Below are 140,600 nucleotides of genomic sequence, written 5' to 3'. Positions count from 1 at the left end.
GGGCTCGGGACCGATCTCATCTTGGATCAGAGATGTGAAGCCTGGACAGTAATCAAACGATGATACTAGCGTCCATCTCTTAATAATAGAATAATTATAAGATAATAACAGCCAACCTTTGCTAAGCACAAACTACATGCCAAGTGCTTTGCGTATTTTTAATTTTTAATTTTTCTTTTTTTTTTTTAAAGATTTATTTCTTTATTTGAGAGAGAGCAGGGAGGGGTAAAGGGAGAGAATCTCCAGCAGTTCCCTGCTGAGCACAGAGCCTGCCAAGGGACTCGATCTCACGACCCTGAGATCATGACCTGAGTTGAAACCAAGAGTCGGACGCTCAACGACTGAGCCACCCAGGTGCCCCTAGACCCAGTATTTTTATCCTCATTTCACAGTGGAGGCCAAGGCTCAGAGAGGTGAGGTAACTTGCCTGAGGCCACACAGCTAGAAAGAGGCAAAGTTGGAGTATGAACTGGGGTTCCCGGCACCCCCCACTGCTGGGGTGAGCCCATGGCTGGTCTCTGCTGTGAGCTTTCCATCCATGGCAGGCTGCACCTGTAGTCTCCCAGGCTCCCCAGGACTCTGGAGGTAGTGGGGGGCCGCCAGGCTACCCTTCCTCCCCCTGCACCAGCCAGGCCTGCGACAGGGTAGTGGAAGGGAGGGATAATTGTGGCTCCTTATTCATGGTCACGTCTCTGTCCCCTGAGCGGTCGGGGCCTAAGGAAGGGCCTGTCACCCGCTGCACAGCTCTGAGCAGGCCAAGATGTCAGCTCTTGCGTCTCCGTGAGTGCGGACTCAGGCCCCAATTTGGACACTGACCCCCAGCCTGCCCCAGTTGCTGTCTGAAAACCTCCTACCCGGGCCCCAGACATTCTTGCTCCACTCCCTCCAGGGCTGAACGTCCCCACCATGGGCCTCACCAAGCTCCTGGCAGCCAGGTGGCCCCCTCATTCAGCCCCACTCCCGCCTTGGATGTCCTCTGTGGCCAGGAATAACCAAGTGACTCAGGCGGCGCCCGGAGTGCTGACCCTGCTTCCTGGGCACTTTTCCTTACAAGGCCGTGTGTGCCTCCTGCTAGCCTGGAGGTGACGTGTAGGACCTCTGTCTCACGTCAACCGTCCGTCCGTCCGTCCATCCATCCACCATGACTTACCGAGCCAGCTCTTTTGCACAGCCCTGGGATCCAGCTGCTCAAAACAGAAACTCAGGGGGCTGCGGGTTTGCTGGGAATCTGGTGTGAGAATTAGGCCAGGTCCCTGGTGGACTCCCTCCCAGACCAGCCTCGCTGCCTGGCCTGGCCGGCAGGGTCATGAACAACCTTGCCAGCTCTGCTGCTGGGCAAGGCCACTAGGGCAGGCCAGGGTGCCAGGGGTGACCTCTGTCCTTGGGAATGAAGGCAGGGACCCGAGCCCGCCCACCTGCTGGGTAATTCCTGCCGGTCTCCTACCTGAGGGGGAACCTACCGAAGCTCCCGGCCAGAGTGGGCCTCGCCAGCCAGCCTGCCCGCCTCACCTGCTGTGCCCGCCTCACCTGCCTGCTCTGCTGGCCCTGCAGCATTCCCTCCCCAGGGAGGAGCTGACCCCTGGCTGCCTGATGCTCGATGCCTTCGCTGGTGAGTCATGGGGTCCGCCTGGGGCCGGGACGGGCTGGTCCCGGGGCTTGGCCGTGGGGCCTCAGCCTCACCCTGACTCTGGATGGATCCTGCCCTGGCTGTTGGTGATTCTTTCCCCCACAGAAAGCTGCTGTTCATGTTTTGGTGTATTTCCTTCCGGTCTTCTCACTACATACGCCTGTGCGTATATTAAAGAAGAAAAACCTTTATTGAGATACAGCTGAAATGCAAACACAAATGTATGTAAATGGATCATTTTTGATCCATTTTGACGTATGGATGCAACCATGCCGTCATCACCACCACCAAAATGATGAGTGTGTCCATCATGGCCCGAAGTTTCCTTGTGCCCAGTTACAACTGTTCCCTCCAGCCCCCGGCCACACTGCGTCCGTCCTCGTGCTCAGGCGGCGCCTGGTCTGTTTTCCGTTACTCTAAAACCGTGGGCATAGTTTGGAGGGTTATTCTAATAGCGTGCATATTTTTTCTAAAGATAAAATCAGATGGCCAGACTGGCTAACACCATCAGGAGCATTTCCCCATGAGACTTAAAATCCTTAACAGCTTTATCGAGATATCATTAATATACCCTAAGTTCTCTCACTGAAAGTATAAATTCAATGGTTTCGGTAAATTTCCCGCTGTGCGGCCACCCTCGTAGCATGGTTCTAGAACATTTTCATTGCCCCAAAAGAGCCCTGTGCCCATTAGCAGCCACTGCCCCCTCCCCCTGGCCCCGGACAAGCACTCATTTTCCTTCTGCATCTACAGCTCCACAGCTTGCCTGTTCCGGGTGTTTCGTACGGATTAAGATCACACAAAAGTCTTTGGGATCTTCATATTTTTTGAAACCCCATATTAAATGGGGGCTCAGGGTTCTGATCTGTGACTACCCTGTGTTCCCTCATTGGGTGTTTTGGTTAATTTGAACATTTGTCTGAGTTGGGAGGACCAGCCTCGCCACCCCCACCCCCGAAGATCCGGAGGCAGGATTATAAAGGATGAGGTGGAAGGCGGAGCACGCGCCCGGTCTTTGCTCGCCACACACGATCCCGCTGGAAGAGTGGGCCGTCGTGCGCTGTCCTCCAGAGGACAGGGCCCCTCCTTGGCGTATGCAGGAGCCCCAGTGCTGATAATATCAGCTCGCACAGGCGCTCGACAAACCTTGGACGGTGACATAGAGATCAGGGCTGTCACACCTCCTGCAGGCTTTGCCTTCACGGTGCCACATACTGCCCATGCTCGGATGGAGCTGGGGCTCCGCTTCCAGAACCTAGCAAATGCTCCTGGGATGGCCTTTCTGGCGGGAAATCCCCACTCTCTGCCAATGGAGATGATTATGGGAAGGAGATGCCCGATCTGGTGGAAAAGGCAAGCGGTCCAATGTGGAAGAAGAGTTTACTGTACAATTGAAATCCAAACCAAGACAAAGCCTGAAAAAGGCTGCAAAGCCGTGGGAGTGGGGTTTTCTTTCTTTTTTTTTTTTTTTAAGATTTTATTTATTTATTTGACAGAGAGAGACAGCCAGTGAGAGAGGGGACACAAGCAGGGGGAGTGGGAGAGGAAGAAGCAGGCTCCCAGCGGAGGAGCCCGATGCGGGGCTCGATCCCAGAATGCTGGGATCACGCCCTGAGCCGAAGGCAGACGCTTAACGACTGTGCCACCCAAGCGCCCCGGGAGTGGGGTTTTCATGTGACTTGTCCCACTGATTCCAAAAGGCAGTTTCCATATTAGTCTCAGCCATGGCAGACCACTGTGTATCTCCCCAAAACGCCAGTTCTGGGGGCTCTGTGCTCCAGGGGGTCTGTGGGAAGTAAAGCTGGGAATTTTGGGGTTCTATGTCAATTTCTCTCCTGCAGATCAGGGCAGGAGGGCCAGGTTTGGCCACAGGGCCAGGATGCCCACCTCTCTGGTGGACACTGCTCAGGGTCCCCTGGGCATCCCTTCCCCTGCAAAGTGCTTATTGTTACCAACACCCCACGGAAAGGCATGTGCCTAGTTGTTACCGTGTGTGTGTGTGTGTGTGTGTGTGTGTGTGTGCGCGCGTGTGCAGGCACCCTGTATAGGCACATACACCGTATGCTAAGGGCCAGCCTGCGACAGCATCCGCACGAACACACCACTACACAGATCATCACCCGCAGGCGCCTGTGTCTTCTCTGGAAGGCACGATACAACCCCTCTCCTGGCATTTCGCAGTTTCCTTTGTGTAGCCCCTTCATGCCTACTTGGGTTATGTCCACGCTGTGGTGAAGTGTGTTTGCTTTCCTGTCCAGGCGGGGGTGTCGGTCTGCCTTGTGTCTCTGTGCGGTGGACACATCAGTGGGTGGTGGCGGTGGCCAGCGGGGAGGCAGGTGAAGCCAGGAGCCAACAGTATCTTGACTGCAGAGCCCCCAGACCAGCTCAAAGCCATGCCTGACTTTCCCAGCCACACCTCCCCGAAGTGTTCACGGGGGCTACCCTCCCTTACCTGCGCCTACTGTGCAGGTCTGAGCCCCCTCCGTCCTTGTCCATGTAGCTGGCACTCCCAACCACCTGTCCAGCACGTGCCACCAGCCAGGACACATGGGGAGGGGACGATGTGCGGGCCACCACGGGGGTGAGTCAGGGGGGCCCTACAGAGAAGGCTCTCCTTTTCCACCAACCTGGAGTGCTGGGGAGAGAGACAAATATGGGTGGTGGTGGCTGCCTTATCTAGATGGGGGTAGACTGCTTTTCCCAGAAGGGGTCCCTTTCAAAGTCATCGATAGTCACAAACCTGCTGGGGGGAGGGCAGTGCCACTTCCGGTGTCTGAAAACCACAGGACCATTTTCAGAGGAATTTGCATTTTATCACAGTACAATTGAGAAATGAAAATTCCTGAATGAACCGCTGGTGAATGAGTGCTCACAGACTGGGTACTTGGCAGGACTTCACCAATGCTTGTGGGCACAGGACTCGTGGAGTCTGGCAGAAGCTACCCAGACAAGGGGCTGCTGGGGCCCCAAGGGCTGGACACCACAGCCTGAAACGACCGGTCAGGACAGGGGAGGGGACCCCCCTCCCCGGCAGCCGCTGCCAGCTCCCCTAGGCAGGCCGTCAGTGGAGGGGAGCTAAGGGTTCAATTTTGACCTCCGTGAATTCCCTGCCCTCAGCTCCGGGATGTGGCTGCCTGGGTCCCCTGTTTCCAGAGCTCACCATCCTGGAGTCCAGGGGACTCACGACCACCACTCCCCAGCTGCCCCTCTGCTCCAGAAGCAGCGGAACAGCCTGGAGCACCTGGCAGCCAGTCCCAAGAACGCAGCCTGCACAACCCCGCCGGCTGACCTCTGCACACCCTCCCCGGCGCCCGGCCAGGCCTGATTCACCCGCTGGTCGTGCCAGGACTGCTCCGGGAGAGAGGAGGGGCCAAGCAGTGGCTTCGGGACCCTGCGCCAGGCCCCTGCCTGCACCCGGGGTGCCCAGCTCTAATCCAGCCTTTCACACGAGCGAGAGGGCAGCCAGAGAGGGCGAGGAGCCCACCCAGGGTCACCCACCGACCAAGGAATGGAGTGGGCAACGTGAGAGGTGGCTGAAACTGGGCGTCGAGCAGCCTGGGTTCCAGTCCCAGCACTGTCGCCAGCTTGCGGCAAAACCTAGGGTGAGTTACCCAGCCACACTGAGCCTCGGTTTCCCTGTAAGGAAACAACTCATCTCCGTGAAAAATGCCCCTTTCCATCCTCGGGGGACCCTTGCAGGCAAACAGCCAGGGAGGATGGCAGCCCTGCTGGGAAGCGCCAAGTCACAACTGCCTTCCGCCCTCCTGCGCTCGCCCCTTGCTCCTCGGTGGGCCAGGGAGGGGTCTGTCCAGGCGAGGAGGCGCCAAGGTGGGCGTCGCGGGCTCCCGGACTGTGCGCAAGGGTGCGAGAAGCCCTCGCGGCCCCAGAGGGCTGGTGGAACCCCGGGGCGACCCTCCCTGCCATCCCCGCCTGACCCCTGCCGCGCAGGCACCCAGGGTCCCGCCGTGCGGCTCCCCCGCCCCGGGGGCTTGTGCTCGAGCGTCTCCAGCGGCAACAGCGCGGTCGCCCGGCAACCGGCAACCCGCGCGCCCCAGGCCCGCAGCGCCCCGGGGAGCCCCGTGGGGGAGGGGGTTGCGGTTGGCTGGGGGAACCGGGACCACACCCGCTGGAGCAGCTCCGCTGGGTTGGCGCACCTGGGAGGCCGGGTGCCGGCACGGAGGGAGGCAGGACCCCCCCTTCCCCCCGCCCCCGCAAGTGCCTTCCTTCCCCGGGAAGCAGAGGCAGCAAATCTCATCAGCCTTCTCCTGAGGCTGGGCAGAGGCAAAGGGGGCGCGGGGTTGAGCGCCCGGTGCGAGTGGGCGGGAGACTCCCGGGGGCCAGCAGGTGCCATGCTCGTGGGTGGCCCAGCTGTGTCATGCTGCGGCATCCAGGTGATGTCCACTCAGGACTGGCCCATATGGGGTCTGTGGGGGCAACATGGGGGGCCTGTCACATGAGGCCCGGGGATCACCCACAGAGCTCTGGCAGGGTTTGGGTTTTCCCCCTTTGGGGTGCCTGCATTTTAGGGGAGCATGTGGTGTTGACTCACCACGGGAGGCCACTCAGTCCAATTCAAAAGTCCCGGGATTCCAACAGCTGGACCCCCCAGATCCAGGTCTAAATCCAAATGGAGGCGTGTGGCCCATGAACTCGGAGAGCCTCCCAGTGGGACTCTGGTGGAGGGGATCTTGGAGGCTACAGGGGTGACATTCGGTGTGACTGGCCCGTTCAGCAGCACATGGCAAACAGCTCTTGCTGTCACAGACCTGGACTGCTGTCATTTTCCCCAGGCTCTGGCTCCGGGCTCGGGGTGGGGAACCCAGGCCAAGACTGCAGGACATCGAGTCTATGCCCACCCGGCAGCTGCAGCCCCTACGCTTGTGTCTCTGAGCCTCCACTTCTGGATGCTGGGGGCCGCCCCTGAGTCTGGGGGCACGTTGGGTCGAGGGTACCCCCTCAGCGTGGGGCTGGACTGCCAGTGACTTGCTAAGGGGCCCACCTGCTGGAGCCTCTTGTCTGGCTTTGGAAGGGATCAGTTGGGCTTTACCACTTCCCAGCTGGGTGACCTTGAGCAGGTGACCTGACCTCCCCGGCCTCAGTTCCCTCAGTTTGTAAAATGGGGACAAAAATCAGGCTTTGTGGGGATTCAACAAGGTGGTAGGACACGGGTGTATTGGAGAGAGAGCACCTACCTGGTGCTAATCTCATCCCCTCCCTCCTTTCCCTCTCCTGGTCTGTCCCAAATCCCCCTCGCTTTTCCCCTTGGTGTTTTCCTCATTTCCGCCCCTCCCCCCATCACTTTATCTCATCTCTGTTCCCCCCTTTCCCACTATCGGTTTCGTTTCTCTGCCCAAACATCTGGGGAAACCCCAGCCTGCTGTGCCTGCAGAGCCGCCTGCCCTGGCTTCTCGGGTCCTGCCCTCCTGTTGCCCAGGGGCTGGGGGGTGGGGGGCAGGGTGTGCTGACGTCAGGGGACGTTTATCCGCCCCTCCCCGCCTAACGCAAATTTCATCCTCCGTTCTCTCTGAATCAATTTACTTTTATTGCCTCAGCTGCTCAAAAGCAATTTTTCAAGAACAAAAAGGTCAGCACGTCCAAGACTAATCAATTCTCGGAGAGCTCCTGCCGCCACCGCCGGGGGAGCTGGGGACCGGTGGCCCCCTCCCTTCCTGCCAGCCCCCTCCCACCAGCCCCATCACTTTTATTGCTTCATGATGCCTGTCATTAGCGGTGTGTTTGAGACGCCCCACAGTGTTCTTACAACATAAAACCTGGGCTGCTTGCAGAGGGGGGGCCGGGCCCGTTTATGGCCACTCGCCGGCCCCGGACAGTAACAGCCGAGCTGATGGATCGCCCGCAAGGGGAGCCAGGACAGGAAGCATCCAGCCACTTGTTCAAAGGCTCATCAGGCCGGAGGAGCCAGGGCCCTGCCTGCCTGCTCTCAGGCCTGGCCCCCTTTCCCGCAACTCCCCTTCACTGAGACCTTGGACACCTACACACTGTCACCCCTTCCAGGCCTTCCTTCTTAAGGCCCCCTGGCCCCCACTGCATCCCTGCTTGGGGGCAGAATATTCCTTCCTGAGTATCCCCTGCCCTCAGAATGGTGCCGAGGCCCACCCCCTCCAACACTGTGAGGTCTGTATTCCCACTCCAGATGGGGAAACTGAGGCCCAATATCACAGATGTGGGAAGGAGCAGGTGCAAGCTGAGACCAGGCATGTGGCTTGTGTGGAGTTACACGCGTGAGCCGTGCCCAGTGGAGAACAGGTCTGCTGCTGTCGGTTTTGCTTTGCCGTAGGCCCAGCTGTCCTTGTACCGTGCCACATCCTGACCTCTGATGCCCATGACAGCAGCAGCTAAAATGCACCAGGGCTTCCGGGGCAGACCCTGCACTCAGTGCTGCGTGGACAACCCCTCTATCTGCATGACAACCCTGTTGTTAGCCATTCTTAGGCAAAAGACACGGGGACACAAAGTATCATGCCCTGGCCCACACGGCTAGCGACGTGGGGGCTGCATCCCCACGATCCGCTTTTTGCTCTTTTAAAAAATGGCTTAGGGTATGAGGTACCCAGAACAGGCAAATTCCTAGGCACAGACGTCAGATTGGTGGTTGCCTGGGGCTGTGGGAAGGGGAAGGAGGAGAAACTGCTTAATGGCCACGAGGCTTCCTCCTGGAGGGATGAGAATGTTCTGGAACTGAGTAGAGGGGATGGTTACACAACACTGTGAATGTGCTAAATGCCACCGAATTGTACATTTTAAAATGGTTGATTTTGTTATGTGAACTTCACTTCAATAAATTTTTTTTAAAAAATGGCTTGGATCTTTCTGCCACTGACTTAGCCTGAGGTTGGGTGACCTGTCAGCTCTGAGTGTCCCACAGAGGTGGCCTGCCGCTGCTATCCCAGGGGAGGAACAGACAGGACACACACACGCATTTCCAGCTTCTCTTGGGGCCCTAGGAGCTCCCTCAGCCCGTGGCTTCCCTGAGCCTGAATCCCCTCCACTCTCCCCATTGCCCTCGCCCCCCTCTCTAGGTCTGAGCTGAGCTCTGGCACCTTTGGCCTTTCGGCCAGGCTTCAGAGGTCCTCGGATAGACCCCCAAACATGCTACCCAGCCCCCGCTCCAGGGGCACAGAGCTCACAGCCTTCCCCACAGAGCAGCTTCACCTGAAAGTCCTTTCTCGGATTGACCTGCCCACACCACCTGTGCGAGAGCAAGCCTGGTCTCCTCTCTCCAGACCCGCACACGTGGGAAGGCTGCTCCCAGCCCCCATCCCAGTGGTCTCAGAAAGTCCCCGTCGTGGGCCCCTCCCAGCCTGGCTCCAAGTCCATGTCCACCAGGAGCCCAAACCCTTGCAGGCCCCTGCTGGGCAGGGTGGCCCTGCCACTCGGGGAAAAGGACCCTGGTCCCTCTTCTGATGTCCGAGTTTTGTCCCACAGGCCTTGGGGAGCCTCTGTCCTGAGGTGACAAGGGGTCTCTGAGCAGAAATGAAGTTTGAGACCAGTGAGCCCCAGCAGCACATGGCCCGGGACCCCACCAGGTGGCTGGACTCTGTGACCCTGCACACACTGGCTGTCCAGGGCCCAAGGTCTGTGAATAGGGCAGATGGGGAGCCCTGCACGTGCCTCCCTTGTCCCCAGCAGAGGATCACGTAGGGAAGGCTGAGCTGGGAGAAGCTGGGGAAACGCCCAGAAGAGAGCAAATACCAATGCCTTTGAGTGTATTTGTTTTTTTAACAGTGGTGATGACAACTATTCGTGAGCCTACTCTGTCCAAGGCGTGGTGTCAAATGCCAACGAACTGTGTCCCCACTTACCCAGACTGGCCAGCAAAGGAAGGGTTTTAGGCTGGGAGGGGCCCCTTTGCAGACAGAGGGCCCGGGGAGCAGCATGGCAGGAGGCCCGTTGTAGGTTCCCACTGAGTGACAGGTGCCAGCGTCCACGCCTGCCACCACTCCGGCCCCACCAGTCTCCCTGCCAGCGTTCCAGGCTTCCAGGCCTTGGAACTTGAGCTGCTTCCCTGTTCCGGCCACTGGGGCCCCTGCCAAGTCCTAAATGTGCAGTGACTGCCGAACATTCTAAGAAAAGCCTCCCGGGGTTTTCTCAGGAGCCCGGGGAAGGCAGGAAGTCCCCTGGGCTAAGGGGACAGTGGTAGCAGGTGGCACCCGGAGCGCTGGGCGGGGCCTTCTCGTGGGGGGCCCAGGCTGGTGAACCGGACGCAGGAACTTGAGGCCCAGTCTGGACACGCATGCTGGTGGCCAGCACCTCCCCGTGGACCACGGGCTCCCCCGGCAGGCTGGACTCCTCACCTGCCCTGTTTGCAGACCTTGAGCTGTGGGGAGCCGGTGTGTCCAGGGTCACAGGGCTGCATCGGCCGGGGTCTGGGTCCATCCTGACCCTGGTCTCCGGCTCTCTCCCCAAGGCAGCCTGTGGCCAGCCAGGGACACACAGCTGACAGCCTATGGTTACTCCACGTCCGGATTAATCTATATCAACTCTCCTGGCAGTTGAGTCCTACCGGTTGGGCTCGGGGTGGGGGTGGGGGAGATGAAAATTATAAACCTATTTTATTTCTCAATAACTGAAAAAAAAAACCCACCCCAAAACCGAACAACCCTCAGAGTTTTGACAAATACCTACATATTTTTAGATCTAGCCAGGCCAGGTGATGCTGTCTCCGGGTGACTGATGCGAAATCATGTCCTGGGTTGCTCGAAGATTCCCTCGATTGTCTCACTGCTTGCCTCTGGGCCCCCCCACCTTCTCTCCTCCTCTGCCCCCTTCTCCCCAGCCCCCACCACCCTTTCATGCTTCTAAATTCAAGGGTCACACTGCCACCTGAACAGACCAATCACAATGGGAACATTATAGTTTCAAAGCTACAAAAAAAAAAAAAAAAAAAAGCTGGGGGGTGTTTGGGGGGGTGCAGGAATGTAGCCGCACCCAGGAGAGCAGTACAATCAAGTATTGTTGTGTTAGAAGTTTCCCGGTGATAAGAAAGGAGTCTAGAAAGGCCGCTTTCTGAACTGATTGCAGAACAGAAGAGAAAGTTCAAGGTCGAGAGATAGCCAAGCACGAAGCTCAGGGGCAGCCCTCCAGGCGCCCCGGGGGCCCCTGCCAGGCGTCCGGGCTGGCCGACCCCTTGGCAACGTCCCTCGTGTCCATCTTCATGGGGGCTCCTAGGGAGGGGGCCTGGCTCAGCCCCCCCCCCCCCCCGTCTCCCCTGGTTTCCCGGGCGCCAGGACATGGAGCCTGCTTCCTCCTGGAGGTCTCCACGGCAGCTGCGGCCCCAGGGCCTGCTCCGGCCAGGCCTCGCACCCGCTTTCTTTACCTGCTTTATCTTACTTGCCTCTAGCGCCCAGCCTGTGCCGGAGGGGCTAAGTTCCTCCCAGTCGGCCGGGCAGGGAAACGGAGGCACGCAGATGGTGACAAAATGCTTGCATCTGAACCAGAGCTGTGTGCCCATTTCTCATCACGTTCTGCGGCCTCTGGTTTATCCTGTGACTCCCCTCGGGGTCCGGTTTGTGGGGAAGACGAACGCGGGCCTTGAGCTTGGGGCTTCATCCATTCCCTCCCCTGGGACCTTGTCTGACGATGCCAGCGGGGCCCAGGCCAGGTGACCTTCCTGCACCCCCGTGCTCACTAGAGGGAGCCGCCCCTCCCCTGTGTCTGGGACCCAAGTCCGGCCAGTCTTTCGCAGGATGCCCGCCCCTGAACTGCCACCTCCCGTTGGCGTTAGCAGCCGGGAGGGCAGAAGGCGAGGATGGGAAGGACAGTGGGGGCCCAGTCCCGGTCTGAGTGACTCTCAGGCAGTTCATGGAACCTCCCTGTGCCTCGGTTTCCTAATCTAGGAAATGGGGACAATGATAGCTCTCCCCTATGGAGCACTGGGAGGAGTCACAGATGGTGCATGGCTGGGTCCCCACCACGTTTGGGGCCCAAAAAGCACTCACTTCAGACTAAGCCCCTCGCCGTATATAATAACCACTGTGACCCAGAAACCCAGGACCCCCTTATTCCAAATCCCCCCCATGGGGCTCCAGGGACACCCTCTTCCCCTGCCACCACCTCCCCCACCTCAGCGGGCTGAGACCAAACTGCCATAGTCACGGTGCTCTGGCCACAGTCAAGCTGAGTGACTCAAGGCTCCAAGACCCAGCACCTCCGTGCACTCACGTGTATGGGATGGTCCAGGACGGCCCGCCAGCCGTCCTGGTGTAGGGAGGGCTGGACAAGCGCAAGGACGGAGAGCTGGCCAATGGCTCCTGTCATCTTTGGCGTGGGGCAGGCATCAACCCCAGGTGGGCGAGGCCCAGAGTGCGGGGTCGTTGAGCTGGGGACAAGCTAAGGCTGGGCAAGCCTTGCTCTGCCCTACTCTCCCCTGCAGCTGCACAGCCCCGCGTCAGGCGAACCCTGCGGATGGGGCTGCGGTGTGAGGGCTTTTAACAGGCTGAGCACAGGTGACACGCTTTATGTGTTACCCCACTTTTCAGGTAATTCCCGCAGCCAGTGTTGGGGGTGGGTGCTCTGAGTGTCTGCGAGTTACAGGTGAGCCAAGGGAGGCTCAGAGAGGCTCAGTGACTTGGCCAAGGTCACCCAGCGAGGGGGAGTCCTAGATGGGAACAAAGGGACCCACGGTGCTCAGAGTTCAGAGAGCAGCGAGAATGTTCTCAAACCCCACTCCGAGCGGAAAGCTTTTCATCTCCCCCGTGCACCCCTCGGTGACCTGCAAAGCTGGCCTCCGTGCTCTGGGACCTCATCTTATCGGCTCCATCGGCACTTGTCACGGCCTCTTTTATGGTCTGTGTGCTCTGACATGCGTCCGTGTTGGTAGTGACGTTCCTTCATTCCGACAGTATTTGCTGACCGTCAGGGAGGGGCCCTTGTTTATTAATTTACTCTCCAGCAAACATCATGACGCTGTTGGGAGCCAGGCATAGCCCTGGGTGTGGGGGCCAGGGGCCATGGCCCTGTGTGACCGGGCCCCGCGCAGGGCCAGGGTGTGATGGGCGTGGGGCAGACCAGCCAGCTCTGGGAGGCAGAACCGGACGGATGCCTGGTGGCCGCACTCAGATTCTGATTCCTGCGATGTGCCCATAAGCCCCACGGTGGCAAGTTGTAGGAATTGGGGGTTCAAATGCAAGCCTTTCCACTGCCCCAGCTGTGGGGGCGTCCTTGAGCCAGAGTCCCCATTAGGGGAGTCTGGTGCTGCCTGAAAATGAGCCTGCACTGGGAGCCCCATGGGCAATGGCCTCAGAGCCAGTGCCCCCCACCCTGCCTCCTGCCCCCAGGTTCCCAGTCCATATGGACCTGGCTGCAGCAGCAGGGTGAGGGGGGCACAGTGGCTGAGAGGAGGGGATCGCTCCCATCCCGGGAGTGCAGTGACAGCTGGGCTGGGCCTTCAGGCCTGGCTGGGTTCTGCCCAGGGCAGGTGAGGGCAGCCCGTTTGGCACTGTGAGCTGGGAGCCTGCATCAGAGGCTCCAGGGAAGGCGGAAAGGGTGGGGCGGGCAGGGCAGGTCTGACGGGTCTGGCCTGGGGTCCGCTGAGGACTCCGGCTCTTCTGTTCTGAGAGGTGTGAAGAGGCCTTCGTGGCCACACCAGCTCAGCACTTCAGAAAGCCAGCCGGTCCGTGTCTCTGCCAAGGTCTGAGCTCGCAGAGGCAGGAAGCTTCTCTTCTGTGGTTTCCAGACTGTAAAAGCAAGGCGGGGGAGGTGAGGGGAAGTGCCCTAGGGTGCCCCAGTGCCCGGTGCTCCTGCCAGACTCCTCCACTGGGGGCCCCGTGTGTCCCTGGGGAGGAGGGTGGGGACCTCCCTGTGCCCCCTAGAATACCCGGGGGCTGGGTGCTGGAAACCCTTCCTCAGGCCCCTCTCAGCCGGAGGGGTGGGGTGGGAGACAAGGAAGGGTGGCGCCTGGGGTGGGCGGGGGGGTGCTCCTGGCCTCAGCAGGGAGCAGTCTCTTAGAGGGGAGGGCTGGGTGTCTATTCGGAGGCTCCAGGGGACCTTCAACACACAGGCCCCACCCCATTTCCTTGCACATCTGGGAGGGGTCCGGCCAACCCCATTTTCTTCCTTTTCTTAAAACTGAAATATGGATGACACACCGTGTTGCATTAGTTTCAGGTGTAGAACCCAGCGATTTGACAAGTCTATAGGTTATGCTGTGCGCACGACGAGTGTCACCATCTGTCACCCTACAATGCTATCACGCCATTGGCTATATTTCCTATGCTGTATTTGCAGGCACCCCCAGTTTTAAAGTCTCCAGGGGATTCTCTTGTCCCTTGAGGGCCATGACCCCGCAGAGCCCTGTGACCCACCCGCAAGCATGACTCCCCTTCTGTGTTCCAGCCCTGAGCTGGGCTCCTATACCTGGGATGCAGGCCCCCGTTAAGGCAGGGGTGCAGGCTTGGGTTCTGATGGAGGGGAGAGGTACTCACGTGCTGCCCACCCCCCGCTCACATGCTCCCTCCTGCCACCGGCAGAGCTTGTCGAGCCTCCTGTGTATTTGCTGGGTCTCCCCCTTTCTGGCCCCATGCCGTGGACCTGACGGTGTCCTGAGAGCACAGGGGCGAGAGTGTGTGTGTGCTGGGGGGGGGGGGCTATGTGGGAGGGGAGGGGCAGAGTACCGCCAGCCTCCTGTCTATGGGCTCCAGGCTCTGGATCTGTCTGTGACACTTCCTGGGAATGCAGGTGAGCCGCTCCCTTTCCCCTCCTCTCTCATCTGAAAATACATCCTTTACCCGGCCTGGGAATTTGGTATACAACCCGCTGCTACCAAGAACCTCGTGTTAGAGCTGAGGATCTAACCCCGGGGAGGCCTGGGACAGAGCCTGAGCTCCCACTCCCCACCGCTGCGGCCCCCCCCACGGCCCCCCCGTGGCACCCCCGCGGCTCCCCCAGCACCCCCGCGGCAAGGCAGGTGTGAGGCATGGCATCTGTTCCTTCAGAATGGACTGCACAAAGCCCCACCCTGGCCCCGCTGCTGCCCCCAGACCGCTGGGTTCCCAGGGGGCCCATCCTCACTTCCCCGTCTTCTCAGGGCCACTCTCCCTGCCCCATGGAGGACTCTGAAGCTAACGGGCCCTCCTTCCACCCAGAGCTGCCGGTGGGGGCCAGGCCCTGCCTCACCCCACACCCCAGACCCCAGCCTGGTGAGGTACCCCACCCTGGCTGTGTCCCTGTGCCGCACAGGCTCCAGGCCCGACGTGCAAGGGCGTCTGAGCGGTCTCTCAGCAGCCTGCTGGGGACGGAGCCCGGGGAGCTGGCTCTCCCTAGTCCGGCTGGTCTGAAGGGGGCTCGCTGGCTTCTCCCTGCGGGGTGCCGCAGTCCCAGTGGAGGAGTAGGGCCAGCTGAGCCCCTCTCGGGGCGGGGGGCTTCTGTCCTCTGGCTGGGGATCACACTCCTGTGTGTGCGATAGAAATGTCCCACACTGTCACAAAGGCCTAGAGATGGGGCGGCCTCCCACCGGGGGTCACACAGCAAGCTCAGTGCCCGGGGCCTGCCCCACTGCCTAGGGGAGCATGAGCGAGGTCCCAGGGACAGAGTGGGTGGCTCAGGTCAGAGTTGGGTAAATGGAGACGCAAGGTGCTGTCTGGACAGTGCTCAGTGTGTCCCCTCCCCTGGGTCAGGACAGGCCAAAGCCCTTGGCCGGAGACCCTCTAAGCATGGAGAAAGAAGAATCAGAAAGACCTGGCACAGGCTGGGTGACCTCGGGCCAATGACTTACCCTCTCTGTTTTCTCCTCTAAGAACTAGGTCAAACCCGCACCGCCCCCATCTGGCTGCTGTGGGAATTGAGTTCCATGCTAGACGGAAAGGCCCTGCAGGTAGGTGACCCGAGTGCTGGGTCCCTGGGATTCATGAGCCCGCCACCCCCACCCCCGGGCCTGCCTCGTCTGCGCTGGGTTCTGGGTGTCCGGGCCAAGTAGCTTCTGTTGGCTGGTGGCGAGTTCTCCATTCTGGGGGGGCATTCCAGGCAGCAGGACGTGGCCGGGAGGGCGGAAGCAGCCTGCAGTGGGACTGCTCTTGCCGGCCTCCCCAGAGAAGGCCCTCAGGGCCAGGTGGACAAGTCAGCAGAGCCTCAACCCTGCCAGGTGCCCTTCTGGCAGGGAGTTGCAGGGGTGTCGGGGACTGGACAGAGAGGGCCATTTACTTCAAATGCAGGAGAAAGCTGCTGCTGGTTAAGTGTGGAAGCCGAGGTGCCCGCCTGTCCGGAGCCAGGGTCGGGGGCCTGAGGGAGGGGGGCAGGCTGCTGGCTGGAGGCAGCCAGGGGGGACCGCGGCCGCACTCAGAGCACGCCTGTCCTTGTCCACGGCTGCCCCGCGCCCGGCTCCTGCTCCAGCTGGACCGAGCCAAGTGACGAGGGCCAAAGGACACCACTGACTCACATGAGGGACTCCCAAAAATCTTGATTTCAAGAGAAAAGGGATCCAGGAGCCGAGAGTCCCCATGACAAGGGATATTGCCGAGTTGGCCAGGCTCCGGGGCCATGGCTGGGGCCCAACTCTGGACTCGGAGGAGGACTTTACCCAAGGTGAGCGTGGGCAGCTCTCACGGTGGGGGTGGGGCTGACCCGGCAGGGGAGGTCAGGTGTGCGGGCATGACTGACAGGCCCCACCCAGGCCCTCAGGGAACTCCAGGTTCCAGGTGGGGGGGAAGGGGGGCTCCTCCGAGGTCGGCCTCTGGAGGAGGGGTGAGGGGCATGGTGTATGTTTGGGGTTTGCACAGAGAATGTCAGCTGGGTACACACAGGGACCAAGGGGAAGGCTGAGTGGGCAGAGGCGCGAGGGGCCCGGTCTCTGGGGCGCGTGGCGAGGTGCCCGAGCCTCAGGCTGGTTCCCAGGGGCAGGGCCCGGGAGGGATGCGGGGCTGAGCCAGGGGCCGGGTGCTTGGAGGACCCTGGAGCCAGGCGCCCACCCTGCCAGAGGTGTGGTCTATCCCGCCCAAAGGGCCTTGTCCAGTGGCCGGGGGCAGGTCAGCATGCAGAGCTCTCCTGCAGGTGTGGCCGCGATCGTGGGCTAGCTGCATCTTCCTTTCCAGATGCTGCCGGGGCTCGGGGGCTCCGTGTGTCTTCTTCTGGCCCGCGGGTCTCACTGGGAGGGACTGCTCGGCAAGGCTGCCCCCGTGTACAGCGTCCTTTTAATTAGAGTCTCCCAAATTCCGTCGCCGGGTCATTAATATTTATCTGGAGTACACCTGATATGATTAGATCAGTGGGCCGGGGGTGGGAGAGGTGGGGGGGGATGGAGAGGGCCACCCCTCCTTTCCCCTTCCCCTCCCCCCTGCCTCTCCCCATTTCCATCACGGAGCCACCCTCCCCTCTCGTTTCCTCTGTTCCCTGAGTCCCCTCCCTCCAGGAGCCCCCCAGCTCCTGGCCTGTGTGCCCCCTCCCTCGGTGCCCCTCCCTGCCCCACACCTGGGCAGGAACCAAGGCACCCAGGGCTCTGAGTGCCAGGCTGGCTGAGGCGGGGATCCCCATGCGGAGAAAAGGCCTGCTGGGTGCGAAATCAAAAGAAACAGCAACAAAGCCCCTTCTGCAGAAAATAGGAAGGATCCGAGCGGTGCAGGCCCTCTTCCTAGTGAAATGGGAATTAGTGTGGAGGATTATTTTTGAGGTTGAGTGGCCCCACTGTGCCCACACGTGCCTCCTCGTGCCCTGGGCCCCAGTGGGGCTCGCAGCGCGGGGACCCTAGCTCTGGAGGCCTGGAGTGGATGGAGGGCTCCGGGAGGCCAGTGGGCCGAGGCAGGGACGTGAGTGTCGGCCCGCCTGCCTGCCTCCCTCTCTCCCGGGGTCAGGGGGAGATACCTGGTGAGAAGCCCAGGCTTTGCGGGGACGTGACCGTGCTGCTCGAGCCCACCGCCGGGTCTGCTCCTGGCTTCATCCGGACAGCCGGGCACTGGAGACACAGGGGCCGCCTGTCTGCTGCCTCACTTGGAGCTGCCTGGTGTCTCGGGCTGGGGGGCTTTGGAACTTGCTTCTAGAAAGGAAAACACCCCGTGGGGAGGGGGTTTCCAGTCGTGTCCAGTCCTCTGAGATCTCCTAGGTACCCATCCACGGCTGGGGGTACAGAAGCCACAGGGGTCCGAGGGTCTTTTTGTGGAGAGGTGTCTCTTCTAATCGTTAACCAGATCGTGGGGGCCCGGGAGCCCACTCTGCAAGCAGACCTCGGCGTTCTGGGCCAGTTTTAGGCACGTGCCGGGCGGGGGGGCCGGTGTAGGGAACCAGTAACTGCATTTCAGACTGCAAGCCCCCACCCTCTCCGGGACCCTGGGAACTGTCTGGGGCTGCCCTGGAGGCACATTCTGGCCCCGAGGGTTGAGGGCAGGGGTCCTCTCGGTGAGACTCTGCAGAATCCTGCCTCGCGCAGGGGAGATGAGGAAGGCTGGGGAAGGGGAGAGTGATGCTGCAGCCCAGAAGGGAGGGGGACCCAGTCCCAGCCTTGCTGAGCTGTCCCCCATCCCAGGCGCCTGAAGACGACCCGCGGGGCAGCGACTCTTCCCACCTGCACTAAGCTGAGTCTAGTTCGGGGTCTCACCTGCCCCGAAAGACCGCGTCTCCATCGAGAGCAGTGAGGTGTGCATCCCAGGAAAATGCAGAAGAGCTAGTGTCTCTGAACCCGTGCAAAGCAGAGTCCACTTCCCCTGGAAATACCCTCACCCCGGCCACCCCCACCCCTCCTCGGCACTCTGACCTAGAGGCCCGGTCCCCTGTAACTGCCTGGCTCAGGGGGCCGGGGAGCCCGGCTGAGCAGTCAGACCAGGAACTGGGGGAAACTCCCGTCTAAATGCATCATTTCACAGAACCTGGGGATTAACTGGCACATCGAGAGGTCACGTGTGCTCTGAAGAACGTTCCTGGAAGTTAGGGCTGAGCCTGCTATCTGGGTGGGGGATGGAATTCTCCCAGAGGTCTGGGGGTCACCGGCACTTTCCTTCTCAAGTTTTCCAGTAAGGACAGAGGGCAGAATGGAGGGTGAGGCCAGATACCTGGAAACTGCCCCGGTGTGTGTGTGGGGTGCCATCAAGGGGCACCCCGTCTGCTACCCACCCCACACTCTCTGCTCCTGGTTGGTTTTTGCCTCAGCTAGCTGTGTGTCAAGGACACTTGGGTTTCCTTTTGCAGGACACTGGCACCGCGTATCCGAAAGCTGGCCTCAGTTGAGCTAACACAAAAAGCCAGAGCGCTCCAGCTTGTCCCCCGTCCCTGTCCTGCACTTCTGTGCCTTGCGGGGGGAGAAGCCCAGTTGGGGACAGGCCTCCCCCACCAGCACTGAGCTGCACACCCGGAGTCCGCACCATTCCCATAGGCAGAGCGGTGGGGCACCGAGGATCAGCCACTCGGGAGTAGCCCTCTCAGAGTCTTCCAACTGTGGCATCCAGACACTGACCACAGTTGTGCAGGGAGCCCACTCCAAAGCTCTGACCGCCACCCTGGAAGGACTCCCCGGCCCTCGTCCATCGCTGTACTCTACTGTTAGATTTTAAAACCATTGAACTCACTCATCATGAACTCGTGGCCACAAGGACCCTCGGTATCTTTTTCTATTGTGTGGAGTCATGGCCAGGAAGCAATGAACGTAATCAGGAGACCTAGTGTCTGGGCCTTGGGGAAGGCTTCCCATTTCGTAGCACTGCACGCGTGTCTCCTGGCTTGAGGGGATTTTAAACCTGCCCCTGCCCTGCGAGGGGCAGCCGTCCCCGGTTGGCAGCACTCTACCCCTGCTGCAGGATCCAAACATCGACTTAGAAAACCACGAAGGCATTCTCTCCAACGACCAGAATGAAAAGTGCCCTCTTTTGTTCCGTGTCGAATTGCTGATGGAAGAGCTGGGGCGTCTTCTGACCTGTCAAGGTAGATGCATCATCGTCGACGGAGACCGAGTGGCCTATTTTCAAGCCACTTTGTCTAAATTACAGTGCACGCCCCAGGAGCCCAGAGATCTGGACACTCTCCTATGATGCAGGGAGAGGAGGGTGGGGGAGGGAGCACAGGAGGCGGGGGCCTCTGCCGTGTCCCAGTGCCAAAGCTGAGTGGGGCCCACGAGCCCAGCGGCCGGTGTCCTCCCGTCTGCACAGGGCATGAGAGTGAGCGGCAGGCAGGCCTGCTGCCCCCTGCAGCCTCAGATGGACACAGGCAAGGCTCACACACATGCCTTTCAACAGTGAGGTCGCTTGTGCGGCCGATGATGCTGCGTAGGGACGACTGTCCTCCGTTCTCGCTGCACTTCTCTTGCAAGCCTGGTGCCCCTTCATTTCTAGGAGCTTTTGCTGAGTGGTGGGAGGGCCTGTGGCCAGCCTAGGGGGCGGGGGTCCGTCCTGAAGGCTGGTGCTCCCAGAGGTGAGGGAGGCAGGTTGAAGCTGGGAGAGCCGGGGGCTGGCAGGGAGTGAGGGGGGGGGCTCCTGCTCCGTGTGTGGAGGGGCTGCTGGTCTGGAGGCTTCCCCTCCCCGGGACAGGATGCCGGCACTGCTGCCCCAGCCTGAGAACAGAGCCAGAGCTCACGGGCTTCCTTGGGCTTGGACACCGGGCGGCTCTGTGACCACAAGGGGCCAGGAGCAGAAAGCCCCCCGCCTATTTGGCACGACCCTGCTTCCACCCCTGCTCACTGCACATCCGTATGTGGGTGGGTGGGGAAGGACAGACACCAGGAATGACAGACTGAACGGGGTCAGTGGGGCTCCTGATGCGACAAGTCTTGCTCACCTGGGGCTCTGCAGTGAGAGTCACACCTGTGCAGAAGCATGGGGAGAGGCCGCTCACACACGGGGTGTTTCTGGTTTGCCCCGTGGGCCCCAAAAGCGTGGGCACCTGAGCGCCTCTCCTTGATCCCTGGAGGGTTTGCAGGGCAAGTGTATGCCTGTCCCAGGAGCGCCAGCCACCTGCTGTCCTAGCTCAGCCCCCTGGGGCAGGTCCACGTGCCATGGCAGCAGGCCCCCCTACAGGATGGCCACTCGCTTTGAGGTGAACGAAACCCCCAGGAACAGCCTCTCTGTCACTAGCAGGGGTAGAAACACTGCAGTGCAGATGGCCGTCTATACCGCGGTAAAAGCCGCTCCCAGGCTGGGTCCTCGGGACTGCGGGAAAGCGGAGGGCTGGGCCTTTCCGGGGCCGCCCCTGAAGAGCCTGGCTCACCGGGCAGCACGTCCCCTTGGCCGTCCCTGTGGCCGTGACTGCTACGTGGTTATTTAGGGGGGGACAGAGCAGAGGCAAACATCCTGCTGGTACTTCCGGGTTGGACGAGACCCAGGGAGCCAGCGGCCCGACAGGTTCGAAAGGCCCTTCTGGGTGGGGCCGGGGACAGTCCTCAGCCCACGGTGGGGGTTCCCTCTGCGGGGCTGAGCTGTGGGGTCTGGACCATCCCTTCCGGAGGATGAGCTGCTCCTGCCCCTGGCTTCCAGGCCCCATCTCTGCCAGCTTCAGATTCCAGGTTAGGGCTGGGGCTGGCTTTCCAGCACGATGGGCAAGCGGCACATCCATCCCCCAAAAAGGACCAAGGTTTCTCTAAGGGGCGCCACCAGCCATGCGTGGGGGCGGTTGCCTCGCCTGTCCTGCTGCACCCACCCCGCCCCGGCCCAGTGACACCCGCCCAGCCAGCCTCAGGCGGGGGCGCCCCTGGCATGCAGCTCTTAGACGTCCCAGGCAAGGCCAGGTAGGCGGAGGGGGAGGCGGGCCCTGCAGACAGGAGACACCCAGCGGTGAGACATTCAGGAGAACTTCCCACTTGGCCTCTGCCCCTTGCAGGCAAAGAATGGAAAGGTACATACAAAAACGGTGGAAAAGCAGCTGGAAATCCAAAGGCGCTGCTGCTGGGGCCGGGAGCCCATCACCCCACCGCCGTGCTCCAGGAGAGCCGAGAACAACCCCCAGCCCCCCCTTGCCCACCCTCCCACAGTCCCCGGGGCCTGGCCCCGCAGCAAGGCTCGGAGGACTCGAGCTCGCGAGGTGAGAGGAGCTGACACAGCTTCTCAACTCCCCCCGCCCCCCCCCCCGCCCCAACAAGGTCAAATTCACCTTGTTTGCCTCCTTAAAAAAGTTCTCAAATGCAAGACTCCAGCTTTTCCTGAAACCGGAGCCCTGGCAGCTGACTCAATAAAACAGAGTGTGGCTTCCAGGCGCGGGGGCCGGGCTCGGGGCCCCCATTTGCTGGGGGTTCACAGGCCTTCCCCAGCCTTTCACTAACTCTCCCACCGACCTCTCCAAGGCACAGGCAGGAGCCGCCCTTGCTCCCAGCCCTGCGGGCCCTGGCCTGCCCCTCTGCACCCCTGGCCATTTGCCCCCCCATCACAGAAACCCCGAGAAGCATCCACGGGCCTTCCTCGCTCTGCTGTGGGGGGCCCTCTGTGCCCAGCCCCGGAACCTGCCCCGTGCTGGCCTCACAAACCCACCAGACCTTCCGGAGGCGCCCAGCAGCATCCATTTGTTGTCAACGTGATTTTATTTCCTTTTAGGGGAATCCATGAGAACCGGAAGCACTGTTGGGGTCGTGGTGACCAGTCCTGGGCAGGGGGGCAGGGCCTGACTGACAGGTGATTGTATTCACAAAACAAAACAAAAGAAAACACAGAGCAAGAGTTGCTTGCCATGGACAACAGTCATCTGTTGATAATGGTGGACGTTCCGTTAAAATGCTCCTTCAACCGCAGAGCCCTGGCCTCTCTAAGCAGAGGAGCCGGAGAGAAGACGGCCCTGAGGTTGAGCTCTCTCTGAATCTGAAAGGTTCTCTTCCCACCTAGAAATTCAATGCGGTGTAATTAAAGGGCCAGATGCCTGCAGGCTGTGTGCACCCTGCCCTCTCCCTGCAGGCCCAGCGAGGCCCCTCCCTGGGTCCAACATCACTGACCCAGGAGGCCAGAGTCCCGCTCGCGTGGTTTGCACAGCGGAGGGGGTGAGAGCTTGCGCGCACGGACCACATTCCCGCTGAAGAGCCTTGCACAGCCACGCACACGAACACCTTGCAGGGTCGCTGAGGTTATGCTTCATGGTTGGCTTTTCTTGGTGGCAGGAGTGGGGTGGCACGGGGTGAATGTTACAGAAGAGGCACAGAGGTGTCCCGTCGGCCGGGTACGCGCAGCAAGGTGGGCGTGAGAGGGAGTGGGTTTGCTGACTCCCAAAGCGGGGAGAGCTCTGGAGTCGGGGACACGTGGCCGCTCTCCAGCAAGGCTGCTGAAGGCCAAGGTCGGTGGTGTCTTCCCTGAGTGTGGGGGGGGGTGGGTGGGCGTCATCCTTCTCATTCTACAGATGGGGAAGCTGAGGCTCAACACTGCTCACCCCCCAGGGGGAGCCCTGACCTCAGCCTTCACAACTTGGGAGGACATGAGCTGTTTAGTTTTGGGGCTGTTCCCTTTGGGCCAGGAATATCCAGAGAGAGAATGTCTTGCTCCAAGGGACAGCCTTGCTGTGTGGCTTCAGAATCCAGGCCTAATGGGACCCTGGGCTGTCTGGTTCCCTAGAGTCTCTGGGGAGTCCTTCCCTTGGCCTTGGGCCACCTCCTCTGGCCCAGCACATCCCTGTACGTGTGTGGGTCTTCCTGGGGGAACGCCTCTTCCTTCCTCTCATGCAGGGCAGCCACCTGGGGCCTTTGCTGGGCAGACAAACTGGAAGAGCCTTCCTACTCTTTGCCGGGTGAACCCTGGTGTCCCTGACACCTGCCAGCCCCCCTGCAGGGGAGGGGAGTTCAGATGGAGGACCGAGCCTTCTGAGGGGCACTGCCGTGAGCAGATTCCCCTCATCCTGAGGACTGCCATGCTCCCAGTGCTGTCTACCAAACAAGGAACGGCCACAAGAGCTCGGAGGGACCTCACAAAAACTGAAGGGGAAGTCACAGAGCACCACCCCCACCACGACGGCCCCCAGTCTTTGCCCCATTTCTGTACGTCCACCGGTCAAGGATCAGCGTGGCTGACTCTGCCAGCACTGCCACCTAGCCTGGGAGAAGCCTCCGTCTTAGGACCAGAAGCTTCATCCTGTCCGGCTGTCCTCCCCGGATGGGGCTTCAGGCTGGGCTCTTCTGGAAAAACTCAAAGGACACGTGCTTGAGGTCCCGGATTTGAAAACCGCTGCCCTGCCTAACACGCAGCTGATCAGGACAACAAGCCTACTGATGGCCCGCAGACGGAGGTGGCCAGTGGAACCAGGCCTCCCCTTCTGCACTGCAGACCCTCCTCGCCTGCAGAGGTGGGCTGGGGCCCCTCCCCACCCCATCCATTCCTCCCCCCGGATGGGCTCAGGGACACCAATTCCCACAACTTGTGGGTTCCAAGTCCTCCTGGCTGGGACTCGAGTGGAGCCTTCCGGAACAGCACACAGTTCTCCTCTGCACCTAACCAGGCCCCACGACCCCAGCCTGTGCGTCCCCCACCCTCGCGGGGCCCAGCATCCTCCTGCCATCCCTTCTTCCCTGGGAGCGTGAACCCTCCCTGGGCTGGCGAGCCCCTGCCATGCTGCCCTGTCTACGCCAGCAGGAGCGTATCAAAGCCTCCCTCTCTTCCCAGGGGCCCCGACGACATCCTGGACCGTCAGCGCAGACATTAGCGGTGGGGAAATTAAGTATGCGCGCACACGCACACCGGCCAATAACATGAAGTGTCATTTAAAAAAATGGGTTAAATAAGCAGAATCACCAAGGCTGGCTGTGCTGGGCTGATTATCCCATATTTGCACGTTTGGGAGGTGGGAAGGCTAGAAGTCTAATGACGGAATTATCACCTTAATGCCTTTTGCTGGCTGGGAATAATCCTGGGGCCGCAGGGTTTTTGGCTGGTTTCCTCTAATTGCACCCAGATTAAGGGAGCCCTGCAAGGCGGGCCTTCCCCAGCCCTCCAGAGCAGCCTTTCCTCAAAGAGCTCACACATCCAGGTCTTCGGCTTCTAAGATTCTGGCTGCTCTGAGAGGCGTAGATCTCCCGGGGGCCTGGCTCAGTGCAGGGGTGTGAGGCGGGAGCAGGGAGGGTGGGGTGGCACTTGGCATGGGGGTCTTGGGGAGCTGTGGGAGCCGGGAAATTCAGCATGAATGCTTTGTACCCAGGACCCTCCAAAGTGAAGGGATCCCTGGACCCCCCCCGCCCCCCGAGCAGCCCAAAGGCACGAGGAATCTCAGTAAAATGCATGGTTGCTGCCTCCCAGACTGGATGAGCTGAGGAGCAGACAACCTCCTTCCCCTTGGGCATCTCCCGCCTTTCCAGGGGAAGTCTTGCGCCCGACAGGAGAGCTCCCCAACAGGGCTCTTTGGACCAAAACTTCTTGGAGGGCGTGGAAGACGTACCCACGGCCCAGTGTCTTACCCTCTGAATTCCCAGCCCCCTGCTGTCACCGTGCAGCCCCTCTTGCTAAAGGGAGGGGTCCACTCCCCCAGCCCCGGATGCTGAGTCCGGCCATGGGACGAGCTTCAGCAATGGGATGACAGCAGGTGTGGCCTGCCCCGAGGCTTGGGAAGGCACCTGTGAATTTCTGCTCCGGCGCCTTTGCCTTGACCGAGGTTAGCTTGCAGCGGGATGCAAGAGACAGCCCCGATCCGATCTCTACGCTCGTGAGCAGCCCCTTCGGGGTGTGACTGTCAGCTGAGCCAGACATGGGAACACACCCAGACAAGACCAGAAGTGCCCAGTCTAAACCGCTGACCCTGGACGGGGTGGACGTGGGTCTGGGGGCTCCTCGTTACGCAGCACTGCTGCAGCAGTGGCCGATAACCCTGCTCACAGGCGGTGGTTTCCACAGCAGGATCAGGGCAGCGCCTTTTCTGCAGCGGCCTGGGGGCCAGCACAGAAAGGCAATCACCTTCTGCCAGGGGCAGAGCGGGTGAGAAGTCCACCCCCACCCAGCCTGGACTGCTCTGCTGGGCAGAAGCAGCCAGCACCCAGGATCTGGGGGCTGAGGGGGCTCCAGGGGCCTCTCCCCTGAAGGCTCTGGGAACTCGGAGATGCTGGTAACTTCCTCTCTTCTGCCGATCAATGTCTTTTTACAGTGGTGAGCAGCGTGTCTCTCTGTCCAGGGAGAAGAGTGGGGAGCAGGAAGAAGCCTGTGTCGAGGCTGCGTCTCCACGGGGACCTCAGCACCTCACGGGTGTGCAGGGGGATTCGGGGAAGGATTCACGCCTCCGTGATCCCACCAGCTCAAGACGTGGCTTTCTGTGCAGGCGGCTGGATGCCTCCCAGCTGGTTGGGAGCTCCCACGCCCTCCTCTGTCGCGGAATCCCAGAGGGAGCAACCGATAGAAATCTTCTGGAGGTGGGAGCTGTGTCCTACATTACGGTGTCGCTGCTGCGCCCGGCCACCTGAGCAGGCCCACGGTCACACGGTGCAGGCCCTGCAGGGAAGTGGGGGTCCTTCCAGGCCCCTTGGACGCCTCTGTCTCGGGTGCTCAGCTAATGCTCTCCCACTTCCCTCAGACAGTGGAGACTGGGCCGGCACACACCCAACCCCATCCACACGGCCCCCGGACTGGCTGTTGTGTTGGCTGAGGGTGACCTTAACGTCAGAGGTCCTCATGTAGGAACCCTCCCCGCCCCCCAGCTACAGGAGAGGGGTCCAACAAGCCCCAGCAGCCCACGGCTCAGGCTCGGCGGCAGGCAGGTTCCTTCACACACCGGGAATATAAAATGTGTAAGCAGGCACTGAAGTGCCCCCAGCTTCTCAGACCCTCAGACTGCTCCCACACGTGTCTATCCCGAAATCACCGGGGGTTTCATTTTTTCTTGCAGACATCTTCATATTCGCTTTGAATCTGAGCGAAGTGGAGACTGGCCGCTCAGAAAATGGGCCTGAGGAGGAGATGCGGCCGCTTGCAGAGATGTCCCAGGCCTGGCGGGACCCCCTTCTGTTTCTGCATTCCCTGTGCTGTGGGGCGAGCAAGCCTTCTCCTTCCTACTGCCTGGCAGCGCCGCCCACCGCTGCAGGAGCTGGAGGAGTCCCTGAGGCACGTCGACACCCACCCAAGGCAGGCAACCCGAGAAGCCCGCCAGCCAGCCTCTCCAGGCGGAAGGGCCGTGCATTCTGGCCCCGCTGTTTTGGGAGGTGACTTTTCTCTGGGCAGCTGGCGGGTCTTACTTCAGTCTCTCTGAGGCTCTGCTTATGTCAATTTGAAAAGCTTCCCTTCCTGTTGCCCCCAGTCTTTTCCCTTACATTTCTACCATGCCCCGTCCCCTCCATGCCCATCCCCACCCCCTCCCACGGGACCAGGACCTCTCCTGAGATCCCTTCCACCTTCGTCCAGCGCAGGGAGCCCCACCTATCTGCGGAAACCGAAGCCTTCCCGAGGCATCTTTGGGCCCTTCTTGACTTCTCTGGGGGGCTTGGGCGAAGGCGTTTCCACCATGCCCCCGTAGGGGCAGCTCTCCGAGCCCGGGTGGTGGCCCGTGCATTCCACGGCGGGCATGTATCCACTGTCCCACATGCCGGTCCCACACAGCTTGCACAGGTCATGCAGGCTGCAGGGAATGCGGGGCAGAAGCCGGAACTGGTGCAGCAAGCTCCGGGCCTGCGAAGAGAGCACGGAGTGGGTGCAGTGGGGGCGCTGGAGAGAGCACAGGTGCGGGGGGTGGGTGCGGTGCTGGGCCCGCTTCCTACCCACGCGACCCCTGGTCCCTGCGTCGCTCCTTACAGCCCCTGAAGACCACTACAGAGCATTCACATGGGGCATCACCGGCAGGAGTCGGGAAATGGGGAGTGGTCCGCCTTCCTTCCACCGGCCTTGGCTGAGATGTGGCTGCCCTCCCCCAAAGCTGCCTTCTCAATTTGCCTGGCTCTGGGCTTCGAGTGAGGTGCCCCAAGGTGGGGGGGGCCTGTCTATCCAGCGGGATAATTTGTTCATTCCACGCAGCGGAGGAGGCTCAGGTGTCCGGGCCTGATGGTGGACTAGCTGTGCCCTCCGCAGGGAGCGCCCTCAGGGGCACACCGGGACGCGCCTGCGTTCAAGCGCCGCCCCCGCGCTGGGCGTGTGGGTGGGGCCCTGTGGGGGAGGGGCAGATCCTCACCTTCCTGAGAACCAGCTCCCCGTTCATGTGCAAGGCCAGGTTTCCAAAGTGCAGAAGCATCTGGTCGGTGGCCAGCTGCTGCTCAATGACGTCATCCCCGTAGATGGCCACGATGGCCACGCAAATGAAAAGGTGGAAGTAATCCGTCTGAGGGGCAGGAGAGCGGGGTTCAGATCAGGCCCCAGGTGGAGGCCGAGTGCAGAGCTGTGGGGTGAGGCTGTCTGGGCTCCTGTGGTGCTGGGCAAGCCGCACCCCTCTTCGGCCTGTCTCCCCACCGGTACACGGGCGGAGGTGGGTACCTACACCCAAAGGCCGCTGTGACACGCAAAGGGGACGGAGCTCGCGCTACCCACGGGCTGTAGCTGGGGAGCCCCCTGGGTGCGCTCCGTCACAGGGGGCAAAGAACAAGCTTCCTCGAAGGCTGGCCCACGCTCATGGTGAAGTCTATTCATAAAGGTGCTGAGAAGAGCTCGTAAAGGCGTGCACAGAAGCTGGGTCGGAACATACTACAGTGGGCTGTGGACCATGCCCGGGAGGAAGAATGTTCTGGCAGCCACCCTCTGCTCAGTGTCTTCCTCCCTCCAGGCTGAACATCCCAGCTCTTGCCCCAGAGATGACCCCTAGGTCTGTTGCTGAGAAATGGAGAAGATCCTAGAGGAGCAAGACAGCTTCCCGACGGCCCCCACGGAGTGGTACAATGATCCTGCTGTCTTTCCCTGTCTCCGCAAGGCCTCCACTGAGGACCTTGCTGCCCTCCTTGGAGACCACCTCACACCACTGCCCAGCAACGCCAGGCCGCAGCAGGACGCCGGCGCTCGGTGGGCTGGCGCTTGGCTGGGCCGCATCCTGTGTGCTCTCCTGCCCGGATGCTAGGAGGGTGCCCTGCCTCCAGCTCTCACTGGCTCCCCAGGGCAGAGGAAGAGTAAGGAGCACCAGGAAGCCCGTGTTTAGTCTCCCAGGGTCGACCGGCCAGCCGGACGGAACAGCTAGGCCGGCCGGGCGGAGCCCACAATTCCGGCCGAGGTTAGAGTCAGCAAATGCCCCGCGCCCTGCCCGCTGCAGACAGACCGTCCCCCAGCCTGTGGGGCCCCGGGCTGCCTGGCCCCTTCCTTTGAACTAATCCGGGATGGATTTGTTCTTGCTTTGGTGGGAGACAGCAGGATTCCGGGAACGGGGGTGTGCAGCTCCTCTCAGAGAGGAACGTGGGGAGGAAGGGGTGAGGCACGTCCCACACGGGGCTGGGCAGCGGGACAAGACAAATTCCATTCACGGGACAGGCCCGGGGCAGGCCAGCTCGCACAGACACACTAGTCGTAAACAGAATAGGCCTTAGACCTTTCTTTCTCAGGGGTCACTTCAAAAGAGACACCCCCCCCATGGTGCTCACTCCTGAGGAAGTAGCCCACTCCCACTCCCATCATCAGACCACCTCCCCACCCCTCCCCACCCCTGTGCCACTAAAGTCATCAAGGGGCGGGGCCAACGGGGCCAAATTCGGTGCAGGATCTGAAAGACATAAACTTGATTAGTGAACTTCACGCAAAACGGCCGGTGCCGGAGACGTCCAGATGGGCCTCTCCACAGTGTCCCCTAGATCTCGTTACACTTGGGATGTAGACAGAGCACAGGGGTGAAATCGCCATGCCAAGGGGCTCCGGCGGCTGGGGGACGCTCAGAGTTCGCTTCTAACGGTAGCCTAAACGTGATGTCACGAGGGCGGCAAATCTGCTGCTGGAGAAACACACGACGAAACCCGTGCAAAGCAGATGTGACGCAAAAAATACAGCGTTTTGGACCATCCAGGCCGTGCTTCCCTCAAAGAACGCAGAACTCGCCCCGAATGCACAGGCCAAGCCCACTAGTCCAGGCAGAGCAGCACAGCCAGACCTGGGCCAGGGGTGCGGGCGGGCGGGTACGGACACGGCCTGGGGCACCGGCGCGGCTTCCTGGGACTCGCTGCCCTCAGAGACGTCCTCCAGCAACGGCGGCAAGGGTGCGTCCGCAGGCCGGCTTCCCGGCTACACGCGGGGCCTGTCTGATGGAAGCCGCCGGCTCACGGCGAGAGCAGAGCCCGCTCTTGCAGAAAGGTAAGGATCCTGGCCACCTTCCGGCGGCATCAATACTATTTTTTTTAAAAGGCTGATGAATCCAAAGAGACTTGCCCATCCTTTAACACGGCCAGCTTGTTGCTAATTTGGGTGTTAAGGCCATGTGACAGGGCCGCACGCTCTCGCGGGCTTTGCAGTGGAAATCTGGGGAGGGACGTTGGGTCCTGGGCTCTCCAGAGGGGCTGACGGGGACGCAGGGTCTCAGGCTCTTTCCCTGAGCAGTCCCGAGTGAGCGAGCAAGTGGGCGGGGAGGGAGGGCCAGAGGCCTGGGCTGCAGGGGCGATGTCTTTCACACTGATTGGATGTGGCAGCAGGGAGCTCGGCCCAGGACGTAGTAATAAGCACCCTCAGCGGGCAATTCGCATCTGGTTCAGTTTCTCAGGAGGGGGAGCTGCAGGTCTGAAGCCAGGCCCGAGGGATAAGGGATGAGGGACAAGGGACGAGGGACGAGGGACAAGGGAGACCACGAGGCCACGGCCTGGGGCGCTGCTGATGCATGGGTTATGGGGGCTGGGGTTGCAGAGGAGGGGACCCCAGGGCCGGTGCACGTTGACGCAGGCCCGCCCCGCCCTCCTCGCAGAACGCGGGGGACTGCGCCTCCCCTGGCTCACCTGGTAGTGGGCCCAGCAGGCCTCCCAGATCCGCAGCGCCTCGGCCTCGGGGAACTCGCGCTTGAAGCACAGCAGGAGCCAGCGGTGGCAGAAGAGCATCTGCAGGCCGTCCTCGCCCAGCGACACCAGGTGCTGGTAGAAGCGCAGGTGCGTCAGCCGCAGCAGCTCCCGCAGGTACAGCTGGGGGTGAGGCCAGGACCACTGAGCGCCCAGGCTCCGCCCAGGACGCCCGCTCCCACGGTGGCCCTGCCTGGGGCGCGTCTGCCCCGGAAGCACACATGCCGAGCGCCGGGCCTCCGTGGACTGCGTGCCCGCACCCGCTCCCGTTGTCCTGCTGCTGGAATCGGATGCACACCTGTGTGGGCTAGTGTATCCAAATTCCAGACGGTTCTGGAGTCTGCCCTGCTGTGGACGGGGAGGCTCCCGGGCCTTAGCCACCACACAGCGCTGTTCCTGCGGCTCCCTCGTCCCAGGAGGGCGAGCAGATTACCCCCAGCCCAACCACCTTCCCATCGCTAAGATCCAGCATCTCCCAGAGCTGACTCAGAGCAGGGAGGGGGCATTTCTGAACCTCAGGGAGCTCATTTCCGGCACGTAAGGTCACCACTCGGTGACGTGGCTGGGGGACGAGATCGAGGCTCCTTGTGGCAGTGCTCAGCTTGGGCTGCTGCCTTCAGAGCCCTGAGAATGCCCATCTCCTGCAGCTAGTGTGTCACGGGGCCACGTCCCGCATCAGCTGTTGGGGGCCAATCGCGTCAGACCCCATAATTCTCTCCCCATGTGCCAGGAGAGCCTGACATCACAGGGCCGATGCAGAGAGGGGGCAGCCAGGGGTGGGTTGTCTGTGGGGGGACCTGGGGCAGGGCTCCGTGAATCACAGCCCACCCACCCCAAGCAGCCCATCAATCCCACTGGACACAGCCGCTGGGGCGGCACCAGCCCGTGGAGGGGCTGATTCTGAGGATGCTTTCCGACTGGCCAGTTTCTGCACCGTGTGGCCCACCACAGGGTCAAGACCACGCATGTGGCTTAGCCCTCCCTTACCCCATGCTGACGTGCTCTGGCCTTCCAAGCCACACCTCCCAGATCCTGGCTCCCTGGTCCTCAGATCCCTTCCTGCTGCGCTCGGCCCCCATTCACAAGTCAGGCTCTGGCTCTGCTCCGCTCCTTCCTCATCGCTCCTGACATGGCCGGTCCCCAAAGCCCAGGCCGCACAGGATCACTGCCTGAACCTGTGCTTGGCCAAGTCCGCCTGATCTACCGGCCTGACTTCCTATCCCTGTTAGCTTCCCGGCGGGGTTCTCTCTGGGACTAGACAGCCAAGACCACAGCCCAGTGCCCTCCACCTGGCACTCGGCAGGTGTCTGGAACACACAGGTGCTGCCTAGACTGCCGAGTGAGGGCTCCGGGCCCCCCCTTACCAGCTCTGCCTGTCCCCCCACCCCCCAGCCCAACATTCAGAGCTGCTGGTCTGTGCCGGTGAGGGGAGGCCATGAGGAAGGGGCGAGCTGGCTGGGCACTGCAGGGGAGGCTGGCGGCCAGGGGTGGGGCGTGGCAGCTCCCCAGGGGCCCCAGGAGCCCCTCCCATTCCTGCATCCTGTGTCGGACCCCTGCAGGGAGCAGCCCAGATGTACCTGAGGACCCACCTTAGAAAGCACAGGGCCAGGTGTGACAGGCCTCCCCTTGCTCACTGCTCCACCAGGGAGCCTGGGCTGCAACGCCACACCCGCGGAGGAGCCTCCCTGCACAGCCCAGCCTGCAGGGGGCATGGGGTGGGGCTGGCAGCAGGCATCCTGGGACAGAGGGATCGCAGGTGCTCCTCCCAGGGAGTGGGGCTAAGCCTCCAGTCCCCATTGGCAATGCCCACCCTTGGCTTTTTCCGCCTGTTGACCACAGCAGCCATGCCCCAGGCGGCCCCGAGACCTCAGGCAGCACCGGCGGGGGGCGGCGTGCTCTCCTGCGGCACACCGGAGCCCATGTCCCCAGCCTCACCAGCTGCTTCTCCATGTCCTCGTCCCGAGGAGAGCTGACGAACAGCGTGTTCTGCATCAAACCCACGAAGCACCAGAAGGTGTCGGACTCATCCCGGACCTCGGCCAGGATGGGCGCCACAAGGTCCGACATGCCCTGGAAGTAGCCGATGGCGGGGTTGTGCACGGCGTAGTTCAGCAGGATTCTCCTGGTGACCCGGGCCGGAGAGCAGGGAGTCAGCGAGAGCCGGCCTCGACGCGGCCCACCCTCCAGGCTGGAGACCCCAGGCTGCCGGGATGTCCCCCTTCGCCTCCGTCTCGGGGCAAGGAAGGCAGCTCTGGGGCCTGTCCTCAGGGTCTGGGGAAATGCAGTGGCCTACAGTAGCCCCTCGCCAGGCCAGACCTCCAGAGCAGGGGAAAGACGAATGTGGGTCTGATTTTCTTAATGGCGGCTGCCCGCCCGTGACAAAGGGTGGGCTGGCAGGGACATTTTTACGGGCTGCTAATTTCTGCAATCCTTCGCCAGGCAGCAGAATGTCAGGGGTGCCAGCCTCGGGCTCTGTGTGGTTTTATGGGCCTGAGGACCACCTGTTGGGAGGCTCAGTGGGAGCCTCATCCAGGGCCGTGTGAGCCGAGCAAGCCAGGCTTGGTGGAGGCCCAGGGGATGGGAGGCTTTGCTGGTACCCCGGGGAGGGACCCGCCACAAGACATTGACTGGTGTTGCCTAAACTAGCTCTGAGCCTCTGCTTCTGCGGTGTTGACTGTATGAACCTGGAAGACACACCCCACCCCTGCTGCTGTTCCTTTCCTTCCCAGACGCTGGCGGAGGCCCAAGCGGTCAGGTGACCCCGCGTGGCAGGTGAGGAGGTGGGATGGGGGAGCAGGGCTCTCCTCCCCTGGGGAGAACCCCGCTGGCTGGGGAAGGTGGGTACCTCATGCTCTCCACGTTCGGATTGTCTTCGCCTCGGAAGAACTGGTTGCTCCGATCGGTCCGAACCACGTCTTTGTCCACGGTGAACTGCACGTCGCGCCAGAACGCTCTGTGCTCCTCAGGGGTCATGGAGAGCCTGGCGCAGAGCAGAGCGCCGCCCCGCCGGGGCTCAGTGAGCAGCACACACGCTCCAGGCAGGGCCCGCCCCTCCCCACCCCTCCCCACCCTTGCTCCTGATGGGGGCTGGGCTGCTATCACCGGCAAACCCTCCAGCTCCCCACTGACTGGGGGGGAGCGGGTTATCCAGTGTTGGAGAGCGGAGCTGGCCGTGGCCTGGGCCAGCCAGGCCCGGAGAGACCTCAGCCCTTGGCTCCAGGGGGCCTCTTGGCCACCTCCCCCCCCCCCCCCCCCCCCCCGCCAGCCCAGCCATCACGGCGGGAGATCGGGGCCTAGTGCAGTCTGTTGAGGACGAGCTCTCAAACCCTGACACGGAGCTAAGGAGCTCCGCCGCCCCAGGCCGAGCGCTGGGGATAATGACGGCACTTATCCAAGCCTATCGCTCCGAGCCTGGGACCCATTTTCCAAAGAAAGTCTGGGTCACGGAACATATGATCAGTGCGGGATTGCGCTGCAATTGCCTCTCTGGCCGACCTCCCCGGCGGCCCTTACCTCTTCTGCTGGATCTCGGCGTATTCCCGGCGCTTCTGCGCCCGCAGTGCCTCCCTCTCCTGCGACGTGGACTCGAGGCTGTAATACCGCAGCAGGAAGGGCCAGACCTCCCCCCGGATTGACACATCAATGCCTCCGAAGAAAATGGCCTGCAGGAAGCGGCAAAAGTTGGGGAGGGGCCAACACAGGGCGGCTCAAAGCACCCCCAATCCCCCCCAGTTCCCGGAGATTTGTGTTTTGGGGGCTTTGCTGCGGCTCGGTGACAACTGATGCCTTGATTCAGGTCGCTGTGATTTGCACATGTTTGGAGGGAAAGTGGCGGCCCTCCATTCCCATACAGGACACAGCCAGGCTCATTTCAATGTCAATGCCCACCCTGGTGTGTCGTTCTCACGTCATGGCCTAATCCCGGTTTTGGAAGCGCTGCATTTCACCACGAGCTCTTGTATGCAGGCCGATGCCGGGTCCCCCAAACCCGCTCAGGAGGTTTCCTTTTCAACGCAGAGTCTTTGATTGCTTTATCTGCCCGTCCACACAGAGCCTCCCGCACAAGGGTGCGGCCCCCCAGGAGGTGGCCCTGGGTGCCCCCGGCTTACCTTGCGCAGTTTGTACCCCTCCTCCACCTGGCCCAGCTCGTTCAGGTGGCGCAGCCAGGCCGCCACATCCAGCCTCTTGTACATGCTCTCCTCGGGGTGCGTCTCGGAGGAGGGCAGTTTGGGGCGTCGGATGGAGAACTGCATGCAGGTTTTCTCATCGGCGACCTGCTGGCCCGGAGAAACTCCGGGAGATAAGAACCTCACGGGCGGGCCACCGAAGCCAGCCGGCTCTCCCCAGGACAAAAAAGCTCCTCTCCTCCCCACCCCCGAAAGGAGGGGGACCCAATCTCCCCTCATACAAACCCCTAGATGGCAAATATAACTGGACGCAATTAAAATGAAAATACCTTCATCTTCACATCAGTTTCCCCGGGTCGCTGGGCTCCCCCGGCCACTCCCACCGACCCAAGGACCAACCGACGCCCCCCCCCCCGCTGCTGCCCCCACTCTCCCCACGACCCCCGGCCGGCCGCAAAAAACGGAATTAATGCCTCATACGGCCCAACTTCCCTCTGCCGGGAGGGCCTGCAATAAATTACATGTGATTGGCCACAAACAAAGGGACCGCTGTTCCCCGAGCAGGGAGCCCGCCTGTCAGGTTGTCTCCACGGGCAGTCACGAATCCAGGGCAAAACCGCAGCTGACATTTAATTCAAAAATCAAAGGTTGCTCAACGTAGGGGGAAAAGCAAGCCACACTACTGTAATAAGGGGAGCCAGCAGGAGGCTCTGTGGGAAGGAAGGGGATCTTAAAGTCAGCCCCTTTCTAATAAGCACATACAGTATCTTGAACAGATAATTAAAGAGCTCTTATTACATTTGTATGTAGATCGAGCAAAATATGGCAGGAAGCCTTGTCAAAACATGATTTTTCAAGTGCAGAGCACTGACTTTACAAGAAGACCTGGGCAGGCTTCAGATCCAAATTTGCTGCTCTACCAGCCACCCAGCGACCACGACCGCCAGGGGCCACCGAGGGTCACACCCCTGAGGCCTTTGTGCGGCTGGGGGGGGGGGAGCCCTTGACCCCCTGTGGGCGGGAAGGGCAGGGGGCGGGTCTGGCAGCTGGGGGACTCCTGGGGTGGGGTCTCTCGACACCGCTCGCCCCCCACCCCCCCTGCCCTGCTACCTGGTCCTTGAGGTGCGTCTCAGCGCAGTATTTCCACCGCTGAAACACGTCGGACAGCTTGTCCAGGCCACCGTGATGGAAGTGGAAAACCTTGTACTGGCTCTCCCGGCTGGCGATGACCAGCTGGCCGCTGGTGCAGGCCTCGTCGCTGGGCAGCCGCGGCAGGGGGAAGGGAACGGAGCGATGAATATGGAAACACCAGCTTTTATTTCCAAGTATAATCAGAGGCCCCTATCGCTGACCTCAGAGGCAGGAAACAGGAAGGCCCCTGGAGTTTGGCTGCTGGCCGCAGGGGGACAGCATTACACCCACACAGAACCCACTACCCCCTTGGCTGAAGAAGGCAAAATAGCCCTCTCGTGGAGAGGCCGGGAAGGAGGACTGTCCTGGCTCCCTGCAGGGCTGCCTGAGAGGCCTTGTGTCCCCACCCCGTATGCTCCCTCCTCTCTGGGAGGTCCAGGGGTGGATGGCGTTGGGGGAATCCGATTTTGACCCCAGGGGGCGGGGGGCGGGCACTGAGAGAGCTTCCTCCATCAGTCTCTCGGATGGATTCCTCCTCTCACTCCGGGAGACTCCTCCACGGAAACTCACTGCACATCCAACAGGACCATCAGCCCAACCCCACCCGGCCTTCCATAAATGGCTAGAATGTGGCTTGGGTCTGGGACCCTATAGGGACACGCCTGCTTCGAGCACAGGTCTCCGGCTGGGGCTGTTCTGTGGCTGGGCTTCTGTGCTTTTCAGGAGAGATCTGAGGCAGCCACGAGACAGGACACTAATAGGGATGGTGAAGAGAAAGGGGAGCCTCCCTCCGGAAAGCCAGGGCTCCATCCCGCACACACAGGCCTCTCTGGGGGTCTCTGTGCCGCCCCCGTCTGGCTGTCTCTCCAAGCCAGAGTTTCAAGCCACAGCAGGCCACCATCGCCCTGAGGGCAGACAGAAGAGTCTGGTAGCTGCCCCGACCCGCTTCCTGGGGGCAGCCATCGTGGGGGGGTACCACTGCCCCCCAGCTTAGTGATGTCAGGGAGCAAACATTTGGGACAGCCTGCAGTGGCCCTGGACACGAAGCCCCGCCCGCCGGCACAGCGGCACCACCAGCCACCTTCCGGGAAGCGCCCCGGAGAGGCTCTCACCTGAAGAAGAGGCGGAGGGAACGCATCTGCCCCAGGTCCACGCGGAAGACGCCGCAGATCTGCTCCAGGGCACAGGCCCTCTGTGGCTCGTCCCAGCGTGGGGTCTGCAGGAGGCTGGTGCCGTCGGGGAAGCGCAGGTGGGCGTCGGCGCTGGAGGGGGAGCTGGTGGGGCAGGTGGTGTGATGGCCACACGGTTCCCTGTCCGTGCGGCCATGGGGACAGGGCAGGGAGGGTGTGGGGGAGACATTTCCACATGGGCCCAGGCGCGAACACACACACAGACGGGGCTGGAGACGCCGTGCGGGTGGCGGGCTCTCCACAGACACCCGTGAGCGAAAGCGTGAATGAGTCCCATCACAGTCATGCCCAACCCCGTTTTCGTGTGGAAGGGAAAGCATGTTCACAGTCAAAGGGCGTCCCATGTCAACCGAGGCAGTAAGCTGCCCTAATGACAGACGAGGTCACCCTGGCAAGCCCTCACCGTGTGCCCCTGGGCAGGTCACCAAGCCCCTTTGAGCGTTTGTGTCCTCAGGTGCAAAGGGAGGATAATGCCCGGGCCTTGCACAGGATCAATGGGCGCTGGGACCCCGGTCCTCAGAGCGCTCTACGAGAAGCTGTTTCGTGACCTCTTTAGCCAGTGTGGGGCTTCCAGTTAAGCCCCGTTAAGTTCCTATTTTCCTGAAAAAACACTGGTTCTGTTTACGGTTTAGTAAGAAAGCATGAGGGTTATTGATACTCAAAATACGAATAACGAACATCTATTAAACACTCAGTGGAGGCCTGGCCCCGTATTAACCACTCCTCACGAGCATTTATGGCATAGAATCCTCACAATAATCCTTCAAAATGAGTTGTGTCATTACCCCCCTTGTACAGAAAAGGAACTGAGGCCCAGAGAGGTTAAGTAGCTTGCCCAAGGTCACACAGCTAGCAGGTGGTGCAGCTGGGAGGTGAACCCGAGCTCTGCGGCCCAGGTCCTCACCAGCATATTTTATTGTCTCTAAGTTCCAAGTCCAGCAACACAGCCCCACTCATTCTGTTTTACTTATTTATTTATTTTTTAAAAGATTTTATTTGAGAGAGAGAGAGAGAGAGAGACACGTGTGGGCAGGCACAGAGGCAGAGGAAGAAGCAGACTCCCCACTGAGCAGGGAGCCTGATGTGGGACTCGATCCCAGGACCCCAAGATCATGACCTGAGCCGAAGGCAGATGCTTCACCGATGGAGCCTCCCAGGTGCCCTATTCTGGCTTTTTTTTTTTTTCAAAGTTCACAAATTTGTTTAAAACCCCAGTTGCAAAATGTTTTCTTACGTGGGTTCGGCCACACCACAGGTTAACCCCCATGGTTAAGTGCCATCTCTAGAGATTTAACAGCAAGATCTAGCAAATGGCCACTGAAATGCCACCAGAGTAAAGGCACGCATCAGTTCCAGGCCCCCGCCCCAGCATCCGACAGAGATGCCACAGCGATCGCCTTGTCCCGTCTCCCTGTTTGAGCCCAGAGCATGGAAGTGTCGGAGGCGGTTAATCCCAAGGCAGCTTTTCCTGCAAAAGGCACCAGGTCTCTCCACAAAGCCACTCTGGGTGGTTCGAGCACAATCCCTCGTCATTTGGAACTTCCTCAAAGAGAAAGACTGGCTCTTTAGAACCTTTGCTGCTTCTAGAACCACGGTCCTGGTGTGTAGCATGCTTTTCTTCCCTCCCTGTCTCAGGAAGTGGGCTGAGCCTGGTCCTGCCGTTTCCGTGGGGGCCCCTGGGCTTTCCAACGGGACAGACTCAGGTGAAAACAGGTAGCTGGATGGGAAGGGAGGCCCATGAGCAGGTCCACTGTGGCTATGCTGTAAACGCAGACCCAAAAAGGCTGAGGCAGTCGCCGCCTTCCAGAGTGGACCCTGACCGGGCCGCACTGCACAGTCATTGTGTGCAAAACAAGGCGAGTCGTGGCCTGAAGACAGCCCCCCACCACGCCACTTGTGCAGCGTCTCATAATCTCCTTATTGAACAATGAGGCCCCAGCGGCTGGGAGATCCTGGGCTCCGCATGCTTCCCAGGCCAGCCGGCCCATCCCGGGCTCCCCTCCAAACCCAGCTGGAGGGGGAGCCCTCCAGGGGTGGCATTATTTCCAGCCCCCTCCCCCAGCCTCCCCACCACCACGTCACACGCACACAGCACCACCCTCCCAAACCTGCACGCCCTTGCCAACACGCTGCTGTGGCCTGCTCACCCCGTGGGGTGGGCCCGGCTTGCCAGAAAACAGAGCCAGGACGGAGGGTCTCACGACTCCCCCCTCCACTGCTGTGGCCGGGAACGCAGGTTCCCTGAGGGGAAGGAGCCAGTTTCAAACCAGGGAGGAGCCCCAGAGACAGGGTCTGCCACACACCTTCCAGGGGCAGCTTGCCTCCAGGCAGAAGGCTGCTGACACCCGTTCACAACTCCCGAGAGGGAAATTATTTGCATTAATTCATTGATTGATCAATTAATTCAAGACACTATGCTGGGGACCTACCACGGGGGTTCCACGGGTTCTAACTAGAACAAAGTTGATGGAAGCCTTGAGTCTCCATGGCGTAGGGCCTGTGATAGCACATGACCGTATGGCCACCTTGGTCACCTAGCGTGACATCTGTTTCCCCATCAAGATCCGTTGCCACGAGGGAACGATCGTGTCTGGGTGCCTTTCTTCACTGCCAGCTCCCAGCACCGGCCTGGCAAAGGACACACGATCATTTAATCCTTGAGGCTGGGATGAAGGTGAAAAATGTCTGTGAACTTTGAAGCCGGGGGAAAAAGAACAGTAAGGAAACAAGATCTGGGGAAAATTGAAATCAGCACAGTTTTTATTTTTTATCTGTTTACACACGGAGAACAGTTTGGTTTTAAGAGTATTCAAATGTGCCGTGTGTGATTTGGGTTGTTCATAAAATTATTATGTGTGGTGCATGAAAATGAAACTGATGGTTTATTTAGGCAGTCTTTCCCGAAATACTGCAAGTTAAAAATGTGTCATAGAGCCAGAAAGACGCTAAACTCCAAGGAATGTAGCATCTCCTAGTTTTTGTTGTTTTCTGAGGATCTCACCAAAATGCCGAAAGAGAAAGGAAAAAGAGCAAAGCCAGCACGGTCACGGCTGAACACGGCGAGTTCCTTCTCCACCTAGAAACCTGTGCGCATCAGGTGTTTGGAGATAAAACCGGGCCGCGGATTCTCCGCAGCAGCTCCCACGGAGGGCTGTGTGCGTGTCCCCCCACGCCTCCCCGCCCCTCCCTCCCCCCCCCCCCCCCCCGCGCGCCTCCCGAGTCCGGCCCGCCCACCAGTGGCTTCGGCCAATGGGATGTGGCGTGAGTGACGTAGGCGGGTCCAGACCTGGCCTCAGGACGCCTGGCAGCAGGTGTCTCTCCGCGCGCTGCTGGGCCGTTCTCCGGCCAAGTAAGGAAGCCCAGGCACAGGTGAAGAGGCACCGCGCGAGAGAAGAGAAACACCGCCAACGGGCAGCGCAGCCCCCAGATCTGGTGGACAGAGGCCATTCCAGCCCCTCCCCCACCTCCTGCACCTGCTACAGCCGCCGAGCGCCCACTAGGGCGCCTGACTCAGCCCCACCACACCAGAACTGGGAGCAGACGAGGGCTTGTTTCTAAGTTGCTAAGTTTTGGAGTCATTTGTTCCACGACCCCAGATACCTGGCCTATAGAGGAAGGATCTCTTTTCAGAGAAAGCTTGAGCGGGGAGGAGAAAACCTCCAAAATTGTTGTGGTTCTCGAGGTCGAAGAGACACTTGGGCCAGATTTTAACATTTTTAAAATATCCAAGCTTCTAAGTTTGCCCTTATTTTTCTTCATCCTGAGCCTTTTGAGTCGGCTGAAACCGTAAGTCGATGGAACCCCCATGGTAGGTCCCCAGCATAGTGTCTTGAATTAATTGATCAATCAATGAATTAATGCAAATAATTTCCCTCTCGGGAGTTGTGAACGGGTGTCAGCAGCCTTCTGCCTGGAGGCAAGCTGCCCCTGGAAGGTGTGTGGCAGACCCTGTCTCTGGGGCTCCTCCCTGGTTTGAAACTGGCTCCTTCCCCTCAGGGAACCTGCGTTCCCGGCCACAGCAGTGGAGGGGGGAGTCGTGAGACCCTCCGTCCTGGCTCTGTTTTCTGGCAAGCCGGGCCCACCCCACGGGGTGAGCAGGCCACAGCAGCGTGTTGGCAAGGGCGTGCAGGTTTGGGAGGGTGGTGCTGTGTGCGTGTGACGTGGTGGTGGGGAGGCTGGGGGAGGGGGCTGGAAATAATGCCACCCTTCGAGGGCCCCTCGTAATTTCTAAAACTTGGAAGCAAGCACGATGTCCTTCGGTAGGTGAATGAATAAACAAACTTCAGGACATCCAGACAGGGGACTATTATTCAGCACTGAAAAAAAAAAGAGCTATCAAGCTATGAAAAGACAAGGAGGAACCTTGAATGCACATGGCTAAGTGAAAGAAGCCAGTCTGGAAATGCTACAGACTGTGATTCCAACTACACGACATTTATGAAAAGGCAGCACTACGGACACAGTTAAAGGCTCCGTGGTTGTCAGGGGTTGGGGGCAGGAGAAGGATGAACAGGCAAAGCACGGAGGATTTTTAGGGCAGTGAAACTACAGATAACCCTTGAACAACACAGGTTTGAATTGCATGGGTCTACTTCATGCGGATTTTTTTCCTCATAAATTCAGTCCAGTACTATATTTTCTCTTCCTTATGATTTTCTTTTTTCTTTTTTTTTTTTTTAAAGATTTTATTTATTTATTTGACAGAGAGAGACAGCCAGAAAGAGAGGGAACACAAGCAGGGGGAGTGGGAGAGGAAGAAGCAGGCTCCCAGCAGAGGAGCCTGACGTGGGGCTCGATCCCAGAACGCCGGGATCACGCCCCGAGCCAAAGGCAGACGCTTAACGACTGAGCCACCCAGGCGCCCCTCTTCCTTATGATTTTCTTAATAACATTTTCTTTTCTCTAGCTTACAGTATATAATACATATAACATACAAAATATGTGTTAACTGACTTTTTGTGATATGGGTAAGGCTTCCGATCAGCAGGTGGCTGTTAGTAGTTAAGTTTTTGGAGAGTTAAAAGTTGTATGTGGATATTTGAGTGTGTGGGGCTTGGCACCGCTAACCCCCACGTTGTTCAGGGGTCAACTGAACTCTGTATGATGCTGTAATGTTAGATATAGGTCACTCGACATTTGTTAAAACCCGCTGGATGTACACCAAGAGTGAGCTCTAATGTAAACTGTGGACTTGGGGTGATAATAATTTGTTGATGTAGGTTCATCAGCTGTAACAAATGTACCCTCTGGGGTGGGGATGCTGATAACGAGGGAGGATACATATGTGTCAGAGCGAGGGGTATATGGGAGCTCTCCCTACCTTCCTTTCAATTTTTGTATGAACCTAAAACTGCTCTAAAAAATAACATCTGTTAAAACAGAACAAGCCAAACAAAACAAAACAAAATGAGAAACCAAAGGATATATATATATATATATATATATATAGAGAGAGAGAGAGAGAGAGAGAGAGAGAGAGGGAGGGAGGGCGAGCGCGCACACACACGCGTGCAAGGAGTAATTGCTTTAATAGGTAAAAATGTACATAAACCAAACCAAAACAAAAGAATGTCCAACAGAAAAGTGGCAAAAGGACAAGAAAAAACAATTCACTAAAGCATAAATACAAATAACTAATAAAAATTTCATGTCCAGGGGCGCCTGGGTGGCACAGCGGTTGAGCGTCTGCCTTCGGTTCAGGGCGTGATCCCGGCGTTATGGGATCAAGCCCCACATCAGGCTCCTCCGCTATGAGCCTGCTTCTCCCTCTCCCACTCCCCCTGCTTGTGTTCCCTCTCTCGCTGGCTGTCTCTATCTCTGTCGAATAAATAAAAAATCTTTAAAAAAAAATTTCATGTCCAGAGTAATGAGATAAATGCAAATAAAAGAAGATACTATTTGGGGGGAGGTCGAGGTCCATGAAATTGGCAACAACCAAAAACGACAGAATGTAGTGTAGGTAAGGGTTTGGGAAAACAGACACTCTTGCACAGCCAGGGGTGGGGAGGCCCTGCATTCGGGTCAATTTCTCTTTCTGGCAATTTACAAATAAGATACAGAAGGCTTGAAAATATTTATACATTTTGACCCTTTACCTTTATTTGTAGCTATTGATCCTAAGAAAACAACCAGAGATGCCCACAAAAAATACATATATGAATAAATACAGAAAAATCATTTGACAAAAATCTAACACTTATTCATGATGAAAATCATCAGCCATGTAGGCACACAAGGGAACCTCCTCAAGCTGATAAAAGTCCCCTGGAAACATTCTACAGTTAATGTCATACTCGATGACTAGAGACTGAATTGTTTCCCCCATGATCAGGATAAAGTTAGCATGGCTGTTTTCATCATTTCTATTCAGTACCACACTGGAGGCTCTAGCCTCTGCGTAAGGCAAGAAAAGAAACTAAACGTATAATGATCGGAAAAGTGGAAGTAGAATTGTTCCTGTGTGCAGACAATACAGTTCTTTATGAAAAATCCCATGAAATTTACAAAACAACTAACAGAACTAAGAAGGGAATTTAGCAAGATTGCAGGATAAAAGGTTAATGTAGACAAATTAATTGTATTCTTAAAAATGAGCAACAGACAATGGGCAAATATAGTGAACAAAAAATACAATTTGTAGCACCCCCTCCAAAAAAACCCTACATAAAATACTTAGGAATAAGTCTAACCAATGACATTTGATACCTCTCTACTGAAAAACACAAAACCTTGCTGAGGGAAATTCAAGGAAATGTAAATAAATGGAAAGATATACCATGTCCATGGATTGAGACTGTCAATATTGTTAAGATGGTAATCTTACCAAACAATCTATCGATTCAACACAATCCCAATCAATATTCCAATAGGATCATGGGGGAGGGGTAGAAATTGAGAAGCTGACTCTAAAATTCATATGGAAATGCAAAAGACTTAGAATAACCAAAGTAATGACAAAAATAGAAGAAAGTTGAAGTACTTATCTGATTTTGAGGCTGATCATAAATCTACAGTAATCAAGGCAGTCTGGCACTGGTGAAAGCACAGACTTTTAGAGCAATGGTACAGAACAGAGAGTCCAGAAATTGACAAATAGGATCAATTGATTCTTGACAAAGATGCAATTCCATGGAGAAAGGACAGCTCTGCCACAAACGGTGTTAGATCAACTGGATATCTGTATGAAAAACTATTAACATTCCCCCTTTCTTCATGTCAGATACAAAAATTAACTCAAAACAGGTCCCAGCCCCAGATGTGATACCTAAAATTATAAAACTTCCGGAAGAGTCCATAAAAGAAGACTTAGCTACCTCGGATTAGGCCAAGGCTTCTTAGAACACAAAAAGCATAAGCCATTAAAGAAATACTAACAAACTGGAAAATTAAAAACTCTTTTCTTCAAGAATTCACCATTAAAGAAAATAGAAATGCAAGCCACAGCCTGGGAGAAAATATTAAGAACACATATGCCCAATAAAAGATGTACCCAGAAAATGTACAAGGAGCTCCTAAAACTCAATGGTAGAGTTAGACATAGATTGTTTAGATATGATACCAAGTCATGATCCATAAAAGAAAAAAAACTAATAAATAAGCCTTTATTAAAATGAAAAATTTCTGTTCTTTGAAAGACACTGCTAAGAAAATAAAAAGATACATCATAGACTGAGAAAAGATACTTGCAAAACACATCTCTGATAAAGGATCCGTATCCAGAATGTATAAAGAGATTTGAAGTCAGTAATGAGAAAACATACACAATTTAAAAATAGGCAAAAGATTTGAAAAGACACTTCACCAAAAAGGGGGGGGGGCGCAAAAAACCAAATGAAAAGGTGCTGGACATCTTTGGTCATTTTTTTAAAGTTTTATTTATTTAAGTCATCTGTATACCCAACGCGGGGCTGAGACTCGTGACTCGAAGATCAAGAGGTCCATGCTTTCCCAGCTGAGCCAGCCAGGTTCCCCGTGACATGGTTGGTCATTGGAGAAATGTAAATAGAAAGCATAACAAGATATAAGGAAGCAATGTGACCCACCACATACCCACGAGAAAGACTGAAACACAAATGAGAACCAAAAGTATAGATGGCCGGCAGGATGGACATGGCTGACAGGATTGCACACGCAAAAGCCACCTTGGAAACATACACTTACCACATGACTCAGCAATCCCACTGCTGGGTACTTAGCCAAGGGAAATGAACAATGCTCATCGAAGAGTGTGTGTGCATGCTTACAGCAGTTTTACTCATAATGGCAAAGCCAAGAATCAGCAGATCGGTCTTTGTATGGGTTACTGGATACACAAGCAGTGGTACGTCCCCACAACGGATACTGCCCAGCAAGAAAAAGAAACAAACCATGATACACGTAACAGCATGGATGAACCTCAAATGTATTGAGTGGAAAAAGGCTAGACTCAAAAGGGTCTATGAAAGATATTCAGCATCATTAGTAATCAGGGAGATGGAAATTAAAACCACAGTGAGCTACTCCCACACACCTGTTAGAATTAAAAAGACTGACCACGACCATACCAAGTGCTGATGAGGACTTGAAGCACCCGGAACTCCCACACACGTGGCTGGTGGGAGAGCAACACGGAACAACCACTTTGGAAAACTGTCTGGCAGTTTCTTAAAGTTAAACACCACCCACCAGATGACCTGGCCATTCCGTTCCCAGGTATTTACCAAGAGATGTAAAACCTACGTCTACACGCAAGACTTCCGTGTAAGTGTTCATAGCAGCTTGACTTGTAGTAGCTAAGAACAGAGAACAACCCAGAAGGTGAGTGGAGAAGCAGGTGAATGAATAAACAAATTGTGGTTTATACCTACAAAGGGATAGGACTCAGCAATGGAAATGAATGGACTACCGATTCATTCCACAACAATGTGGACACATCACTAAATCATCACGCAGACAAAAAAAAGAGTATATACTGCATGATTCCATTTATATACAATTCTAGGAAATGCAAACTAATCTATAGCGACAGAAAGCAGAAGACTCATTTTGGGGGCGGGGGCTGGAGGAAGGGATAGATTACAAAGGGACACAAGGAAAATTTGGGGGTGATGGAGATGCTTGTTAACTTGATTGCGGTGTTGGCTTTACCGTGTGTGTGTGTGTGTGTGTGTGTGTGTGTGTGTGTGTGAAAACTCAGCAATTGTACACTTCAAATATATACAATTTAATATACATAAATTATACTTCAATAAAGTTAAAAAAAACACCAATATTCAACTCAAGGCTACTACTGAATTTCTAACAACAGGAGAATATTTTAAAGATTTTATTCATTTATTAGAGAGAGAGAGAGTGCATGTGCAGGGGGAGGGGAGGAGGGAGAAGGAGACACAGACTCCCTCCTGAGCACAGAGCCCAATGCAGGTCTCGATCCCAGGACCCTGATATCATGACCTGAGCTAAAACCAAGGGGCAGATGCTCAACTGACTGAGCTACCCAAGTACCCCAACAGGAGAATATTTTAATACATTGTGGCCCATTAATATGATACAATGCCATTAAACATTATAAAACATTTTATAGAAGTTTTTAAAGAACAAAGACAATGCTCACACTGTTATCTGAGATGAAGAACGCAGGATGTAGAATTATGTGAACTATAACAATATGGTTTTATATATAAGATATATTTATAGATACTTTGTATCTATATAAATATATTATTGAAGTAGAAAATGGCCCCCAAATTACAATAATGATCATGTCCAGATGGCATGATTATAGTTTTTTTCATCTTGTTTTTTATTTATAAATTTTCTAAAAGTAATAAGGAATCACTTTGATAACTGGAAATAATAAGCTAATCTTGTATACTTATATCTTTTTTTTTTTTTAACAAGAAGCCTATAATGGTTTTTACACTGAAAAACCAATAAGGATAATTTCATGAAGAAAAAAATGAAAGGAGAAGGTCAGGTGTAAATAACTGAACATCATCATCAGGGGCTTCCTGTGTGCCAGGAGTTCTGCTAATCGAGGGAGATATTATTAACCCCACTTTACAGCTAAGGAGACTGAGGCCAGGAATGATGTCCTGACATATCACAGATGGTAAATGGCTGAGCAGGGATGGATAGCTGGGTGTGGCTGACCGGAAGCTCCTGACTCCTATGGCATAGGACTCCCAACACGAGTTGGAACAATGTAAAAGAACAAAAAGGTAGGGGCGCCTGGGTGGCACAGCGGTTGAGCGTCTGCCTTCGGCTCAGGGCGTGATCCCGGCGTTCTGGGATCGAGCCCCACATCAGGCTCTTCCGCTATGAGCCTGCTTCTTCCTCTCCCACTCCCCCTGCTTGTGTTCCCTCTCTCGCTGGCTGTCTCTCTCTCTGTCGAATAAATAAATAAAATCTTAAAAAAAAAAAGAAAAAATAATAAAAAAAAAAAGAACGAAAAGGAAGATACAAAGGAAAGCAAAGCCGTCTCTTAAAGGATGCCCCTAAAAACCTACTCCTAGGTCTACTCCTCCCCTCTGCCCCAGGCTCCTGGCTCGGAAACTGTCAGCCCTCACATTCTGTCCACCAGCGAAGCCCCAGTCCTTAGCACGCAGGGTCATGTCAGGATGCATCGGTCTCCTACAGCTGCGGTAACAAGTCACCAGCTGCAAGGCTTAAAACCGCAGAAGGGCCTCCCTCACAGCTCTGGAGGCCAGAATCTGAAATCAAGGTGTCAGCAAGGCCACGATCCCTCTCAGCATCCAGCGGAAGACTCTTCCTTGCCTTTCAGCTGCTGGTGGCAGCCGGCAATCCTTCCTTGCCTTTCCTCGACCGGAAAGATACATCACCCCGATCTCTGTCTCCATCATCATGTGGCTCCCCCCATCCATGTGTGGGGGGCTCTGTTTTCTCTTCTTATAAGGACACCAGCCATTGGATCAGGGCCCGCCCTAATCCAGAACGACCTCGTCTTGACTAATTACATCTGCAAAGACCTGATTTCCAAATAAGATCATATTCCGAGGTTCCAGGTGGGTCTGAATTTGGGGGACATTATTCAACCCAGCATATCCTAGGTAAACTGGGCAACTCGCTGCCTTTCCACCCCGTGAGGTCTTCTCTCCGGACATTTGCTTACTGGGTCCCCGCCTGGGGGCTGCCTGCTCTGTCTGACTATTCTTTTCACTCTCCAAGGCCCGATACCGTTTTATCTGTGCTGCTTTCTCTGAATCCTTGGAGAAGCCGCTAAGCAGAGTGCCTGCCATGGACCAGGTAGGCACTATATGCTGCCTTTCCTTATTTCTTGGGAAATCCTTAGAAGTTTATCATTCTCTTTTGTGTGTTTTGTCTTTGACTTTGGATAGAGTCACTTGCTGATGCTCAAACCAGACAAAAACATCCCAAGAACCTAACATTCTAGGCCCTTCTAAACACTCCTCATGAATACAGAAACAAAATACTAGCAAACCAAATTCAACAACATCTAAAAAGGATTATACACCATGACCAAGTGGGACTTATGCCAGGAATGCAAAGGTGTTTGAACATATGAAGAGCAATCAATGTAACACACCAGATTAACAGAATAAAGGACAAAACCCACATGATCTCAATAGCAGCAGAGAAAACATCTGACAAAAATCCAACACCTTTTCATGAAGAAAACACTTAGCAGACTAAAAATAGAAGGGAACTTCCTCAAACTGATAAAGGGCAACTGTGAAAAACCCACAGCCAACATTATACTCAATGATGAAAGATTGAAAGCTTTCCCCTACGATCAGGAGCAAGACAGGATATCCACTCTCTCCACTTCTATTCACCGTGCACTGGAGGTCCGACTCAGGGCAATTAGGCAAGAAAAGAGATAAAAGGCATCCAGATTAGAAGGAAAGAAGTAAACCTATCTTTATTCACAGATGACATGATCTTGCACCGAGACCATTCTTAGGAATTCGAACACCCACACACAAAACCTAGTAGAACTAAAACATGAATTCGGCCAAGTTGCAGGGTGCAAGATCAATTAAAACAAATTAATTGCATTTCTCTGCACAGCAATAAACAGTCTAAGGGGAAATTAAGAAAACAATTTCATTTACAAACACACAGACACACACACACACGAAGTACAAGACTTGTACTCTAAAAACTACAAAAACATTGCTGAAAAAAATTAGAGAAGACCTAAATAAATGGAAAGTCATCCCGCACTCATGGACCGGAAGACCTCGTATTGTTAAGATGGCAATAGTCCCCACGCTGATCTGGAGATTCAACCCAATACCGATCAAAATCCTACTTGCCTTTTTGTGGATGAGGACAAGCTGATCCTAACACACATATGGAAATGCAAGGGACCCAGAACAGCCAAACAATATCGAGGAAGAGGAACAAAGTTGGGGGGGGCACTCATGCTTCCCAATTTAAAAACTTCCTACAGAAACGCCTGGGTGGCTCAATTCCGACTCTTGATTTTGGCTCAGGTCATGATCTCAGGGTCGTGAGACTGAGCCCCATGTCAGACTCTGTGCTGGGTGTGGAGCCTGCTTGAGTTTCTCTCTCCCTCCTTCTCTGCCCCTCCCCTTCCCCCACCTCACACACACTCTCTCTCTCTCAAAAACAAAAACAAAAAAACTTACTACAAACTTCAGTAATGAAGACTGTGTGGTTCTGCTGCAAGGACAGATGTATCGATCGACAGGTCAAATGCAGAGTCCAGAAAGGAAACCCATACATTTAGGATCAGCTGGTTTTCAACAAGGGTCAAAACAATTCAGTGGAGGAAAGAAGAGCTTGTTGTTTCTTTGTTTGCTTTTTAACAAATGATGTTGGGGCAACTGGACATCGATGTGCAAAAGAATTAAATTGGACCCCTACCTCACACCATTTATAAAAGTTAACTCAAAATGGACCCAAGACCTAAATGTAAGAGCTACGACTATAAAACTCTTAGAAGAAAACAGGCACATAGGTCCTCATGACCTTGGATCAGATCATGATTTCTTCAATATGACATCGAAAGCACAAGCAACCAAAGAAAAAATAGGTACTTCGGATTTCATAAAGTTTAAAAGCTTTTACGCTTCAAAGGAAATTATCAAGAAAGTGAAAAGACTTTTGATGGGATAGGAGAAAGTATTTACGAATCACATATCTGATAGGGGATTGGAACCCAGAACATATAAAACCCCTCAGAATTCCAAGATGAAGAGACAGGTGAGCCAGCTCAAACGTGGGTCTGTCCGAGCAGACGTCTGTCCAGTGAAGACACACATGGCCAACATGAACGTGAAGACGTGCCTGCTGTCACGAGGCATCAGGGAAATGCAAATCAAGACCATCGCGAGACACCATCTCACACCCACTAGGATGGCCAGACCCAAAAAGATGGATGACAGTAAGTGTTGGTGACGATCTGGAGACACTGGAGCCCCTGGGGGAAACGGTTTGCAGTTCCTCAGAATTTAAACACAGAGTTACCGCCCAGCAGTCCCACGCCTAGGTACATATTCCAGAAAACCGAAAACACATGTCCACAGCACAACGTGGACAGATGTTCACAGCAGCATCACCCATGGCAGCCCCGGAGGGGAAAGGTACAGATGCATCACCTGAATGGGTCCATCCGTACAAGGGACGGCTTTCGCCACAGAAAGTAATGAGGTGCTGTTACACGCCACAACGCTGGTGAACCTTGAAAACATACGGAGAGAAGCCGGTCACAAAAGGCCACAGCTTGCACGACCCCGTCTGTACCAAATGCCCAGAGCCTGTTAATCTCTACAGACAGAAAGCAGATTTGTGGCTGTCAGAGGCTGAGGGAGGGAGAGGAGGGTTTTAACTGCAGTGGGGATGGGGTCTCTTTGCTGGGGTGATGAAAATATTCGGGAATTAGTGGCGATGGCGGTACGACTTTGTGAATGTACGGAATGCCAGCGGGTTGTGCACGTTAAAGGGGGACTTCTGTGTTGTGTGAACGATAGCGTGATAAGAAGAAGCCACCGGTCCCCGTTCTCCCCTGCCTGGTTCATCTTGTATGTCTCCTCGCAAAGGCTCTTGCACCAAGCACGACCTCAGAAAATACTCGTTTATTCAACACAAAGTTCTGGGTGCCCCCCCTGTGCTGGGGACGGCTCGGTGTGGTCCCCGCTGTGTGGAGCTTCGAGCTGGTGGAGAACGAGGGGACAAACACTGCAAGGAGCTGGCTGTGTCACGGGCTGCTCCGGGGCCATAAGCCCAGTGGCGGGAGGCAGAGGGGCTGGGGGTGGCCACTCCAGAGCAGTGGTGAGGTGGGGCCCCGGAGTGGGGGGAAGAGCCAGCAAAGCAAAGAGCCCAGGGGGAATTAGTACACGGAATAAGCAGAAGATGTTGGAAAAGGCAGCTGCTCTTGGACCTGTCCTACTGCGAAAACCACACTGCCCTGGAAACAGAAATTCATTTGCCCTCACTTTGTTGAGTTTAACTTTCCTCCTAGTGCGGGCACGGAAATGATCTCATATTGCAAATAATTTTACATGAAAAGACACTCCCTGTAATTCTTTAATTGCTTAAAATTTGCAAGTAATAAATAAATTCACTTTTGTGGTTCAAAATTTTAAAAAATAGTGCAGAGTCAGCAGTGGAAGTGCCCTTCCCGACATACCCCCTACCCCGCCCCATGCACCCCCCCAGAAGCCGTCCTTGTCCTCCCCACCCCGCCCCACGCACCCTCCCAGAAGCCGTCCTTGACCTCCCCACCCTGCCCCACACATCCCCCAGAAGCCGTCCTTGTCGGCAGTTTGGCAGGCCTTCTTCTAAGCCCTGTGTACATGCTTACATACAGTTGAAGGGCGCCGGTACACATCATTTTGGGACAAGGGCTCAGGCACAATTAAAAAAGAATAGCCTTTGATCTTTCATTCAACTGGACTCGTTAAAGTCAAATTGATGGCTCTTCTCTGTGATACCCCCACTCAAGGAGGACTTGAGGAAGCTGGTCCCCTGCCCCTGGGAGAGGGGGAGCTTGTAGGAGAGCTACGACCGTGTGCGGCTCCGGGAGAAGCAGAAAGTGCCAGGAGCATCCCCCAGGGTAGGGGTGTGGGGGCATGCAGGCTGGTCTTGGGTGGTCTCTGGGTGAAGGGAATAGCCTGAGCTGATGCAGGACACGTGCAGAAAGAGAAGAAGGCCTGAAGGGCCGGTCGGAGTCATTCTGAGAAGGGCCCTGGCACTGATTTTGGGAACGGGGTGCCCCAAAGATGTGAAGGCAAATGGATGAATGGATAAACTAAATGTGGTCCATCCATGCTGTGGACTATTATCCGGTCTTAAAAAGGAAGGACATTCTGGCACTTGTTACAACATGGATGGACCTTGAGGGCACGCGCAGTGGAGTCAGCCAGTCACAAAAGGACAAATCGTGTAGGATTCCATTCCTGTGAGGTCCCTAGAGCAGTCAAATTCCTAGAAACAGAAGGAATGGTGGGTGTCGGGGGCTGGGGAGGGGGAATTGGAAGTCCGTGTTTAATGGGGACAGAGCTTTGGTTTGGGAAGATGAAGACGTTCTGGGGGTGGTGGTGGTGGTGGCTGGATGGCCGTGAATGTGCTCAATGCCACTGAGCTGCACCCCGAAACATGGTTAAAGTGGTTACAGTTACGTTATGTGTAATTCTTAAAGATTTATTTACTTATTTAAGAGAAAGAGCGCGAGCACAAGTGGTAGGGGCAGAGGGAGAGGGAGAACCCCAAGCAGACCACGCACTAAGCACAGAGCCCGATGTGGGGCTCAATCCCACGACCCTGAGATCATGACCTGAGCAGAAACCAAGAGTCAGAGGCAAAACCGACTGAGCCACCCAGGCGCCCCTGTTATGTGTATTTTAGAAGGTGGACGAGGAGGAAGAGGGAGAGGAGGAGGAGGGGGAAGAGGGGGAGGGGGAGGGGAAGGGGAAGAGGAGGAGCAGGAGGGGATGGGATGGGAGGGGAGGAGGGAGGAGAAGGAGGGGAAGAGGGAAACAGGTTACTACTTTCTAACTTCTCCATTTCCCGAACCCTGAAGTGTATTTTCTGGTCTTGCGTGTCTTTCCCTGGCTCGAGTCAGGCATGTCGCCCGCCCGTGCGGAGCAGCTGTGGGACTGGGCGGCCGGGGAGCCCTGCGGAGCCCTGCAGTCGGATGGGCGGGGCTGATAGGAAGCTCTGCTCGCCAGTGCAGTCCACGCAACCGCCTTGCTTCATCCTGAGGACAGTGAAGAGCTCAGGAACATTCTGAAAGTAGGTAGAAGGCTGGCCATCCTGCTTTCGAAGTGACTCTGGCTGTCTCCCTGCGTCCCCTCCCTTACCTGGCCCGGGTCCCCCATCTGAGCGGGGGTGGGGGTGGGAGGCCTTGTCCTCTACATTTAGGGAAGACCCTGAGAGAAGACCGCCACTTCAGGACGGCCCATCTGCTGCGCAGGCAGTGGCACCGAGAGAAAGCAGTGGCCCGTTCCTGGCAGGGCCCACAAAGACCCAGAAGCCCCCGCGGTCTGTGCGGCATCCCCTCCCCCCTGCCCCCCAGGGCTCTGGGTTTGGGGAAAGCAAATTTTTGTTTTGTTTTATTCTCTCTTCCAATTTGGTAAAGTCAATGTGAAGAAAGCCTGCCTTCGTGGTTCGAGGGAGAACGAAACAAACCGGATCTGATGCTGTGCCATCTGCCCCGTGGCAACGCCGGCCAAGCCCGCCCCACCCTGGGCGCCAGCTGACAGCGAGGTGCGCTGGGAACCCGGCCTCCCTCGGGTTCCTGCTCGCCCAGCCCCGGCAGGTCAAGCCCGCAGCCAGCCCCAGGGCTGCAGCCAACTGTCCCAACCCTGCCGTGGGCGGCCCAGGGACCGCGTCCGCGCAGCCTGGAGCACACGCGATTTCTGGTGCTGCCTGCATCTGCCCACGTGGGTGGAGCGTGAGTGCCACCTGGGAAGGGACCACGGGGCGGGGCTGTCATGGGGTCTGTGTGGAGCCTGGCAAAGCCACTGGGTTCCAGGGTCATCCCGGTGCTCTCAGCTTCCGCCACTCACGGCTGAGGCAGCCAGTGCGGGCGCGGGAACACCGCGCAGTGACAGAGCCGCTGGCTGGCGGGCACTGGCTGTCGACCGCGCGATGCTGGGCATTTCCGCATTCTGCCTTGTTCCCGAGAGACTCACTAGTCCACACACAGGACAACCAGTGATCTCACTCCTCCCAGTGGTCCTTGCCCAGTTGCAGCCAAGAGGACGGGACAAAATCACCAACAGGAACAGAGCAGTCTCGGGTCTAAAGGTTTATGCAGGACCCCCTGCTGCATCGTGGGCACGCCTACTTCTCCGATGTGGAAACTGAGGCCAGGGAGTCCGGGCCACTGCTCCACGCCCCCGCCATTTGCAGCAGGAGAAGCGTACCCTCCATCATGTGCCAGGCATCAGGCGTTTCTCACACAGGCTTTCAAACGGGGGCGGACCGACAAGCAGCCAACCTAAAGTCTGGCACACACAGCAGCGTGCACACGCGTGTGTCTACCGGAACATGGGCGACTGCACCAGGCAGGGATGGGGCGTGCCTACATTCTTCCAGCCAAAGACAAGAGGAGGGGGACTCCCCCTCTGCCAGGTATAGCGTCCGGAGGACCTGGGACCAATCCTGGCTTGGCCCTTTAACCAGCTTGTGCGGTCTTGGGCCTGTTACCCACCTCGGCTGGGCCTCAGTCTCCTCATCTGTGAAGTGTGTTGGGGGGAGCCCACGGGACAGGGCTGGGTGGACGCCGCTCTCCTGTCTGGTCGTCAGGTGCGGCTTGCTGCCCAGCCCACCCTCCGTGGTTATGCGACAGTCAGTCCAGGCAGGACGCCCTCCGCCCTCCACAGGCCCCGCAACCCCATACCATCTCCGTCCAAGTCTGGGCTCCAGAGTGCTTGCCGTGCCCGGTCCCAGCTGCCCCCAGCCCTCGACCCCTGCATGTGTGCCCCTCTCCGAACCTCTCTGTTCTCCCAATCCTCTGGAGCCCAGCCGAACCCTCCGTGAGTGAAGGATCAAGGAGGAAAGGGGACTTCAGGTAGAGACCTGTACCCTGACAGGGAGGGGGCCTCGGCAGGGCTGCGTCTAAAGGAGGAGAGGCCAGGGCCGAGGGGCAGCCCTCCACCTTGGTCTCTGACTCCACTGACAGGGACCCGCCTTCCCCGAGCCCCTTCCCGGCACGTGCGCCTCCCTGGGACATGTCATGGTCCCCAGCAGGGATGGTGTCTGTGCCCAGCAGGGCCCAGCACGGAGGAAGATGTGGGCAGGTGGTAAAGGAGGCCTCACCGTCTGCATCCTTCTCTCCATCTGTAAAATGGAACGACGGAGCAGACGGTGGCTGGACTCTGAGATTCGAGACCCCAGTAAGTTCTCGAGTTCTGGCAGTTTCTAAAATACATACTAAGCTGACGATTCCAAGCAAAACCGAAAGCACGTCCTCTGTAATTGACACCACACACACGTGCGCACACACACACACACACACGCACACAGCGTTGGATCAATCCAGCCGCCGCGCTGGACTCTGTCTGGTTTCCGCTGACCACGGCAGCTGTGGGGCCCATGCTGGGGTTTGCTGGCAGAGCCCAGCCAGGCGGGGCACAGGGAGGACAGTCAATGTCACTTTCCGAACGGCCAGCCAGGGCACTAAACCTGGGTGACTGCGGCCCCTCATGCAGCCAGTGTGAGCTTGACAAGCTTCCCCGAGACCTTGGTGCCCAGAGCACCCCCGGGACCGGTCCTCCCAGGCTTAGAGTCTCGTTTCTGACTTGACTGCAAATTTTCAGAGTGGAGGCTGGGCAGGGTCTGCTGTTCCAGTCCCTAGGACCTGCTGTGGCTGAGCTCGGGTGTCATCAGCCCACACCCGAGGCCAATCTGGCTCTTCCACCCAGAGGGACACGGGAGCCACGGGCCGAGGAAAGACAGGCTGAGCGGGACATAAATCACAGCTCTGCACGCTGCTTCGAGCCGGGAGGGCAGTGTCTCAGCCTCGAGACTCCCTCTGTCTCTCTGTCCCTGACATCACGTGAGTGTCCAGGGCTAATTATGAAAGGCGTAAATCATGGGGAGGAAGGGAACAGGCACATTATTCAGGTTTATTACCAACACAATTTAGGAAAAGATAACCAGGCCAGGCCTTGCTTCTTTTCCTCCGCCGGCCCAGGGGGAGCGGTGCTGGGCTGGCCGGGGCGCACGGCAGGCGGGAGAGAACGCACCTATCCTTGGGATGCTGTTTTTGTTTGCCTTTTTTTTTTTTTTTCTGAGTCAAGTAGAATGACGCCATCTGATTTCTAAGTAAAATCAAGGAAAATTTCATTTAAACAACCCAGTTGCTTTCTCAAGCTTCTGAGCTTCCCCACATCAGATGCATTCAACCGCCACACAGGTAGACTCAGGAAGTCCGCGGGAGGCTGCGCGGGGCCTTCGCCGCTTAACGTCGTTATCCAGTCTTATTCACGATGGGCTGGAGACGCCAATGGCAGCAATCATTTGTTTTTCTCTTTCCCTTAAGGCATTTGGAAATATGCTTGGAGGCTAAGGGACGCTGGGTACATCTAATAAATAAAGCAGAATAATTAATAGCCCAAGGAGTCTGGAGACCACTCCTGGCTGTTCCCGAACCAAGCTTTTGAGGACCAAGTGTTCGGCTTCGTTCCCGGCTGACTTCATCCTGGAAATAGACTTGACGGAGAAAACAAGAGGAAGGAGATCTCTCTGAACTCCAAAAGAATGAAAAGCAGAGTTACACATTTTTTTTCCGCCCAGATTTTACGGGAATTTCGCAAAGGAGAGATGGTGAGAGAGTTCTAGAGTGAAGTGCGCTGGCCAGCTGCACGTCCTCCGCCCACTCACGGTCACACTTGGGAAGTGGTGAACGCCTGAGAAAAAGAAGGAGCGACACGGTTCTGGCAAGAGCCCGACCCCGGCAGAGGCGAGGCCCTGGGGGCCACGCTGGCAAGACCCCTGGGCAGAGGACTCACGCCCACGGTGCGTCCCAGCTCCCAGCCTCGACGGAGAGGGTGGGCCCCCACGGTGGCAGGCCCAGCCCAGCCCGCCTGCCAGCCTCGTGACCCCTTCAAGACGAAGCTGGGACCCCCAAGCCAAAACCAACAATGTGATGCTGGGGGGGGCAGCCAGGAGCACCACCTGTGTGGGGGCGGGAGAAGCACAGGCTCCTCACACAGCAGGTTATTTAGTGCAAAAAAAAAGGTACCACATTGGCCTTGTGTAGTTTTTCTGCAAAAACACCTGGAATTGGGGGGTGTGCCTGGGGGGATCAGTCAGTTACATGTCCCACTCTTGATTTCAGCTTAGGTGATGATCTCACGGTCATGGGATTGAGCCCTGTGCTCAGCTCTGTGCTCAGCACTGAGTCTGCTCATGATTCTCTCTCCCTCTCCATCCTGCTCACTCTCTTTCTCTCAAAGAAAGAACTAAAATCTTTAAAAAAATGCTGGGAATGGGTCATCAGCCCTGGAAAGTTCCCCTCCAATTTCTCGGGCCCCCAATCACACAGGTCTTACATCTCAGCAGCAGCAGGAAGGAAGGGGCCCTGTTGTCGTTTGTACACCTGTTCTAGGAACTTCTCCCACGTGCCAGGAAGCCTGCCCCAGACTCAGACCCAGCAGATGTGGAGACCGGACAAAGTAACAGGCTGACCAAGTAGCAAAGTAACAAGGAGCAGACCCTGGGTGGGGGTCGTCCTTGACCAGGGGCCTTGCCGTGCATGGTGGGCTCCGGTGACCAGAGCCTGGGGCGGACGAGGTCAACAAGTGATTCATTGTGGGTCCACTACCCCAAATATAGGAAACCTTCAGGCGTCCCTGACCCCCTGTGGTCACCTGCTCTCCCCACCCCAGACCCTCTGGCTCCTGGCTGGGGAGTGCGGTTTGTAGGGACCCCTGTGGTGCCCTGACGCACCCCCATGCTCTGCAGAAACAGAACCATCACCACCCAGGCTGGTGGTTTCCCGACGTTTTCGGTGACGTTCCCCTAGGCAATTTAAAAATGGAATGAATACTAATAATAATTTGACTAAATTTAGGTGTTCCCCTTAGGCATCTGATTAAATTTCATGAACTCCTTTCCAGGCTTTCAGCCCAAATTCATCTTCTCTCTGGGCTTCACCGCAGGGATGCCTTGACCATCATTTGGCTCAGTGAGCTCCACCTGGCGGGCTGGAACCCCCCTTCCCAGAGCGGCAAGGCCATGGGAGGGGGAGGTTTATGGGGGACGGGCAGGGGGAGTCTGCAGTGCGGTTTGTCCAGAGAAGGAGCACGTGGTCAGAGAAGTGCCTTAAAGACCAGGAGGCCAATCAACTCGTTCTCCTACACGGACACCGAGGCGCAGGGAGTGACGGGACGCCCAAGAAACACAGCGGGGGGAGGAAGAGCGGAGCTCGAAGCCAGAACATTCTGGATCCTGAGCTCTGGGCTTGGTGCCACTCCAGGCGTCTCCTTCCCACATCCAGGGTTGGTGCGAACCACCTCCGGGAGCCCCTACAGCAGAGACAGTCAGTCCTGGCGGTGGGTCCAAACCACGTGGTCCAGCGCACTCAGAGCGGCGCCCCACCCAAGCCAGCAAGTCATGAGAACAAACAATAAAATCACCTGCCTGTCCTTTGATAGGGCTACTCATGTATAGTCATTTAAAGTCCAGCCACATGGTAGATGCCACAGACCTGAATTTCCCATAGAGCACCTCACCCACGAGTGACGTCAGCACCAGACTTGTCTTCGATTCCTCCCTGTCCTCCCTACAACGCCCCCTACTCATCTCTCGTTTCTTCGTCCCCTGGGCCTGGTTCCAGGTTGGCCAACAGCATTCTTTGGCACCGAGCCACTGCTTGGCTTGGCTCAGGGTATTTAAGGCAAACCGGGATTGGGACATTGGCCGACAGAGTATTCTTAGAGCAACATGTGTGTTCACGAGCCTGGGGAGCTTGGAAAGGCTGCTTCTGGGGGCGGCGTGGCATCGTCTGTCAGCCGGACCCAGCGCCCCACACCGAAGCCCTCCACAGTGGCTCGCAGGGTGGGAGGCGTGAAGATGCCAGACCGTGACGTGTGCCAGACCCCGGGCGGCCTCCCCCTGCCTCCTGGTCACCACAAAAACAATTCCAAAACGATCCTCGAGGAGGTTTGGGGGGCCTTCCCATGAGGGCTAATAGCATTTTCTCTTTGATGTGCTCTTCCATAAAAACCACAGAGACCCCGGGAGATAACTGGGCCCGTGTCTTTTTCTTCACAGAAGAAGAAACAACAGGATAAACCCACAGAAACATGTTCAAAGGTGTCAGTCATAAAGAAATGCAAATGAACACGGTTTTTTGCACCCGTACCAGCCATGAGTTCTTTCCAAGCGGGTGGAAGCGTTGTTGGGAGGTCTACAATCAAGCAGGGACCTCTTCCCGCCCGAGGCCACGGGAACCGGCAGATCCCTAACCCTCTCCGAGAATTCTTTAATGCGAAAAGGAATGTGCTCGTTACACATTCAGACATTCAGACGCGGGTAAAGCAAAACTGTGAAGTCTGACGTTCCTGCACCAGCCCCAGCCCGGGTTCAGTCCCGCTGCTCCACGGCGGGCTCTGGGGGCACTCTGGTGCGCACACACATGGCGCGCAGACACGCCGGATCGCCAACGGCTCCCGCTGTCGGCCCACGTCCCAGCGGGATGTGTTCCGTTACCGTACTCGTGGCCTTTGTCCCGTCAGTATGTGGGGTTGGACACACCTCTTCTTGAGGACTGCTTTAGGCTCCGCACATGGATTTAAACATTCTCCACAGACAAAGACTCGGGATGTCTTCATTTTTTTGGTAAGATACACAATATCACATCGCACTTCAGTGTGCACACCCGTGTGCACACGCGTGGGTGCATTCAGCCTTTGTGCGTACACGAAAGGGTACACGGAACCTCCGTGTCCATGGGCGTGGCACACACACGTGTCAACTCGTCCCCACCATCGCTCAGACCTTTACAGCAGCAACTGGCAACGGGTCTCAAGAGCTGAAATGCTCCCCTCTTTGATTCTGTTTCTGGGACCCACTGGCGGAATCATCCTGTTTGTGCTTGAGCACCAAGCACGGACACGCTTCTCCCAGGACAGTGGGGAACCAGAGACGCGGGAATGTCTGTGAGAGGCGTGGGGTCGAGTGAGACGCACACGTCTACCCAAAAGGGTATGGCGCAGGCATTAAAATTTATTGCCGTTAAGCAGACGTGAAGCAGGGAAGAACTTCGGACAGGACACAAATTGGAAATAGCAGGACAGAGCTCCCGCAGTCCTGGGCTCACTGCGGGGGGAAGACGATTCCCGTGTCTCATGATATGGGGCGTGCCCACGTGTGCCCCCCACAGGGGTTTGCTCCCCGCACCACACGCGGGCACAGGAACCGCCACAACAGTGTTGCTCCTGGAGAAAAACCCCGAAGACAAACCTGACGGGAATCGACAGGCATGCGGACGGCCAGAAACAGGCAAAGCCTAGACGCCGGCAGCGCCGTCCGTAGAGGTGAACGCAGGCATGACCGAGACACAGAGCTGGGTCACGCAGGACTGCGGAGGACGGCGACTTTTTATATGATGCTGAAAATCAGACACACGACAGGCGATATTGTGGGCCAAGGGGCACCTGCGTAGAGAGCCCCCTGCAGAGGAGCGAGGAGACAACACACACCAGCTCCAGAAGGCGGTTCCTTCCAGACGCCGGGGGGGACACCGGGGGGGGGGGGGGTGGCGTTCCGGTCCATGCGGCTGCGTGAAGGCTGACCGGGGCTCATGCAAGTATGACGCTGCACTTTCACACGTGTCCCAAACACTTTTTGCATGAATCACATGTAACAGAATTTTAAATTATTATTTTTTAAAGCCAAGAAACCAATTTTTGCAAATCGCATGTCTACAGCTCTATAAAGTAACTCAGCCATCAGAAACACACACAAGAAATAGAGGCAAGGGAGGAGGAAACACACCAAAATGTTGCCAAGGGCCGTGCCGGGTGGTGCGTCATAGGCAAGATGTCACCCCCCCTTCTGAAATTACTTTGGCAAGCACGTGTGACTTTTATAATCATGAAAGAAAAATGAAATCCCTCCAAATCATGAAAAACATCAAGGACAAAGAAACCCAAACAAACAAATGAAAAACCAAAGCAAAGCAAACACCTACCCTCTGCAAACAAAAAAATGACCTGAGCCATCAACCTGCAGTTTCAACAGGGAAATAAAACATAAAGGCCAAATGATCAACACCTAAGTCAGTCCTTAGATCTTACAGAAAACAGAGGCAGTCCTGACGCCGCCTCCTCGCCTTTCTGGGGCCCCGGCTCTCCCCTGCCCCCGCCCACTAAGCCATTCTCTGGCTGCAGACACCTGCGCCCATGCTGGCCTCCTGGCCCCGTGGACGAGGTCGGGGGTGTACTGGGGCTGGAGACACTGTCCATTTCCTGCGGCTGCCGGAACAGACCACCACCAACGGGGTGCCTTTAAACGACAGAAATGTACTTTCGCAACCCGGCAGGCTGGCACTCTGAAATCGAGGTGTCCCGAGGCCCGCGCTCCCTCCGAAGGCTCGAGGGGATAATCCCGCCTCGCCTCATCCGCGTCGAGGGGCTGCAAGCATCCTCGGTGTCCTTAGCTTGTCGAGGCATCCCGCCGACCCCTGCCTCTGTCGCCACAAGACTCTCTTCCCTGGGTCTGCCTGTGGCCTCGTCTGTCTCTTACAAGGACACTCACCCTGGGCCCCACCCCCATCCCGTGCCAACTCGCCTTGGTCCTCAGTTACATCTGCTAAGACCCTCCGAGGAAGGTCGCATCTGAGGTTTTGGGTGGACATGAATTTTCGGGAAACGCTATTCAACCCACTACAGGCGCAGCGACCAGTAAACAAAGACACGTTTAAGCCCTGTTCGCGACGGGGAGGCCGGGCTGTGTGCGAGGGGTGGGAGAGCCACGCCGAGGCCAGGCAGGCTGCTCGGGGGACAGCCCCTGCCCGTCCCATCTTGGAGGGGCCTGTGCCTGGGGACATGGCTGGTCCTTCTCCTGGGCCGTGCTCACTTCCCCACTCCGCCCGCCCCGGGAGCGCCAGCCCCAGCCCCGCAGCCCTGGCGCAGAGTGGGCCCCGGGAGATGCCAGCAGGCCGGGACTGCCCTCGCCCTGCGGCAGCCGCTCTCCGGTGAGATCTCCTCCATTTGCTTTCAGACACACATTTCCCATCGTAAACTGTGCTAAATGCTGTTTAGTAGCTAATTAACTTTCTGTGTGAAGACCTCTCTAATTGCACACTCCCCCCGCCTCCCGGGTCCTCGGGGGACGGAGATCTGTCCTGGGCATTTGCTCTGCTCACTCTCACCTCCCAGGCACAACTTCCAGCCTGACAACGGACTGCCAATCAAGGCGGCAGAGGTCAAGGGGGACCAAATTAGGAGCCCTCTGTTACTGCCAAACTTGCTTGGCGAAGCTTAATTTAAATAGAAACCAAAAAGGTTATGGAAAATAATTTTTCCCACTGAAACTCTTTGCCAGGCGGCAGACGGGGTGCCGTCCTCTGCTCTCTGGAACGGCTGATTTCTTCCTTGAAATGTTCTGACTGGAGTGTTTTTATTTTGACTGCACTGGCATCTGCCATCCATCAAACGGAGAGATAATCAGAAAATAAGTGTTTGATTAACACTTGAATAAATCATTGCAACGCCAGTTACCGCTCGGCCCCCCATGCGTGGGAGGCGGGCGGAGCAAAGGTGTATGTTTGGTTCCCCTGCATCTGCCCACTTTGGGTCAAAAGCCGTCGCCAGGTTTATTCCCTGGCCTCAGACCTGCTCTTTCTAGGACACGCTGGGCACAGGCTCCCCATTCCCCGTCTATGCTCAGTTCCTCAATGCAAGGAGACCTCTGGTCACCCTCCAGAAGAGAAGTCCAACCCACGAGGATGCTTTCATGGGCACCAATGTGGTTTCACATCAGAGCTTAAGAGCAGACGTCTTGGTCTTGCATCCTCCCCATCACCCTGGTGGTGACGTAGCCCCCGGGACAGCTTTGGAGAGCCCCTGCCTGCACAGCCTCCTGGTGACGTCGCCCTACCCCAAGACCTCCACTGGCAAAGACAGAACAGAAGGGGACAGGCGTTTGCCCTGACCAAGGGGTTTTCCATCTCAGAAGGCAGAGCTTGGAAGGATAAACGGCCAGGGGTGTCACCCCAGGGGCCCGAGACACCCCATTCCTTGCCTCTTATTGAAGGGCAGGGCCACCCCCGCAACAGGATGGATTTAATCTTGGAAACCAAAACCCCAGCTGGGGTTTCCATTCACACTAGCAAAGGTGCAGCAAACATGACTCTGCAGGGTGGGTGTGGTTGAGCCCTGCGTCCTGTGTCTTCTGTGGGACGTGTCACCCCTGTTGGGTCAATGGGAAGCCTTGGTTGAGTGAGAAGCCTGCAGCCAGATCTTCCCTGGGCAGGCGGGCAGCGGTGGGGGCTGGGGTGCCAAGGCTGCCCTTGTCATGACCTCTGGGACGATCAGGATTTGTGGTCACCTGCACCCTATGGTCCTCTTGCTGTGTCTCCCCAGCTCCCTTCCCTCAGCGGCCTTGGAACAAAGCCCCCGTGGTATGTTTTGTTTCCGCAGAGGGTCCTGGATGTGAGGTGGGGCCCAGACATCTCCACCGCAGACAACAGAAGGGCAGGGCCAGGACCTGCCATGGAATGTGGCCAGTGTCATTGCCCAAGGCAGAACTGGGCCTCCAGCCAGGAGCATCTTTCCAGGTCATGACCCCAGCCCCGGCCGACACAGTGAACTGCTCCAGATTATCCGTGTGGGTGCCGGTGAGGACAAGCACTTCTTCAAGGAGGTTATTTCTGAAACAGAATAGACAGGTGCGGGAATGTGCCCGGCACTGTCCCTCCGCCCCCTGGAGGGCGTCCCTGGGAAGTAGCTTCCCTTCCAGCTTTGGGGCCATGGCCCCAGCCCTCTGGGAGCCCTCTGAGGTCCCGGATGCTATGCCAGTATGAGATCTGAAGGGGAATATCTGAACTTGGAAAAAGCAATTCTGAAAGTGATTTAAAAAAAAAAAACAGAAAAAACTAAACCGGAGAGAATGAGAGACTATTGAATATTTTCTTCAGACTCAGACAAAAGATGTTCAAGCTTCTCTCCCTGAAACTTTGTGTTTGCACGTATGTGAGTGAGAGCTGATGTATGTCATGTGTGTGCACGCGGGCATGTGTACATATACACGCCATGTCATGTGTGTGCACACGTGCACATGTGTACGTGTGCCTATGAACACGTGCATGTGTGCACACATGTGCACGTATGCCTGTCGTGTGCACGTGCACGTGTATGCCTGTGTGGTGTGCGTGTGTGTGTGCACATGTGCGTGCGTGTCTGTCGTGTGCACGTGCACGTGTATGCCCGTGTGGTGTGCGTGTGTGTGCGTGCACGTGTGTGTGCGTGTGTGTCTGTCGTGTGCATGTGCACGCCCGTGTGGTGTGCGTGTGTGTGCGTGCACGTGCGTGTGTCTGTCGTGTGCACGTGCACACATGTGTAGTGTGCATGTGTGTGCATGTGCGGTGCATGCGTACATGTGCATAGCTGTGGGTTTTAAGCCAGGATCCCCTGTTCCAGTCCAGGCACAGGCCGACCTTCAGGAACAAAAGGACCAGAACTTGCTCTTGGGGATCCCACCCCAGGTGCAAAGATTAGGAAAGAGGCGAAGGTATCACGCCCACCCAGAAATCACCATGTTTATTTACTTTGAACATTTTCCCTGACATCTGCCAGAGAGAGGCTGGCCTGGCCACCAGTCCTGGGCTCCTCGGCAAGTGGGCATTTGCCCCGTCTTGTACATTCTTTCCAAAGTCGCAAAACAAAGCAACACTCCCCGAAGAAGTCACACCAGCTGATGGGCCTCTCTCCCGGGCTCCAGCAATGGTTGTGGCCAATTTGCCCAAATTGGGTATAGTCTCCCCTTGTCAACTGTGGAGAGCTATGCATTAAATCCAAACCCACAGTCAGCTCCAACAGGCATGTTCCCGAGGGGCATCGTGGGCACAACCAGGATGGGGCTCCTGGCCACGGATCTGCCCGATCGTCAAATGGTGGTGAAAGGTCAGACATGGCTCGGCTGACCCCGCTCCACCAGCCGGGGCTTCTCCTGGTCAATCTAAATTCCTATGACACCAGCTACTCAACAAACCAATTCCAACACAGAGGGAACAAAACCCAAATCATTAACTTTGGGGGTGAAGAGCATTTTTCTGGAAGGTTCTATGCACGGGGTATTAGTCTTTTAATCAGTAATGTGCTACAAAGCAGAACTCAGTGGCCCCCTGCTTGTTTTGTGGGTTAAAGCCCAAAAAAATCAAGGCCGAATTCTGCTCAGTACAGTAGAGCCTGTCCCGGTCATGACTCCCTGGTTCCAGCCAGGCCGGTGCCACCGCAGCCCGACCCACAGTTGCCCTCTCATGCCAGGCCCTTTCTGGGGACCCAGACCCCTTCAGTCCTGCCAGGGAGAAGCCTTTCAATCAGTAAAGGAGGAAAAGATTTCCTCAAAGGATGTTTCTTAAATTGGAAAAAAAATGCAGAGGGGTCAGTGGGACATTTTTCTACCGTCTATTATATAAACTCGAACTTGGTGTGAAAGGGCAAGGCACAGTGACCTGGCAATCTCACCCACAGACGGGATTCCAGGGGGGCCCTGAATGCACCCCAGACGCGGGGGGCCACTTAAGACCCTGACAAGTAGCACCATTTTCCCCTGATGGAAAAGCCAGGAACGAACCCTGCCCATTAAATAACCGGCGTGGGGTCCCCCGAGCTGAGTCCCTGCCAGGGGCACACCACAGCTCACGGGCTATCACCCAGCAGGCAGTTAAAATGCCCCAAGTCTCCTTAACTGGTTACCTACTGGTCTAGGGAGCAAGTGGGGTGGGACTCTGCCAGCTCCGTCACCTCCAAGAGTGTGGCCTTGAGCAAGCCACCTTTCTGCTCTGAGCCTCAGTGACAGAGAGGCCCCCAGTCAAGCACAGAGCTAGATTATCTCAAGGGTGAAAAGACATGGGCTCTTTTGCCCGCCATGAAGTCCTAATAAGTGCCCACATCTTTGCCCTCCCCAGAACCCTCCATGGCTAAGGGCCTTCGCCGAGTTCGGAACTGTTTTGAAGGCCCCGTGATCCCTGTGTGGGCACGTCGGAACAGGCTCTGTCTACAGGATGACCCTGTACGGCAGGGCTGATAGGTGCCGGGCCACCGAGGGTTCGGGCTCCCAGCCAGGCCACCCCATGAGCAATAACCCCAGGCGTGGGCCCCAGGGACGGCCTGAGGTCCCCACTAGGGGCGCCTGAGAGGTCAGGGATGCTGGCCTTTTCAGGCCATGTTATGGTTGGACTTGAACACCTGCCAGACCCAGACGTCACGCCATGTACTGGCTGTTTCTGGACCCAGACTTTGGAAACACCCACCATGGGCCAGCGCACCTGGAGCCCAGCAAGAAGGCAGGTGTGCCCTGCAGGCAGGTGGGTGCCATCCCACAGGGCGGCCCCCAGCAGCCAGAGGAGACCCTGGGGGTGGGGGGAGCCCGGGCCGCCGTCAGCCCTCTGGCTGGGGCACATGATAGCTGAGCCAGACTCTCCTTCCAGGCCGAGCCGCACCAGAGCCCACAGCCAGCAGCCCGGACCTCCCGATGCCTGAAGCCCAAGCACACAGTCCACATGAGCTCACTGTATCTCATCGCCAACACTGGTTCTCAAAAGGCTGGAAGGATGGGCACCCAGGTGGCTTCTCGCAGTCCCAGTGACCCTGCTGACCTCAACTTCTTCCTTCTCTCTCGCTTCTTCTATTGTGGCAAAATATAACATGGAATTTACCATTTTCACCATTTTTAAGTGCACAGTCAGCGGCACTAAGCACATTCACCTCGTCGTGCGACCATCGCCGCCAGAATGTTGTCGTTGTCCCAAACTGAAACTCTGCCCCCATTAAGCACTCACTTCCCCTTCCCCTCCCCCAGCCCCTGGCAACCTCGGTTCAACGCTCTGTCTCTATGAACGACGGCTCCAGGGTGTACGTGGAACCCCCCCGTGTTTGTCTTATTGTGAGTGTGACTTCACTGAGCACTGTGTCCCCCAGGTCCATCCATGTGGCAGGTGGCCGAATGTCCTTCTTTCTTAAGGTTGAATAATGTTCCATATGGTTGGACCACATTTAGTTCATCCATCCGTCCATGGATGGACACGTGGGTGGCTCCCCCCTTTCGGTGATCATGAGTAATGTTGCTGTGAACATGAGTGCGCACATACCCATTTGAGTCCCAACTTTCAACACTTTGGGGTCCCCCTCTCTATTCTCTACTCTTTATTCATGCCCTGAAGTCAGTGTGTCCGCACAGAGTGTCCACGTGTGTCCAGCGTGTCTGGCGGCAGTGGGAAGGACAAGAATCAGATCCCTGTGTCTGCATCCAGCTGACCGCTCCCGGGTCTACCAGCAGCCAGGTGCCTCTGCTCTCGTGCCAGGGCCAAGGCCGTCCAGAACCTGTCTGGTCTCTGGGGAGGTTGTGGCTGGCAATGATGTGGGGTGGGGGGAGGTCATGTGGCAACTCTCTACCCGAACCACCCAGAGAGGAGGGGCAAGGTCAGTGAGGAGCAAGGAGAGGCTGCAAACAGAGGCCACGGGGAGGGAGCATCCGGTGGTGCCACAGCGGAGGGCGCCTGGCCTGGGTCTGAGCTTGCGTCCCCTCCCCGAGGGCACACAGCCAGCCCTGTAACTGGCCGCGCTTGCCTACAGGCACTGGCGGGTTCCCATCTTAGCAAACCAGCCGAGAAGGAGGAGGTAGAGAGGAAGGGCCGCAACAAAGGGGAGGGGAGGTCCCCCCATGAGGGGGTCGCTCCGCTCGGCCGGAGGCTGCAGGGCGGGGTGTCGGGGAGGGACCGGGAAGCCAGGCGGGCGCTGCGGGCAGGGGACACCCCCGGCTGATCTGGAGGAAGCCTGCCATCTGCTGGGCGCGCGAAGTGCCACCTCCAGGGAAATGGAGTTTCAGGGGGCGGTGTCGGCCGGCCTTGTCCTTCCTGGGGGAGGCCGCACGGCCCTGAGGCCCGGGCAGACCTGATCCTGCTGTGGGCCGGGGACCGCGGGCAAGCCGGGGACTGCAGGCGGGCTGCTCCGCGAAGATCTGGGCCGGTGGGCCAGGGCACTCACGCGCACTCCTGTCCCCCGCCCCGCCGGGCTGCCCGGGAAGCAGCTCCTCGCACGTCTGCCCCGGGCCGACAAAGACGGCTCTCTGCAGGCTCCCCTGGCCCTGCGGGGCGCACAATGCGCCCTTTCACCCCAGGTGGCTCTGGCGGAGCGTGGCGACCTCCCTGGGGTGCCTGGCTGGCTCCTGGCCCTACACTTCACTGCTCGCGGTTTGGAAGCTCAAGGAACTGTCACTTGCAACTACCGTCAGGGAAGCTTCTCAGACGTGACATCCACATTTGTCATGTTGCCCCTACCCATGGGGGACAGCCTAGGAGCCTCTGTCTGTCCACACTCTCCCAAAACGGGGGGCCCATGACCCCAATTAAACGGTGGCCACTGGATCACCAGAATGGGGAGCACGGGGAGCGTGCAGTGAGCCTGCTGTCACTCGACACCCTTCCAGGCAGCCCGGCAGCCTGCCAGGCTCGGAGAGAGACCGTAGCTACCAAAAATAATCCTTCCAGTGTTTAAATATTTACAGAAGCAAGACAGACCCTGGTGCCTCTACCATCTAGAGAGTCCGGCCCTAACCGCCAGCCCTGGGGCTCCTGGGAGAGGCCACACTGCCCACTCGCCCCCTCTGCCGGGTCCAGGGTCTTACTTACCCCCCACCTCCCTGACGTTTATGGGCCTCCTTCCAGTGACCCACAAGACAGCCACCCTCCGCCTTCCAGAATATTCCCACTTCCAGCTTCTGACTCCCATGTTCCACGACCCTGGCAGGCACCTCCTTCCTACAGCCCTTTCAGGCTCCAAAGCCTCTCAGGACAGGCCCCCCCTTCTTGAAAGGGTTTGCACCCCATTTTGGAGATCATCAAACAAACCCTAAGAGCAGAGGGGAGGGGTGTGCCGTCTACCCTGGGCCGGTCTCCATGCCCCCCTTTCTCCCGGGGACCTAAGGCTGAGCTGGGGGTGAGGCCCCTGCCATGGTTCTCAGGAGCCCTTAGGGGCCGCACCCCATGCTGGCCTCATGGACGCATCGGTCAGTGTGCCCACCGCATGGAGGAGAAAGGGGGGCAGTGAGGGTCGGGACTTGCCAGGGCACGTGGCCGGGCAGCGCTGGGATGGGACCCGCGGCTCGGTTCCAGCGCAGCCACACACGGGGACCGTCTGTGTCACCGTCTGCAGAGAAGGAAGCCAGGGACTCGTTCCAGGCTCACACCGGGGTCCAGGCCTCTGCTCTCAACGGGCAGGATCGTCAGGGAAACCATACTTCAGGTTCCCCGAAGCAAGGAAGCATGTTCTGGATAGAGGTGCGGGGGCTACCGGGAGCCCGTCGTCCCCTGTGCATCACGGGTGTTTGAGGAACGCGGGTTGAAGAGAACAGAAAACCCAAGTGAAAACGTCCTTTCTGATTACCCTGCTGGGAATGAATGCTAAGGCAAACAGAGTGGGTACGAGGACATTTCAATCAAAAGATAAAGGTCAGGGGCGCCTGGGTAGCTCAGTCCGTGAAGCATCCCACTCTTGATTTCAGATCGGGTCGTGATCTCAGGGTTGTGAGATCGAGCTCCGTGTCGGGCTCCATGCTCACTGGGGAGCCTGCGTGGGATTCCTCCTCAGCCCCTCGCCCTGCTCTCTCTCTTTCTTGCTTTAAAATAAATCAATAAACCTTTAAAAAAAGAGACCAAGTTCATTCGCCACTGCTTCTTGCTTTCAGGGAGAATTTCATCGGTATTGGGTTACATTGCAACAGCCAGACATGGGTCCCCAAAGACAGAGCGTGAGCTCCCCGTCTCACCTGGGAGGCGCTGCCACGTCACTGCCTCTGTGACCTCACGTTTAGGTCTCTCAGAAGCTGCTGCAGGCCTTGCGCCCTGTGGAGCCCCTGCTGGGGCTGCTGATGGAACACCCAGGGACCCCCGGGGACCCAGGCTTCCTGCTCCTGAAGGCGGCTCCGTGCAGTCGGAGCAGAAGAGCTCCCCGGAGAGCATCCCTCCAGCCCCCGTGCAACAAATCATCCACGGTTGCGTCAAGGACCCCCAGAGGGGCTGTCATGGTTTGTGAGCAGAGCAGGGAAGGACAACAGGCCTCCTGCAGCAGGGGCACCAAGTCCCCAGGGAGTGCTCCCTCTCCTGGAGGCTGAGCTTCCTTCTTGGTTCTGGAGGGCTTGATGCGCTTCTTTCCTCCGCTGTCCCGACAGCTTTAACAGAAAGAGGCCGGCTTTCCGCGGGGCTGATGGTCCTTTGCAGGGCAGTCAGCAACAGCATGATTTCAAGGGGACCCACCAGGTGCAATCACTTCCTTGGGTGACACCCTTGGCTGGGGACCTCCAGAGTCCCTGCTGGGGGGGGGGTCAGGTCTGCAGGACCTCCCTAGCAGGGGCAACAGCTGCCCAGCCTTTATGGACAAAGAGAGAGGGACGTCCAGGGAAAAGGGCTGCCAGAAAAATCTAAACAGAAAGAGCAGGACGCCAACCTGAGCCGGCCAACGCAGTGGCCCCTAGCCACACGTGGCATCAAGCACGTGAAGGATGGCGGGTTAACACTGAGACGCGTTCTACGGGTAAAGTACACGTGGGGTTCCCAAGACGCGGTCCGGAGACAGACTGTAAACTCTTCTTACCAATAACGGGACATTGATTACATGTTGCCATGGTAATATTTGGGGCATGCTGGATAACTGTTAAAATTAATTTTACATGTCTCTTTTTCACTTTTTAAAAAGGGTAGCTGTTAGACCCACACAAATGTGCCCAACCGATTTTTGGCAAAGACGCAAAAGCAATTCGATGGCGGGATGGTCTTCTCAGTGGTGCCGAGCCGGCGTATGGGAGCCGAGGGGTGTCTCAGCTGGGCTGGTGGTGACACAAAGCTATGCCACTGCTCAGAGCTCTGCACGCACGGGGCCACCGATGGGCGCTGGGAGAACCGGAGAGACCTGCGGCACCGGAGTACCCGCCTCGACGGGCTGGCTTGGAAGGTGTACTGTGGTTTCAGGCGGATGTTGCCATTGGGGGAGGCTGGCTAAGGGGTTCATGAGATCTCCCTGTTCATGGTTTTCTGCAGCTTCCTGTGACTCTATAGTTATTTCAAAATCAAGTGTTCAAAAACGAGACTATTAGAAAATTTTAAGCCATGTATGGGGGCTCAACATTACATTTTTACTGGTCAGGGCTGGTTGAGACCAGAATCAGCACATTATGGCCCCGCGGTCTGTCCCTGCGTGGCCCAAGAGCTGAGAACTTGTTTTTAAAAGCAGATTTAATTTTCTAGGGCAGTTTTGGGTTTACAGAAAAACGGAGCAGAAGATTCCTAGACATCCCCCCAACACACACACGCACATGATTTCCCTGTTATTAACATCTTGCATTAGCGCGGTACGCTTGTTATAATTGATGAACCAACAGCAATTCATTACCATTAATAACCAAAGGTCCACAGTTCGCACGGGTTCATCTTGGGCTTGTACGCTCTGTGGGTTTGGTGGACGTACGATGCCACATGCCTGCCATTACGATGATATCCAGAGTAGCCTCACTGCCCTGAGAGTCCTCTGTGCCCTGTCTACAGCCTCCCGCTCCGCAGGGAGCCCCGGCCCCCCATCCTCCCACTGCTGCCAGACTCTGCCTTCCCCAAAATGTCGTGCGGCTGGAGTCCCACGGCCCACAGCCTTCAGACGGACTCCTCTCACTTAGCGATGCGCATTCCCCGTCGTGCCAGGTCTTCTCAGGACTTGACCGCTCACTGTTTGTTTCCAGCAATGACAGAGTCCCCTGGTCTGGAGGGACCACAGTTTACTTGTCCGCTCCCCTGCCGGAGGACGTCTTGTTTGCTCCCAAGTGGTGGCAGTTACGACAGCGTTGCCATAAGCATCTATGGGCAGGTTTTTGTGCAAAGATCGGTTTTGAACATTTTTCAGCATTGAAACAAATCAAAAGGAACAGAGTATTTCATGACACATGAACACTCTGTGAATTTCAAATTTCAGGGTCCATAAATAAAGTTTTATTGGAACCCGGCCACACCCAACCGCGTGCAAATACAGCTAGAGGCTGCTTTCTCTCCAAAGCCGGTCTCTCTCAGCCAGGAACTCGTGCGCTGTGACCCCAGGCAAGCGACACGAGCTGTCAGCGCCTCTGCTCTCTCTCAACTGGGTAAGAGCGGCACCGGCCCTGGGCCTTGTTTCAAGGATTCAGTGCGCCAGCCCTCACTAAGCCTATGCTGGGTTGAATCCTGTCCCCTAAACTCGTGTCCACCCAGAGTCTCCCAACACGACCTTCTTTGGAAACGGGGTCTTTACAGAGGTAGTCAGTCAAGCGTCTCACGATGAGGGGGCCCTAGAGTTAGAGTCGGCCCGACACACAGCGAGCAGAGTCCTAACAAGAAGAGGCGTCCGGACACCCGGAGGAGAAGGCCACGTGAGGACAGAGGCAGGGATGGAGGGACGCGGCCATATGAAACGCCTGGAGACCCCCAAAGTGGGCAGAGGGAGAAGGGATCCTCCCCAGACACCTCGATCTCAGGCCTCCAGCCTCCAGACCGAGAGAATCCGTTTCTGCTGTTCTCAGCGGCTGGTTTGTGCTCCTTCCTCCCGGCAGCGCCAGGACGCCAACACAAAGCACTTCCCATCGGGCGGGCCGCTGTCAGGTGCCCGGCAGGCGTCCCTGTCCTGCTGGCCGTGCTGGTAACGTCTACTGGTGACCCATGGGGGGCTGAGTTCTCCCCACCTGCTTTCCTTTACCTCCTTACTTTATCCCCACAATGGCCCCATTTCACAGATGAGGAAACCAAGGCACGGGGAGGGGAGATAAAACATGTTGTCACACCCTAGGGGTCGTCGTGGCGCTCAGGGTCACAGCTGTGTCTGACCACAGAGCTCGCCATGACTCTGAGCCCTGCAGGACCCATGGGGCCTCGCCCGACCAAGCCCTCCTGTCCCTTCCCTGCCCAGATGGTTCCCCTGAGTTGGACATCGAAGGACGGGGCAGTGTCGAGGCCCAGCCTGGGCTCCCGGGCAGCCTCTCTGAGCTCCCGGAGCCACTGGCAGCACCACCTGCTAAGGGGCTCCCACGACGGAGGGAGACGGTGAAGGGCACGTCCTTGGCCCTGGACACCCGCCAGGCTTCCTAGCACCCGGAGGCCGCGGGCCAGCCACAGACCTCAGACCTGCCGGCTGCCCTTCCCGAAGCAGCTTCCTTCAGACCCGGGGGTCGGCCACCCCGGGCGAGGGGAGCAGCTGGTGACTGCCACCTTGACTGGAGGGGGGGCCCGCGGAGGGGAGGGAGGGGAGCCGGCGCACAGCCTGCCGAGTGCTACAGAAACATAAGACAAGATTAGTCCTAACGAAGCACAGAACAGATTGCTGGGTGTCGGGAGATGGGATGTTTTAAAGAAATAAATCTCAGCTCCCGGCTACAGAAGCACAAACAAACCCAAACAACAGATCTTTGGAAGCTGCCAGCTTCCCGGCTGCCAGGCTGCTGCTGAGGGCCCAGGAGGGGCGAGGGCGGGTGTTCTGGAGCATCCTCGGGGCATCGGGGCGCCCGGGCAGGCTCACAGCAGGACGCAGAGGCAGCTTCCCGAAACCTCAAGGGAGGGGACACTCCCCTACCTCTCCGCCACCCCATCTCCCGCCAGTTCCTGGCTGCCCCACCTCCTGGCTCTCCGGGACCCGCAGCTGGTCTGGCAGACGGGCATCCTCTCTCCTGGGTAGTGGAGGCCACCCCCCAGGGCTCCCCCACCCCCATCTGGTCCTGCTGCTGCTGCAGGGGCCTCCTGGGACATTCTCCAGTGCAAACACGCTGTCACCGCGCCTGGAGGCTCCCCCGTCCCTCCAACCCCCTGGTCTGCTTGGGTCACCTCCTTCTTGCCCCCTCCCCTGCACGGGCACCCTGCTGGCTGGAGGAGGCCGTGCGGAGAAAGAACGGCCAGGCTATCTGTGAAAACCGCCAGCAGCGACTGAGAACTGTGGTCTCACACCACCTGCCGCCCTCGACTGGCTTAGGGGGACCCTGGACAGCAACCCCAGATCCCTCTTGACAGCTCCCTGGCAGCGACACCTCCAGGCATTTAGACCTGGGCCACCGAGCCCGCAGCTTCCAGATCCTTCTGAGAGGCTGGAGTTCTCGCTTCATTTCTGTCCCCTGGCACGCAGGCCAGTTACACCGACGGGGACGATAGATATCAATAATTCAGCCTTTACGGTTGATAGCCTGGTGTCATGCAGCCTTTTCCTCCTAAAGGCAAAAAGCACTTAAGATACCATTTATTTCCGCCTCGCGTCCGGCGGGGGGGCCTGGAGCCGGGCAGGGATGCCCCTCCTCTCCAGCTTCTGCCTGTGGCTTCAAGGCCACCCGAACCCTCCGGCACCCCTGGGAAACCCGCCACGGGGGAGGGGCACCTGGCCGCTGGCTCTGTGACCCTTTTCCTTCAACAGGATCCGGAGGGCTCCCTGTGCCACCTTCATCCTCCCCACGGGGACTGTCTCGTGGGGACCAGCACTGCCCGACATGGAACCTTCCGGCCTCGTGGGGCTATCGAAATTTAAATTCGCTGTGGACCAACAAAATTAAAAACCCAGCTGCTCAGTCGCAACAGGTCCATTTCCAGGGCTTGACAGCCACACGTGGCCGGTAACGACCGCCTGGACAGCGTCCACTGCTGCAGAAAGTCCTGAAGGACTGTGCTGCTAAGACAGACCCATAAGGCTTGTGAGAGAGCAACAGTGCGAGGCCGTGGATTTCAAGCGCAGCTCGGACAAGGTGCCCAGGGAGCAGGGGCTCTGCAGAGCTGCAGTGCTGCCTGGAAGAGGGTCTTCCCCGCCCGCGGGCTGGTGGGCTCGCCTGGGCTTCCTCGGCACAGGGAACATTCCAGCTGCAGGCAGCAAGGCTGGGGAACGGTGGAACGGTGGGCCGGCTCGGGAGGGCTGGCAGTGCACGTGGGGGAAGCGCGAGAGCAAAGGCTGGAGGCAGGTGGGCATCCGAGCAGGACCCCGAGGGCAGGTGGGCCCAGCGGTCACCAGCCCGCATCCCCCCGGGGCCTGTGCCTTGCTCGCTAGACCCGTGTCTGAGCGGGCTGGGCCACGGCACCCAGGAAGCCACCGTGAGAGGCCACCAGCGAGTTCTGTAACTCCGCACGCCACCCTTCACTTGGGATGCCACCCTGAGAGCAGGCGCCAGGAACGACAAGAGGACCCAGGGAGACGGGAAACAACAGCCTCTCCCCGGGGCAGGGGCACAGCTCTGGGGACTAGCTGGCAGATCACCGGCGTCAGGGTTGCCGGCCGGACCTCAGTGACCGGCGAGCGCGAGAGAGCATTTTCACGGACAAGTGTGCAGGCCGGGCCGGGTAAGCCGGTCTGAGTTGGGCAGCACTTTAACTGGCTATCTTGTTTTAAAACTCAGTTTTTATCATAAAATGAATACAACCACAGAATAACATTTTTGAAAATCGAGAAAAGGAAAACATTACTCAAAATCACACTATCCTAACGTTTTGGCACGGGGTCCTCTCAACCTGTGCTGTGAGGTGGCTGCACACGCCATTTAAATTTAGATTCCCAGGGCGCCCGGGTGGCTCAGTCGTTAAGCATCTGCCTTCGGCTCAGGGCGTGATCTCAGGGTCCTGGGATCGAGCCCCACGTCAGGCTCCTCCTCTGGGAGCCTGCTTCTTCCTCTCCCACTCCCCCTGCTTGTGTTCCCTCTCTCGCTGGCTGTCTCTCTCTCTCTGTCAAATAAATAAATAAAATCTTTAAAAATAAATAAATACATTTAGATCCCTCCACGTTACCTAAAATTAAAATGCAGTGCCGACGTCACACTGGCCACATTTCCAGAGATCCCCAGCTGCACGTGGGAGGCCAGTGGCTACGATGTCAGAGGCACAGAGCTGGAGTCTGTCGGGCGTGGCACGAGGTTCTCGTGGGCCTCCCTGCTCTGGATGGCCTCACCCGCGCTCAGGGGCCTTTTCATAGACTTTAGCCAAAATGTGCGTGGGATTTGCTGCTGAGACGCTGTGAATCTCCACGGGACAGCTCAGCCTTTGTGAGCACTGCGTGTCCTTCCTTCTGGTGGCACTGAGGACCTAAACATTCGGGAGTCGCAGACACTTGCAGAAATCAGGGGGTGCCCGCTCCTCAGAAAAATCCGCGCCCGTGAGCACACAGACAAAAAGTGGCCTACGATTTCAGGGGCTCACTGACCCCAGATAAAACTCCCTTGTCTGGTGGGGTGAACCAGAGCTGCGCTAGCTCCTTCTCGGCTGCTGGACACTGAAACTCTTTCCCCCTTTTCTCCGTTATAAAAAGTACTGTAATGAACATCTTCATGCAAGTGTTTTATTCTGTAATTCACATTATTTCTTAGAATGTGTTCAGAAGACATTCGATATAGGAGACAGGAGCTGTGTTCAGCCCTTCACACACATGGCTGATGCACTTCCTGGGGTGGGGGCGATCGGCAGGCCACCCGGGGGGTCCACAGGGGGGTCTTACTATATCACACCCTCACCCCCCGGCCCTTCAGACCAGACCGGACAGCTTCCAGGACAGATGAATGACGGGCTGGCTACTGACCTTGCTGCTGACCTTGCCCGATGGTCGTGCTCACCTGCATGCCAATCCCAAGCCCTAATTCCTGATGCTGTGGAATGCACAGCGCTCGGGGAGCCACGGAACCCAGCCCTGCTCCGGGACTCAGACCTTGGCCAGAGCAGCAGCTCTCCTCGGCCACCCATTCCCCAGCGGGCCTTGACCAGTCATTCGGCAGAGGATTTCCGGCCATCACTGTGCTGGGAGCAGGGCAGTGGGAGGGGGGCGGGGGGGGGGGGGCTAGAGCAGGTGCCTTGGCCATCTAGGAACCGGGTCCTGCCTGGCTATGCCCCACAGGTAGCACACGAATGGTCACTGCCCTTCTGTGAACCAGCCATCACATAACGAAACGTTGGAAGGAGTCTCAGATGCAGGGCGGGGTGGGGGGCTACTCCTCCTCGCCCATCTCCAGCCCGCCGTCGGCCTCCACGTGTAGTTCTTCGGTTCTGCCACTAGAGGGATCCCGTGAGCCAGCCTGCCTGCACCCCTCCCGGGGACCCAGTTCCCAGTTACCTTAGGAGCCTTGGCTCCAGGAGCAGCTATGGGCACATGCCAGTCCTCAAAGCCAAGCCGGGCTGCGGGGTGTCTGCTCCAGCCAATGCCGGCGCTCTGGACCTCGCCCAGACTCCCTCTGTCCAAGGCACCAGGACCACGCCTCTCTCCCTGAGGTCCCCTTCAGAGCCACGGCTGTCAACCAGGCGGCACGCTGGGAGCCCCTGGGCCCCGCTCCCAGCAGCTCTGGCTTAGTTGGTCTGGCTGCCACCTGGGCATTAGGCGTTTCCAAGGCTGCCCGAGGCACCTCACCTGCAGCCGGGTGGGGAGTGCCTGTCTATAGGGTCCAGTACGGCTGACCCTTTAGTGCAGGATTTCCAGCCCCATCACTGGGTGGGCTCTGGGGGGGGGTGGGAGGGGGCGGAGGGGCACCACCCTTGCTTCCACGGTCTCCGGTGTGGTGGCTCGGAGAGTAAAGGAGCGAGCGAACGTGCACTGCAGGGACTGGCCCAGCGCCCAAATCTGGCTCTCATTGCAATGGCCTGTGAAAAATGCAGATTCCAGGGTCCGCCCCAGCGCCTTCCCACATCTGCTTTTTAAAGCCCCAGCAACCTGTCAATGCGCGGCTGGGCCCGGAACCAGTGTGCCTCCACGTAACACCCATTGGGTCCTCTCTGGGACGTACATCAACCTCCCCGCCCCCCCCCCCCCCCGGCTGAGAACAGGCTCCCGCCAGGAGGCAGGGAGGGCTCCCGGCCGTCTCTGTCCTGTCGCAGCACAAAGCCTCAGCCTAACCGGACTGCTCGGGCCAGAAGAGCAGGTGTTCCGGAATTGCCGGGACTGTGTGGATGAGGCCCCTCCCCGACCATACCACGGTCTTCTGCACCCACTCAGAGATCAGCCCGTGGTCTGTGACGCAGCTCTGAGCAAACATGACCCCACACGAAACTGGGTGGGGCCGGGGTCTGGAAAGCAAACAAGGTTCCGGAATCGTTACCACCGAAGGCCTCCCAACACCGCCGCCGAACCCCCGCACCCGAGAGACGCCCCCCGGCTTTCACTTGGGAGTCTGCACACGGTGCCGATTGGGGCTCTCGCATCCAGCTGCAGTCAGAACCGCCTGGAATATTAGTCAGTCACGGACAGGAGGCCCTGACACGTGCTTTGTCGGGGACACCGTGCTCAGTCAAACCCAGACACAAACAGCCACGTGTGGCATGATTCCACTTACAGGAGACCCCCACAGCGGGCAAACCCACAGAGACAGAAGGTAGGTGAGTGGTTGCCGGGGCTGGGGGAGGGCGCATGGGGAGTGGTGGCCTAGTGGGTATGGGGCTTCCTTTTGGGGTGAGGACAAAGTTCGGGGACTAGACAGCGGTCACTGTTGTACAACACTGAATGCGCTACATGCCACGGAATTGTACGATTTTAAGTGGCTACGGCGGCAAATCTTAATGTTACGTGTATGTTACCACAATTAGAAAAACAATTTCCCTACTCTGGGGCGCCCCTGTCTGTCTGGGAAGGGTTCTCAGCCTCGGCGCTGAGACACGTGGACAGACTCACTCTGTCATGGGGGGCTGTCCTGGCGAGTGTGGGGCGTTCAGCAGCATCCCTGGCCTCCACCCACCAGATGCCAATCACATCCCCATCCTCAGTTGTCCTGAGACTGCCACATGTCCCCTAGGGCAGAATCGGCCCCAGGTGAGAATCAGTGCTCTAGAAGCATCTGGAATTGCCTGGGAGATTCTCACAAGCAGCCGGGGTAGAGAACCAGCAAGGCAGACGGAGGGGAAGAGGAGGCCAACATGCATTCACTGGCTAACCCCGTACAACGGATGTTACTGTCCTCATCTCATGAATGAGGAGACGGAAGTTCTAAGAAGACACATCACTTTCCCAGGCTCATGCCAACCAGGTCTCCTGAATTCCCAAATCCAAGCTCCTTACGTGATTGGGGGCCCTACAGGGCCCCTTACACCAGGCCCTAGTTCTGGTTCTGCCACTAAGATCTTAGCCATGAGACCATAGACCAGGCCCAGCACACCTGAGTCACGGTAAGGATGGGAGCTCGGAATCTGTCCCTCCACCTGGGCCTTGGGGGTGCTGGGCACCTTCCTCTCCCTCCACCTGGGCCCTGGGGGTGCTGGGCGCCTGCAGGTCTCGCCGCGCTGGCCGGTGGCACCACCAGGGGGAGCTCTGACCAAGCCCTGTGGTGGGAAGCCAGGCTTGGGTTCCATTCCCAGCCTGGTTCCCTGGTGGGAAACACCACCCAGCTCAGGGAGCCTCCTCGGGTACCGCCGACCGCCCCCTTCACTTGCGTCTCCAATACTTGAGACAGAGGGAGTCAGTCCACCCTCAGGCTCTAACGGACCACATCTTACTGGGGGAATAAAATCAGGGACAAATCCATCTTAAATTCCTTCTCCTTTGCTCCCTGGCTTATGTCTGTCCTGTGTGACCTCATGTGCTCCAGGGGTGGGGCAGAGCCAGCTGGGGTCAAATCCAGCTCCGCTAGCCGACTGGCTTTGTGACCTCCGCCAAGTTCAATAACCTCTCTGAGCCTCGCCTTCCCTTTCCGCGTACGGGGTGATGTTAGGACCTGCCTCACAGGGCTTGGGGTGGTTGTGAGCGTGAGATTAAGCGATCCGTGGCACACACCCGGTGCCCACGCAACACGTGGACCATCCACCCCGGCCCGCGCCTGGCTCACGGCTCGAGTTCAACGTTCGTGTGCCAGCTGAATACCTCCACGGCTAGGAGCATGATCTCCACTGTCTACCCAGAAATCTAACGAGAGTGAGGACCACGGCCAGAGCACAGGAAGGGGCTGCCAAAGTCGGGGCGGCCCATCCTGTGCAGGCCCTGGCCGCTCCGGGTTAGTGCAAGCCTCACTGTTCACGAGCCTTGCGCACGCCCACCGCTGTGAGGCCCCACGGACCCCTAATGATGCTGCGTGGTGTCCACTACACGGTGCGACACCCTCCCCCATCAGGTGCACCCCAGGGCGAGGCACGTCCTGCCCCACCTGGCCCCTGCCTGTGCGGCTGGAGCCAGCGAGGCTGCCGCTGTGCCCAGGCATCTGGTTCTCCTGGGCTCTCAGGCTATAGAGGGAAAGCCACTGACATTCCCCCCAGGACTGTGCTCCAGCCTTTTATAGCTCAAGGGTCTGGGCAGAAAGGCTAAGGTTCCCCCCGGGGCCAGGGGGCTGGGGTCACGTGCCTGGCTTGGCTGCAACACCATAAGACTTAAGCTACCAGCCAGGAGTCTCCAAGCATGCCTGGGGTCTGTGGGATGGCCGACAATCTAGTGTCCCCCCAGTGATAAGAATGGGGACACCAGGATTCCCAGGGCTGGCAGGGACGGCTTGTCCTAAGTGAGGCCGCCGAGGGGAACGGAGGGGGAGAGAAGATGGAACCCTGCACTGCGTGTCCTTCACCATCGCCTCGGGCAGCATCAATGACGGGACACGGGTTCCAAGGTCCCGGCACAGGGAGAGCTGGATCCCAGCAGGGTGAGACACATGCCGTCCTCAGCACTCAGGGAGCAGAGCCCGACACACGAGTTGCCCCCCACGAGGCCCCCAGGGCAGGCCTCGGGGGTCAGACTCAGGACTCACCCGCTCTCGCTGTCCAGGAACACAGAGCTGCCGCTGTCCACAAGGGCCGCGCTGATGGGTGAGAGGCAGAAAGGCGAAGAGAAGGCGTCGGAATCCGAGTCGAAGGAGCTGTCCCTGCTCACACCGTCCGCTGACAGCTCCAGGGAGCCCTCCTCCTCGCTGGCCTCGGGCCGCGGCTCCCGCCCCTCCTCGGTCCCGTCCTGCGAGCTGACCGCCGACAGGATCCCGGAGTCGCTGTGGGCTGGTGGCGGGGCCATCCCCAAGCCCTGGGCCGGCTTCTGCCCGTCCTCGGAAGGGGGGGAAGGGCTGACGCGCACGGCGTCCTGGACGCTCTGTGCCATCACCAGGGTGTCCTCGTCTCTGGGGATCAGGGCGGGCCTGGGCTCCGTAGGGGAGGGCTGGTGGGGGGTCCCCAAGCTCTGGGCGCGCCGGCCCCGCGGGCGGGGCACCTTGCGCACGGGGGAGCTCTCGGGGGTGATGTACCGCAGCGCCTCCTCGTCCTGCCTCTGGATCCGAGAGTTGGGGACCCATGCGAGGACGAGGGTGCTCCCCAGCAGCTCATCCTTCTCCATGTACAAGCACAGGTAGCCTGGGGGGGTCAGGAGGACAGGCAGGTTAGGGACCCTGGTGCCTCTGTCTGGAATCTGGTAGAGGCCATGCCCTGGTCGGTCAGGTTGTGGGGCTGGGCAGGGGCCGGCTTCACACACAGCCCGGCCCCAAGCACAGCACGGCCGGGGGCGCGGTCAGGCTTGCGGTGAGTGAAAGCTGGGGGCACTTAGCAGATTCGGGGGCAGTGGTCTCCCGGGCAGTGGTCTGTCGTTGCTTTTTCACGCACGGGGAGCCCTCCTCCAGCTCAGAGCCCCACCCGGCCACAGTCTGGGGCCCCGGAGCTTTCACTCCGCAGCCAGCCTCCGGGTCTGGGCGAGCCCGGGGGCCCAGGAGCCCTGCTTCACCGCGGCTGGGAGCAACGGAGGCTGCGAGCTCTATTTCTATTTCAGACAAAATAAATCCAAAGAGGGGTGTTTGGGCATTTTCCAGTCAGCCAGGTCTCAGTGTGTCTTCTTTAATGCAGCTCTCCGGAAGAAGGGGCCGTCCCCGATGTCAGGCACCAGGTGCGGACGGGGGCCAAGAAGAGCGGTCGCCCTCCGAGGCAGCAGCCAGAGGTGGGCTCTCTGGGCCCCTGGACACTCAGTCTGGGGGGAAGGCGGTATTTCCTGCCACATCAGGATGTCCTGGTTTCTGGGCCGATCATGCCAGGTGCCCAGGCCTCCTGGTCTCTGCTTTGGAAAGCCCCCGGGGCCGGAGCTGGGCCCTCACATGCCTCGGGGCTCTGAGAACCCGCGCCAGCGTCTCCTGAGCTGAGCTCCCATTTCCAGAAGAGGTGCGGACACTCAGTGACATCGGCAAGGTGCAGGGGAGGCCTCGCGTTTCCACACCCTCAGCTCCTGGGCCTCGGGGACTGGGAAGGGAGCCCCAGGCCTCCGCCCCCACCCCCCACCCGGCCTTCCATCACAACAGCATCACCAGGACGCTCCCCGAAGGCTGTGCTGTTCTTTCCAATTTAGAGCAGAAAAGCTAACACTCTCAGACCCGGCCCCAGAAACTCTGACTCCTCGAATCCTCAGAGCTGGCCCCGTGGTCAGGCGTCCACGGCCGTGGGCCTCCCAGAGCCTGCACCCCCTTCTAGAGCACTCCTGGGGGACGCAGGACCCTGGATTCCCTGTCTACACAGCCCAGACGGGCGTCCAGGGCCTGCTCCTGAGCTGTCTGTGGGGGCTGTGGACGGGCTGGGGTGTCCACATGTGCACGCCCGAGGTCCCTCATAGCGTAGGAAATCTCCCGCTTTGGAACCTGCAGGGCCCATGACTCCAGATCTGCACCTGACCATCTGGGTGACTGTGAGGATAGACTCATCGAGGTGGGAATAGTTCATGAACATAATTTAAACTTTTTGTATTTTAATTAATTTATTCAGTATTTTGTTGACACATAATTTGCATACCGCAAAGTGCTCAGGCCTGATTGTAATTTATAGCTTTCAGATGTTCTGACATGTGGTGTGGGGCCTCCGTGTGCGCTGGGTGGGCAAGTCCACAGGCGGCAGCCAGCTGCAGGTGCCCTGGGGGCCCTGAGCGTCCTCCAGCAGCCTGGGGAAGCTGTAGGAAGAATGAGAAGGGCCCAGAGCCTGCCCTTGCCCCACCTCCACCCTGGGCTAACGCTGGGAGTGGCCCAGCCTCTCTGACCACCAGCCTCCTCATCCAAAAACGAGGCCTGCCCAGGGCTCTGGGCACTCTCACGACGTTCACATGCAGATAAAATAAGCAATCTATGTATTTGTTGCAAGTTGTTTGCACAAACGACAAACGACCACACAGGCTTGGGTATCACTAACCCATCATTTTGTCCCTTCCATGGTGGGGGGCAGCGGGGCTGAGGGAAGTCAGAGCCCGGCGGCTATGACCAGATCTAACAGTCTCGGATCTGCGGCCGGGCGAGCACAGCCACGGTCAGGTGCCCGTCCCAGAAGAGAAGCGCATGTTTTGCTCGGTGCTGTGACCCTCAGCCCCACCCTGCACAGGGCAGCTGGCCACCGTGTCTTTGTGACTCGGCACAAGAGAGCAAAGCCGCTGTCACCACAGGGAAGTATCCCACCCCAGGCTCAGGCAGGCCCTGGTGCTGGGGTGTCCTGGTCCCTGCAGACCCCTGCGGAGAGTTTCCTGCCCCAGTGGGGTTACAGGATGGCAGGAGACAGGACTGGTGACTTCCACGTCTCCAGAGTCCCACGCCTGTCCCACGGTCTACCTGGTTCTCATCACAGCCTTCTGGGCTGTGGGAAGGGAAGCAGCCGCCAGGCCTAGCCTGCGGGGTGTGCTCCTGCCACTGGAGGGGGCCTGGGGTACTGGCCAGCACCCCCAGAGGATGGCTGTGCACTTCCCTGCCTGCAGGCTCCCTGCTCCCAGCAGCCCTGGCGTGACCTAACGTCCTCCTCTGAGGCCGATTCCCCTTCAACTGTCCCACCCCACGTGTGTAAGTTAAAGGTCACCAGCCCCTTCGAGGATGGGGAAATTAGGACAAATGGGGAAGAGACACAAAAGCTTTCCGAAGCTGTGGCTTGGTTACTTTAGAAAGAGAAGTGGGCCCCTCCGCCCAGGCCTGCCCAGCTCCTGGCTCACCTGGATGGTGCTCCCCCAGCCCCTGCAGCCCCTCTGGGGGGTGCACGCAGACATTGTTCTTGGAGTAGATGATCTCCCCATCCAGGATGGAGGGGGGCCCGCCACCGCTGCCCGGGGTGAGGGTCAGGAGGTCCGAGGCTTTGGAGGAGGCCCGGCGAAGGAGACGGCCCAGAGACATTGCCGGGGGAGTGTTTCCATCCTCCGCACGCTTCGCCCAGGCGGGGCTCGTCCAGACGTGGCTGGGGGAGAAAGACACAGAGGAGGGCGTCAGGCCAAGGTCATGGGCTTGGGGCAGGTGTCCTTGGCGCTGCGTCCTGCCTCCCAGCAGTAAGCTTGAGATGGATGGTGGTTCAGGAACTGTAGCGACGGGTCCTGCTAGCACAAGGCCACGTGGCATCATGGACGTCTGGGGCCGGGTCGTTCCCAGTGCTGGAGGCGACCCTGGTCTCCACCCACTGCATGCCACCAGCAGCGCCCTTCCCACTACGACAACTAGAAATGTCTCCAGGCATGGCGAATGTCCCCTGGGGGCCAAACCACCCGTCACAGGGGCTCTGCTCTCCCACGGCGATCTCATAAAACTTCCAGACTTCTCTTCGCTCAGTTTTTACCCTGTGTCTGTGCCAACAAGGCCTCCCTTCCTGAACTTCTCACCCCTCCGCCGGGCTTCCCAGGGCGCGTGCTCCTTCCTCCATCCCGTCCTTCCCGGCCTCCTCCGTCCCCCGCACCCTGGCAGCCCCAGGCCCGGCCTCATGTCCCGACCCACGACGGATCATCTCAGCTGGGAAGAGTGTCACAAGCAGTATTTGAACGACCCAAGTTCACCCACAACTCATTCTTTAAAAAAATAAACGATAGGGGCGCCTGGCCGGCTCAGTGGGAGGAGCGTGTCACTTCCAATCTCGGGGTTGTGAGTTTGAGCCCCGTGTGGGGTGTTGAGATTACGTAAATAAATAAAAATTAAAAAATAAACAAGAAACAAAAGGATTCAATGCAGTATACCTACAGGACTCCTAGAGGTTCACCAAAAGGAGCAGAATGGTGACTCACAGACGAGTGAACGGAAGAGCTGATAAAAAGGACAAATTCTCAGTCTAAATGAAAGCCCAACACCCAGCAGACGGGCCGAAAGCAATTTTTATTTGAGCCAAAAGCCCAAAATCAACATCACGTGCTCTGTGAACCAACCAGATGCTTCCCATCGGTCGAGCCCCCGAACGCAGACCACCAAACGGAGCCACATGTGGAATGAGCCACCGGTGTGAGCTAGCCCGCGTAGGTGAAGACGTGCGCTCAGAGCCTCGCTGCCCCCGGCCGGAGACAGTTCATGCCTGAGACTCAGACCTCGCTGGGCAGGGTGCCGGCCGGCCTCAGGGGCCGGGGGCGTCTACAGAGGGCTTCACCTTCCCCTCTTTGAAAGAAGAAAAAAGGCAGGAAGCCAATGTGATAAAGTCATCGACGGACGGATGGATGAACTAAATGTGGTCCAGCCACACAACGGAATATTATTCAGCCTTAAGAAGGAAGGACATCCCGACGCGGGCCACGTGGGTGGACCTTGAGGACACTGCTCAGGGGAGTCAGCTGTCACAAAAGGACGAATAGTATAGGATTCCACATACACGAGGCCCCTGGAGTCGTCAGATTCATAGAGAAGGTAGGATGGGGGGGGGGGTGCCAGGGGCTGGGGGAGGGGATGGGGCGTTAGTGTTTTGGGGGCCAGAGTTTCAGTTTGGGACAATGACAACGTTCTGGACTCGGATGGTGGTGATGGTCTGACAACAGTGTGAATATATTTCATGCCACTGACCTTGCATTTAGTAAGAGGGTACATTTTCTTTTCTTTTAAAGATTTTTTATTTATGTGACAGAGAGATAGCCACCGAGAGAGGGAACGCAGCAGGGGAGAGGGAGAGGGAGAAGCAGGCTCCCAGCCAAGGAGCCCGATGTGGGACTCGATCCCAGGACCCCGGGATCACACCCTGAGCCGAAGGCAGGCGCCCAACGACTGAGCCACCCAGGCGCCCCAATAAATAAATTTTTTGAACCATCAACCGGGTATATTACATTGTTCTTTGAACTTTCTGCGTTTTGTACGCTTTCCCCAAATCGAGAGCTGGCTGGGGATGTTCCCCGAGTGGGGCTCTTCCTGCTTGAGGGTTTGCACGGGCTTATGGGACGGAGGGCCGGGGCTCAGTGTGTCCTTCACTGTCTCGAGGCCAGGGGGCTCCATGCGGGATCCCCAGTCCCCCTGGCTCTATGAGGGCCCCTCCTGTGCCCCCAGCTCTGTCCTCGGGTCTCCCCGAAAAGGGCACTAACTCTCCCAAGCACAAGATTCTTCTAAACGCTTCCTGCCAGCCTGAAATCACCCTTCCCTTTTCTGCAGCTTTACCTAGAAAGACCCATCGCTCCCTGCTCCGATTCACTGGGATTCCCGGTATTGGCATCACCTTGAAGACCACGGTTCTGGGACCCTCACCTCCTTAGCCACAAGCCAAGGGCGTCCCTCTGCTCTTGGCTGCGTCCAGGGTCCTGAAACCACCAGCTCTTCCCAACCCACCGCTCGCAGGCTTCTCCCATGTCAACACTTTCAATGATCCCTCGGCCCGGGGAGGGGGTGGCAAGCTGGTTCCGAGGACCAGAGAGTAATCGTCCGGCTCCACGGCACCCGGTCCCGCAGTGAGTAAGCCACCGCCGACTGTCACCAGTAGGACTGTCTGTGACCCAGTGATTAACAGACACTCTCACCTGAATCTCACAAGTCTCCATGTGTCACGAAAAATTCTCCTTTCAATTTTTTTTCAACCATTTAAAAATATAAAATCCATCCTGAGCTCGAAGACTAGAAAACAAGCAGAAAGCTCGATTTGGCTCTTGGGCTGCAAAGAGGTGACCCCTGGCTCCGACCACGTTCTGGATACTTGACCCCTCTCTACCCAACCTCCCTCCAGGCCAGCCTCTCTGGGAAGCCTTCCTGGCCTCTCCAGGTTGAGAGGGTGTCCACCCCTTGTCTCCCCCACTGGTTGAATTTCAAGGCACGCCGGAGCACCTGACAACCTCGGTACGAAATCCTTTAAAAAAATCACACGGCCCCTACATATCATGTTCTGTCCAACTAATGGTCTAGAAAAACGATATTGCTATTCTAATGATGATTCTGTTGTCCAGAATATTTCTAGGATTCAGGAATCATTCCAGAATGACAAGGTCCCTTAATGAGCCGTACAAGAAAACGAGTCTCTTCTTCGTAGACCAGCGCTGCCCAGTAGAAATGTAATTCGACCACAGACGCAATCCCAAACCTCCCACTAGCCACATTTTAAAAAAAGTAAACCAAAATGAGGAAGATTCATTTTGGTAACATACTTTGAGTTCACTCGTTCTTTCCCAGACAGCATCATTTCGGCATATCATCAACATGAGAACAATTACTGACGAGCTGCTTTCCGCTCCCCCCCGCCTCTGGAGTCGGTGTCTGTTTTGCATTGAGTGCCCCTCAGCTGGGACCAGCCACATGGCAGGGGCTCGTGGCCTCCGCGTGGGCGTGCTGGAGCCTCACCTCCTGCGGGGCCTCTCATGCTGTCCCTTAGTTAATCCTTCCAACCGCCAGGCCTGGCTGCAAACAACTCTCAGCTGATTCTAAAAACCAAACCGTCTTTCCCTGAAGACGTTTGCCACCGTGGAGGATAATCAAAAGAATGTGCTGGGGGGCGCCTGGGTAGCGCAGTCGTTAAAGCGGAGGATAATCAAAAGAATGTGCTGGGGGGCGCCTGGGTAGCGCAGTCGTTAAAGCGTCTGCCTTCGGCTCAGGGCGTGGTCCCGGCGTGCCGGGATCGAGTCCCACATCGGGCTCCTCCGCTATGAGCCTGCTTCTTCCTCTCCCACTCCCCTGCTGTGTTCCCTCTCTCACTGGCTGTCTATCTCTGTCAAATAAATAAATAAAATCTTTAAAAAAAAAAAAAAAAAAAAGAATGTGCTGGAAGATTTGAAGGGGACCCCAGAACACAAGCGCTCACAATCCAGCATTTTTGCACACGCCGGACGCGGATCGGATGCTCCGTGTCACGGGGGCTCTGGCGGATGCGTCCTTTTAAAAGTGAGGTTTTGCAAATGAGAAGACGGGTTCCGAGCATCCAGGTCACTCAGTGAACAGAAACACTTGGCTCCTTAGACCTTTGCCCTCTGTGCTCAGAGTTTGGCTCCCACCCCACCCCTGCCACCTGGGCGGGCGGGGGACAGTCCCCCCAGCCCTGGCCCAGAGTGTCTTGCAGAAGGCCATGCTCTGGGGGTGTCCATCAAACACCCCCCCCAAATATTCACTCTTCGGACACTTCCCACTTACTCTAAGTGTGAGCCGACTTCATTGAAATGAAACCTGGTTCCCGACCTCTGCTCTCTATCATGCTACACCGGAGACAGTCCTTGACCTATTTTTGAATGCTTTTGTGTGTGTGTGTGTGTGTGTGTGTGTGTGTAAATGAGGCAACAAGCTCAGAGTAGTACAAAGAAAAACACAAGCTCCTTAAATCACAGGATCCAAAACCATTTGTGTTTTCTCCTATCTCCTGTGCCTATCTTAAAAAAAAGCCAAGACTCCCCGCTGGGATGACCTCGGGTCTTGCTTTCAGTCGTATCATAACTGTATTTTTCCACGTGTTAATGAGTCAAAGTGTACGTCTTCCCCACACCCCCCAAATCCCATGTTGAAGCTCAAACCCCCAGCACCTCAGAATGTGGCTGTATTCAGAGACGGGTCGCTACAGAGGTGATTAAATTGGAATTAGGCCATTAGGGCGGCCCGAATCCAATGTGGCTGGTGTCCTTTAAAAAGAGGAAATTTGGAGGCGTCTGCATGGCTCAGTCGGTGAAGCGTCTGCCTTCGGCTCAGGTCATGATCCCAGGGTCCTGGGATCGAGCCCCACATCGGGCTCCCTGCTCAGCAGAGAGTCTGTTTCTCCCTCTGCCTCCGCTACTCTGCCTACTTTCTCTCTCTCTCTCTCTATCAAATAAATAAATAAAATCTTAAAAAAAAAAAAAGAGGAAATTTGGAGATAGACAGGGTGTCCAAAATGGGGCACAGGTCCAGGGAGAGGCAACATCGTGGCACGGAGCAGTGCCGAGGTGAAACAGGGAAAGGGGGAGGGAGGGAGGCTGTCACCTGCAGGGCTGGTGGCAGCTGGCAGGAGGGGAAGGGGCCGCAGGGAAGGGGCCGGGCAGGCGGCCCACAGGGAAGCTGGGTGGGAGGAGCAGAGCAGGGTAAAGAGGTTGCAGAAGTCCCAGGCTGGACAGGGACCTGCAGCACAAGGATGTGAACGCTGCCAATGCCACGGAACCGCACACTTCAAAATGGCCTGAGCGGAAACCGCACTGTGTATACTTTACAGTGATGAAAAACAGTAACAGCAGCGGACCTGGAGAGGGGTGCATACACATTCTGTACTTTCTGCTCTTTTTAATGTAAACCTAAAACCCTCTACAAAATAGAAATTAATTTTAAAAAGAGGGTGGAGACCAGAGTGCATGCACCCAAAGAATCCAGGCGGAATGGACTCAGGCAGATGGAGGCAGGGGACAGGCAGGGAGCCAGAGGCAGGACGAGGGACAGCAGGGTGACAAAGGGAGCTCTGGTGTCCAGGCCGAGGGCCACTGCCAACAGCAATGCCAGGGCCTGGCGAGGACTGCACACCCTGACACACACCTTCCTAATGTCCTTGAGTCTGCAAGATGCACGACCTTGAATGCTTCTCGCTCACAACCTGCAAAGCAGTTTAGGGCCATGACCTTAGGGACCTGGTGTCACATGGGGGCAAGAGGAGCCATGAGAACCACCCCTTCTGGTAGACCAGAAAGCTGTGTTCCAGAAAGCCTTCCTGGGTACAGAACTCTGAGCGAGGACAACGCCAGGTCCCATTCGGTGGGTCTGGGGTCTTTCTCAGGGCGGATGACTTATTCTCATACCTCGGACAGGGTTGGGGGGAGGGGCACAACCAGCACAACCTTCAAATGCCGTCAGCAGAGACCCTAAGACACACAGAATCAGCTAGCGCTCGAAAGGGAGCCGAGAGGAGCCTGCAGCCAGAAACAGCTCCGACTTCCCCTAGCAAGTTCTCGGAGTTAATTGGAATCAAAATAGCAGCCGAGATACTCAGAGCACATTGTACCAATATTCCAGAGCCTCTCCCCAGATCCCGAGAGAGGGAGGTGGGTAGAGAGGCCGGTCAAGGTAGATCCTTGACGACAATAAAAACGTCATTTTCCTCCGATGCGTTCCTTTAACATTCCTCCTTTAAAACAGTTATGCCCACGTCAGCCTTGTGGATTTTAGGTGATAAGCTGTGTCCAGGACACCTGTGCAAAGTGCCCCTCGTGACTGACGTGCTACCAGACTGCCACCTTCGATAAAGTTCCACATGCTTTGCTTTTGCTGACGGAAAGGACAGCAGTGCCAGCCTGGCAGTCGGCACAAGGAGCCAGAGATGGAGTCAAGCCAAGATCTAGAATGAGCATCTGTTTGGGTGCAAAAATAAAAAAAAAACTAAAGATTTTAAAAGGTATAAAGTGAAAACACCAGTACTGGCGTGTAGCCATCTAACAGCTCCGGGCTGGTTGGTGTCGTCGCGACCGCTAGGTCGGGCCAGGTTTTTGCAAATAGGCTATTGCGTCATTCGAAAGGACAGAACAGCTTGGCCTCCCCTCCAAACACACACATGCTCAGAACACGGAGCTCCCTCTGCAGAAGGGCCTCCCTGCTCCCCGCGGCTCCTCCAGCACCTTTGAGAACTGCAAGTTCTCGGCCACCTGCGGCCTGCAGGGGAGGGAAACAGGACGCAGGAGAGGGGTTTGGGGGTGGCTGGAGGGTGGGGAGCCGGGAAGGGGGCAGGTGTTTATTTCACAGCCCTGTTTGGAACTGACTGCTGCTGGGTCGTGGCGGGGGGGGGCGGCAGCCCTCCTCCACCAACGGCGCTCTCGCTCCTGGACGCCCCGGGAGCACCTGCCCCCGCCCGGGCCCGAGGCGGCCTCGTAGCTCAGTGAGGCACGCTGGTGCGGGGCTCTCCTCTAATATTTACGGGGGTGAAGCGGACACATCCATTACCCAAAATTCGTTCCCCAGGCGCCGGTGATTTATACCTGAGGAAAAGTGGTCCTGGGCAGAGACAGAGCCTAAGTCACTGAAAAGCCAGAAATGAACAAAACACGGATTAAGAAATGACTCCCTTTAGAAAAGACACAAGCCGCCCCTGTCCTTCAGAAAGCACTTCCGTCCACGTGTGTTGGTTTCCCGTGGCTCCTGTAACAAACCACCACACATTCCGCAGCTGAAACAACACAAATAAATCAGCTCACAGCTCTGGATGCCAGGGGTCTGACCCGGGGCTCACCGGGCCCAAACCAAGGTGTCGGCCGGGCTGCGTTCCTTCTGCCGCCTCCGGGGAGAATCTGTTTTCCTGCCTTTTCCAGCCTCTAGAATCCACCTGCAGCCCTTGGCTCGTGGCCCTTCCTCCACCTTCAAAGCCGCTGCTGGCCATTCAGGTCCTCCCCGCATCACGTGGCCCTGACGCTGACTCTCTGCCCCCTTCTTCTGCTTTTAAGGACCCTGGGATGACACTGCTCCCACTGGATAATCCAGGACAATCTCTCTGTCTCGAGGGCGGCCGATGAGCAGCCTTAATGCCACATAACCTAACCGAGTCCCAGGATCCCAGGATTCAGACATGGACATCTTTGGGGACCATTCTGCTGCTGACCACACCATGGCAAAGACCCTGGAAAGGACAGATTTCTAACTCACCCACTGACTGTCAAATTCCCAGGCAGAGTGACCACCTTTTAGGCAATATGATTGGGACCCGGGCCTAGAGCCAGGAGAGAGGAGGACATGCGCCCGTGTGTCCCCGTGGGAGAAGCAAGATGGGTCAGAGGAAAGTGCACATTCACGCCAGGGCCGGCCCTTGGCGGCTTCCTCTGCCCAGAGCCTTGGTTTCCTGTCCTGGTATAAAGGGCCCCATCAACTGCCAAACAGAAAAACAAATAGGAGCAAAGGTACAAAGTTCTCTTCCGGAATCTTCCTAGGAAGAGCAAAGAAATGGGGCAGCCCGGAGCCACTCTAAGAGGCAGGAACTTGACTTTTCCTGCTCGCTGCTCTGTGCTGTGCACCTGCCTTGGGCCCACCTGCCTCGGGTGCTGGGATGCAGCTGTCAGCAGGGCAAATGCGGTCCTGGCGCGTCCCAGGACTGCCAGATCCTGTGGACCGGAGGCTGGAGCCCACAGCCATCCTGACAGCCGCTCACTGCAGTGGGGGGAGGCAGGTAGGGAGCGGAGGGTCACTGGACACGTTAGGGAACGTGTGGTGGGACGAAGCCCACAGGTGATTGTCCCCCTGGCCTCATCACCGGCAGACTGCTCAGGAGCAGAAAGCCCGGGGCTCCGGCCACCTGCCATGTGGCTGGCAGAAACTGGTTCCCCTGCTTTGCTCTCCAAGCCGGATCAACACAGAGCACGGAACAGGAGACGCTATTTAAACAGGAGCCAGACACACGAAAACAAGGATCACTTTCCGCCCACACAACATCTGCTGCTCAGAGGAGACCCCGGCTCTCTCTACCTTCCCAGAACCACGCATGCGCCACGGTCCTTCCGGGAAGGCCCAGCCTTGCAGTTCGAAGGGCGATCGAAGCCCTGCAGGTAGACTGGCTCAGGAACCCGATCCTTGGGGTACACGATTTGGGGGAGTTTGGTCCTCCAAGGCTCATCGTGCAGACAAGACAGCTGTGCACTGACACGACCCGTCCCCTGTGCGGGGCTTCCCTTGGCGTTACGGGATGACTGTAGACGGGAAAGGTCTTCCCGCACATACATCACATTCAGAAGACTGTCACTCAAAAATAGGGTCGCTGTAGGCAGGGCCTCTGCATACAAGGAAGGACAAGACGATCAACTTGTATTTAAAATGCAGGAACGAAGTGTAGGGCACGAGCCGGGTGTAGAGGCTTGGACCAACGGCCACCGGGAAAGGACGTTTGAGAGGCCGTAAGGACAAGACGGTCACGGAAACATGCGGGCGAGTTGGTGGCCAGCTTTGCTGTGACTTCCCTCTTTCGGCTGTCCAGCTGTCACTTCGATTATCACCTAGTCCCTGGAAAACCCCAAGGCCTCTGCCCCTCAAGCGGGACACCATCTGCTGTCTGTGCCCCCGACAGCAAACGCAAAACACTATTTTCTCCCCAAAGAGCCGAGGAAGTAGGGCCTGGGAGATGAGGCTATCTTAGAGCTGAGCCAGGATTGAGGAACAAGGAAGGACTGGACCCAAAAAGCAAGGAAACGTGCAAATCCAGCCCGGAAGCCACCAACCGACCCAACAGTGGGTTCGGTGCCCCTGACTGCTGTATCATCCCTGTAAACTTCAATACAGAGAGCTGCGGTTCTCTGTCTGTGGAAAAGGAGAAGCGAACGCACCACAAAACAAAATCACCTGGGGGGTCGGGGGTGGGGGGATACTGACAGTATCCCTGAAAAGCAACACCGTTGATCTTGCTCAGGGGATGGTTTTTAGTTACAGAAATTGAAAAGTGAAAGAATGTAAAATGACATCTGTTAGGTATGCCCTTTGCCCCGATTCCAGACCGACAGAGAACATAATAACCAATTAATCAGACTGTTGAATTGAGGGCCACTCATCGTGGCAAACCAGCACATAAAACAAAGTGTGCAGGCTGGTGTAGACACGGGCTCGGGCTGCACCCTGTTAAGGGGTTTCTACAGTGGCCGATCCCGGAAGAGCAGGGAAAAGACACGGTCACACCCGTGTACCCGCAGACAGGGGTCCCTACGGGTGACTCGTCACATACATCAACTTTAAGCACCTGGACAGACGGGCCACCCGAGGCTCGGCCAGAGAAGGCCTTGCCATCCCGGCGGGATGACGCTTTGGGGACGTCATGCCTACGTTTCAAGCGGCCAGACCTTGCCCCTCCCCGAGGACGGCTGTGTTAGCTCAGAGGACACAGTAAAAGACATGCTTTGGATCGAGTATCACCAGACAGCTCACCGCCACAGATTTAGTAGAGACGCAAGACCCAGTGCCGAAGGACACACAGGGGGTCCACAGCAGAAACCCCACCACCAGGCGCCTGGGCGGCTCCGTCAGTGAAGCGTCTGCCTTCGGCTCAGGTCACGATCCCAGGGTGCTGGGATCGAGTCCTGCGTCGGGCTCCCTGCTTGGCGGGAAGTCTGCTTCTCTCTCTGCCTCTCTCTCTCTGTCTCTCATGAATAAATACATAAAAACCTTTAAAACACACACACACCGCCACTGAAGTGAGAGGAAAAAGATCTCCTAGACTATTGCCCTGAACTTGGGGGGTGGGGAGACTGCAGCCTGTGCCCGGGGCTCAGTTCATAAGTATCGTACAAACACAACGTACATCAGTAACACCCACCTGGGCCCCAGCTGCTACCGCTGCTTCACTGTAGAGCTGCAAGCCCGTCCTCCCCACGCTGTCCTCCCCACGCTGTCCCACGGCATGAAACTATGTGGCTAATCTTACATGAGAGAAGATTCAGGCCCGTGAAAAAGTCGGGGTCCCTCACGGGGGGAGGAGGGGGCGGTGGACAAATTTCTACTTGAGATTTGTGCTGCCAGACAACCTGGTCGCCCCGGGCCCGGGAACAGCCTCGGGGACCCAGCGCCCTGAAAATTCACAAAGCGAAGAGCGTCAGTACTACCTAGCGGCGAATTCCACTGCTGCCCAGGTCAGCGGCCCGCCAGAGGACCCCACTCACAAGGAATTAAGGAGCAAAATCAAAATGTTCTCACCAATTTGCTAAATGTGAAAAATCCAAATGATGGTCATTAACAAATTTTTAAAAAAGGAAACCGCTTGGTACCTGCCAGGTACCGGGCACTTCGGACGATCGCTGCCTTTGAGGGAGGGGGACCGGTCTTCACTGCACAGACAGAGAGCTAAGGCACGGAGGAACAAGGTCGGCGCTGTGTACCAGGGTTGGGAGTTGAACCGGCAGTTTATTTTGGGGGCCTCGTTTTTAACCACTGCACGGAGCCACCCCAAGCCAGGGCAGAGAGCCGTGTGCAAGCAGGTAGGCTCCAGAAACCCAGTGGCTACCTTCTCAAATGCCTTTATATGAGGCCCGGGAGGCTCGTTCTGGACTAAAGAGAACGGATATTAGCAGCCGGTGGTGACATGGGATTAGTCCCCACTCCCTTACTGTTTTAAGAGTCATCAGGCGGAACCCTGTTATCTTGTCTGCAAGAAGAGGGGTAAGGAAGAGTGGTGCATTTGTGAATGGCAGGCGCCCCCTTACAAGGTAGGAGGCTTGGGCACAGCCGTTCCTGGGGCTGGAGCCCGAGAACTCCAGTTCCATCCTAGGTGCATGAACTTGGGGGAATTTACTTCTCTACGGCTCAGGGTGCCCATCTGTAAAATGGGGATAACTTCAGTCCTGACTTTATGGGCTTGATTTTAGGGTTAAGTGAATTCATGCGTAATAATCAGAAAGTAGGTACAGAGCAACCATCATCGCTGGAGAACTTAAAAATTCCACTGGTAAGAACTTTCTTCAGCCATATTCTGAGATTCTGCTCACCATCAACACTCCGCAAGCCAACAAGTGCCACAGAAAACGTAACCGCGTTCAGCACACACTTGCCCCCCAGGCCCAACAATGGGCAGCTGTTCACGAATTCCCCAGTTACCACGGCAAGGCAACCCTACTTCAATATCCTTCCTTTGCAAAAGTTCTCACGGTTCTTCAAAGCCTTCAGTAGTCACTAATCAATTAATGTTAATATTTCTACCAGGGAATTTCTAAACCTCACAACACAGATTTTTAAAAGTTCTCTAATCAATTGATGGCAGACTGGGAACAGACTTCTGGGATCTGGCCTTTCTTCACCCACCCCTTGATAACAGGCTTCCTCGCACGGCCGTTTTGGAGAACTGTGCCTCTCGCTTCCTTCCAGATACAAGAACTGGGACCTTCCAATGGTAAAGAAAGATCAGTAAGACCAGCGGGGGGGGGGGGGGGGGGGATGGGAGGGATGGGGGGAGACCAGCCCGGCTTCTCCTAGGAACTTGGTGGGGCAGGAAAACAAACTTCAGAGTAGGGGAGCGAGAACGTATTATGTCGTTTTCCATCTCCGAATAGAATCTGAACTAGATTGTGGCCAACATATGACACCAACTTCCGAGTGTGGGAATAACAGGATTTCAAGATTCACCGGCTTCTGCCAGGGTTCCTGAGGTTATATTTAGCAATCTTAAATTGCCTATTTTTTTGTTCTTTCTCCTTTTTTCTACTCTTTTTTCTTCCTCCCTTTCTTTCTTTTTTTAAGTAAAGAACAAGGGGGAAGAGCCCGGGCCTAAAGGAAGTGAGTTTCCTGACATGCGGTTCTTAAAGCCAGACCACCGACCCTAAGGCCCAGCAACGCTGAGAGCGCGCGCGCGGTTGGGCCGGGCAGCACACTTCGGGGGGCTGTGTCTGCAAACGGCGGCCCCCTCCAAGTTCTCCTTCGCGTGCTCTGACGATCCAGCCAGACAAAGACCGCAAGTTCTCCGGTCCATGGCTCCACACAGGCGGGGACGGAGTCTCCCCGAATTAGGTCCACTCCCGGCCCGGGGCGCCTGCACCCGCCGCGGAGGGGGTCCCCTGGGGGCTTCTGCGTGGTCTGGGGTGCTCCCACGCCGCCCCGCTCCTGCCCCGGCCCCGCGCCTCTTGGGGCTGCGGCCGGACCCCGGCCCCTCCCGGGCCCCGCCGCTGCAGGCCCAGCGCCCCGCGCGCGCCGCCACCCCGTCCCCGCTGAGGGGGCGCCGCCCACTCCCCAGCGGCCCCCTTGGACCCCGCCCCCGCGGCCCCCGCCCGGGCCCCGATACCCACCCGGGTCCCGCAGCCGGGGCCGGATTCGCGCCGGCTCCCGGAGCCTCCGCCGCCGCAGCCGCTGCCGCCGCCGCCGCCGCCGCCGCCACTGAGGCGCGGCTGGGCGGGGACGCGCGACGAGGCCCGGCCCCCGGCCCGCCCCCGGCCCAACCGGGCCCGCCCCGGCCAGCCCCGGTCCCAAACCCCGTCCCCGGGCCAACCCGGCCGCGGGCCCAGCCCGGACCCCAAGCCGGTCTCGGGCCTAACCCGGCCTCTGGTCCAACCGGGACCTCAACCCGGACCTGGACCCGGTCCTGGACCCGGTCCTGGACCCGGACCCGGCACTGCCCAATCCGGCTCAACCCAGACCCCAACCCAGACCCCGCCTTCCCCCCAACCCCGCCCAGCCCGGACCCCAACGCGGTCCCGGGCCCAACCCGGCTCCCCGCCGAACCCACCTCCCCCACCCCTGGGTTCGCCCCAACACTGCTCCAGTCACCTTTCGCCCTGGGGACCCAAATCCCCTGCCCCGGGCCGTCCTAATTCAGGGTCCCAGGACTCTGCCCCCGATGCCAGCCCTGTCCTCCCCTCCCCGGCAGGGAAGGCAGGACCCCTGGCACGCTCCACGTGAGCGCTCGCTCGCCCTATTTGTCCTGCCCTCTCCATTTTTATTTTTCCTATTTGGGGGTAAGAAGGGATCTTCATCCACCAAAAAGCCACTGAGCAACCTTCTCCGCCAAGGATTCTTCGCGGCACCCCCGCGGAGGGGCCGCCGAGCCCTCCCAGGTCTGGAGATGGGTGGGCGGGCACCAGGCTGGGGCCCCCCCTCGCACCCCCACCTCCGCCTGCCGCCTTCGGGGCCCGGAGCGGTCGCGCGTCCCGGGGTGCCCGGTGCAGTCCCTGGGGCATCGGAGTTGCCCGGCTGGACGCTCATGGACACGGTTGTCGCTTTACAGAACCTGAGCCGGGCGGGACAGAGCTGGGACTTCGAGACGGAGAAACTATGTTTATGTTTAATGTATTTACATATGTAGGTGCTCTGCGTTTCCAGCGCACACCGGTGGCACAAAGGCCGCGCCGCCGCGCCGCCCGCGCCAGCCCCGCGCGTGGTCCCCGCCCGCCGGATGTTGACGGCGTCGCCTAGCAACGGGAGATGGCGGAGCAGGGTGGCCAGGACGGCGGGTAAGCCGGGCGAGGGTCGCGGGTCTCGAAGCGGTCCCCACGCCTCCCCCTTGCCCGCACGTCCTCCCCCCCCCCGCCCCGAGCCTCTGCCCCGTCCATCCCCGTCCTCCTGGCCTTTCCCGCTTCCCCGGCCACCCCCAGCCCTGCGCGCCCCTTCTCCTCTCCCGTCCCTTTGTCAGCTCCCGCCTCCTCCCTCTCTCCCCTCGCTCCGGCCGCTCGGCTCCCGAAACCCCGGGGCTCGCTCTGCCCGCAGTAACCACGGCAACCACTATGCTTGGCCTTGCGCGCAGGGGCTAGTTACCATCCTTGTAAATAAAGCAGGAGAGCGGAGGCTGGTGGCAGGATTTTACCTGCCTGCCATCTCTCTGTGTGCGGAGTACCACCGAGGGGCTTCCTGACCGCGGGGACCCCCGACCCTTCCCCTGCCACCCCCAGGCCTCCAGGAGCGGGGGCGGGGCTGGGGACAGAAACTATTTTTAAAGAATTGGACCTTTTACCTTAGACGCTTCAGTAGTGTTTCCCTTTTTTTTTTTTTTTAAAGATGGGTTTATATATAATGACATGGAAAGAAGTCCAGGTTACATTAAACGAAAAGACTAAACAGAAAACAGTGTGTAGAGTGTGTACTCTAATCGTGTGTGTGTTTAAATGCATAGAAAAATATTTGCAAGAGTATACCCTTAAATCTCTTTTATTACTGGTAGTTATCTTGAGAACGGGAGGGAAAGTCACAGAGGATTTTCATTGCCTGTGTCACACATTTCTGTATTAGTTTGACTTTTTTTTTAATGAGCCTGTATTTTTTTTTTAAGATTTTATTTATTTATTTGACAGAGATAGAGATAGCCAGCCAGAGAGGGAACACAAGCAGGGGGAGTGGGAGAGGAAGAAGCAGGCTCATAGCAGAGGAGCCTGATGTGAGGCTCGATCCCAGAACGCTGGGATCACGCCCTGAGCCAAAGGCAGATGCTTAACCGCTGTGCCACCCAGGCGCCCCGAGCCTGTATTTTTAATTAGAAAAAAATTTAAGACTGTAAATCGGACATTCGTGTACGATCTAAATCCTGGAGAAACCAACCACAAATCTAGAGTACCTGTCCCTTTTGTGCAGCTTTCTCTTACGCTGTATTTTCCCCCAGTTTTGCCCCAGATACAAGTATATTTAAGGTGACTTTTCTGTTGTAACGTACTTATGGTGTTCCCTGGATGTTTCCATAATTATTTTCCATTCATTCATGAACACTCTTCTGTGGCGTTCCCTCCCTTCACGTGACAGGCGCGATCTCGTGCTGGGGTTGGTGACACACATGACAAAGTCATGGCCAACAGCCTAGAGGGGAGGCAATCAACAAGTAAATAAGAAGATAAACAGACGTCAGGAGGTGACCAACGCCAAGAAAAAGAACGCTGTTCTTTGAAACTGTTAAACCGTATTTCTACACCCAGGTCTCAGCTGGAAGGCGAATCAACTTCTGAAGGAGAAGAGGCCCAGAGTAATGAAGGCGACACGGTAAAGCTCCCTGTGGGGTGGGCTGTGCCTGGCTTGTCTTTACTAGGAATTGAAGAGTTGGGAGCTGCTCAAGAGAACTGTTGGGCAATCCACACCTGGCACTAGAACAGACTCAGTCCCGTCGCAGAGAAACTCATTTTCCTTTCTCCCCATTCTTACGTGCTGGCGGCTAGTTGGGATGCCCTGCGTCCCCTTCTCAGATCACCCTGAGGTTTTCAGAACACAGGTTCTGTAACAAAGGACCCAAAAACTTATAAACACTGGAGAGAACAGGTAGAACTTGGGGCATACTCTCTCAGGGACGTGTAGGGGTGCGTGGAGGCAGTTTTCCCATCAATGTAATTACACAAGTAAGAGCAGAACTCCACGGGGGGCTTTGACTGTGTTTCCTGATTTTTTTTTTTCCTGCCGCAAATCTGCAGGTGTCCCCCACAGGGAAGACCAGTGACCAAAACACTGACGAGGCTGTTGGTGCTACAGAGTTTTCTGAAGAGGGAGTTGCAGCGTCTGGGGAAGTCATAACCGAAGGAGAAATCGAAATTGAGGGGGAAGTCGAAAATGATGGGGAAGTGGAAAGTGATGAAGAAGTGGAAATTGAGGGAGATGTGGAAACCGAGGGAGAAGTGGAAACTGAGGAAGAAGTGGAAACAGAAGAGGACTTTGAATTTGAAGGGGAGGAAGTCGAATTTGAATTTGAAGGGGAGTTGGAATCAGAAATGGAAGCTGCATCCCCTGAAGGGAATGTCAGTTCCATAGATCTGGCTTATTCAGAAGCCGGTGCTGGGGAGGTACCCCGAGAGGAAGTGGGCCCCACGGACCCGCGTGAGCATGTGAGGAGGGAAGGTGTTCCCGAAGACAGAGAAGCCCCCCGTCCATCGGAATCCAGAGATTTGGGGGACATCTCCACTCAGCCATCCCAGCAAGTAGTAGACTCTTCGGGGCAAATAGGCCAGGATGTTTCTGGACCCAGGGTTAGCGGACCGGTAAGTGGCCCTGGGGTGTCTACCGGATGAAAGTGTTTGACTGCCGATGTGGTTGCTCACCCTATGTGAGCAACTCAGGGCACATTATAAAAACAAACTGCAATCCTTGTTAGAAATTTCTTAGCAAACTCAGGACCCACTTTTGAATGCCGAGAGTTTCTGGACCTCTCTTTGGTGTTCCCAAACCCAAGGTCGGGAGCATTCAATGTAAGGGCGTCCAGGTTCCCGTCTCTGGAACTGCACACCATCCAGTGAACCTTCCCGTGCTGAAGGACATGTCCAACATGGTAGCCATCAGTACAAGGGGCTACAGAGACTTGAAATGTGGCCTGGGAGAGGAGGAACTGAATTTTTAATGAAGATATTAATTAAATTAAATTAAATTAAATTAAATTAAATTAAATTAAATTAAATTAATATAACCACCTGTTGCTAGTGGTTACCATACAGGACAACGCAATTCAAGATAATAATGATTATAACGACAATAGTTATGATCTTACAATTTTATTTTTTTTACTTTTAAACAAGCATGGGCTTATAGAAAAGTTGGAGTATGATTAGAAGAACTTGTTATTTTTTTAAGCCTTGGAGAGTAAGTCAATGATCGGATGGGCCATTGCCTCCAAATGCTTCTGTGCGTGTTTTCCACAAACAACCGAAACGTAACTATCAAAATCCGGAAATTTCACTACATTACCAAATAATCCTCAGGACTCATTCACCAAGTGTCTCAATGACACCTTTTATAGCGGAGGTACGGTTCCAAATCACATGTTGCCTTTGGCTGTCCCATCTCTCGGGTCTTAATCCTTCCTTGACTTTAATGACCTTGGCACGTCTAAAAATCACCAGCCAGCCACCCTTAAAATGCCTTCAGATTGGATTTGCCTGGTTTTCCTTTTTTTTTTTTTAAGATTTTATTTATTTATTCGACAGAGATAGAGACAGCCAGCGAGAGAGGGAGCACAAGCAGGGGGAGTGGGAGAGGAAGAAGCAGGCTCATAGCGGAGGAGCCTGATGTGGGACTCGATCCCGTAACGCCGGGATCACGCCCTGAGCTGAAGGCAGACGCTTATGCCTGGTTTTCCTCTTGATGCGATCTGGGTTATGATCCCTTGGAAAGGGGTCACAGAGCGAGGCTGGTTCTTCTTATGTCCTATGAGGTGGCACATTAGTTGTAGTTCGTCCCATTACCAGTGGTGTAGCTGTGGGCCCCGTGATGAAACCGCTCCGGGCTTCTCCACTGGGAAGTTACCCTTCACCCCTTTGCATTCAAGAAAAATGGTGTGGGAAGGTGCTCTTTTTGTTTACGATAGGAAAAGTGAGTATTTCAAATGAAGAAAAGAAATCACAGCAGATTACCACCATATTGTTAGGAGTTCATCTTTCTCTCAGCAGGGTGTTTAGGCCCAATTTTTGTCAGATTTATCCCTAACCACTTTACCTTCTTGATGCTATTGGAAACGGCTTCCAAATGTCTGCTGCTCTATTGTATACAGAGCCGTACTGTATACAAAATACAACTGATTTTTGTATATTGGTCTTATATTCAGCAACACTGCTAAACACCCTTGTTCTAGTAGCTCTTTTTTTTTTTTTTAGAATCATAGGATTTTTCATAAAGAAAAGATCATGTTCTCCGTGAATAAAGGTGGTTTAACTTCTTCCTTTCCAATCCACATGCCCTTTATATCTTTTCCTTGACTTCTTACACTGGCTAGAACTTCCAGTACAACGTTGAACAGACATTGTCCCCAGTTTGGCCAGTGAGGGCCCATTCAAATTGGCCTTTGTGTCCTTCTGACGCCCCCGGGGTCATTCTGTGTTTTACCATCCCTCATTCTTGGAGCACATTCTTGTTCTCTCTGGCACAAACTGCCCGGCCCTAGAATCCGACATTTCTCCAGGAGCCTGGTTTCTTCTCATGGAAAATAAAATGTAGAAGTCATGATTTGGACACTAGGTAATCTCACCGCCACTAGGATGTCACTGTCCCCAGGATCTCTCAGTATCATACACACACAGACACAGCTCATACCAACCCCTCTCTAACACAGCTCACCACTGAGTGGGTTCCTCTCAGTGTCCTCCCCTTCCATATTCCCAAGTCCTTCTTCCAGCAATGAGAAGGCTAGTCCCGATTCTCCCTAACGTGTTTATTAATTTGATCAGTCCCCCGGATGTAACTGTCACTGCATTTCTCCACCCCCAAGTGGACTCTCCTCACCCCACCTGAACCCGGACGCCCCCACATCGGGCTGCCCTGGTCACTCTCGTCACTGTTGGGCCAACCCCACCCACGCCAGCCCCCAAATATTTGGGCTCCGACTCTGTGCCAGGCTGTCCTCTGTGGGGACTCTTGTCACCAGGGCCAGGCCTGTCACCTGTGCTGTGAGGACTCCCCACCGGGACAGCCTCTGAAGCCCGTGCTCCTCACCCCCCCCCCGTTAGGCCAGCGCCCCCTGCTGGCTGCGGGTTTGAGTTGTTCCGGCCAGGAAGTGAGGAGCAGAGTTACATTCCTGCATCTTCCACTCTGGTCTGGACGTGCCTAGGCCTTTGACGGTCCATCTCAGTGACTCTGACAACAACCCCGTGGGTGGGAACTATTATTACCCCACTGTGCAGACGAGGACACAGTAGGCGGACTTCCCGGCCCAGAGTCAGGCCGCTCTGGTGGTTGCTCTTGCTCCAAAGCCACCATTCTGAGCCACAAAGCCACGATCCCGCCCCATCTGGTGACCTCTAAAGAGCTGATAACTTTGGAGAGTAACACGATTTGACGCTTGCTAACTAAGCGTAAAAACGACTGTCCTCGCCTTGCAAGACGTCCAGGAGCTTCGACGTGTAGCCTACGTATTCAGCTATAAACCCAGTTTCTGTGCTGGGGTCTCATTTAGAGAAAACTCACGGGAAAACGGTGTAAAGTGTGATCCTCCAGGACCGCAGAGACAAACCTGGGAGAGAGCCCTACTTGCCCTCCCCCGGCCGGTGCTCAGTCTGTAGAACGAGCAGGAACTGCAGAGCGGGAGCTGCTTTCTGTCTCGGCTGTGGGTGCTTCATGACTGCTTAGGAGAAGCCCTTTCTGGACACCCCGAGGTGGGCTTTGGACTCTGGGCCGCCATTACTCTCACTATGGTTCTGGCCGCCTCGGAGATGCTTTCTAGAATCAGCATCCTCTGAGGAAGTGTTAGGAAGAGCACGAGCTGGGGGCCGAGGCATCCGGACTCTGAGCCTGCCCTTGACCTCAGGCAAGGCCCTCAGCCTCCGGGAGGCCGCTTCCCCTCAGAGGGCGGAGGTGACCCGTACCTGCCGCGGAGTGTTGCGCAGGGCCGTGGTTAGCAACACGCGCCAGATTGTTGTCAACAGTGCCTTGTCAGCGGTAATAACTGCAACTATTGCAATCGCGAGTCTCTTTTAAAGCTAAAACAGAGCCAGGCATTTTTAACAAGAGAAGATATGTCCTTATGAAAATGTCCCTAAAGTAGGGGCGCCTGGATGACTCAGTCGGTGAAGCGTCTGACTCTTGATCTCAGCTCAGGTCTTGTTCTCAGGGTCGTGAGTTCAGGCCCCGCACTGGGCTCCACACCGGGTGTGGAGTCTACTTAAAAAACAGAACAACAGCAACAACAAAAGCCTAAAACATCCCTGAATTGGAATCTGTTGAAAAAAGAGAAGTAGAAACAGCCCTTTTGGGAGACTGTCGCTGGGGCCCAGGCGTTCCAGCATCCTTTCATAAAGAGGATGCTCAGAGGTGTTGCTTACCATCCTTAGGGAGATCAGCGTTGGGAGTAAAGAGCCCCGCGTAGGACACACAGCCGTGCCTCAGCATTGACACTTTACTGATGTAGACGGGGAGAGATCATTCCCGAATTCCCCGTGGGGCGGGGGCGGGTAGGTGTTTTCTGTTTTGTAAAAGCCAAATAATCTCTATATCCAAATGGTTAAGATTTTATTTATTTATGTATTTATTTGACAGACAGAGCAAGTGCACAAGCAGGGGGAGCAGCAGAGGGAGAGGGAGAAGCAAACTTCCCTCGGAGCAGGGAGCCTGATGCGGGCCTCCATCCCGGGACCCCGGGATCATGACCTGAGTTGAAGGCAGACGCTCACCGACTCAGCCCCCCAGGCGCCCCCCAGATGGTTTTCTATTGCTTCAGCAATTACATTGAATTTTGAACACTGCACTAGACCAAATCAAAGAACTTTTCGGTCCTGATTAAGGCCTTACTGATTTAGGTTTGGCTGTTCTTGCTCTAGCGAAAGTCCCACGAAGGGCTCCCGCAGGAAGTCTTTCCTCTGGGGGCACGACACCACCTCCGACTGAGTCAGGAGAGCAGCACCACCTCCTTGGACTTCGACGAGTTGCTCTTGAGCGCGGGGGAGCCCCTCCTACAGGCGCCAGGTACCGCGGCACACGCCGGGTTGTCCCGCCCATGGGATGAGCCCTTCACATCCCTCGGTGTGAGGGGTACCACTCACTCACCATCTGTTACCTGGTGTCCCATTCAGCTGGGAGCTGAAAGATAGAAATGTTATTAACAGGTGGGGATAATATTTATGGAGCATTCTCTCTGTTGTATCTCACTTAATCCTTTTAGTAACCCAATGAGGTAGGAACCATTCTCCCATCTTACAAAGACCCTGAGAGTCATTTAGTGACCTACCCCAGTACGTGGCAGAACCAGACCTTGACTGAGAGATCCGATAACGTCCCAAACCACAGCCCCTGACCGCCGCCCCTCATGGCCTCCTGGCCTCAGAGAGGGGCTTGGGAACAACACCCGTAAGCACGCACGTTTGCCGGGTCTCCAAGGTCGCTCGGCACACCCTGTCCCGTGTCCCAGTGTCGTGGATGTGGGAAAGCAGACGGGATATTTCTTATTCCTTATGACACACGTGCACGGATGGTCCGACCAACAAAGCTTCACATCACTCACCAGTGACGTGAAGACAGCACACACCTGAACGAGTTAAAAACAGACCAGGCTCTCCCCAGCTCAGGCGGAAAGGAGAGCTGGAACTAGAGCCTCACTGACACCGCTTTTCAATCTTGTCAGCTGCTCCCCATTCGATCAAAACAAAACCAAGAGCAGCCAAGGTCGTCCATCAGTAAGAAGGCACTTTCCTATTCACTACTTATGCCTAGAAAAGTATCTACAAAATATATTTCCTTCTTGGAATATATTAAAGGTAATATACGTTACCTTTAAAATGCGATCCTTTCTATGGAAGTGTTGAATCAATGAGTAGACAGAAGATTCAGGAACAGAAGACACTGTAAGTAGCCCATAGGATGCCTTTTCTTTCTCTCTTCCATCGTGTTGCATGAGGTTGGAAATCAGCCTCACCTGAGAGCCCCTGCAAAATGGCCTCATTAGCCAATGTATTGACCCTTCAATAATGCTTGCTATGTCCCCAGGTGTCCCCCCAGAGGAGCCCCACGTGCAGCCCAGGGGAGGAGCCGCGCCCACCTTCCTGGACCGGATCCAGCGGCTGAGCATTGCCGAAGAAGGGACTGTCGAGAGAGTGGAGTCGGAGGGGAGTGACGAGGCGGAGGAAGACAGACACCAGCTGGTGGTTCTGGACCCCGACCACGTAAGCTCGTGCTCCCGGGTCTTGCTGGTGGCCTGACAGGGAGAGCGATCGGAGGTGCCCCTCACCTGCTCTTGAGCTCACCTCTGCCCCGCGCCCTGCCCCCAGCGCCACGCCGCCCCTCACCCACTCGGCAAAACTGCTCTGTGAAGTGTCTTCTCCTTTCTGTTCGTTGGCCCGGAGTCACCAAACCTCAACCTTGGCACTGCCAGCTTTGGGACCCGGTCACTCTCTGGGGTGGGGCTGCCCTGGGCACACCTCTGGCTCCACCCGCTAGATGCCAGGAGCACCCCTGCCCCTTAGCGGTGAAGTCAGAACCATCTCCAGACATTCTGGATGCTGGGTGGGGACCCAGTCACCCCCATTCAGAGCCGCCGCTTTGAGCGCACCTAGCAGGTTATGAATTCCCGCGCCCCACACCCCGCCAAGCGGGGAAGGCAAATCCTGATTGGATGAGCCCCTGTGGAAAGCCGCAGTTCTCCCCGCAGGAAAGATTGTCGGTTGCTCTGGGAAAAGAGGCTCAGGGCTCAGTTGGTGCTGGCATCACCCCCTCATCCCCCTGGGGAAAACCAAGACCACCGCTCCAGCTCACTCTGTCATGTGGCCAAAATAGGCACTCAGGTCTTCAGTGCCCAGCAGGGGACCATGGGTGCCCCTAGTCTGGCTGCCGGGGCAAGTCCTGGGCAGAAGCAGGGAGCACCCCTCGTGGAAGTCCTTTCTGTGCCTGCAGGGAGAGCTCTGGCGACTTAGGCTACACCGAGCCTGGGGCAGGAGGGTAACCAGGCCTGCTTTTCCGTTGTTTCAGCCCCTGATGGTCAGGTTCCAGGCCGCCCTGAAGAACTATCTTAACCGGCAGATAGAGAAGCTGAATCTGGAGCTTCAGGAGCTGGTGCGTATTGACTGGTCCCGCCTCCCCCGCCGCCGGCCTGTGCGCCTCCGCCGCGCTGTGCGCCTCCACCGGTGACCCGGTTTCTCTCTGCCGCAGAGCGTGGCCACCAAGCAAAGCCGAGTCCAGAGGCAGGAGCTGGGCGTGGATCTCTATGGGGTCCAGCAGCACCTGGCCCGCCTGCAGATGCAGCTGGAGAAGAACCACGACCTCTACTCAGTCACCGCGTGCGCCAGGCGGCAGAAAGAGGAGGAGCTGCAGAGCGTGCGTCTGCTCTACACCCAGACCTGCGAGGCCGCCAACAACGAGCGCAAAAAGCGTAAGACTGGGGGTCCCCGTGCGCCATGGTGACCCGCACCCCCAAGTGCCCTCGCGACCCAGTGGGGTGTCCCCGCGTGCTGTCAGCCCCCACGGGGAGGTCCCACACACCAGCTTATCCCCGAAAGGCATCCCTGCATGCCATCTCAGGGCATCGAGAAGAGCACGATGTGGTCGTGTACTCGGGGGGTTCCAGCCTTTTAGGGAGAGAAGGTGTCCGTGTCTTAAAAGGCACCTGATTGGGCCAAGCAGCAAACAAGGAAAGTGGACAGAGTCAAAAGCAGAAAAGGTTTGAGGGCTGCCAGGGGTGGGCAGGGTTTAAATAAACGGGAACATACGAGCGAGGTCAGTCCCAGGCACAACAGCTTGCACAAGCCAGGCCCGTTGCCCAGGGGATGGTGGTGGCCCGGCTGTGCGGCGGATGCCGGAGACACCTGGAGGCTGCAGACCCCATGAGGCATAGGGCTCGTCCTGGTAAAACAGCCTCTCCCGCCCCCGCACAGGGCCAGGCCCTCAGCCGCTGTGAACCCCCGCTCTGCTCACTCTGCTGTGATTACTTCAGTCTGTGGGTTTTTCTTCCCAAGTTTGTTTATCAGCTGTGTGTGATTACCACATGGGGGAAAACAACTACACAGATCCGGAAGAAAACAGAGCCACACGGACACCCCAACCGTGGCTACAAAGAAACATTTTCAGGCCCTGAGAAATGCAGAGATTTCTGGATTGACAGAGTCGGGTTTACCAAGCACCTTTACCAAGCACCCTCCCTGATTCCACCAAATTAACGGAAAATACCAAAAAGAGAAGAACGTGACATTTGTGCAAAAACAATAAAGAGTCGCATGCTCCGGGTGGGGCAGAATTTAGACTGACCTGAAAGAGGACACAGGCCCCCCCCCCCCACTCCACACCAGCGCCCCTCAGCGGAGGCTCAAAGTGTGCCCGGGCGTCTGGAGAGATGCAGATGTCTTCTTGGACTTTGTGTCCTTTCTGGAGGTCACCAGGACAGAGGAACAGAAGCTGATCGACCAAGCGAGGAAACATTACCCTTTCTCCCTTTCAAGCACTGGGAATTTGGGGCTGCCGCCGTCCTGAAGCGTGGGCTTTGCCACTGGAGAATGTCCACGAGTGCACGCTTCGCCTGGGAGGGAGGCACTGAAACTTCCCATCAGAGTGTGAGTGCTCGGCAGCACCCCCAGCCTCCAGGGGACGGGGCTGGACAGACAGAGTGGACGCGTCCACGGGCACGGGCCTGACGCCAAAAGCAGAAGAGAGCGCGAGATTGTAGAGGGTGTCACATCAGTAAAACAAGAGCAAAGTGTTAGGAAAAAGGGTCCTTGGAATTTAAAATATAACCATCCTCCAAAACGAGCAAAAGAAAAGTCACTAAACAGACAAAGTGATCCTGCCGAAGATGGAGCTTGCAAACCAAAAGGCCAGTTTGAGGAATTCTTCCCCGAACTCAGATCGAAAACCCAAAGTGGTAGATATTTTGAGAAGGAGATACAAGACGTGGGTGTGCGATCTGGGACCAGACGGAAGCTCCGGGAGGTCAGGGCCTCTGACGGGCGACGTCAGAGGAGAACATCTGCACGAGTTCAGCAAAGGTGAGTCTTTGAGTATAAAGGCCCCGGAGGGACCTTCCCACAGCTGGGAAACACTGTGCCTAGACACAGCTGGTGGAATTTTTAAATTCCAAAGCTAAAGGAAAAAAGTGCCATCGGCTTCCAGGCCGGACAGAATCAGACTCCGGCGGGCAGAGAGCACCCGCTGCCCCTGGCAGGAGCCCAGGGAGACTCAGTCACCCGGGCCCACAGCCCCGTTCAGCTGTTCTGCCAAGGGTTGGGATCTTTCGTTTCTTGCCTTGTTTTTTTGTTTTCTTTTGTTTTTGTTTTCTTAAGTCTTCCCAGTTATCCTAATGTGCCGTCGGGGCTGAGAATCACAAGTCTTGAACATAAATGACAGGGTAGCGATGCTCGGAACGTTGTAAGGGAAGAGGACTGAGTCCCGTCCACACGGAGATCACGGACTAGTGAGAGACTTAGTGGCAAAGGGAGTCCACGTATCAGGACTCCTGCTGCAGTGGACAGCACCCCGATAAAACCCAGGACCTTGCATAGTTTTCATTAACAAGACCGAAAATCAAACGTTCCACTCCAGAGGCTGAAAAAGGGCGAAGAAACCAAAAGAAGAAGGAGGAGGGAGTCAATAAAGTAAAATAGCCAAGACTGGTACCAAAAACCACAACAAGCTGACCTGATAGATAAAAAGACTGTTTCTGAAAAGGCCCACAAGCTGAGTAAACTTCTGGCACTCCCGGTGAAGACCAAGAAGCGTGTCCCCCAAGGAGCAACCCTGGGAATGAGGACAGTTCGGAGGCATTATTGTTTCTCATTTCAACAAGGCCACGCTCTGTACTGGTTTCGTCATTGAAGATGCTGAAAACGTCGCCAGACATCGATTTCCCCTGAAAGCACCAGTTTGTTTGTTATGGACGAGCACCCCCGCTAACCGCGAAAGGAACAGACACCCCGCATGCTGTCCGACCCTCCGGGGGGTGGGAAACCTGGGAAACTTCCCAGGCTCGTGTTACAACGCGGAGAGTAGCCCTGGCTGCAAACGCGGACAGCCTCCAACACAGAAACTACACAGCGGCGAGGCAAGAAAATCCTAAATAAAATAGTAGCACACGGAGTTCGGCCACATTTATTAAAGGAGAAATACCTGGTAGTAAAGAAGGGCTTCCCTGAGGGATTCAGGAGTCATTTGAAATTACGAAAGCTGCTAATTTAATGCATTATATTAGTAAGTTTAAGGAGAGAGAAAAGCAAAGGATTTTCTGGAGAATGGGTGTTGCTAACACTTACCATCCATCCTAAATTAGGGTAGAAGGAAAGTTCTTTATGATGTTTTCTGAAACGAGCAAGGAAACTGTCCGCAGTGGGAAACACTGGAGAAGGTACAGCTCGGATCAGGAGGGAGACAGGGGCACAGCCTCGGCAAAATGAGCAAGGTGAGGATTTGTGAAATTCGTGAAGATCTCAATCATACGATTGTTTACCTAGAGAATCCAAGATTACCAATTAGAAAACAAAACAGTACTAGAAACGGTGAAGAAAACAGTAAAGACTAAAACAGCTGAATGCCAGAGCTAGCATTTTCTCCTATCCCAGTAATATCCCGTTAAGAACTAAACTGTTTAAAAAAAAAAAAAAAAAACCTTGTCCATCGTGGTTATAACAACCATGAAATACTTGGAATAAACCTAACAAGAAGTGAGTGAGCCTATCCGGAGAAAAGGGACATACCACAGATTTCAATAAATAAAGCTCCCGTGTTGGTGGGAGGAAAGCCGCACGACACACATGCGTGGCCTCTGTCCCAGTCCACACGCCGTTCGGGGCTATACCAGCTGAAGCCCACGGGGGGTATTTCGGGTGACCTGAAATTTATTCACCATCGTGGTTTATTTATTCATTTTCAGGAAGTAATCATTCCAAAGCTGAGAGCTCTGGGATGGGAAGTCTCCTGCCTCCCCCTCCGCCAGGCCCCAGGCCCCTCCACAGAGGCCGCGGGGTTATTGGTTCTCTGGTGTTTCTTTAAAGGTGTTTTTGCATATAAAAGCAAAGTGAGGGGGGTATTTTTTAAACAAGTAGCTAGGTGCCATTCCCACGCTTACTGCCATGTGTCAGCGAGGATTCCGTGTCAGTACGTAAAAAGCTCCCCGTCCTCCACAAATTGTTCTTAAAGTTTGCTTGGAAGATTAAATGCACAAGACTACCCAAGAGAATTTTGAACAGGGAAGATAAATGAAGGGAAAATGTCCTAGCAGGTGTCAAAACACAGTCTCAGTCCACAGCCGTAGAACCAGAAAGGCACCGGGGGGGGAGAGGCAGACGGATGGACGGTGGAGAGCAGAGAATGCTGGGAAACTCCGGCGGGAATCCAGCCGTTTCCTGCAGGTATAAATGCGGACAGACCGCATCTTTAAGCCCCTACATGTCTGCTTGGCCATTTGGGCATCTGAAAATGAGTCCTCAGACCCCTCTTTCACACTCTACCAAAAATAAGGTCAGTTACAGTGACTATTTAAGAAAACCACAGAAGCATTAGAAGAACATGTAAGGTCACTGCGGTCGTTGTCAATAATCTTGGGGTGAGGCAGGTCTCCGGAAGCGCGATGTGAAGCACCAGGCCAGAGAGGAGGAGTCTGACAGTTTCGCTTATACGAAAACATAAGACTCACCAAGAAGCATGACGAGGTCCAAAGACAAACACAAGTTGGAGGCAAACCCCCTTTGCATATCTGTGACAACCTCCGCATGTTCCGTGTTACTTTTCCGTTGCCGGAAAACAAATTCCCACAGACTTCGGGGCTCGTGCTCGCACGGCTCGAGGTCAGAGGCCTGGCGTGGCCGGCTGGGCCCCCCGCGTGGGCATCCCAAAGCCGAACCCTAGTGCTGGTTGGCCGGTTCTCTCGGAAACACCTGGGAAAATCCGACTCCAGCCTCATTTGTGTTGATGGCAGAATTCAGCTCCTCAGAGCTTTAGGACTGACGGGCTGCTTGCTCCCGGGTCTGTCAGCAGGGGCGGTTCTCGGCTCCTTGGAGGCCGCCCATGTCCTTTGCGGTGTGGCCCCTTCCCTCTTCAAGCCAGCTTTGGAGAGAATTCCCCTCTCATCGAATCCCGTTCACCCTGTGAATCTCCTTGCCTTCCTCTTTTGTCACCAGCTGGACACCGCTCTGTGCTTTCGAAGGGCCTGCCTGCTAAGGCCAGGCCCACCCGGTAATTTCCCTTGGGACAGATAACGCAGCATCATTGCAGGAGTCGCAGCAGGGGGCAAAGGCCGTGGGAGCCATTTTCAAGTTCTGCCCACCCTGCCTTTATTGCATCAAGAGTTCCCAGAAGCCGCCTGATGAGAGACAAACGTCCCAGTAGCAGTGTGGCCAAGGACACGAGCAAGCGATTCGGAGAAGGGACAAACGTGGTCACTAAAACACTGAAACCAGCTAGGTTCAATGCCACCGATATTAACGCAAATTTAAACAAGCATTTGAAATACTGACTTTTCGCTACTCAACCAGCCAAGAAGCAAAGCAGGATTGAACGCAGTGCCCTTAAGGAGGGGTTGACGGGAGTCTCGCACGTGTAAGCGGGAGGGTGAATCGGTCAGCTCGGCGGCCGTGGGGGCTGGTTTTCTCACAGTCCTGGGGGCTGGAGGTCCGAGAGCCAGGCATGGGCAGGTCTGGTTCCTCCCGAGGCCTCTCTCCTGGGCTTGTAGCCATGGCCTTCTCCCCGTGGCCTCCTCCCTGTGGCCTCACCTGGCCATCCCTTGTACGTCCGTGTCCTGATCTCCTCTCCTACGCGGGGGTTAGGCCCACTCACAGGACCTCATTTTATGTTAATTATCTCTGTAAAGACCCTCTCTCCAAATGCCGTCTCCACACCAGCCTGCTCTGACCACAGCACCTCCCTGTCTCTGCTTCCGCTCCCCTCCCCTCCCCCATAGTTCCTACCCACGTGGGAGCCAAAGAATTCTCTAGCATTGGAATTTTTGCAGTCACCTTGGGTGCAAAGTAATGTGTTTCAGGGTTAAGCTACACCCTTCAAGGACACCTGCCACCCAGCAGGGCGAATTTATATTTCTGTTCTATAAATCGATATTCTGTGTGGATCTCTCTGCTTATAAAGGAAGGCTCTATGCGAGTGAGCAAATGACTCCTGATGGAGGGTTAGCTCCCTAAATGCTTTTGTAACCTGGCTTTATCACTCAGTCTCCTGTGAGCTTTGTTAAAAGGAGTCTGCTCCTCGGGGTGCAGTCTCCTGCAAGCGCGGGACGGAAATCCGCCGTCTGGCTGGTAGCGGAGTGGAAAGTGCAGCGCTGGTGAGGCCTGGCCCGTGAGGAGAGCTCTGGTGCTCCCGCCTGCGCCCCAACATGGCCATTCTGTATGGGGGGGGCTCTGGCAGAGCTCAGCACCCCCTTGGGTGGGTTTCCTCCCAGGATGTAGGACTCTACCTAAGATTGCCAACGTCTAAGTGGTAAGAATCTGTAAAATTAATGTGAGGCCTCATAGCCTGACACGCTTTCAGCAGATCTTTCGACACAGGGAGGGCACCTCAGACACGGTGGGCAAGGGAGCAGCTCGCGGCCATCGCCGGACACGGAGTTTTGCCTCTCTAATCAGACTGTAAGGCTCTGATGGCAAAGCCTGGGTCTTCGTGGCTTAGAAGCAGCAGGTCCCCAGGCTGGGTCCCTGAGGGCAGGCGGGGGGCCTTCGGAGCTTCAGCCCCGCAACGACAAGTGCGGGGTGCTGAGCGGCCTTCCCGGCCCCCAGTGGCGGCTCTGCAAGCCGAGGTGGAGAGCCTGGCGCTGCAGCTCTTCTACATGCAGAACATCGACCAGGACGTGCGCGACGACATCCGCGTGATGAAGCAAGTGGTGAAGAAGTCCGAGGCAGAGCGGATGCGGGCCGAGGTGGAGAAGAAGAAGCAGGTATCCCGCAACTTGGGCGCACTGGCCGTCTCCCCCAGGCCCTCGATTTCCCAAAGTCCCTGCGCTCGGCCTCTTGCGGGAGAGGCTGCGGCCAGCCTGGGGGTCACCGGCTTGGGTCGGGGGTTGGTGGAGGATTGTGCTGGAGGGGCCCGTGGTCTCGATTCCCAGGACCTTCACGTGGACCAGCTCACCACCAAAGCCCACCAGCTGGAAGAGCAAATCGCGCTGTTGGAGGCTCAGAGCAGTGCCCAGGCCGAGGACACCCAGGTTCTCAGGAAAGCCGTGAGCGAGGTAGGAGCGTCCCCACCGCACTGGCCGCACAACACCCGCTTAGCACCCGCGCACGGCGCCCCCTCGGTGCCAAGCGCCAGGTGAACGCCGACCGCCCCGTGCCCCCCACGGCCCACCGGCTCCCGCCGTCCAGGTGTATCTCCCGAAGCAGCTCAGCCTCTGGCGGACGCCTGGCGGGGACGCGGCCGTGTCTATCCGCCCGCAGCCGGTGGTAGCGCAAAAGGCCTCCGGGAAGCTGGACAGCAGGGTCTGCGTGTCCGCCGGTCCTCGCGGGAGTGGCCTCTTGTCTCCCTAATGAGGCCGGGCCCGGGGCCGCTGGCGCTGCCGCGTGGAGGGAGGGACTCAGGGCAGCACCACGGTCCGAGGCCAACAGCAGGAACCAAAGCTGCCGTGTCTTTTTTTTTTTTTTTTTAATCTGTGAATCACTGTCTGCACTCGCATGTGCAGGAACAACACGCAGGAAACAAACCACTTTTATTGGGGAAAAGAAAAGTCTTGCGCAAACGGACAGGCCCAAGTGGGCCCATGTGCGGCCCGGGCTCTCCAGCTCTGGGTCTAGAACGCAATCTGATCAGAATCTCAGGGGAAACAGGCAGTTTTTAGTTAGCAAAGAGGTTCTGAGGTTTGTCCGAAGCACGCCTTCGGAGGACGGGCCAGGAATTGTATGGGAAAGGGAAGTTCAGGAGAGTTTTGCCGGGAATGGAGGGGTTTCCTGAGATGCGGGACTTGCTGTGCTGAAGCCGGGAGAGTCCCGGACACACCGGGCTGGCGGGTCATCCGGGCGCTGCCCTGACAAATATGACCCACTGTGAAGCCTGGAAGGTGAAGTGGTGCGTCCTGGAGTCAGGGATAGACAGGCGGGCGTGGTAGCCCATGAGCAGACTCCCGGAGGAAGCAGACATTTACACAAACCTTGAGTGGACTATAAGTTAGTGGAAAACACGCGAATCACGCCCAATGGAGTAGGGACATTTGGTTCATCATTTGGGGGAAAACTGACTCTTTTCCCCACACCAGACATGAAAATGAATTCCAGATGGGATCAAGAATGTAAATGGGGACAATGTACTGGAAGAAAATATAAGAAAAATACTTTTTAAATCCGGAGTAGCCGAGGGCTTGCGAAGCCTAGCGCTGAGAGCAGACGCTCTGAGGGAGCCGACGGGGAGGGTGAGGCACGCCAACCGTAGCGCCTGAGGGCGCCACCAACCAAAGGGAAAGACGGGAGACCCACCAGGGACGACAGGCTTTCACCTGCGAGTGAGTTTGGTGCTGGGAAGAGATTGTGCAGATCAGTAAGAAATACCCCGTGCCCGGTTCTACCACGGGATGGGCGTGGGCATACACGGGAGCGTCTGTCTCTTGGTGCCTTCTGCCCTCCCTGCTGGGTACGTCCCGCCAGGCAGGGCCGCCCCTCGTCCTGCTCGTCTTGCCTTCCTGCACCTGGAGCCCCGTGTCGCCCACAGCAGGTGCACCAGAGACACCGTGAATGAACGGATGAGGAGCCCTGGATAGAAGGGAACCAGCGCAGAGAGGAGCGGGCCTCCCAGGCTGGTAGCAAAAACACACGCGCACCCCTCCACCCACCCCACCCCCGAAAACTCCCCTGCCCGCTCCCAAAATATCACCTGGGCTTCGTTCCAAGGAAACACTGAAGAGGCATGCAAGTAAAAATTTTGTACATTAAAAACTCCACAAGCAAAATGAATATTCACTGGGGACACTGTGTTGGGGACACTGTGTTGGGTACAATGGCAGAGTCCCAAGGGGAGGGCGTTGTTCCCAAAAGTCATGATGTATCTGTGCAGTGGAAGACTGTCCTGACAATCAAATAAACACCTGCTGACATGGAAACCCATGCGCAGCCCGCGAAGTTTTAATTCTAGGTTATAGAACAACATAGAGAATATGATTACGCACGCACGCGCACACCCACGCACGCACACACACACCCATGCACACACACACGCGCGCACGTGCACACACACCCACGCACGCACACACCCACGCATGCACACACGCACACACCATGTATGCACACACCCACCCACATATGTGCACGTGCACGCACACCCACGCACGCACACACCCACGCATGCACACACGCACACACCATGTACGCACACACCCACCCACATATGCACACGTGCACACACACCCACGCACGCACACACGCACACACCCACGTACGCACACACCCACATATGCACACGTGCACACACACCCACGCACGCACACACCCACGCACGCACACACACCCACATATGCACACGTGCACACACACCCACGCACGCACACACGCACACACCCACGCACGCACACACGCACACAAACACACCCACATATGCACACGTGCATTCACACCCACGCACGCACACACGCGCACACCCATACACGCACACACGTACACACCCACCCACATATGCGCACGTGCACGCACACCCACGCACGCACACACGCACACACGCACACACCCACGCACGCACACACCCACCCACATATGCGCACGTGCATGCACACCCATGTATGCATGCACGCGCACACCCATGCACGCACACACGCACACGCCCACCCACATATGCACACGTGCACGCACACCCACGTACGCACACACACACACCCACGCACGCACACACGCACACACACCCACATATGTGCACGTGCATGCACACCCACGTACGCATGCACGCACACACCCACCCACATATGCACACGTGCACGCACACCCACGTACGCACACACACACCCATGCACGCACACACGCACACACCCACCCACATATGCGCGCACACACCCATACACGCACACACGCACACACCCACCCACATATGCACACGCACACGCACACCCACGTACGCACACACGCATGCACACACCCCGGGGCCGGGGGGCGCTCCCACCGATCTGCCAGGTCGTTCTCCACACTGCGGCCCTTACGGGAAGGGGCGTCGGGCACCACGGCTGTCCCCATCTCTTGTGACTAACTCCAGTCTGTGGATGGAGCCCATTGTGAGAATCAGCGACACCCTCCCACCCCCCGCGTCTGGGTCCGGGTGCGATGGGTGTCCGTCACTGCAGGCCACCCACCTCCTCCTCCTCGACCCCCTGGCACTGAGTGCCTCGGGGCCCGGAGTCCGGGCTCAGGTGGGTGTCCCGATGTGTCTTCAGAGCTGTCTTTATTTTCACATTTATCCTTGTGCTGGTGCGTGGTAAGAAAAGCAAGGGTAACACAGGGAAGGAGATGATTCAGGACATTTGGGGCTTTCGGACATTCTCTCGGGGCCTTGAGCGTAATGAGGTTAGACCAACGTCCACATACCCCTGACTCCCCCCTGCAGGCCTGCACGGAGATAGACGCCATCAACATGGAGAAAAGGCGCATCCTGCAGCAGTGGGCCACCTGCCTGGTGGGCATGAAGCATCGCGACGAGGCCCACAGGGCCATCCAGGAGGCGCTCAGGTATGGGCACACCCGGAGGGCGTCTGGCTGCCCTTCAGGAGCACCGCGGGGGTGGGGGCCGGGGGCTCAGGGCGACGGGCGGGCCCACCGACCGCTGCACCCCCACCTGCCCAGGTGCGCCCACAGCGCCCTTCCTGCTGGAACAAAGGGCTGCACCTGCAGCCCCGCAGCCCCGGCTTCTGCCCTGAAAGCTCCCTATTGTTCGCCAAGATTCAGCATTTCTTAAGTCTTTTCAAGCTTTCTGTGTACCGAAAGCAGCAAAGCTTTCGTGCTCAGGCTTCCTGGGAAGATTAGGAGAAACAGTGAGAGAAGAAGAAAGGGTTATTTATCTCGGGGAGAGAAGGGTCTCCCTCTGCTTTGCTTTTCACCACCTGTGTGCAAAAACCATCCCGGGGCCATTGTTCTGCCAACGGCCCCGTTCCAACCGGAATCCTGTCTTAATCTCCCCGCCAGGGGGAAGGAAGATGGGCCCTCCACCAGTCCCCTCCATCCCTTCTGTGTGGCTTGGGCAGGGTGTCAGGGGCAGGGGCTTCCGGGTCCAGCATTGCCTTAACTCCCCAAACCGCTCTGGGTGACGGGGACCCAGATGCGGTGGCTGGGTTTGGAAGGGGCGCCGGGCACCAAGCCTGATGGAGGGCAGGAAGGAGTGAATGAACCCCTCTTGTCAGCCCTGCAGCATGGTCTCCGGTGCTCGGACAGCTGGGAGACTCTTCTCCTTTTTGGTCCTGTGATTAAGAAAAAAGCAAAACAGAACAAAAACCCCGAAAAACGAGGCACACACGCTCCGTGGTAGCACGCAGCATACACACTCTCGTGTGCCTCGCTTTCCTCATGCACCAGCATGCCCCGGAGAGCTTTCCAAATCCCGACCTGACGACTGGTCATTCCTTCCTTTCCCACCGCAGAGCGTGCCGCTGGGCCGCGTCTGCGGGAGGCTTCCCACCGGGGCGGGGAGGCTCCCCCCGCTCTGTCTTTGCTGCAGGGCTGCAGCGTGCACGGGCGTCCAGGATTCGTACAGTTTCTATTGTGCTACAGCATTGTCTTCTCTGCCAGGCCGGGAGTTCTGGGTGGAACGTACATGCCCAGATCTGGCAGGTATTTCCCCGAAAGGCTGTGACAGTCACACTCCACAGCGGTGTTCCAGAGCTCGGCGAGAGCTCAGCCGTTTGGATGGCACCCATCTGACTAATGGGGAAAAAAATGATGTTTTTGAATGCTTTTTTTTAAACTCTTTTTTTTTTAATTTTAATTTTTTCAAGATTTTATTTTTGAGTGATCTCGGCACCCAATGTGGGGCTCGAACTCACAACCCTGAGATCCGGAGTCCCACGCTCTACAGACTGAGAAGTTGTAGATATATCACGTTTCTAAGTGTGCACGCACGGAAGGTTGGGTGGGTATTCTAGCAGAATAGGCACGTGCACACATGCACGACGCCCCTGACCGCAAGGAACGGAAGGTCTGGCTCAGCGTCCCTCCTAAAACTATCCTGCAGCCCCAGACGTGCGTGGTCCACCTTCAAGGCACAGTGTCCACGTGGGATGCTGTGAGAGCAGCAAATTGTAACGGCAGAGACGCGCCCTCTGCATCCATACTGGCTTGAAGAAGGAAATCTGAGGCAGTTCAGCAGGAGGTCAGGGCATCGCAAAAATAGTACGCGTCACGTATGCCTTGCCGGCCAGTCCTGTGACTGAACTAAATACCGAACACCAGCGGGTAGCGCATGGCCTGGTTTAGAAGATGCGGAAAGCTCGCGGCGTCCTGGCTGATGGTTCGGACAATGGGGCGTGGCCAGCACCCCAGTCACGGTCTGGGCTTGGCAGGACCCTTTACCCAGGGGAGGCCCTGGCCCAGAAGCTGGGTTTTGCTCTCAGGTCTCGAGTGCGTCCGTGTCCTCGGGTTAGCTCACAGGGATCGGTTCACCAGAGGCTGATTTGGGAATGGGAATGCCAAGTTTTGTGTGTCCACGAGAAAATGTGAGCACCGGAGAGGCTAGTGCTTGACCCTTGGGCCAGCAGAGTCTCGCCTGGGGGAAAGAACACAGGGGCGGAAATAACTGGGTCGCTGCTCAGGGAGTGTTGGGGCCCCGGGCCCTGCTGGCCTCCTGCTTCTTCCCAGACCACTGGGCAGTCCGCCCACACACTTGCTTCTGGCCGCTCCCACCTTGATGGTCCTTTGTCCTTACCCGCTCACCCTGCCTCCCTCCTGACACCCGTGTGATTTTTCCCAATAACATCACGCCCTCAATCAGCTTCCAGCCAAATTCTGAACTTTCTCTTTTTCAGGATGTTGGCATCTCTGCATCAATGCCGATTTCGCAATTTAACGCTTAGGAGACAATCTGATCTCCCAGTGCTTGGGGTTGGCAGCACCGTAATATTGACCCCACGGGTCTCATCCGTGAGCTGCACGTTCGACCGAGAGCCCGGATGTTTCTGGTCCGTGCTTTCTTGCTGGTTTTCCTTGCTGCGGGGGCATGGCGCACCGTCGTGAACCATTGGGGGGAGATTGGATGGGTGGTTCAGTGTCGGTTCCCGGGTCCAGAGCCCCTGTGCCCCAGGTTGTTGAGCTGTCGCGGAGGGGCCTCCAGACCCCCACGCGGATTCCCTCTCAGCCCTTGAATGGATCAGGCCCAGCGCGTGGGCCGTGTCCTAGATTCCACCGGAGTTTGCTCTGTTTATTGCCTGTCGGCATCTGTTGATCAAGGAAGTTTTTTTCTTTTTAAGAATTTATTTGAGAGAGAGAGACCGTGAGAGAGTGCACGAGCAGGGGGAGTGAGAGAGGGAGCAGCAGGCTCCCCGCTGAGCAGGGAGCCAGACATGGGGCTCCATCCCAGGACCCTGGGATCATGACACAAGCTGAAGGCAGACGCTCCACTGACTGAGCCATCCAGGCGCCCCATAATCAAGAAAGTTTTTAAAGTGTGTTTTTTATTTTTATTTTATTTATTTTAAAATTATTATTATTTTTTCAGTAGGCTCCGTGCCCAGCATGGAGCCCAGAGTAGGGCTTGTTTTTCAAGATGGCAGCCAGAATAGCCAAGGTCTCCATGGGTTGTCTTCCATGTCTAGGGAGAAATAAGACCATTTTCAGAAACTCTTTCTAATCGCACTTGAGCTTAATCCCATCAAGTTTCATGTCTACCACTCCACAGGAACCACGTTGTCATATACACTGATTAAACTGAGTGATCAGTTCTCAGTCTTCATGTTACTTGACCTATCAGCATTTGATCTTTTCCCTTCCATGAAAGTCTTTTTTTCTTTTTTAAGTAGGCTCCATGCCCAAGGTGGAGCCCAATGTGGGGCTTGAACTCCCAACCCTGACATCAAGACCTGAGCTGAGATCAAGAGTCAGATGCTTAATCAACTGAGCCGCCCAGGCGCCTCACTAACATGGGTTTTTTAAAAATAATTTTTATTGAGGATAAGTGATCACGTTCTAGGAAATTCAAAAAACAGAGAAAAAGGTTTACGATACCACTGTCTTTTTCCTTTGCTGACAATGACTATTAGCATTTTGGGCACTCACAGGCATCTCCTCTCCCGTGCGTATGTCTTGCCACGTGTTCAGACTTCTGTCATGCAATTTGTGACTGTGTCTTTTTAAATTGGACATCTTATTTTTATTGTCAAATTTTAGACATTTTTAAGGCTGCTACTTCCTAAAAAAGAAAATGAGTAGCTTTTTCATTTTAAGTTGGGTTTATTGAGGCTAATTTATGTACAGATTTCTTATGTACAAAAGTTCTCCTTCTTTGGTGCATGGCTCTGTGAGTCTGGCAGGTGGACAGAGGCAAGTACCCCTGTGCCCTCAAGATAACGGGGCGTTTCCTTCATCCCCAAGTCAGCATCCTCTCCCTACCTCCAGCCCGCGGCAGATACCGATCTGCATTCCGTCCCTCCAGCCCTGTCATTCCCAGGATGTCCCATAAATGGAATCACACCACGTGCAGCTTTCCTCGTCTGGCTTCTTGCACTCCTCATGCTGCTTCCGAGTTCCGCCCCACGTGGTGCGAGATCAGCGGCTTGTTTCTTGTTATTGCCGCAGAGAGCTCCACTGTGTTCGTCGGGTCACCAGTTGACAGACTTCCCAGTTGTTTCCAGTTTGGGGGTGTCATGGGGGGTAGAGGACGGTCTGTACAGGTCTTGGTGTGGACATGCGGTTCCATTTCTCCTGGGCGAGTGCCCAGGCATGGGATTGCTGGTTAGTGCGTATTTTCTTTATAACAAACTGCCAATGTGTTTTCCCATTTGGTTTGTTCCATTTTGCATTCCCTCCAGCAGTGGGCAAGATTCCCAGTTACGCCCCCGTCCTCACCAACACTTGGTATTGTCAATCATTTTAACTTCAGCCATTCAGTTCAGCCATTAGTCGATGAGTCGTGGTGTCATGCGGAGGTTTAAATTTGCATAAATTTGCATTTCCCTGACGACTGATGAAGTTGGGCGTCTTCTCATGTGCTTATTTGTCACCCATATACCTTCTTGGGTGAAGTGTCTTTTGCTCATTTTTTAAAAATTGAGTGGTTCATCTCGTTATTGAGTTACAAGAATTCTTCATATAGTCCAGATACAAGTCCTCTCTCAGACGTGTGCTTTGAAAACATATTCTCCCAGTCTGTGGCTTTGTCTTCCCATTCTCACAACGGTGGCTTTGGAGGAGCAGGGGCTCAACATGCAGATGAAGCCCAATTAATTCATGTTTTTTCATAGCTCATGCTTTTCATGTCCTCTCGAAGAGATCTTTGCCTGATGCAGGGTCATGAAGATCATGCTTTGTCTTCTGCTATGTTCTTCCACGTGGATATGTGACTCATTCCAAGCTGATGTCTGTCGAGGCGTGAGACCCAAATTCAGTCTGTTTGCACACCTGTCTCCTACAGTCCCAGCACCACTGCTGACAAGACTGTGCTCTCTCCATTGAAATACCATGTCACCGTTGCCAACTATCCATTGGCCACGTGTGTCTGCGTCTTGGCGTGTCTGTTTGTGGACTCCTGATTCTGTTCCCTCCATCCAGCTGTTCTTTCACTAATACCACATTGTCCGGATAACGACAGCTTTGTAGAAAGTCTTAAAATCAGATAGTGGGAGTCCTTTTTCTTCTTTTGCAAAATGATTTGCTATTTGCTATTTGAGGTCCTGTAGATTTCCACATATAAATTTTAGAATTAGTTTGTCAATTTCTGGGGAAAAGCGTACTTACTGAGATTGTAATTGGAATTGCATTGGGTCTATAGATCTTTTTGGGGAGAACTAACCCCTTAACAATATTGAGTCTTCTGCTGAACGAACATGGAATATCTCCCCGGTATCTTTTAAAAACTGTGTACAGATGTTTATTGCTACACTGTTGAAATTAGAAAAAAGGCCAGAAAACTGGAAAGAGCCTAATTGTGTGTCAGTGTATCATCAGTGAGGATGCTTAAATTATGGCATGGTTGTCATTTGGAGTACCATCTGGTCATTGAGAGGAACCGAGGAGATTTCTATGCGCACTGCTATCGAATATCTCTAAGATAGCACGAGAAAAAGGAAGGTGCAGAACGGGATATCCTAAGCTGCTATTTGTAACTTTCATAGACACAGACAAACATAATACTTATAAAAGCATGAAATGATCCGGAAAGACATTTAAGAAATAGCTGGTTGCTTGGGGAAGAGAATTGAAGGCCTGGGGATAGACATGAGAAAAATATGGAAGGTGTTATTCCGGTTCAAGGAGAAAGTAGCTTCTGATTTTTTGAATAAGAACTTATTCAAATGATAAGGTCCTACAGGTGGAGAAAGGTGTTTTATAGCACACCAGGACATCTCAGAGGGCGGGAGAAACAATGTCTCACACACAAACAAAAATTCTGCTTCCGTTATCCAGCACCTGTGTGTTTGACTTGACATTAATTACACATATTTGCACAGCCAGTGTGCAAAGAGGAAACAACAGAGTTTGGAGTGACGCCCACGGGTGCTTCTCCCAGCCACACCATGCACTGTGGCCACGGGGCATGCCGCTCAAGGTCTCTGAGCTCCAGTGCTCACGTGTATGAAGCTAGAATAGCACACTCCCTTTCCAGGATTGCTCCCCTGACCAGCGAGGGTGGGCGGATCTGGACCCCGGGACAATGCCTGGCCCCTCTGGCCCTTCTCCCTTACTCTCTTAGAAGAGTCTTAGGCTTGGACTCAGAGTGGGCAGTGGTTCTGTGGCTCTGTCAGGAAGCAGTCCTCGAGATTGGCTACTGCTAAGAGTTGGGTTCCCATTCGTCCTCTCCACTGGGTAAACCCCCCGTGAGTGGGCACAGCCACATGTGGGGGCGCTCTGAGTCCCCAGCTCGGCTCTCTCGATCCCGGCAGCGAGTGCCAGCACCAGATCACGTCCATCGACGGGGAGATCGAGGCCTACAAGAAATCCATCATGAAGGAGGAAGAGAAGAATGAGAAGCTGGCAGGCATCCTGAACCGCGAGGAGACGGAAGCCAGCCTGATGCAGAAACTGACGGCGCAGTGTCTGGGCAAGCAGGAGGCGCTGCAGAGCGAGTTTAACACCTACCGGCTGGCGCTACAGGACACGGAGGCTGCGCTGGGCAAGGCCCAAGTGGTATGGCCGCGTCCCCCAGCCCGCAGGCGCGTTCCCGCGGCCTCCCCTCCCCCAACAGCACCGTCCCTGCCCCTTCCTTTCCAGGAGTACGCGGCCACCATGGGCGACCTGCAGGCCACCCACCAGACCATCCAGCACGAGCTCGAGGTGCGAAGAAGGATGGACGCCTCCATCATGGAGAAGCTGCAGGAGCACATGACGTCCAACAAGATGACCAAGTACTTCCGCCAGCTCATCCTGAAGCTCCGGAAGGAGAAGACCAACCTGGTACGCCAGCCGTCACCCTGTGGCCGCGAGGGCTGGGCGCCCGGGCGGGGGCGGGGAGGCGGTGCCCGGAGCCAACAGGCCACACTCAGAGGGCGCGGGGTGAGCCGGGGCCCTCAGCGGTGTGTCCACTTTTCCCTTGGTTCTAGTTGTAGAAGCCAGCATTTTTAGTGTAGGAAACCCGGACATACAGAGGCACAAAGAGGAAAATAAGACATCCATGATCCCACCGTCCAGAGATAACCTCTTCTGACATTTTGGTCTATTTCCTCCTGGAACTTTCTCTAAACACACAGGCTCCTACTCACACAGGCAACCAAACAGGTGCATGCACACACACGCAACCACACATGCACACACGTCCCGATGCCCACGTGAGCCGACACACATGTGCAGACACACTTGCGTGTACACACATGCTAACCCATACAAACATACCCACTCGTGCAAGCACACACGTGAACACACACATGTGCCCACACGCAAACCCATACAAACATACTCACCCACTCGTGCAAGCACACACGTGAACACACGTGTACACACACGCAAACCCATACAAACATACCCACTCGTGCAAGCACACACGCGAACACACATGTGTGCACACGCAAACCCATACGAACGTACTCGTGCAAGCACACACGCAAACACACGTGTGCACACACGCAAACCCATACAAACGTACTCACCCACTCGTGCAAGCACACACGCAAACACACACGTGTGCACACGCAAACCCATACAAACATACTCACCCACTCGTGCAAGCACACACGCGAACATACCCGTGTGCACACACCTTAAACAACATACGACTCCTCTTATGTATCAGTTTTAAGTCTACGCTAATCCGTTTTCATTAATTTTACTGGAATATGACACCGAGAGAAAAGCGCACAGAGTAAGGGTAGGACTCCACAAATTTTCTCACTGTGCAGATGCTGTTGTAGTTTACTTTTTGGCCACATTCAACATAACGTTTTCTGTGAAGTATTCCTCAAAAACCTACATTTTCCTTTCTGCATGACATTTCATCATACAAATGTATGTATTCTGCTTAAACATTCTCTGGTTAGACACTTCAAGGTGTTTACAGGTTTAAACATGATCGGTAACTCAGCCCCGGACATGCTTGCCATGCGTCTTTGTCCACACTTCCGAGAAGCTGCTACGGCAGAAACCCAGGGTCATGGGTGGTGGAGGCAGACCTGCGCCAGAGCCTCTGCCCCGCCAGGCTTGGCCTTCCCGGCCCCGAGCCTCCCCCACGAGAGCGCTCTCCCGCTCTCCCAGGGGTCTCGCTTCACTCCGGGCTGTGCTCAGGGGTCCCTGTGTCCTTACTTGAATCGTTTCTTCTTTGCTTCATTCCGTGGTGTGACCCGCTCTGGCGTCCCCTGCCTCGGTGGGCCCCCTTGAGGACCGCATGGAGGCCACCACGGCTGCACCAGGCCTAGGGCACATCCCCGCAGACGGCCTGCCCCAGGGCGCCCCTCCAGTCTCAGGAGGAGAGGGGGGCCCACTCGGCCCGTCTGCGCATAGCAGCAGCCACACGGACGTTTCCTCGCTCTCCAGCCCACCAGAAGCTTCCGTCCGAGGGGCGGGAGATGAGAGGACGTGGGTCCCTCCCGGCCTGCGGTTAGAGCATGAGTCCTGCTGCTGCGTGATCCTGGCCTCTGCCTTCGCGCTGTCCCTGTGTGAGCCACCTGGCAGGTGTTGGAGGTTTAGATCGAACCGTTCATTACGGTGAGAGCAGAGTGGCTGGGGAGCCCGAGGCAGCGCCCCTGCGTGTCAGCGATTGATGGCCATTGTTGGCAGGTGGATACTGCCCAGGAGGCGGCTGGGCTGAGACAGCTTGTGGGGCTCACCTGTCCTTTCGGGAGGGCACGGCTGCTGTCTACCTGGCCGGCAGCCTGAGGCGCCCTGTCCCTCCCAGACACCTGGGAGGAGGGCAGCTTGCTCCTGCCTGGTTACAGCAAGGAAGTGGGGACACAGGGCTGGAACCAAGCTGTACTCAGCTGGGTCCCCTTGGGAGGTCCTGTCTGATGCTGGGGTGGGAGTGTCCCGCTCATCCTTTCTCTGGGAAGTAGGGGCAAGACCACCTGCTGGGAGCAAAACTAGGGGCCCCGCGCTGTACCAGAGAAGCTAAGGAGCGTGGGGTGTGTGAAGTAACCCGCCAACCCTTCTGCCAGGCTGCGCTCCTAGGCCCGCAGACCCCCAAGCCCCCAGCGCCCCCTGCAAGTGGTACACACACTACCACTGATGTCCAGCGGAGGGCAGTAAAGAGTCTTGGGCCACAAATTTGTCCGTTATGATTGCCCAAGAGATGCAAGCCCAGCTCTTCAAAGGGGACACTTTTTCCAAACTGTCCAAAAAACCCCCTGGGATCTGGAGCTGGGGTCCGGAGAGAGGGCAGGCACGGGTCAACCGTGGGTCTACAAGTTAGTCCAGGAGCGGTACTGATGTCCCAGGAGAGGCCAGGGTAGTCTCAATAAGATCAAATAGTCCAGGAGCCCTTTGACTTAGGAACGGGGGCCCTATAGGGCAGCAAGCACGGGGGCAAGGAGGAAGGTGGGAGCCCCTGGGAAGACCCAGCTATCCCAGACGGTCCCGGCAGAGGCAGGTGGCTCAGCCTGAGCTCAGAGGGCTGGAGGGCTCAGGAGCGTTACCATGGGGAGTGGGGTGACCGAGATGCTGGAAGCTTCTGCTCCTGGTGGGCAGGGTCTGGCTCTAAAATCCAGGAATGTTGGGCATCCTGCCGAGTCCCCCACGGTGGCTGGTCAGAGAACACATGGGAGACAGAGCCAACCAGGGTCTTGGGGGCAGAGCCGAGATGACCCGGGAGGACAGGGAGTTGGCAGGGGCCAGGGGCCAGGAAAGAGCTAAGACTTTACGTGGGCAAGAGCTGGTGGGCTGGATGGTAGGGTCAGGGCACAGCCACAGCCTGGGGAAAAGACCCCATTTCCAAAGGAAGCCCAAGTGGCTATGCCGGCCGCGGCCCCCTCTCCGGTTCTCACAAACATCCTTACAGTAAACCCTGGGTCACTGAGAGCCACCAGAAGAAGCAGGGGGTGCTGGTCAAGACTTTCAGGACAGTGGGCGTGCCCCAAGAAGCCCTCAGCTGCTCAGCCAGGCTGAAACTCCTGCCCCGGAACCCAGGGCTCGCAAGAATCCAGGGTCGGGAGCATGCACCTGGGTGGCAGACGACAGCAGCATAAGATACCGTCTTCCCACGGCTGTGTCCAGCTTTCCAGCAAAATGTAAGGACACTTGTCTGGCCCACCGAATACAGAGTCATTGTTGAACTTGCCACACCATTTCTTAGAATGGGGACACTGGTGACAGACTGCAAGCCCAGAGAGGAAGGAATCCGTTTCCTTCACCAAAACATACCAGCTGTCCAGACCAGCCCCTGGGCACCGAATTCAGAACTGTGGGACAGAAAATCTTTAAAAATAAAGGGGGGGCACCTGAATGGCTCAGTCAGTTGGGCAACTGCCTTTGGCTCAGGTCATGATTCCAGGATCCTGGGATCAAGGCCCATGTCGGGCTCCCTGCTTGCCGGGAGTCTGCTTCTCCTCCCCCTGCTCAGTCTCTCTCCTTCAAATAAATAAATAAAATCTTAAAAAAAAAAAAAAAAGAACCGTGGAACAGGACGGAAGGAGCCATGCTGACAACCACAACTTGTTTCCTAGGCTGTAAGGACAAGGGACTATTACACAGCCATGAAAAATGACACACGCATAGCCGTCCAGATTGAGCTCATTAAAAAGTGGCTTACAAACCTAGGCGTAGAGAGCGATCCTGTCTGGTTTGGGGGGAGGTTATACGTAAAAACTAGAAGGAAGGGGGGGCTGACCGCGTGGCAGCAGCTCAAGGAAATGACAGCCCGGCCGGCTCACTTAGAACCCCCCAAGGACAACCCTCAGACATGTTTCCTTTTGCTAATGCAGGTGACGCATCTTTCCAAAATTGACGGCGACATTGCTCAGACCGCCCTGGACATCACCAACACCAACTGCAGGCTGGACATGCACCAGAAGACGCTGGCCGAGCTCGACAAGGAAGTGAAAAAGGTCAATGACCTCATCACCAACAGCGAGCACGAGATTTCTAGGCGCACAATCCTGATTGAGAGGAAGCAAGGCCTCATTAACTTCTTCAATAAGCAGCTGGAGCAGACCGTCTCTGAGCTGGGGGTAAGGCCTCCGGGCCGGGGGAGGCCGCCCTGGTCCGCACCGTGCCAGGCCCTCTCGGGGACTTCTCGCGTTTGGAAATGAACTCACACGGAAGAGAGCCGTTCCTTTCCCCGCCCCTTTTACGGGTGACATCGCATTTGGGCTGCAGCTCTGAGAGGACGCTCTGGCGCTCCGCGTCTAGCTAAGAGCCTGCCCAGCTCACCGTCTTACTCCTGGCATGGGCGCCCCATGCTAGGGAGCGTGGATGCCCCAGGTCAGGGGCTGCCTGCAGACCTTCTCCTGTCAAGGTCCAGGTAGTAAATATTTCGGGCCAGACAGTCTCTGCCGAGGCGACTCACCCCTGCTGTCATGAGCAGAAAGGCAGGTGATATGTAAACGGATGTGTGCAAGAAAGCCTTATCGGTGGCCCCTGAAATTTGACCATCGCACTTTCACCCGGCCCCAAATGCTCTTTTGTCGCATGCAAAGGCAGCGGGTGGGGTCGGACTGCTGCTCTGAGAGAAGTGATCTGATCTGTCTGAGGCTTGAAGTCCTATAGGTTACCCAGGTCTCCCTAGCATGGGGCGCCCATGCCAGGAGTTAGACGGTCAGCTGGGGCAGGCTCCTAGGTACACACCGAGCACCAGAGAGTCCCCTCAAAGCTGCAGGACACTAAGGGAATCCAGTCCCCGGCCCGTGACGGTCTGCTCCTAAAAGAAAACTTGCTAAGCCCCTTTGAGTAATGGAGGCCCTGCCAACCCTGCCCTTAGCCCCACAAGGCTGCGGCGTGGTGGGGAGGGGGCCACAGGCCTCCCGCAGTGGATCGGGGGCATACGGTGGGACCCTTAGTGCCCCCGAGGACATGCCCCCCCCCCCCGTCCTCGCACAGATGCGTGGTCTCAGACGGGGGCCCGGCCCTCCTCAGCCCACCCGGAAAGCAGACCTCTGAAAACAAGGAGGCTCGCTTTGCTTTTTGGCGAATGTCACTTGTAGGGGGAAGAAGTGGGGCCTCTGGAGCTTGAAATCAAAAGACTGACCAAGCTGATGGAAGAGCACAACACCAATGTGACACAGGCCCAGGTGACCTGGCTCCGCCTGCAGCAAGAGATGGTGACGGTCACGCAGGAGCGGGAGGAGCAGCTGGCCTCCCTGGACATGTTGAAGAAGGAGTTGCACATCTTGGAGCAGAAGAAGCTGAGGATAGAAAGTAAGTGTCCGGGGTCTGCAGCCCCGCTCCCGGGGGGAGGGGGCATGCTCACGGGCACGAGGCCGTGAAAGCAAACCACAGGCTCCCAGCGCCTTGTGTGAATATGAGCCGTGGCCTGACCGCCAGCCCCGTCGCCAGCACGCCAGAAATATCGAGAAAATTTACTGGATTTAAGTTCACACACAGAAGTGTGCTCCCAGAGACAGGGGACGGAAGGCTTACCGTCCTGCCCAAGACAGGGCGGCTTGGCTGGGTGTGCAGACGTGCAAGCCGAGCTCCTCTGGGCTCATCCCCTGCTCAGGGAGATGGGGACACCCCGTGCCCTAGACTCAGGGCTATGGGGAGAGCAGCTTTCTTCCTCTTCAGCTGAACTTAGAAAACCGTCCCACCACAGGCTCTCCAGCCCCTGTCTTGCCCCTGGGGGTATAAAAACCAGGGGTCTCTAATGTGCCAGGGTGCCCAGAGGAGGGAGATGGGCACCCTTCCCAGTCACCGTCCACCCCCACCGCCCCCCCACTGAGACATCCTGGTCCCACCTGGGTCACCAAGCAGCGATCCATGAAGGTCAGCCCAGCCATGTGGCCCCTCCAGGGAAATGCTTCCTGCTGGTCCGGGACCCACGCCACCTGGACACCTCATACCCAGAGGCCCCGCGGCCTTCCTGGCCTGCCCTGGGGGCACCCAAACCCCTCTGTTGGAGGCCAGGGTGGTGGTTTTCTGCCCCTCGCCCCTGAGCTGGGCGGGGTGGTGTAGGGGGCAGGGCCCGCCTTTCCTGGAGACCCAGTGTCTGTCTGAGTGCCAGCCCAGTCCCCACAGGCTGTTCTCGGGGCAGGGGGCTTGCCCCCACCGTCCCGTCCCCCCACCTGCTGGCTGTCCACATACGGTCCTTTCCGTTGCCTCACAAGGCCAGGCTTTGGGAACGGAGCGGCCAGTAGGGCCCTGAGTGGGGTGGGGGCTATTCTGGGAACATGGCTACACCCGCGTCCCCTCTGCAGGCAAGATCGATCAGGAGAAGAAGGAGCAAAAGGAGATCGAGCGTCACATGAAGGACCTGGACAACGACCTGAAGAAACTCAACGTGCTGATAAGCAAGAACCGGAGCAGCTCCGAGGGGCTGCGGCAGGACGGCCTGGTGACAGAGCAGGAGTTCGTGCGCGCGCTGAAGGTCAGGGCTTCCGCCGGATTCGGCCCGCGGGCTCCCACCTGCGCAGGGAGGAAGGGCGCGCAGGGGGCCCTCGCGTTCCTCGGCGTCCCCCACAGCCGGCCGCGCCCCTGTCCCCGCACAGGCCTCAGAGAGGGAGACCATCGAGATGCAGGAGAGGCTGAACCAGCTCCAGGAGGAGAAGGCGGCCACTCTGAACAACCTGGTGGAGGCGGAGTGAGTGCCCGGCCCCACCCTGCTCCACTATCACTGCGCCTGCGCAGCCCCCAGGCGCCCACCGTCGTTCCCAGCTGCCAGGGAGCAGTTCCGGAGCCCACACTGGGCGCGGGGGTGGGGGGGGGTCCCACGGAAGAGCAGGGGTCACCGCCGGTTCGGCCACCCGCCCTCACCAGCCCAGTCTTTGGGGAAATTGAGGGGCTTTTTTTTTTTTTTTTAAAGATTTTGCTTATTTACTTGAGAGAGTGAGTATAAGCAGGGGGAAGGGCAGAGGGGGAGGGAGAAGCAGGCTCCCCGCAGAGCTGGGTGCCCCATGTGGGATCTCAGGACCCTGGGATCATGACCTGAGCTGAAGGCGGGTGCTTCACCGACTGAGACACCCAGGTGCCTCTTGAGTGGCTTTGTTTGGGATAATTTTTGAAATTTATTAAAAATTATCTCATTTTTATGATGCCCAATTGTAAGAGTCATCCCCCCCAACTGTAGCATTCTAAACTGTAACAGCGTGTGCGAAGTAGACGGGGGACATCACGCATGATCCCAGCCCCTCCCTTTACCGGGACATCACGCATGATCCCAGCCCCTCCCTTTACCGGGACATCACGCATGATCCCAGCCCCTCCCTTTACCAGGACATCACGCATGATCCCAGCCCCTCCCTTTACCGGGAAACCGCAGTGCATGCGTCGTTCTTGTCTGCTGGCTTTTCAACAAAACTGGGTAGTTCTACACGCTGCCCCTGAAGCAGCTTTATTTATGGATTTCCTGTGGGCTGACATTTCCACCGGGAGCGGCTGCTGAGCCACCCCGCGTGGCTGCATCAGAGCCCATGCAAGGCCCTTCCAGCTCGCTGAGCCCGCGGCCCATCCAGGCGGCTCTACCAGCGCCAGCCGGGGCTTATAAACCACAGAAATGTATCGCTCACGGCTGTGGAGGCTGGAAGTCCAAGGTCAGGGTGGCAGCTGGGGTGGGTGAGGGCCTCTTCGCGGTCGTGGGCTTCCTGCTGTGTCCCCGCGGGTGCTCTGTGGGGTCTCTTCTCTAAGGGCGCAGATCCCCTTCGTGAGTCTGCAGCTTGTGACTCAGGCGCCTCCCAGACGTGGCTGGCTCTGAACACCAGCACGCTGGGCGTCCGTGTGGGGGGAGGGACACAAACCCTGAGCCAGGGCGCGGGCACCCGTCTTTGCTGCTATGTGAACAAGTATGGTTGACACGCTGAGTTACGGTTGTTTCAGGCATACGTGCTGCGGGCATGTCGGTGTAGTTGTCGCTCGCGTTGTCGCCGCGACACCAGGACAGCTCCACTGACCAGACTCCATCCACAGAGCCTCTCGTCCTGGGACTCAGTCGTTCCACGGTCTTTGCTAATATCCCGCTGACTTTTAGGCTATTGGTCTGTTGGGGCTTTTTCTGTCTTACGGAAACTGCTACCCCATACACGTGCTTTTCTCGGCAGTTCCTAAGTCACCTGCTCTGCTCTTCCGTCTGTCTTTTTATGCCTACGGTTTGTCCGCGTCATGGGCCGGCAAACCCTTTCTGTAGAGTCAGGTGGTCGATGTTTTCGGCTCTCCCAGCCTCGCAGCCCTGCCGAAGCCATGTAAGTCAGCTGTCACAGCCTGTAAGCCGCCGTGGACGACACAGAGGCGGACAGGCGTGGCCGTGCGCCAGGAAAACTTGATGGTGGACGCTGGAGTTGGAATTTCACATTCTTTTTTTTTTTTCCTCCATACTCAGTCTTTGAATTCTGCTGTGTATCTTCTACTTATGGCACATCTGGATTCGGACTTAGCCGAGTTCAAGCGCTTGGTAGCCGCATGTGGCCGGGCACCATATTCAGTGGGACGGGAGAGGCCCACACTGGCAGCAGGTCGGGCTGTGACAGTGTCTGTGGGTCCACATTCCTCCTGCCAAATGAGGAATGGCCCCTGCCCCCCTCCCATTGGGAAGGTCGGGGTGCCTATGAGGCCCAGCCCGTGAGCCCCACCTGCTCCCCAACCCCATGCTGGGTGCTGTGGGGGGAGAGGCCACAGGCGGGCTCCCCTTCAGGAGTACTGGGCAGGCGCTGGCAGGCTGATCCTCTGCCCCTGAGCACTGTAGGGGAGGGGCATGGCTTCCAGGGCATGGAGAGGGGATGGAGGAGGACAGCAGAGTCACCATCCAGCCTCCCCGAGGGTACCGGCTCCACAGAAACTCAGGTGGCTTCGGGCCCACTCTGCTGTCTAGGGTGTGACAGCCCCCTTCGCCCTGGGCTGGGTGGACTGATAGGAACTTGAGAAAGCATATCGGCCCCGGGGTTTCTGTCGACCTGCAGGTCGCAGAATGGGGGATATTTGTTTCCGTTTGGCAGTCAAGCCCTTCATTCAGTGCCTGGCTATCTAGACATGCCAAGTGTGAGCGAAAGAGAGAGAGAGAGAGGGTCCCTTTACCGGCCCCCGTTGCTCTGAGCCCACCCGAGCACACTGCGCTCTCCGGCTCTGCTCACGCTGCCTTCCAGCCGTCCACTGCGGGTCTCGGCCTCTGCTCACGCTGCCGTCCAGCCATCCAGCCGTCCACTGCGGGCCTCGTTTTGAGCGAGTCCTTAGAGCTTCAGCTCACGGAAGCATCAGAAAGAAATCTCTTTAACTTCTGCAGCTCTCACGTTGCTTCTCCCACCTTTAAAGACACCAGATCATGCTGTGGGAGAAAAAAATCCAGCTGGCAAAAGAGATGCGTGCATCGGTGGATTCCGAGACCGGCCAGACAGAGATCCGAGCCATGAAGGCAGAGATCCACAGGATGAAGGTGGGTGGGGGCTCTGGGGGCTCGGCCTCGCTGGGGGTGGGCCCCCCAGGAACCACAGGGGCCTCCCTGGCCAGTGGCATGGATCCCATTCCCAGAGAAGGGCACTCGGAGCACAAGCATATGGGCCGCTCTGTTGCCGACCTCCCGTCCGGGGTCCGTCCACTTCGGTTCTTCCCTCGAGAAGAGGATCACAGACCCCACGAGACCCACACAGCCGTGTGCCGGTGTTTCCAGAGACACTCTTTGACCCTTGCCCCATGCAGTCAGCACACTCTAGTGATTCTGAGGGCTGGGGGGCACCCCTGAATCTCACGACCCGCTGGGGAGAGGCACGTGCTGTCGAGGAAAGGTGTCTCGCCCAGTGAAACGTGCTCAAAGAACACACCCGTCTTTTCCCTGGGAGCCTCACTTCCTCTCTGCCGTCGTCCTGAGCTGGATTTCATGACCTCAGAAAAGGCTGGTAATTAGATCAAGGCTATCTCTGAGCCTTAGGGTACAGTAAGAGCAGGTGGTAAAAGCAGGCGGGCATCACTTCCACGATGCTGCTTTCAATCAGGACCCCTCTGTCTGTGGAGTGCGGGGGAACTCTGATCAAATGCACATGCTACTGATAAGTTTTTAAAACGCTCCATTTAATCGGCTTCAAACCACAGGAGCCACATGTGTTAGCTGTGGCAGGTCAGACCCCCCACCCAGCCTTGCGCACGCGCACGTGGGCCTGGCCGTCCCTCTGCCTGGGACTGGCGGCTGCTTCCTTTCCTTCACAAAAACGGGAGCTGTACGTATAGTTCAGCAGCTTATTTCTTAAGAAATAATATGGACGTTAGCCCGGTCTGTAACAGTTACAGAACGTCCTACAGAGATATCCTGCGTCGTGGAGCATTCCCGGTCTGTAACAGTCACAGAACGTCCTACAGAGACATCCTGCGTCGTGGAGCATTCCTGGGTGGGTGACAGTCCAGACTGTCCCGGTCCCTCACGCTTGCCCTAATAGCCTCTCTTACTGGCCTTGGTTGGCTGGTTTCCTGTGGGTTAGAAAGTGGGATTACAGGGCGGAGGAGTGAGTGTGCATTCTTGACTGGAGCCCCACAGATCACTTTTCCAAGAGGCGCTCGAGGACGGCAGCCTGGGCCCCTCTGGGTGTCATTTTAAGTTGAGCTGTTTAACTGAGCTCGCCCTTGGCGGCACAAACAGACAACCACACGATCACCCCCACTTTGTGATGTGCAGTGTCTCCGTCACCCTCGAGTCTTCCCACCCCCCCCCCGCCCCGTGTCTCCTGTGCTCCGCTTCCCGCCCCCAGCACCCGACTGTCCCAGCGTGTCACGGAAGCAGGTCTTGCAGCACGAAGGATTGTGGGCGTGGCTTTTCTCACTCTCCGTAACACAGCTGAGACTCGCCACGTCGGGGAGGTCCAGCTCTGTTTTCTGCATCGTTCCCGTGGGGCATCTAAGAAACATTGCCCAGCCTGAGGTCACAAAGATTTTTCTCTTAGGTTTTCTTCTAGAAGCTTCATACGTCCACGTTTTCTGTTACGGGGTATTGAGCACATGCTCGTGCCTGTGTGTGTGTGTGTGTGTGTGTGTGTGTGTGGTGAGCATTTCCTCAATTGCCTATTTCCATTTTCTTATTTCTTAGCAATTTGGGGGAGGTTTTGCATGTCACAGTTACTAACCCCCTCCTTGGACACCTGTCCCACGCGTTCTCCCTCATCTGCTGCTGGCCGTCTCGCTCTGCGCCGGGTCTCTCCCCACTCACGGGGCCGTTACTGTTCATGCCGTAAGGCGTGTCTGTCTCTCTGCACGGCTTCTGGATTTCCTGCGTTGCTCAAGACGGCCACCACAGTTTGAAGTGACACAAACATGTTCCCAAGTGCTCTGCACATGTTTGCACGTCTTTAGATCCTGAATCCACCTGGAGTTAATTTTTGGACATGGCGTGAAATAGGGGGCCATCGCTGTTCTCTCCACTGGGGCGTGAGTCACGCTGGCATCCCCAGACAATCTGTGCTCGCTCGCTGAGCCAACGTGGCGCTGACGACAGCGCCCCCCCCCCCGCCCCCATCTGCGCCGTCCCAATCCTGGGCTCCTGCCACTGCAGACTTTAAACCCGGGTGGGCTATGTCTCCCACCACCGTCCTTGACCTGGGGGTTCCTGCCTGTTTATCCTTTTTTATTCTGAACCAGCTTCACTGGAGCAAAACGTACACACAAGGAGAAGTACTTATTTTAAATGTCCGGCTGGATGGGGTTAGCCCGGGCCCGCATCTCTGCCCCACCACCGAGATGGAACGCTCCTAGCCCTTGAGAAAGCCCTCATGTGGCCCTTATAGTCGGTCTCCTCGACAGTCCAGGGCCCCACAGACCCTTCACGTCACCATCTCCCAAAACCATGACCAAGAAATCAACGTTGGTGCAGGTCTCCCCATTCTCTTGGCTACTGTCCCTTTTCTGCTCCAGAATCCCACCCAGGCTGCATGTGGTGGTTCTTGGTCTGCTAACCTCCCCTAGCCTCCGACGGTTTCTAGTTTCCCCCTTGTCCATGCATTCTTTACAAGGACCGTTCATTCCGACCAGTGGGCAATGGCTCTGGATCCCTCTGTCCTCGGGCGCGTCCCCCGCGCTGTCTCCCTGCGGGTTCGGGGCTCCGTGGAGGTCATGAAGGCGGCACTGGCCGCTGTCCCTCACAGCCCCTCTGCCCTGTGTGCCCAGGTCAGGCACGGGCAGCTGCTAAAGCAGCAGGAGAAGATGATCCGTGACATGGAGCTGGCCGTCGCCCGCAGAGAGACCATCTCAACCCAGGCCAAGGGGCAGTCCAAGATGGACAAGAAGTTGCTCACCCGGACGAACTTCCACCACCAGCAGACAGAGCTGCGACGCAAGATCAGGGACATTCACAAGGTAGGGGCCGTGCGGCAAGGAGGGAGTGGGCCGCGGACCCGGCCCCTCTGTCCTTCCAGCCTGCTTCTCAGTGCTGCCCCTTTCCCTGCCCCCATTCCCGGAGCGGGAGTCAGGGCTGCTGAGTGAGGCTGTGTTACCAGGCTGAGAAATGGCAGTGGGGGACTGGGAGCTCCGGAACCAGACAAGACCCTCTGGGCCTGAGCCCCATGACCCGTGGGCCGGTGCTGGGTGAAGATGCGGCGGCTGTCCCTGTGCCCCTGAGGGGGGCCGGCTACGACAGGGCCTGTCTTTGGGAGCCTGTCTTGGGTTTAACAGAAGAGCTACGCAGAGCTGCAGCCCCGGGCCAGAGACGGCCCCCTTTCAGCCCCTTGCCACCTCACAGAGATGGTGTCAGGGAAGCACATGTGAGTCCCCGTGTCTCTGAGCCCGACTGGGTGCTGGGGACAGGCTGATGCGCACTCGGAGGGTCCACACCCTCGTGCAGCAGGCCGTATCCGCGAGCACGTGCTGTGTGCCCTGGCCAGCACCCACTCCCTCGGCCGTCAACGGGCTCTAGCTCAGACTCCCTCCACCTCCACAACCTTGGGCATATGTGGGACCTTCCCAAGCCCATGTTTCCACCTCTGCCTGGCTCCCGGGTAGGTGAGGCTCACTGGAGACAGAACCCGGTCTCGGGGCCCCATTGGGCTCCAGACGTACTGTTCCACCCGAGGCTCAAGCATGTTGCCTGACAGCTCTGTGCCTCAGCTTCCTGACCTGTGAAATGGGTACTCGTCTCGTGGAGTTGTCCAGAGGGTTACATGGAGACTGTTGGAATAGCCTCTGAAGGTCTAAATCCTGTACAAGGAGAGATTAGCTGGAAATTACAGGCTTGACCCAACTGCTCATTTGGAACTTTCTGGAGGCAGCAGTAACTTGGTCCTTGTTGGCCAATCCTCACTGCCACGCTGGTCACTCATGATGTCCATTCCTCTCCACCCCTGGGGCTCCCCAGCTGCCGCCTCTGCCCTGCCTCCCTGACCCCCACTCAGCTCCAGTTCCAGGGGGGCTGCATCCAGTCCTCCTGTCACGCACACACCCCCACGGGCCACACGCAGCAAGCCCTCCAGTGTTTGTGCACAGACTAGCCCTTTGCACATCCCACATTCTCCCGTGTCCCCAGCTAGACCCTGAGAGTCACTCTGTCACCTCTACTTCATTTATCCACTGGACCCCACCAGCTGCTTCCGCACCACCCCCGGCTGCCCAGCCTCACTGATGGAGCCAGGCCTCCTCCACTCACACCCCAACACACCCCACCCCACGAGGCCTTAGCTCCTGCCCCCGGCATCTGCCGCTCCCACTTGGCATGCAGCTGCCCGGCTGCCCCTGGTCCCTGTGCCCTTGCAGACAGGCCTGCTTCGAGAGGGGTCCCCCAGTTCTCTCTCGCAGCCATGCCTGCCTTTGGGGAGCAGTTGGCAGTGTGGGCTTACCTGGGCCCTGGCGTCTCACTGGGACTCACCCCCCCAGATCCTGGTTCCTGAGGGGCAGGGACTCCCTCTGCCCTTGTGGGGATCCTCCCCGGATTGTATCCTCCTAGCCTGACTCTGTCCACTAAGTAACCAGGAGGCAGGTCCCAGGACGGTCCCGTCTGTGTCCCAGGCCACCGAGGAATGCACCAAAGCCGTCTTGGAACTGGAAGAAACTCAAAAACTCATGAGCAGCTCCCTCCTGGAGAAGCAGGAGCAGCTGTCAGCGATGCAGTCCAGCACGGACGAGCTCGAGGCCGACCTGGACCGGCTCCTGGCCCTCAAGCAGCAGGTAGGCCGGTCCCCTGAGGCACCGGGGCCACAAGGAGCCAGGCACGGAGCCTGCCCCTCGCCGCAGCAGCGTATCCTCGGGCAAGGCCTCCTCCCGACCCGGTGAAGCCCGAGGACCCCAGCACTGCCCATCACTCTGTGATCACGCACTCGCCTCATAGGTCCTAATAATCAATGATACTGCACATCTTTGTGGGCCAGGCACTGCCCTGGGTGCTCAGGCTACAGAGCGGGCCTCCTGGAGGCTACATTCTGGGGACAGAGGGACACATGACAAATGAAATGAGTGGAAAAGATAGCTCGCGTAATGTGGGCATAAATACTCTGGAGAAAAATAAAGCAGAGAAGGGGCACTGGCCGGGGTGGGGGGTGGATTAAGTAGGGTGGTCCAAGAAAACATTGGGGTCCAGACTTGAAGGCGAAGTGAAGGGAAGTGAGCCCACTGGGTAAAGCAGGCCAGGAGGCCACTCTAGGAGCAGGCAGAGGCCAGCAGGCTGGACCTGAGGGCAGAGAGACCCCCCCCCCCCGCCATGCTGGGCACGGCCAGGGGTGGCAGTGATCTCGACTTTGGGCTCTTCTCAGGGGGGTGGGAAGTCAGTGGAGGGTTTGAGGCTGAGGCATGGCTTGGGTTTGGCAGGGTCACTCTGGTTCTGATGTTGAAGGGTCAAGGCTAGACAAGGGAGGCCTACCTGAGGTGATGCACAGACTGGGGCAGTAGCCATGACGCTAGTATGAAGCTGTGGGATTCTGCATATAATTTCAGCTGCCCCAGTGGGCCTTCCTTCCTTCCTTCCTTCCTTCCTTCCTTCCGTGGGGTCAAGTGGGTCTGCAGGGTCCCAGCCTGATCAGCAGAGACCGGGAAGGGAGCGAAGGGAAGTGTCTACCAGGGGGTCAGCACCCCGCGGTATCAGATGTCTCTCAGACGACGGGCAAAGGAAGAGGCCCAGCTCACTGCCCATTGGCCCCTTCTCCATGGTTTGGAGAATCCCTGTCCTTCGTCCTTCTCCCCCTGGCGTTTCCCCCAGTCCTGAGTTTGTGTGTGGGGCAGTGGGCGTCCTGTTTTCAAACTGCATAACCTGATGCGGGGTCTCTCGTTCCACCGAAGAACCTCTCGGAGCTGGTGGCCCTGCAGACGCGGGTCAAGCACCTCCAGGCTGTGAAGGACGGGAGGTACGTGTTCCTGTTCCGCTCCAAGCAGTCGCTGCTGGCCGAGCACAGGCGCTTGGACAACCGGCTGGCCGTCATCAGCATCATTCTCGACCGCGTGAAGGACGAGTACCCCCAGTTCCAGGAGGCCCTGCTCAAGGTCAGCCAGACCATCGCCAGCAAGCTCCAGCAGCCTGAGTCCCCGTAGAGAGCAGCCTGGATCCCCCCTTCCATGACCTGCCCCACCCCGCCCCGTGGAAGAGACCAGAATGTTGTGTATGGAGCCATGTCCACCCTCAGAGAGTGATGCCCTTTTAGAGAAACGGGTAGGCCAGCACGGCGGATCCGGATTCTTTCAGCCCCCCAGCAGTTCTAACCAAGTCACACTGGACTTCCTTGGGATTCGGGGAAGCCCCTGCCTCCGCCCTTGAGAATGACCAGAGGGGACCGCGGTGCCTCCTCCTTGTGCCCGGGGCCTGCTTCAGAGTCCGGTGCGCGGTGTCCAGGAGGAGGGCGCGATGGAGAGCGGGGATGTGCCCGGCGCCCCGAGGATGCACCACGTCCCCAGTTGTCCCCGCGGTTCTCACCCCTCCCGAGATCCCCATCCGGGACTGGAGTGACTCCACCCCCGCCCCACTCCTGAGCACCTGCCACCTGGCGGCTTCTCCCTGGCGCCCTGGGAAAGGGCCTACAAAACAATTTCACTTTCAAACTTTTCAGCAGAAAAATAAAATGGTTTCTGAATGCGGGAGGAAGGCGTCTTTTTCCGCCAGCACGTCAGAAAGAGGCCCCGCGCGCGCTGCACCCTCGCGGTGGGTTGCGCCCCTCGAAGCGCCAGGTCGTGTCGCACAGCCGCCGCTTTTCGGGGTACGATGACGCTTTCCCTTCCCGAACGGCTTCAGTGCACGGACTACGGAGTGAGCGAGCCCGCGGTCCCAGTCGGGGAGGC

At 56.9% G+C, this 140,600-nt stretch overlaps 2 protein-coding genes across 3 annotated transcripts; one reads left to right on the top strand and one right to left on the bottom strand.

The window, feature by feature from the left end:
* Window positions 1-22,045: 22,045 nt before the first annotated feature.
* TBC1D16 (TBC1 domain family member 16) lies at window positions 22,046-96,813 on the bottom strand. Of its 2 annotated transcripts, none has more exons than XM_045814223.2 (12): window positions 96,711-96,813; window positions 83,823-84,061; window positions 80,650-81,238; window positions 36,742-36,903; window positions 35,609-35,756; window positions 34,481-34,648; window positions 33,885-34,033; window positions 33,217-33,351; window positions 32,307-32,493; window positions 30,315-30,494; window positions 27,596-27,742; window positions 22,046-27,099 (listed from the first exon to the last, which is right to left on the bottom strand). In XM_045814223.2, the coding sequence occupies exons 2-12, from the start codon at window positions 83,998-84,000 to the stop codon at window positions 26,851-26,853; spliced, it is 2,292 nt and encodes a 763-aa protein (XP_045670179.1). In that variant the 5' UTR covers window positions 84,001-84,061; window positions 96,711-96,813; the 3' UTR covers window positions 22,046-26,850. The 2 variants fall into 2 exon arrangements, with proteins under 2 accessions (XP_045670179.1, XP_045670180.1); XM_045814224.2 differs by having other exon boundaries at window positions 34,481-34,645.
* Window positions 96,814-97,842: 1,029 nt separating this feature from the next.
* CCDC40 (coiled-coil domain 40 molecular ruler complex subunit) lies at window positions 97,843-139,859 on the top strand. The gene is made up of 21 exons (XM_087854029.1): window positions 97,843-97,871; window positions 99,318-99,381; window positions 99,804-99,986; window positions 100,086-100,364; window positions 104,625-104,769; window positions 105,787-105,962; window positions 106,765-106,848; window positions 106,945-107,164; window positions 113,499-113,656; window positions 113,825-113,947; window positions 117,286-117,407; window positions 123,761-124,004; window positions 124,089-124,271; window positions 128,219-128,464; window positions 129,437-129,650; window positions 130,646-130,815; window positions 130,937-131,028; window positions 133,686-133,806; window positions 136,518-136,706; window positions 138,348-138,506; window positions 139,611-139,859. The coding sequence occupies exons 1-21, from the start codon at window positions 97,843-97,845 to the stop codon at window positions 139,857-139,859; spliced, it is 3,450 nt and encodes a 1,149-aa protein (XP_087710155.1).
* The last annotated feature ends 741 nt before the right edge of the window (window positions 139,860-140,600 follow it).

The sequence above is a fragment of the Ursus americanus genome, chromosome 23 (genome assembly GCF_024610735.1).
Source record: "Ursus americanus isolate L20-20 chromosome 23, mUrsAme1.1.p, whole genome shotgun sequence".
NCBI lineage: Eukaryota > Metazoa > Chordata > Mammalia > Carnivora > Ursidae > Ursus > Ursus americanus.
Note: the sequence above shows the minus strand (reverse complement) of the source record. Positions and strands in the feature narration are given on the sequence as shown.

Excerpts from the sequence above, each read along its gene's own strand:
- TBC1D16 (XM_045814223.2), bottom strand. The coding sequence starts at position 84,000 with ATGTCTCTGGGCCGTCTCCTTCGCCGGGCCTCCTCCAAAGCCTCGGAC. Across the intron at positions 35,757-36,741 it reads TCCCTCCGCCTCTTCTTCAG|CGACGAGGCCTGCACCAGCG; the intron begins GTGAGAGCCTCT and ends GCGGCTGCCCAG. Across the intron at positions 27,743-30,314 it reads CCTGCTGGGCCCACTACCAG|ACGGATTACTTCCACCTTTT; the intron begins GTGAGCCAGGGG and ends CCTGCCCCTCAG.
- CCDC40 (XM_087854029.1), top strand. The coding sequence starts at position 97,843 with ATGGCGGAGCAGGGTGGCCAGGACGGCGG. Across the intron at positions 97,872-99,317 it reads CAGGGTGGCCAGGACGGCGG|GTCTCAGCTGGAAGGCGAAT; the intron begins GTAAGCCGGGCG and ends TTCTACACCCAG. Across the intron at positions 124,005-124,088 it reads CGCTGGGCAAGGCCCAAGTG|GAGTACGCGGCCACCATGGG; the intron begins GTATGGCCGCGT and ends CTTCCTTTCCAG.